Source organism: Python bivittatus, unplaced genomic scaffold, assembly GCF_059951505.1.
Source record: "Python bivittatus isolate LINGU-HERP-01145 unplaced genomic scaffold, Pbiv_v1 ctg000220_np1212, whole genome shotgun sequence".
In the NCBI taxonomy this organism is placed as follows: domain Eukaryota; kingdom Metazoa; phylum Chordata; class Lepidosauria; order Squamata; family Pythonidae; genus Python; species Python bivittatus.
Genome location: NW_028277048.1, coordinates 24,044,191 through 24,158,074, shown reverse-complemented (window position 1 = coordinate 24,158,074; position 113,884 = coordinate 24,044,191). Strand labels below are relative to the sequence as shown.

The following is a 113,884-nucleotide window of genomic DNA, read 5'->3' as shown; positions in this document are numbered from 1 at the left end:
AGTCCTAAGGCTGAACTTCTGAATAGCCTCTTACAAGATAAGACAAAGCCTGAACAGGAAAGCAATGGGGAAGTCCTGTTCATTCAACAGAGTTATGCTAACATCTCCAAGGAATTAGCTTTCTTTGCCTTACGAATAACGTATATCAGCATACAGTATAATATATCCAGGAGAGCTGATAGAATTGAGTGAAAGACACATAACCTCATTTCATCAACAAGCCTCAAAATGGCTTTCAGAGCATTACTAATTTGCACAGAAATTATTTTCATATTTATTAAACATGCACCAAGAAAAAAAAAAGCTTTTTTGGTTGTCATTTGCAAACGCTCCATCATTTTCAGCTAGTAATATAGTTGCATAAATATTTTGGGGGGGGGGGAACCTGCAGGGAAATCTTTCTCTGGGGTCACTGATTAAAAGATGCTGTTAAGAAAGTAACTGGGGCCAATCAAAGATTCTATAATAGGAAGAAGGATGAAAAGCATGAATTAGAGAAAGAGGACAAAGAGCTTCAGGGGAGAAAACAACTCAAAGAAAAAAGGCTGCAACCCTAACTCATAGACCATTTAAATCCTATTAGGAGTAATAGGAGCCAAGTGTTCCAAATGCAATGGATCATCAATGCAATGGATCATCAGTGGCAAGTAATAATTAAACTACAGTACATCTTTTCTTTGTGCTCATGCAAATGATTGGTGCATGCAAGAGGTGGATTAGTTAAAAAAGAAAAAGATTTATTTGCTGAGGGATAGTGACATGGCCAAAGCATTAACTGAATTGGAATTAGAATCCAGGATTTCCTCTATCAAGCATCTGCTTTTTGAAGTCTTTTGACATTTCCCATTAGATTCTGTAATAAGGCTGATTGAATATATATCTGGTACTGGGAAGTTAGTCTCATTGATTTCCAGGAAATTACATGCTTAATGCATTTGGTCTTTAAATGCACATATGATTTTATATTTAACCTAGAAATGTCAGGAATAAACATACAGTAACAAAAAGGACTTTGCAGATATACCTATCATACACTAATCAAAGAGGCAGGATTAACTGCAGGTTCCTTGTCAAACATCCAGAAATGCATGCTTTGTCTTGGGTTCAGTCCTGGTCTTGGGGTGAAGCTGAGAAAGTTAACTCTCTGGAACCCAGGAAGAGCCACTGCTAATAAGTTTGTAGAATACTGAACTAGGCAGCTTCCAATGTTCCTAAGAGCTCAACAGCTGCATGATTTCATAGCCAATTGCTTGCTGATTGCAAACTGCTGTTTATCAAGGATAGATGAGTGTCCAAAATATTGCGGCTGGCTCCATGTTTTATTTTTATTAGTCTAGGAAGTTCTGAATTCCATGTAGCACAGGCTGGAATTTTTATCAAGTTGTGGGTGAACAAATATTTGCCCATTAAGGACCCAATCTATTTTTCAACTTTGAAAGTGGATGTTGAACAAAGCCACAAAATAGCACACTGATAAGCCAAGAAAATGCTATGTTAGATGCATCTGCTATTCCAGACCTTCATCTCAGTTTATTTGCTACCAAACCAGTGCCCCCAAAGCCCCCCAACTGGCACGGAAGCTTAGCTGTATATTTATTTTAATCAGAAGCTTGCCCATGTGAATCAGTAACATATGCAGCAATAACTCTGTACATCCAAACAGCTCTGATTGAGAGAAATTAAGCATAAATCATTCCGTGTGCTGGAAAGAAGCCCTCATCTGCAGACTCTAAACTCAGGGACAAGTCTCAGACTAAGCTAAATATGGATTTGATAAAAACTCTCTGGTCTCCATAGCCACTGACGCTGATAGAAGAAATGTGCAAAGCTGCAGGAAGAGAAATTTAGGTTAACTACGCAGACAGGTCCAATTTAGCACAAGCATCACACACATGTTTCTCTCATGCCTACTGGATCATAATTAGGAACCATACGTTTCTCCTTAGAGAATATATGCCTTTTCTTCTGTGCATTTGTTTAGGAATTCCTGTATTTTGTTTGCATGCCCATCCTGGCATCTGACTGTGGAAGGACCAATGGATACACACTGCCAACGTGGTGACGATATTGTTCATATAGCTTCTCAGTGTTTAGTTTACATTATTTTCTCCACCCTGTAAACATTAGGCAGCACTGAAAATGATTAGGCATTCATAGATAGATTTACAACTCAACTGTGAATGAGCCCTGTGCACAAATCTTATACAGTGTCAGTAATTTTCCTCTCCGCGTGTGAAGTTCTGACATTCATATACACATTCATGTACAGACACCTATTAGCCCTGACAGACAGACAGACAGACAGACAGATCCTATAGCTGATAATACACCAGCTCTGACAGCTTTTCTAGTATTGCATAACTACCTCAACCCAAGATATAACTTTAATTCAAGGTCAGAAGATGTGTTACCCCCCAAACTCTCTGTTCCACCTGATTGTTATACTTTAAAAAAAAAATTAAAGAATAGGAAACCGGCATCCTGCAAGGAAAGCAAAATGCTAGCATCATATTAATTTGCAGCGATGCCTTTGGGCCCCATAAAAGTCCCACTGGGAGAGTAGAAAGTACACGGGGAGGGGGGGGAGGTAGTTTGCTGCCTGGCTAAATGGGCATTTTGGGACTACACTTGCTCATTAGAGCAGCCTTTATCAGAACAGGCAAGTCCCTCATGGTGGCCCTTTGAGGAGCAAAGCTCACCATGTGCTCTCAACGGTCTGAACATGCCCCCAGGCTAGAAAGATTATTCCTCCCTGGCTGAGTCCAGCTCCCTCCTTGGTTAAGGGAATCCCAGTCTGTCTGAAGACCCTGAGCAGAGAAAGCCCCTCCACAGGGATTTCATTGTCTCCCTGCAGGAAAGGCAGCCATTAGCCCCATCACACTTGTCATGCAGATTTTGATCTTCCAGCACTTGCGTATGCTGAATGATTTCAGTGACAGTTGGCAGATGGCTGCTCTTTTATGGGTCTTTTCAGCCTTCTGATAAACTTCTGATTTTCCTTAATCCAGTGAAGCTGTAATCGCCTTTACTTGGCAATAAGTCTCAGTAAACCCTGCAACCCTAACCAGGAGAAAGTGAACAGGCTGTAAACATGCTCTGAGATATGATCATGACTGCATATTTTGTTAAAAATCTTTTCTGTTCAGCTTCGAGGTTCAAGCGGCGTCTAGAAGCAAGTCCCATTGAAATAGTGGTGCTTACCTCTGAGTTGACATGGATAGGGCTGCCCTTTAACTTATGGATAGTTTGTTGCAAAAAGCTGCAGGAATTTATACCCCCTTTGCCCTTTTTTGTTATAGTGAAATCTGGAGGAAACAACTGTGAAATCCTAATGACTTTAGAGTGAAAAATAAAGGTGAGGCAGCTGGAAAAAAAGAAATCTGTTACTGTGGCAATACTGAACACTTTTGTAATTAGCACTAGCAGAAAAACTGAAGAAGCAACACGCAGGCCTGATTCCTAACTAGCTATGTTGCTGCTGGTTTTCTAAACTAGCTCCAGCTTTCCCTACTTTGCCCCAACTCTACTTCTAGAATTAGAAGCAGAATTTCAAAATTGAAGAAACTGTTTTTTTGCTCACAGGCCATTCTCAATTTGCATAGAGGGGGATTGGCCTTCAGGACACAGGCTGTATTGTCCTGTTCTAGATGCAGGAAACTGGTGGACCTCCAGTTGTTGCAAACTGTAAGTCCTAGTGGCTCCAACCAAATAATGGTGAGGATGCTAAGAGGTTTAGTCCAGCAACATCTGGATGGCCACAGCTTTGCTCTGTGTGGATTAACAAAAGATAAACATAGTCTTAATGTGCTATTTAATTTGCAGAACAGGCCCTTTCTGATGCAGCATGTGTATTGATAGATTTTATGGGAAAGGGAATAATGGGCATTGCATGTATGTTTTGACTGAGAAAAATCATGCTGGTTTGAAGCCCATGTTGAGGAGCAGATTCCATTTTGATTAAGCAGATCAACTCTGCAGCCACTGGAAATAACTGTAAATCTCATTGTTTAAACAAGACTACATGGACTCAAAATACCTTGCATGACCCAAGCTTGTATCAGCCAAACTGCTTCAGCTAGAATTCCAGGAGTTTCCTGTTGATAGCAGCAACAAATTGAACCTCTCCATTTAAAAAAAAAAAAAAAAATCAACTGAGACAGATATGAAAGAAGAACTTAGGCCAAAGATTTTGCTGAAATGACTCTGGTCTGAATCTCTGATAAAAATCTGAATGGTGCAATTACATTTCCTGGAATATATTATTTCCTCACTCTTTTGTCACTGATTCCAGTAATATTGCAAAACATTATAATGTACATGAACTGAAAGTGACCTATTAGATAATCATTAGACTCAAAAGCCCTAAACCAAGAAAAATGTTGCGTGCCATGGTTTGTTAACAGAGAGGCTGTTCTAGGACCATCCCAGCGATAAAACTCTCAAAATCCCTCTCTCATCTCTCACTTGTTAAAGAGAACAGACGTTATTATTAGACCGGTGTTTCTCGACCTTGGCAACTCAAAGACGTGTGGACTTCAACTCCCAGAATTCCCTAGCCAGCCATGCTGGCTAGGGAATTCTGGGAGTTGAAGTCCACACATCTTCAAGTTGCCAAGGTTGAGAAACACTGTATTAGACAATTAAGAACGGCCTTGGGAGTCCAGTTCAGCTGATCAATAAAATACATAAATACGTGGGTCTGACCAACCATTTTTCCGAAATTTTTCCCAGGCCAAACGCATTTGCCAAGCTGCTTTCCCAATGCTGAGCAGCCTCCAGCTCTCAGAATTCCCAGCCAGCCTGGCTATTGTTGGGAATACTAAGAGGTGAAGCCTACATACTAACATCCAGAGTGGAAATTGACACCTCCCAGTTGTCAAAGTCAGATTATGGAAAAGCACGTGTAGGCTGTTATTTCGGCCACAAGCAGTAAGTATGTTCTAAAAGTGTCATCTCCAAGCCAGGGCACTCCAGAAACATTAGACTATGCCCCCCAAAATCCCCAGCCTGCAGCATTTCATGTGTGCCATGACAACTGGCCATTATAAGATTTGAAGTCCATCACATCTGGAGGTGATCGTTGGGAAGAGCTCATCTACAAGGTAAGTTAGATATTTTCAGAAACAAGTTATCTCAAACAGAAACTGAGACAGAAGTTGATTCAGTTTGCTCACTAAAATGATATTAATGTTTGAGATACAGTAGTCCTTTACAAGTCTATTTACTAGTCAATCCCCATGAGGTCAGTGGATTTCTCCTGGGCTAAGAATGGATAAGAAGTGCAGCTTGAAAGCGTGTTGAGGAATTATTCATGAGTACCCTTCTAGTAGTATTTGATCGGGGGCCAGCTTGTGGGAGCTAGTTGGCACTTTTCGAATTTTGAGGATATGTCATCGGTCCATTTACAAAATGACTTTTTGCATGATGGTTGCTCGCAAAATGGCTACCTCTGCTTGCCTTTTGGCTGACTGCAGGCACTCACTCAGGTGAAAGAGGAGAGTGCAAAAGCTGGCTTGAAACTCAACATTAAAAAAACTAAGATCATGGCATCTGGACCCATCAATTCCTGGCAAATAGAAGGGGTAGAAATGGAAGCAGTAACAGACTTCATTTATTTGGGCTCCAAGATCACCGCAGATGGAGACTGCAGCCATGAAATTAAAAGACGCTTGCTCCTTGGGAGGAAAGCTATGGCAAGCCTAGATAGCATATTAAAAAGCAGAGACGTCACCTTGCCGACAAAGATCCGCATAGTCAAAGCTATGGTTTTTCCAGTAGTAATGTATGGCTGTGAGAGCTGGACCATAAAGAAGGCTGAGCGCCAAAGAATTGATGCCTTTGAACTGTGGTGCTGGAGAAGACTCTTGAGAGTCCCCTGGACTGCTAGGAGGTCAAACCAATCAATCTTAAAGGAAATCAACCCTGATTGCTCATTGGAAGGATTGATAATGAAGCTCAAGCTCAGATACTTTGGTCACCTAATGCGAAGAGAGATCTCTTTGGAGAAGACCCTGATGCTGGGAAAGATTGAAGGCAAAAGGAGAAGAGGACGGCAGAGGATGAGATGGTTAGATAGCATCACTGAAGCAATGAGCATGAAACTGAGCAAACTCAGGGAGGCAGTGAAGGACAGGAAGGCCTGGCGCAATATGGTTCATGGGGTCACGAAGAGTCGGACACGACTTAACGACTAAACAACAACAACAACAACAAGGCACTCATCATTTTTATGGTTTAAGAATGCTAATGTGGTGCCCACTTGAACCCCAGAGGCATTCTCAACAATAGAGATGATCTAGGAGGCTGACATATTACCTTACTATCTCAGTCAGTTGGAGCAGGGAGTCTAGCAAGCATTAGAGGGGGACCTGAAGGCACATCAGTTCCAGGCTCCACTTTCTGTTAAATGTTTTCCTAACTGTAGACACTTTTTTTCTCCAAGGCAATAGAACAAGCAATATATACAATTAGATACATTTGTACGAGAAAGGGTTTGCACTGATGTCACTTCTCCAAAGCCTAGTGATCCAGAATCCAGTTCAGAGCCATCAATGGCTCTCCTGTTCCTTCTTGTGTCTGCGGTAAGGAGCAATAGCTCCCTTCCAATTTTCCATCTTACTTCCCCTCTGCCCCAGGATTATATCAAAACCTCCAATACTAAGCCAGAGGTGAGAAATCATGACTGACAGGGCAGGACATGGGATATTTCTCAACCCTGTTAGTTCTACTGAAGGAGCGAGGTCCAGGGTGAAGGATGCATTGGCTCAAACAGGGAAGTTCTGATTGAATTAGCCAAAGAAGAAGCTTCTCGGCATATAATCTGGAAACCCGTGAGCTTGATTTCTTTCTCCCTTCCCACTATTTTTGGGTACTAAGGAGAAAGGTCCAGTGTCTCTTCTACTATGATTTGCTTGCTGCCTGTTGTTTTCAGCAAACATCAAGTATATAGTTTCCGGTGCTGAAAGAATTAACCTCCCTAGGACAAAAGCAACATTTAAGAGTCCTACAGTGCTCTTCTGCCATGTGGACTGGGAGTTTCACTGCACGTGGCCTCTGCATGTGTTGGCTTATGTGCCTCTTGGGAATGTCCCTTACATTGGTGGAGACATAGAAACACTACATTAAGGATATATTAACGATCACCATCAGGGGGGAAAAAAACCTCAAACCAGTCTAACTCTAAGATAATGGTCAATGTGAAAAGGTTGCGGGGGACTCAGCATCCTCTGATATCAGCACATACTTGTTTGGAAGGCTAGCCTCACACAGTGCTTGTGCTCACGCTTGGTGTTAAGGAGAACAGTAAAATGATTTGCTTTCTTTTGGATTGATGTATTACATGAATCCAGCCAAAGGCAGCTTACACAATGAGCAAACACTGAAATGGCAAAAGAGGTGAAGGGTCTAAATTGTCCCCTCACCATCTCAGAAATGTGTGGCGGTGTTCCTAAAGATTTTGGAGGGGAAGGGAAGAAATACAGTTGGACATGATTATTCTAAATATTTCCCCCCAAATTCTCTGTCCTTTCTTCACATAGCCTGTTTCTTTTTCAGGCATCTCTTGCCTGCAACCTCAGAACCATTCCTGGCAGGAGTTCTACAGCTAGACAAGCTCTCTGGCTTAAGCTTTGGAGCTCTGGTGTAACTCTGCCCAAATGCACGCAGACTACGAATTCCACAAGTGAATCATGAGCTGCGCTTTCAGAAAGAATTTAAGATAGGGATTTTCTAGAAGGCAACTGCTCCACCAGCACATCTGCTTCCTAAGGGACCAGCAGTAGCACAGCGTGTGAGTTCCAGGGGCAAAAGGCAATGTGCAACTCCAGTTCTCAAATGCAGCAGACGCATTTTCAGTGCGAACCCATATGGATCTGGATGCATTTCTGGGGAGCCACCAGCATGGCCTGAAAGGACTCAAAGGTCAAGAGGCTCTCACTAGTCTGCCATCCTGAATTTAGCACAACCCCTGATCAAATGCTGAGTATCTGAAAATAGCTCTTCAGACTTAGGGATATCCAATGTCATTGTGTCTGCATTTCACACACCATCAACTGTTCATGAAGCATTGAACCCCTGGCTCTTGAATCCCACTCAACACTGGCCATTCTATGCATATACTTTTATTTGAAAGGAAAGCATTTTCAAGCCCATAATTTCATGGTAAGAAAACTTATTTACATAAACAGTGTCTTCATCAGTTAACATATCAGTTAAGATGTGAACAACAATTACATGTCATCTTGGATAAATTTAAACATATGGTAAACTGCCCACTTTTGCAAAATTGACACACATATTGCATTCTATCTTTTTTGCATGTCACACAAGCCTGATATTCTGCAGTGGGGTCTATACACCATGCTAAGCTGTGGTTTGCTTTAACAATTGCTTATTAAATAAACTATAATGGCTGAGTTCACTCATTAGGCTTACCCATAAACATGATTTAGTGATTACAATAGCTGTGTTCTTCCAACACAGTACTGTATGTCAAAAACAAATGAACATTATGGCTCAGCTCCATGTCGATCCTAGCCTATTTCTATAAGCAAAGACCAGATTTTTCCTCTTTAGCTGAAATCAACATGCAGCCATAGAGCAGAACCAAATCATCTATCAAATATAATAATAAATATGCGAGCTGGATGTTACAATTTTGAGTTAACATTTTTCTATCTGAGGTGTGCAATACTTCATTCCTGACCCACAATACAAATTTCTTCACACATGCCTCACCACCTTTTTTTAGTCACATTTATTTTTTTATTTTATTTATTTTCAAATTTTTCAAATTTATATATTCCACCCATCTCACTGTACAAGTGACTCTAGGCAGCGCTACAAGTCAAAAACTATAAAATCTTAGAGAAAATATACAGGTCAAAAACTACAAAAGGTTAAAATTAAAACTAAAAAGTTAAACCTACAAACTAAAAAGGTGGAGACAGCATCCTCAAGCCACCAACCACCCCCAGTGCTGCGAACCCCTGTTGGGTCCCCATGCAAGTTGGCAGAGTCAGATCTTGACGCCCTTTTGGATGGCCAACAGAGTAAGGCCAACCTCACCTCAGGGGCCAAGATGTTCCAGAGGGCAGGAGCCATGGCAGAAAAGGCTGTCCTCCTGGACCCCACCAGCTGGAGCTCTCTAGCTGGCGGGGTCCACAACACACCTGCTGAACCGGATAGGGCAGGTCAATATGATGGGGATGAGACAGTCCCTCGGGTAACCTGGGCCCATGCCATGGAGGGCTTTAAAGGTCATAACTAACACCTTGAATTGGACCCAGTAGCAGACCGGCACCCAATGCAGTTCATGCAGCAGAGATGTGCACGTGCAGTCCTAGAGGTGCCCATAACTGCTCACACCACCACATTCTGCACCAGCTGCAGCTTCCGAATACTTTTTAAGGGTAGTCCCATGCACAGCGTGTTGCTATAGTCCATACGGGAGATGACCAGGGCATGAGTGACTGAGAGAAGGGCCTCCTGATCCAAGAAAGAGTGCAACTGGCGCACAACACTGTAAGGCAGCTGCTAAAAATGCAAATGCTATTTTGTGATGTATTAACAGGAACACATTCGTTTCTCATTCGTGAGAAATCATTGTCCCACTCTACTCTGCATTGGTCAGGTTCTGCTTTGAATACTGAGCACCACAGCCCAGAAACGACATTGGGAAACTGGCATGAGTTCAAAACAGGGCCACCAAGATGGTGAGGTGGCTGGAAACCAAGTCCTATGAAGAACAATTAAGAAACTGGGTATGTTTGGAACAGAAGACTGAAGGGAGAGATGCTAGCAGTCATCAGGCAACTAAATGGTTGTCATAAGAAAGAGAGTGGCATTGTTCTCTTTTGCTCCAGAGGGGAGATGGGAACCAGTGGGCTGAAATTACAGATTAGATCAGCAACGCTGGGTGGGGAATTCTGGGAGTTGAAGTCCACATATCTGAAAGTTGCCAAGGTTGAAGAACACTGGGTGAGATATTAGGAGGAATTTCCTGACAGTAAGAGCTGTCCACACTGGAGGCATTCAGGCAGAGGCTGGAGAGCTGTCTGTCTGATGTGCAGATAGTCACTGGTCATCTTGCACCACGCAAGAGTGGGGAACAGATGACCTCTGCACTCACCTCCAACTGTACAATTAATTCTATGGTACAACTCTAGGAAAAAAATGTTCCTATAATACTGGTTAGATAAATAATCCTGCATTTTTTTTCTGTCATCCCTCATTGAATTTGATGAATTTGTTTTAGAAATTATTTCAAGTGAGAATTTCAGAGGTTTTCTTGGAACGTGGTAGTCTTGCACTTAACCACCAGTTACCAGGTGGCTAAACTGTGCATGAATATCTTTCTGCACTCATTGGTGGTGGTGGGGAGGGGTTGCCGCCTGACTTCCCACACTTCCACTGCATCTCAAGGGAAGCCAACATGAGAAAAACCCTTTGGTGGAGCATTTTTGATAGTCCAGCTTTGGCCACTGCAAAGGAGTGACTATTCAGCCCTTGAGAAACTATCAGGAGAATTTATCCTTTCCCTAGAGACATCCAAAGAAATCCTCCACCCAGAGTCTCTGCTTACATATTTGGTGGAGAAATTTAAAGATCAATCACACCCAACTTTATTGTGTATTTCCTACAATCATTGGAGCAACATGCTTTTTACTGAAACTGCCTGATATACGTATATGCGTGTGTAAAGTGTGAACCAAATTTTATCATCGCCAACCAAACGTGCAAAATCGGTTTCATTAATAAGTGTCTGATGTGAGTCTCATATGATGAATGATATAGTGTTCTCTGAGTGTTGTCCCTCGGATGGCTTCAAAACACTCTTGATATTCCGTGCGTGAGTGGACACAGCCAAAGACAACGGCTCTTGCTTGATGTCTTCCAGCCCTACACGACGCACTTCAAGGAGGTTACTTTCCTAGATCCCATCGCCCGATTGTACACACGCACGCTTTCACCCCTGCGTCCTGAAAGGCAAAGCAAAGAGCTACAAGCACGCACCCAGCAACCCTGCACCCGCCTTCCTCATGCACTGGGCACGCCTCGCTCTCTCCTTTGTGTACCGACACGGATTTTGTGTCGGAGGACAATTTCCCCGTTCTCTTCACTTCCCTCCCTCCTCTCCTTTAAAAGCGAGCGGCACATCCCCTTTAAAGCCCGGCTGGCTCGTCCTCTGTAGGGCTCGCTCGCGCGCGCTCCTTATGTCTGATTCGTCTCGCGCTGCCGCCGTCGCTACTGCCGCTCGCGTCTCCTCAGAGCCCGCGTGAGCTGGGGCGAACTCGAGGCTGTCTCTGCCTCCGGCGTTGCAGTCGCCACGGAGCCGTTGCCATGGCGGGGGGTCCGGCTCGCGCTGCTTTCCGCGCCCTCCCCCCGCCCGTTAGGCTGGCGCTGCTGGCGCTGGTGCTCGGGGGCCAACGGGGGGCCCAAGGTGAGCGTCGGCGGGAGCGTCGGTGAGGAGGAAACGGAGCCTGGCCCAACATGGCGGCGAGCGCTTCGGCGCCGGGCTGGGCGTGGGAGGGTGGGGAACCTCCCGAGCGGGAAACCTGAGGCACCTTCCTCCAGGTGTGTTGGGTGGCGGTCTGCGAGAGCGTGAAGGTGCCGCCCTGGCCTCCCGGGCCTGGGTGCCGGGGGGGGGCGCGAGTCAGCCGAGATACGGAGGGAATGAGGAAGCCAGCGCTGTTTTTCCTTCCCTCCATCGGCATCTTGCCCCCTCCCTGAAGCCTTCCCCTCCCCCTCCATCCCTTGGGTGGGAGGCCCTGCGCAGAGGGCTTGGGGCTGAGGTGCAGGGCCCGTGCGCGCTGTAGGTAGCGAGGTGCATGCAGGGAACGGGGAAGGTATGGCGGATGGATGATGGAGGTGTGGGGGAGGAGAGGCTGGAAACGCTGGAGGAGGAGTAGTCCGGTAATTGTAGGTGACATAGAAATAGGATTTGTCAAGACAGAGCATCGGAGTGTGGGTTTTGTTTTTGTTTTTTTAAGGTGTGAGGGGTTTAGTTTCTCCCTTTCGTGGCCTTGAGTTCTCTATCTGTGATGCTTCTCGTGGGATTGATGGAGGTCACATGGCCACAAAGCCAATGAGGCTCATTGTTTTTATGAACTGTGGAAGATCACACTTCGTGATTAGCAGTTTAAAAACATTCTGAAATGGGTACTATGGCATTGAATAAAAAATATAGAACTCTCAGGGAACATAGCAGAAACATGGTACTAGATTTGAATTCTAACCTTTTAAATCAGCCATAAATCAGTGCAGCCTTAGTTCACCCAGCCTGGGTCTTTGTCAAACCTAGTGACTCCAGATTCCTCCTTGTTGTCTCAAAAGCATCCTCAGATAACGAGCCAGTCACAACCTAATTCTATATTTCCAGAGTTAATAATATATTTCAAAAGAAAAGTTCAGGACATTGCCCTTGAGGACATACTGTATATTGATGAGATAGGCTACTCTTCTTGTTATCTTATCTATAGATACTTCCTTTGGACAACCAATAGGCATGGCCAAGAAAAGTGAGTGGCTAGAATTCAATTATAAAAAAGCAGTCCTGTTTCCTGATATGTTAAAATCTGTGCTGAATTTAGTCTCAGTGACTTTTATCATATGGTAACCTGGTTGATTGAATGCTTCAATATGCTCAAATTGCTGGTCAGTTTGTAATGAGCTGGTCTATATTAGTCCTCAATTTTCCCTTCTCCTGATAGCCTGGATGACCAAAATTATGATCTGAGAGCACATATAGCCACCTCAAGTAATTTAAGTTTGGGTATGGTCAGTCCCTGCATGGAAAATTATCTGAAATCCGATGTATGCTGCAATATATTTTATTATGAAGGAGTATAATGAATCTTTCAAAGCATTTAATCAGTCTTCCAGTAACAAAAGTAAGTATGGTTTATATGTGGAGTATAGAAAATAAATGGGGAGAAAATACACTCCCTCTCATAGACATGCTGGGATTATCCAAGGAAGCTGAGGGTGGATGTTTCAATCAGATTAAAAAAAAAAAAAAAGCTACCTCACACTATGCAAAGTGATGACCAGCAATTTGGATAGGTTAATTCATGGGGGGGGGGGAATTTCTGCTAGTCATGATGGCTATAAATTAAAGGATTTAAAACTGATTCCTTCTTTACCATCTACTGAGGAATATGGGAAGTGTTGCACATATTTTGCTATGAGCATCTGGCTGGCTGTTGTGGAAATGCACTTTTAAGTTGAACCATTTTTTATATACTCAGGACTGAGGAAGACCTGCTCCCTGCTAAACAGGGAAGCTCACTGGAAGACCCTGTGTTGTGTGAAAAGCAATTCTAAGCAAAGGCTTAATCCCAAACTGCTGTTCTTAAGTACCATTTCCTTATAGATTCTGCTAGAATGTCTGCTATATGCAGGAGTGGTTACTAATAAGAGATCCTTGTATCCAAAAATCCCTCTTGCTAGAGAGTTGCTGAGGAATTCCATCTACATTTCTTAGAAGAATGAGAATATACTTCGGTAATACATTACCAGTAAACTGGAAATTCTTAATTTGGACAATAGTAGCAAGATTATTTGCCAGGAGTTTTGCTGAATTGCCTTCTGGAATAGCTATAGCTGTAAAATAGCTGCAGATGTAGAAAAGATCAGACACGTAAGTGGATTGCAGCTTTCTGTTTCTGAAATACGAGTTTGCAGAGATTGAAAGAAGACCTCACTATATTCATGGATGATGGTGTCCAAGGCTGTGTGCATAATTTGTTTTATTAAGGGGCTTATTGCTTTGGATTTTGAAGGCTGCTTGTTTATCATTGAAAAGAACATATTCTATTATCAGCAGTTTCCATCACATATCTAAACACCAGCTTTTTTCTGATCAATTTTTTTAAAAGAAAATGTGCTCTTTAGTACAGTATTAAAGTAAATGATACTGAAGTATTTCTCTTATGATATAGCTTTAAAAGATTGTGGCTGTGTTCATGCCTAGTACCAAGCCTTGATTTGTTTTAACCATGCTTTATTGAATAAATTGTGTGTTGTGTGAATCAGACTAAGAGAAAAATATTTTTTCTAAATCTCTGAAGCAGTCTGGTAACACTTTTTCAGACTAACAGATTTTAATAAAAGATGCAAGCTTTTGTCAGCTTCATCAAATGCATGGAGTAGCTAACCTGATGTAGGATTTGTGGACCAAAACCAAAATGCATTGTAGTAAAGTGTGATGAAAGTCAGCATGCTGTAGTCAATAAGGTGTAGGACTGGGAGGCTCAGGTTCAAATGTCCTCAGCCATGGAAAGGCAGTGGCTGTTCTTAAGCTAATCTGTTATCCTAATATACTTCACAAGGAGGTTATGGGAAAATTGAAAGTGGGAGTGTTTTGTATGCTGGCTTAAACTCCTGAAGGAAAAGCATATTGTAAAACAAATAGTGTAAATCCGCCACTACAAAGGTTCATATCGGCACCAGTATAGAGGAAAACAGCACTATAGGTAGTCCTCACTTAGTGACTGCCTTGTTTAATGACCCTTCAAAGTTACAGTGGTGCTAAAAATAATTTAGCAATCAGTCCTCGGATTTACAACATTGACAGCGTCTCTCTGCTGTTATGTTCACTTGCTTATTTACCCCATACCAAGATGTCCTCAAAGAGAAAGAACCCCGGTTCAGCAGAAGGGAGTAAGAAGAAGCAAAGGAAAACTGAAGTAAAATTGTAAGCATGGTCGCAGTCACATGATTTTCATTTAGGTACCACTTCATTTAATGACTGAGTTGCTGGTCCCAATTGCAGTCACTAAATGAGGACTACCTGTATTTTAATCAGTTATGAAAATTATAATGTCCTTTAAAAGAATAAATTTATATAATTATCTAAAGATGTTTAAAAACATTAATAACATTGCAGTCTTGAATATGTTGGTCATACCAAACTCAATATCTGGATTCATACATCACCTTAAGGCATAGTTTGCTTAAAATTTATTTCTTGTATAAGCTACATTTGACTGAGTTCATACAGCACAAAGTCAAAAACAAGCCAAATTGTGGTTTAACCTTACCTATGAATCCAGCTTACTTTTAATAAATGTTACATTTTAAATTGCAAATTTGCTTTTCTTACAAATACATCAAAGTAACCAGCAGTTTAAAAAAGCAATAAAACCAGGAAGATGGTGAGCTGAAAAGAAGTAGCCACAAATATATTAGCTGTATAAAAGATAAAAATTCAATTAGTTTTAGAATGTTTAGGATTTCATCCTGAAATGCTCGTTTAATATGGGTGGCAGCCCCTGTGAACTTGGTAAACAAATTAGGATTACACTGACATCTTAAAGTTGAATTAGCTAGCATATATTTTTGAAAAAAATTAAACGTTATGAGAATATATGAAATGTGAATAAATTCTGACTGCAAGATATTCATAATTAGATTCTGGGGATATTAACAGCAATAATCATGGCTATCTGGTATGGATGATAAAGTATTTTATTTTTTACTTTATAATACTTAATTCCTTCAGTAGTTGCCTGCAAGAATGGCCAGAGACAGTGGTGAATGTTATCTAAGAAGAACTAAACTAAGATACTCAATTGGTTTAGTTAGGATGTCAAATAATTAACTTTAATTAAAGACTTAGGTGGCCAACAACAGATGAAAGTGAATTTTAGAAAATTGTGAGCACTTTTCTAGTCATTAAACATGGAATCATTATAGTTAAATAGCTGCCTATGAAAATCCTCATGCACATGAACAAGCTTTGTCTTTGATATTTCAGACTGCTCTGAAAAGCTTATATTGATTTCCTTATAATTTATGCTTGTTCAAAAAAATAAACAGGAATGGGGGAATTGACTTGCTTATTCTTTGATGGCTTTGTTTGGGTAGATGGTTACTGTTTCCAGGAAATGCTGCTGTTTATTTTTATAATACTTCTTGATAAAGTGTATATATATCATGACTATGTAGGCATGTAAAAATGTGCAAACAGAGTTTGATGTTTTGTCAGTGAATGAGACCAAGGAAGAAACTGATTCTCCCAAGTTACAGGTGAAGAGTATCAGTGAAAGTCATTTAAAGGATGAATAGCAAACACCAAGAACTATGAAAAGCTTATTCTTTCAGTTGTCTGGTTACAGCCATAATATGCTTTTTGTGCCTTGCAGAGAAGGGCAGTTTTTAGACTCTTTCTGGTGATACTGGATACATATTTTTACATAAGTTTAAACAGCCTCTGATTATGTAGGAAAACACAGTTCAGGTTGATGTTTCCTCAGTTCAAAAACATGTGATTGATGAACCGTTATAATGAAAGGCCTGCTAATTTCTTAAAGAAAAAGTTAAAATGTTTTATGAATATTATATTCCTGGTAATTCTTAGAACAAGGATGTACAAAGCTCAGTTTGTTTTTGAATAGAACATAATTTATAGTTCACTGCTTTCCAAGAAAGATACCATTTAAATGGAGGCTGAGTGCACTGTCCAAAAGAGCATTTTTGATACTTTAAAAACAACAATAATTCAGCTTGACAGATAAGATTCTATTTCCCCATTTCTGGCAACTGGGCAGGCTGTCCTATTGTAAAGGCTTTGGTGGAAACTGCATTTGCAAGTGGCCTCAATTAAAACACCATACAATGTTCAGGGACTGACAGGAATCTGATTACCTTCTGCACAAATCAAGTGAGTTTATTATCAAAGTTGATTCTGAGCTCTGGCATTTCAAGAGGGCAGATAATAAAGGGGTATCTTCTGTGAGATGAGCCATCACTTAATAGAAAAAGCCTCTCAGAAGGCAATGAAAACTGAGTTAGCAGCTGTTTAGTGATTTTAGGTATAACTGCTGAGATTAAAAAGCAGTAAAATGGGAATCTATTCCTCAGAATCAAAAACAGGTTGCAATGCCTGTTAAGATTAGAATACTTAGTAAACTTTATTTTAAAGAAAATGATTTCATTGTCCAAAAGATTATGTATATAATTGTGGATAAGCCCATCTGCAAATAAGCCAACCCTTGAAATTTCAACCAAAATACTGTGAAAAATGTGTAACCTGCAGATAAGCTGACCCTCTAATTTTAACCAAGATGACAGGCAGGAAACTGCAAACTGTTAAATCATCATTTATAAAACTGTGTGATTTTAAGGCTGTGATGGGCTTTCAAAAATCTGAGCTCTGGTCCACAGATAAGCCCACTTTTGGGTTTGTATTTTGGAACCTAAAATTCTCGGCTTATCCACGAGTATATGCAATAAGTGTAATCAAAGCATTTTTGACAGTGAAAAATAGAACTTGGGAAACAGTGACGAGATGTTACAGAGTAGTGGGTGAGAAAAAGTATGCTGGTGAAACTAATTTGCATGCCATTTGGTATAACATTGTTATATTTATAACAAAATAAATTATTGAGGTTATTATATACAGAATATGCATAGAAAAGAAAGTGATACTTTATCTTTAAAATTGTTCTGTATAGCAGTTTGTTTCTCCTGACTTCGGGGTGAGGGTGGATGCAGGAGTCCTACTTCTCTTGATTTTAGACTCCAGTGGATGCTTTTCATTTAAAAAAATAAAATGAAAAGAGAATGCTCTGTCAAATTTTGTATGACATAAAGTTGCCCTTAATCTGTTCATAGATTGGCTTTAAGTTTAAAATGGGAAAAGCTAAAGATTATTTCAAGATAAGGGATTAATATAATTGCACTGCATTTGTTCTGAAAGCGAACAGATGCATACTTTACAACTCAGTGGTCTTCAGAACACCTTCAGAACACAGATTGAAAGGGTGTTCTTTTGCTTGTCATGTCCTACTCTTCTCAGTTCTGGCTTTATGGAAATTGAGTACTGCTAAGTTAATTTCATCCTTCATATTTGTATGCTTTAATCACAGAATGCTTTAAGTCTATGAATCAAATGCTGAGTGGACTGCATTTAACTTGACTTCCTCTCATGAGCTTTTTATTGGAGATTTGCTGCCAGATACAGTTAATAGCTTAGAATGTTGCTTAAATATTAACAGGCAAATATTTAAAGATCAGCTAAAATACAAAAGTAATATTTCAGTAGATAAATTATATAGAGCTAAAATGGAGATGCCTGGAGTTATTCAAATGGATAGATATGTTGTAGCAAGCTGTGGTTCCTTGTTCTGCTTAGTGTAGCTCACACAGCTGCACAAGTCTAATTAGAAGGAGGGGGTGTGAGGACAGAGGTCTGTGGAGAGGAGCTGAACAGATGTACCTGCTCTTAAATGAAACGCATATTTCTGTTTATTTGAGCCCTGCAGGGGTCATTTTAAAGAGCCCTAAAGCTGCAATCTTATACCAATTAATTGTGGATAAGCCCTTTTAAACACAGTGGAACTTTATTCTCAGTTGTATTTTTGTTTCATTTCTAACAATCCTACCAGTGTTTGCCTAGAATTAAAAAGCAAAAGATGTGTTCTTGTTGATACCAACTTGTATTATTTATTATTTATTTAAATTTGTTACAACCCCCAGTCATAGTAGCATTACTAAATCTTGGACCTGGAAGAGTATGAAGGTTTTTAAGGTCCTCTTGCCATCTGAAGCTTAATGCTTGGCAACCAGGAAAAGATTGTGTTCTCTCATAACTGAAATTCCTCTCCTGAGAAAAGCTTATTAGGCACCAATATGGATATATTTTTGGTATTGTGAAGGATACCTTACTTACTCAGGCCTTCCACAGTGCTTTGTAGCTGATTTTAGTCATGTTATGGTTTAATTTTAGACTACTGATTTGTTGTGAATGCTGTTGCTAGAGATTTTTTTTTTTTACTGAATTTTACTGAATTTTTGTAGTATTTTAAAATGAATGCAACTCAGGCAGGGTTTTGTTTTGTTTTTTTTAACTGAACAGGTGGTTTAAAATGTATCAATATCACTTGCTTTAGAAAACACTTGCTTTGTTTACTGAAAAAGAAAAGAGAAAAACAAAGCTGAGAATGGCCTTTATTTCTCCACCCAAATTTGTGTCATAGCAAGTTGGTGTTCTGTCTGTGATTAAAGTACAGTGTCAGTTCATTTTAGCAAAAATGCATACCTTGTAGATCTCTTGTACAAGAACAAAGCTTTCATTCTGAGGCTCTGAAGCTTAATGTTAAGCTTGTTTAAACAGCTTCTTCAGGGGTTGGGTCTGACAGAAAGTCAGACACAAGCATGCCAAACAGATATAAATACAATTCGCAACAAGCTTGTCTTGCACCTTTTTTTCAGTGCATCTTACCAGAGGTGTAGATAAAGATCTTAATCAGGGAGCTCCCCTTATGGTATCCAACCCAGGAATTTTATTTAAGTAGATTATACACTGATGTCTTCTACCTCTACCCTCTATTTAACTGCTAGAAAAAGTCTTTTTTGAATTTTGCATTTATGTGGGGTGGGGTTTGTTTTTTTGGTTTTTTTGTGTGTGTGTTGAACTTGCTCAAACAGCCTCAGCGGTAGTCTGAATCATTTTGTTAAAAAAATATATACTTGCCTCATACATGTCTGTTGATTTATGAACTTTCTCTAAGCTGAAATAATTGTAAATAATAGGGAGTCTGCTAGTTTGGTTTTATTGATGCAAAAAGATTTTTTCTCAGTCACTAGCTAGAACTTGAAATGCCAGAATTGTCCCAATGCTTTCTTAACTGGTTTTTGCTGGTTATCCCTTCTTCATTGCAAGGGTTGAAACTGATTTAGCTGATTGCTTCTTTATATTGCTAGTACACGGTGTTGTAGACCAAAAAAAGGGGGGAGGGGAGGAGGAATCTCATTACATTGCCAGTTTGGAACATAGTATTTATTATTTAGCACTTCCTAAATGCCTGAAATTGTTGTACAGAAATTAAAAGGTAAGATGGTATTTGCCCACAGGTTCAGATTCTAATAGACATAATGCAGAAGGGATAGGGAGGGAATGGGAAAAAGTTTTGGAGCAACCACTTCTTCACTGTGATCATCCTTACTAGGTGACAGATGATACTCAGTGTCCTAGTGCTTCTTACCAGTGGGAGAAGCTCAGTTTATACACTCATCTTCTGTGCAGACTTAACATCTTGCTTTCTGTTAATAATTCAGATACATTCTGGTAGGCAGATATAGATAACTTCTAAGATGGTTTTAGAATATAGAACAAACTTTCCACCTTGATGCATTCTGTGTATGTTAACTGTGGGAAGTAGAATTCATGGTGCTTGTGGATGATCAGGTTAAGGGAAACCTGCTCTAGAAAGTCTATTGTTTTTAATTTGGCATCTGGATAGCATAATTTTGACTCTGAGGAAAAGCAAGAAAAAATAATAGGAAAAGGTTATATAGAAGTATAATAGGAAGGCTATCCATATTTCTAGTGTAGATTAGCTTGTCATTCCTTTTATTACTGAAAGGCTGCTTCCATGTAGAAGACTTTTTCTCCTTGTTATGGATGCAATGGATATGGATACACGAGATGTCCGTGATATGTGCTGATGTTTTTTTTTCTCCAAATTGCAGACTGATTTTTTCAGAACTGATAAGTGTGTACCATTCCCAGTCATTGGCTGCAAGACAAAGCTCTGGGTTAATTATTAGTGGTACTTGAGTTGTATTCATGCCTCACCATGTTTACAGCATTGATATTTTTCTTGGTCACTAAATATGGAGCCAACAGAAAACAGTTAACACTACCATTTCTAGTTAGAAGGAACAGCTTAGGGTTTTTTTTCCTCTCCCCTGGAGGAAACCCCTCCCCTTTAGTCTGAATCTGCAGTACTGTTACTATCAGCAGTTTCTACTGCTTTTAATCCTTTATTATATTCGTGGACTTCCAAAAACCAAATTTTTGCATCTATTAAGCTTTCGTGTTAGCCGCCTAACTTATTTCTTGATTTTATATTTTTTTTACACATTCACTGTTTTATAGATAATTTAAAACAAAATATTAGGAAATGGTTAAACTTTTCCCTAAAATATTTCTACAATTTCTCAAGCAGGCCAAGCAGTATTCAAGCTTACAAATTTATTTTAATGAAACTCTGAGATCCATTAACCATAATCTTAAACATACTTTCAAGTCTGATTTGACTCTTAGTGATTGCATCCATGTAGTTTTTGGGAGGTGTTTGTAAGTGGTTTGCCATTACCATCTTCCAATATGTTTTTCAACTTCCCAGACTAATTTACAAGAAGCCTCATCTAAGTATGAACTAAGGCCAACCTTGCTTGGCTTCTGAGATTTGCCAAGGATAGCTAGATGGTGTCACTTGCTGATAGCGAAGTGCTATCAGATGGCTTGGTAGGGAGGATGTAGAATAAAGAATTGTACATCTAGAATTCTAGAGGGCTCTCATAGTCCATCCATACAAAAATCTACTCCTTTTTGTCTCAAGATTTCTTTATGGCAACTTTTTAATTTAGGCTTGGACAGGAATTATTTTGTTGCTGCTATTGATAAATTAAATCCTATTACTTCTTCTGCAATTAATAGAAATATACTTGTAAGTATGCAAATGTCTCTATGCCTACATTAGATGAGATCCTGTTTATAATGCAGTGTGAACCATCTGATTTAATAATGTATTCTAGAGGGCACCATTTTCATTTCTTTAACCTTTGGTAGTAAAAGGTGATGAATTCAAAATGCTGAGAAGGGAACAAGAAATCTTCATATCTGCGCTTTGCATCCTTGTATTAGCCTTTTGTATATTTAACATATGTCTCCTACCCTAAGAATTGTTCTAATGCAAAAGAGCATGAGTCTAAAGTTGTATCTCATTTTTGCAATGCAAGTTACTTCTAAATTTTCTTGCAATATTACTATTTACTTATTTACCAAATATTATGTGCTACCCTAATCAAAGATTCTTAGCTCACAAATACCTAAAATTCAAGGTAATAATAAAAGGAATACAACGTAACTAATAAAAGCACACTTAAATCCAAACATCAGAGTCATCAGTTCCAATAGTTCAAAGACTCAACCGAAGTGTAGTGTCTTAACTGCCTTCCAAAAGATAAAAATAGAGGGGGCTAACCTGAAGTTGTGGGGCAAGGTGTTCAGTAAGGCTGAGGTAGCTATTGAGAAGGCTTGTTTTTGACCCCACTTCACATGAGGGAGGAGGAATCCTCAACATATCTCCTTGGCATGCACAAACAGGGATGAGCAGATTCCATGTGTTGCAAAGGAAAGGAAAGGAAGAAAGGACTAGAAGCCGAAAAGAGCCTATAGGTCATAACTAGCACTTTGAATTGTACTCCAAACCCTACTGATAGCTAGTCCAGTGCCTGCTGTATAGGTGTCATTCAGATGAAATAATACTTGCTGACCAGCAAGCAAGCTGCTGCATTCTATGCTAACTAAAGTTTCCAAGTAATGTTAAAGGCAGTCACAAGTAGGGTGCATTATAGTAATTTAAGCACAAGGTGGGAAGGGCATGAGTGATAGTTGCTAAGGCATCCTGCTCCAAGAAAGGTTGTTGCTGACATACCAGCCAGTGAGGCAAAAGTTCTGGCCATAGCTTCCACCTAGTGTTCAAGCTGTGAGTCCAGAAGAATCTTCAGGCCTGCTCCTTCAAAGAGAATGTAGTCCCATTTAGAACTAAAGTTGGAACTAATATATTTTGGGGATAAACACCCTCTCTATCTTTCTGAAACTCAGTCTGAACTTCTTTTGTCCCATCCAGTCCCTTCCTCCTCCAAACGGTGAACCAGGACCTCCACTGCATTTTCTGCTTGGCTCAGTGTGAAGACATTTAACTGGATATCATCGGTATATTGATGATACATTACTCCAAATTAACAGATGACAACTCCCAACACTTTCTTATAGATGTCCAGTAGGATGAGAAAGAGGGCCAAAACCTGAGACACTCCATGCAGGAATGGCCAGGAACTTAACCTCTCATCCCTTTCTCCCCTCCCCCATTACTTATAACTTTCTGCTTAGGGGGGAGCAGAACCATAACACAGTGCCTCCAACACCCAGCCTCTATAAGCACTCCAGAATAAAATGATCAGCGGTATGTAAATGCCACAGAGAAGCTAGTAGGACCAGAGGACTACACTCACTCCAGTCAGATCCTGCCCCAGCTCCTCACAAGTGACCAATGCAGTTTCCCTCCCTTGTTTAGATCTGCAACCAGACTGAAAGATATCTAAATAATCCACTTCAGGATCCTCTGAATCTGACACTCTACCATCTTCTCCACAACCTTCCCCCCAAAAGAGGAGATTGGAGACCAGGCAGAAGTTGTCCAACATAGCTGAACCATGAGATAGCTTCTTTAGGAAGGCAACTGGCATTAATATATCCCTAAGTGCTTGTAGGAGCCAGAAAGACGTAGATCCAGCCTGCAAGTTGTGGAGAACCCTAGCTGCTTCCTCAGAATTCACAAGCTCAAAAGAATATCAGATGACTTTGCAAGACATTGCCCCTGTCATCTCATCTGATTCTGGCATGAGGTGTCTAACACTGAGTGAATGTGAGTGATTTTAGCTGCAAAATGTCTAGCAAACAAGTCACAGCAGCCCAACCCTAGCAGAATGGAGGTCACCTTAATGAAGTTGGATGGGATTCCACCAGTACAGTAATTTTTGCCTATTCACTGATATAGACCTAAACCTTAGCTTATATCCGTGTTTAATCATATTCTCATTTTTCACCATTGAGGAACCAGGTATCTCTTCTGCCATTTCATTCTCTGGAGTTCCTCAGTAAACCAAGGGGCTGCCTTGGGTTGACAGACTGGAGAGGCCACTCAGAGGTGCCCTCATGGCCTCTAATACCAGAGCTCAATCAGGCACATTGTGCACCAATTCCTTGGTAAAATTCCTAAAAATCTGCAGGAAACCATAAGTTTCCTTGGATAGACCATCCAACTTGGCCCTAATTATTGTTGTACGCCGCCCAGAGTCACTTTGTGTGAGATGGGTGGCTATATAAATGTGATAAATAATTATCAATGGATTTGATAAAAAATATAAGAGAAAAGCTATGGTTCTTTTAGTATGCCAAGCAGAAGTTGATTTGCAAATGTTTCAATTTTTAAGGTACAGAATTTTAATTTCACATTACCTGTTAATTTGAAAATCTGAAATATCAGAATGATAGATTGTATTTCATAAGGATCTTACAAGGTATCTAGTCGAGTGTATTACATCACCCTAACAAATGACCATCCAATCCTCCTTTGAAAACCTCCAGGAGATGGGGGTCTACTTCTGTTCTAAGCAGACTGTTGTTCTTGACTTTGTCAAGCATTTTACTAAATTCAGAGAGTGCTACATTCACAGAATTCCCTTGGTCTATCAAACTTGTCATTCTGTCATAAACAGTGGTATATTGTGACTGCTCAACAAAGCATGATAGCTCCAGTTAAAGTAAAAAAATCAGGAATCTGGTAGCAGTTCAAATTTTATTAAAAGGCATACGTTTTCATGAGCTGTAACTCACTTCATCGGATGCATGGAGTGGCTAATGCTACATCAGTCTAGCCACTGTATGCATCTGATGAAGTGAGCTGCAGCTCACAAAAGCTTATGCCTTTTAATAAAATTTGTTAGTTGGAAGAGGTGCTACCAGACACCTGATTTTTTGCCACTATAGACTAACACAGCTCTTCTCCTATAATGTTTGTTAACAGTACTGTAGTAATTTTTTTCTAAATGTTCACAGACATGCTGGATGACAATCTGTTCTAGTTCATTGCCCAGTATAGACTGAACTGTTTTGTAGTTTCCTCTTCCCTCTTTTGAATAGCGAACTGTGTTTGCTCTTCTCTAGCTTTCTGACATCTATCTATCTCAACAATTTCCCAAGAATTTTCAGAGATTATAGTCAGTAACTTTAAAATCACTTGTGCCAGCTTCTTTGACACCTTCAGACATAATTTATTTGGACCTAGAGACTAGAATTCATATACTGTATCCTGAGCTGCAGTCCTCCATGTTTCTCAAATCATGTTATTTGTCTCTTCACAGTAGTATAGTCATAGAGTATTATATCTGTACACATACTGTTATGAACATAAAATACACATTTAGTAACATCTCCAAGTCAAGTTTGACTCCTGATGACTACATAAAGTTTTATTGACAAACATATAGAAGTGTTTTGCCAGTGCAACCTTCCAGATTTTCTTTCTTTCTTCCCAGTCTAGTCTTCAGCCCTGGTATTCCATGAAAGTGCCCCAGCCAACCCTCTTTAGCTTTTTAACCTAGAGGAGGTTGGCCAGGTGTTGCCACAAATTAGATTTAATGTTTGTTTGCTTTCAGTGGTGTTTATTTTTGTTTATTCTGAAGCCTGTGTTCACTCTAAACTACTTTCTTGGAAGTAATTGAATGGACTGAAGTTGTACTTTCTTCATTTTCTTCTAGGAAGGCTCAATCAGATGACTACCCTAATGGTTGTCTTTGTGTTTTCACTGAGCTCCATCACTTGGCATTTTAAATTATATAGATTCTGCTTTTGCTTGCTGGAATCTAGGAGTTACTTTAATTTTGTCTTCTGCTTAAATTACTATTAAAGTTACTTTAAGATTAATTTCTTAGTTAATACAGAGTCAGCATAACTTTATGGCCAAACAATAGAGGAAAACTGCTCAAAAACATACTCCTTATCTTAACAAAAATTTGGGGGAAGTGCCTACTGTGTTTTATCTAGTTTCGTTGTATTTTCGATAAGCTTTTGGCAGACTTATTTTCAGAAATAGATTAGCCTAATAACCCATTACAGTCCAGGCCTTAAATGGACTGCCTGATTCCTTTTCACAATAAAATAAGATTTCTCTTTATTGTGGTTTGAATGCATAGTATCTTTCCATCTTGGAACACTAAATTCTATTTGTTCAGTTCCTTTTTTCCCAGTCCCAAAATAGAAAGGATATCTGTCTGTGCCAGACAGCAAGGCTGAAGTATTAATCTGTGTTTATTTCTTGTAAACTACTCTTGAGAAGAAAACATTTAAAACTTTTTCCCTTAGTTTATAGATTGTCTTACATAATGCAGTTACTTTCTTACAGCATACTAAAGCCATATCCATATGAGGAGGAAACAAAGCTGAAGGTGTAAAGTGATTTTAGGAAACATTCATGAGATTACTCAGATCATAGCCAATAACTACTCATATTGGTGGCTAGTTTTCTGCAAGGGTCCAGTTTACCAAGGCAGCTGCTGTTCTTCCTCCTCCTCCTCCTCTTCTTTTTCTTCTTTTCTTTTCTTTTATATGGTGCTACACTAAAGCTTTTGCTATAGTGGTAATATAGAGAAGTATTTGTCTCCATGTCACTGCTTCTTGTATCATCCTGGATATTTCCTTTGAATTGTCATTCCAAAAAACACTTAACTTGCCAAACATGTTTATTGCTTCAAATCGTGATGAATTGTTTTTATTATTATTGTTGATGCTATAAGAAGGCATCAGTTTCATTATACTGTAGATATACTCTTAGCCTTTTCTGAAATATAAAGGCAAATTGTAAAAGGCACACCACTGTTCTTAAAGAAGCAGTGGAGTAGTACTTCATAGCTGCAGATGTTCACAGAGTGTGTTTACAGTTCATGAAATACATAGTAGACCATGATAAACTCTGTTGAGGATGACTCATGAAGAGATATGATGTAATCCTGTGATCTTCTTGATTTATAGAACTCTCTTGTTAGGAATGGGAAACCATTTTTCCCATTGTTTAGATAAATCTACCTTTTTGCATTAAGCTGTCCCAACAGGTATGTACATGCTCTTTATTCCTTCTGAGAAACAGGCTCTGCTGACTATTGTAGAAAGCATGTTATGTTTCTTAGGTTCACACACCCTTTTCCTTGACATTACTAAATTCATCCTCACTCTTAGATTTAGCTTGATGTTTTTTTCCATGCACCTTGACAGAGGCATGACTTTTGCTCAAAAGCTGAAAAAGTGAAATTTGATAGCTGCTTTGTGTTTGGAGAACGACTGCATTCTGCTTTTTAATCAATGACATAGCAAGTGACTATTGACTTAGAGAAAACAAGTGACATTTCACAGGATTCAAACTGAAATTATGCGCAGTGTTGGCAAATATTTGTTCCCAGGCCTGATTTTTCTGACATGGAAGCATTGACAGAGGGGGAATTAATTGTTGCAGTGCATACTATTTTTTTTCTGCAAAATCCCCTGCCACTAAGTAGTTTTATACCAGTTAGGCTCACTTCCTGTTTTTGAGCTAAGCTGGAAGTTATCAAGATAACGAGTAGTAATGCCACTTAGGTGGGAGAACTGGATATAGAAAGATCAAGCAGCCCTGTTTTACAATTCTCTTGTAAATTCCTCTCCTTCCCCATAACACATTAGCAATTCTTTCTCCCTCGCACATGGATTTGCATTATGAGGGAGAGATGATGTTAACAATTTTGTTGCTTCCTTTGCAATGTAGTTCTCCATTTCCATGAGATTTTGTAACGAGGAATAGCATAGTTTAAATTATAATAGCTGGTAGTTTGTTTGCAGGGTTTTTGTTTGTTTGCTTTTTGTGCCTTCAAGTCACTGTTGACTCCTGGCAACTACCCGGACACGTCCCTGCAGTTTTCTTGGCTAGGCTTTTCAGAAGTGGTTTGCCATTGCCTGCTTCCTAGGGCTGAAAGAGAGTGACTGGCCCAAGGTCACCCAGCTGGCTTTGTGCCTAAGGTGGAACTAGAACTCGTGGTCTCCCATTTTCTAGCCTGGTGCCTTAATCACTACAACGAACTGGCTCTCTGTAATAGCTGTTATGACTCACTAATATATGTAGAAATTAAATTGAAGTACAGATGTAAATAATAAAAATGTCGAGTCAAGCTTGACTCCTTATGTTCATGTAATTTTCTACATATCAGTATGGAAATGGTTTGTCAATGCCATCTTCTGGAATTTTTTTTAAAGATTTTCCATTATAGCCTACAGCCTTGGTATTTCCTGATAGTTTCCTATCCAAGTACTAATCAAGCCTGACCCTACTTAACTCCCAAACCCAGAAAAGGTCAGCCAAGTGCTGCCACTTGCTGAGACATAAATAACAATAGCTACATTTAAACTACATTTGTATGCATATTTATCTAGAAAACAGTAATCCTACTAAACATAAATTGTATTCTTAGTATTTGAAGATTTTCACATACAGTTCAGATACCACAATCCACTTCTCTAAACTACATGCTATAGGATCAATTTTGTCTCTTTCTTCTTTAGTACATCAATTCCAAACCCTGTTTTTATCCAACCACCGTTTGCTATGGCATTGAATCAGGCAAATTATGATTGTTGCTAACCTTAAGCTGTGGGTTAAAGTGGTTTTGTGGTCTACAGTTTGAAATTGTTACTAGGTGTAATTTGGTCAGTTAAAGATATAAGTACAGTTAGAAGAAACCTAAAATAGAGGAGGGCACTGGTGTTTCAGAACGGAGAGGAAAGTGAGCATTTTCTAGTACTTGAAGCAGTACTTTGGTAAACCTTCCAAATTTAGCCACAATGCCAATAATCCTTAGTCATGCTCTGTAAGAAAAACCAACATCAATATCAGTATACTCATAGAATGTGGCTTATTCTAGACCACCTAGCAAATTAGTGACAGGCCAAACTTTCAGTTGTAGTGACAATTCTTTTTCCTAGGAAGGATTCTCAATCTATAGTAAGGAAAGTCAAGTCTCCCTTGAGCTGAACTTGACTCCTAGTGATTTCATGTGCATAAGTATGTAGCTTTTTTTTTCCACAATAGTATGGAAATGGCTTGCCATTGCCATCTTCCAGGATGTTTTTTTTACTTCTCAGTCTAGCCTACAGCACTAAGATTTCCTGGTGAACGTTCATCCAAGCACAGACTAAACCTGACTCTGTTTAGCTTTTGTCACCTTAGTGCAGCCAGTGTCGTATAAGTGAAGTCACTTGAATAATATTATAAGTTACAGATAGCGGTGGCCAAAGCTAGAGGCAAAACTGGCTGGAATTTGTACAATTACAAGATTGCATAGTTCTTTGTTTCTCTCCACCACTTCACGAAATGAGCTTGAATCTACAGCATTCAGAGTAATAGAGGATGCTGAGGGCAACATGAAACTACACCAAAGGATATGTGGATATAGGTTGCCTATCTCAGTTTTATGTCATACTATTTTAGCTATCAGCAATCTCGCTCCAATATTTTTCTTAAGGATAATTGCTAGGTTGTGGTATGTATTATGGTAATCAGTTGTGCTTATTTGGTTTTTGTGCTTTGGTCCCAATAAAACTGGAGGAGGGAAGAAAATACTCCTATGTTTATTTTAAGTCCTTTATGTATTTGCAAGCACACCATTAAAATATACTCTTAATTTATCTGCATATCCTCCTCGCCCCTTCTTTAAAAGAAGGGAAGGTACTCATTTTTTGTTCTAGAGAATTGATGGTTGCCTTAGATAACTTTGTTTTTCAAGATTGTGAGAGACTAATTGCTGAAGCTTTCATTTCAGATGTTCAGTTTGAATCCTGATTGGTCATTGATATTCATCTCAATGTTTGAACCTTCCCTTTTCAGGACATGTTTTGTTTAGTGGGAGTTATTTTGCATGTTCATTACAGTAGTTCTTCATTGTTCCCACTGAAATTCAGCTCACTTGCCACAAAGAACTGCATCTCTATAGATTTGCTGCTTTCAATCTTAAAGAGGTTGGTTGCAGCAGGAACAGTGGTAAAACAAGTGTATTTTTGGCCTTTGTCCAACATGGGATATTCAGTAGTGTTGGGCCTTCATTGCAATAGATGGAATATCTTTGAGTTATTCAAAAATATTTTGTTGTACAGCTGAAGTTTAAGGATATTAAAACCTGTTTCCAGTATCAGAGACAGGATTCCTTCAAAACTGAATTGACTGAATGGCCTTGAAATATGAATCTGCATTCTGTAAAAAGTAGCTGTGAATAAGAGAAATGGGCTTGTCTTATTTCTTGGGGCATTTAACCATTGTACAGAATTTTAGGGAATAAACATGAATTACTTTCTTCTATAGACTTTCCACAGAGGGGAAGCCTGTGGAATAAAAATAAATGTTGTTCTTATAATACTGGCCTAATTTTGTTCAAAATATTTTGCAAATGTCGTTTGTATTACTTTAACTGGTAATGTCTCAGTTAAACCTTGAAGGAATATAACCCTATTTCAAAAGTAATGGAATTCCAGTTAATGCTTCTTATAAGTAGTTTGTCACACAGAATTATTTTTCTCTTTTCTTCAGCTTTATTGTGCTTGTGCTCTGACTGCAATCAAGCCAATGCCACATGTGAAACAGATGGTGCCTGTATGGTCTCAATAACAAATGTGAATGGGATGAAGCATCACACCCGGACCTGTATTCCTGAAGTAAAGTTGATTCCTGCTGGAAAACCATTTTTTTGCCTTAGTTCAGAAGCTGTACGCAACACACATTGTTGCTACTCTGACTACTGTAACAAAATTGATCTTATGGTACCCAGTGGTAAGTAGAAATGAATATGAGAATATTCTGAGAGTCTTTTTAGGCAATTAAAGCAAGCCTGATTATTTTTATGCTGTAGTTATGTCAGCCTCAATCTACCATTAGTATTTTTACTGTTAGGTGCTTGTAACTTGTTTGTTACTTGCATATTTTTATCCACATCAGCAGCAGCTTAATAGATTCACATGAGGTGATTCTGGTAATCATTTATTATTTATTTATTATTTCCATTTAAATAGCTGCCCATCTCAAATTCATGACTCTGGACCACTAACTGTTAACTTTTTAACAGTTAAAGTGTTAAAAGAATATAAAAGCATAAGAAAAGAAGAACAAACAACGACAGACATAGAAACAGCAGCTGTGGTAAAAACAGACCATCAGTCACAAGTCAACATAACCAATATATGGACTCAGCCTCACCTCCTGACCCCCAGGCCCCATGACAAAACCAAGTCTTTAAGGTCTTACAAAAGGCTGACAGGGTTCAGGGCCAATCTAATCTCTGGGGGAAGTGTATTCCAAATGGTAGGTGCCATGACAGAAAAGTTCTGGGTCCTACCAGATGGCATTCATTAGCAGACAGAACCCTAAGCGTGCTTCTTTTACCAAACCTAATGGGATAGGTAGATTCAATCAGGGAGAGGTGGTCCTGGCCCCATGCCATGAAGGGCTTTATAGGTCAAAAATAACACCTTGAACTGAATCTGGAACCATACTAGCAACCAGTGCAGCTTGGAGAGCAGAGATGTAATGTGCTGATCAAAGAGCACACATAACTGCCCACACTGCTACATTCTGTACCAGCTGTAATAGCTCCTGGATATTCTTCAAGGGTAGCCCCATGTTCAGCAGATTGCAGTAGTCCATTCAGGAGGTGACTAAAGCATGAGTGACCCTGAGCAGGCTGTTTGTAACTTATTTTCTTTCACATTTTTTATTGAAATTGAACTGAGAATGTGAGAATTCAATTCTTAAATTGCGAACATGAGTTTCCATGAAGTTACTAGGAGTTGAGTTCAACTCGGAGACTTTACTTTATGGGAAAATTAATAGCCTTTTTAGTAACATAATGAAAGTTCACATGTTTATGACGCTGAATGTTCACAACAGTATAAGAAAATAACTCTTCTGTTGCTAATATTGCAGATAAAAATAGCCAGTAAGTGAATCTAATACTTAAGGCTTTCAAAAATTATTCCGAAGTGCCTTGCAACTTTTATGAGTACAGCATCTCTTTGCTAGTGATTAAAGCAGTCATATTGGGGGGAAAAAGAGATACTTCAGTCAACTAATGCAATTCTTAAAGTAACATCCAGGAAATGGACTTACTTTCAATTCTAACAGAGAACTGGAAGATGTAGGTTTCTCTTTTAAATTTATTTGTTTATTTATATGGCCGCCCATCTCATAGACATGACTCTGGGCAGCTATCAAAACAAGATAAAAACAAGTTAAGACAGCCCAAATTTAAAAACAACATCAATAGCATAAATGAATCTTAAATTAATATCTTTTTTCCATAAGGGTTTGTGTGCAGTCTTCAGAAAAATATTATTTTAATACTTGAATTCTCTGGAGATACCTAATGAGCCTGAGATATTATAATTGGATTCATATCAATGTAGATTGAATTTTAAAAGCTAGAGTTGTATTTAATGTTTAAGGGATTATTTTGAAAATATATCTGTTTTCTGTTACTGCATCTGTTTATGGGATTATTTTGTGCCAAAAAATAATAGAAATTGGTGAAAAACTGAAAAGAACAGCCAGATAAAATAGTTAGTTGAACTTCTGATTAAATGTCACTTTCCATCATATTATATAATCACAGTTGTACAGGTTTTTAAAAGCCCTATTCTTTACCTAGGCTGCAATACTTGTGAATTAAATTCTGTGCTAATGCTAGTACTTAGAGTCTCTCACTTATGTGCAAAAAGTAGGAAATATTGTTGGAGAAAGATTTGACTCCCCCTCGTGGCAGTACATTTCATTGCAGGATGCTTATTTTTAGCTAGAGGTTAGTCTGCATGAGTGATTTGAGAAAAATAACCTATATTTACAATATATGGAAATCTTTAAGAAAAACTAGCGATGTATGCTGAATTAAACATTTGGTAAGACTATTACTTAACCAGTTAGGAAAGATGAAATGGAAAACTGAAAGTGATGCTTAATACTGTTTAAATAACCTTTGGATTTACCACCTTTACTTTTTTGTTAAGTATAGTGGAGCCTTTGTCTTCCATACACTTAAGCTGATATAGACAGTCTTTGTTTCCATAAGCACAAAAGGTCTCCTCTGACAAATATGTTCCTACCACAGTTACTCGAGTTTGGGGAGATGTTGCGTTCATTACATGTGGGTATATCTTCACATATATTAAATAAAAGAAAGCAGTAAAAAGAGAGTTGAAATGATGAAGTAATGGAGTTAACTTTCAACAGGAATATAGGACCATGAAAGAAGAATGGTCTATTTTCTTATTTTGAAGCAATGTTCTGTTTATTGGCAATATTTTATATTTATTTATATTCCAAATTTAGTCACTGCCCATCTCACTCAAGGAGTGACTCTGGGTAGTTTATGATAAAACAAGAATACTAATTAAAATACAATAAAAACAATGTACATAAATAAATAATGTATTCCAAGGAATTGATGATAAATGAAAATTATTAACCTAAGGGAGCATCTTCAGGGTGCCAGCCATCCCCAGGGTTGGTTACCCCTCCTCAGCCCCACGTGAGTTGGCAGAGCCAGGTCTTCACCCCTTTCCGGAAGGCCAGGAGAATGAGGGCCCGCCTCACCTCTGGGGGGAGAATGTTCCATAGGACGGGGGCAATGGAGAAGGCTCTCCTGGGCCCCACCAACTGACATTCTTTCATAGACAGGGTCCGTAACATACCTTCTCTGCCTGACCAGGTGGGATGGGTCAATGTAATGGGGATGAGACGGTCCCATAGCATATCATGCCATATCGTATCATATATCATGGGGAAATGATAGGAAGACTACTAAAAGTACTAAAGTACTAAAAACATGATTTCAGCTTATTTGGTCTTTGCTGTTTGCAGTTACTTGTTTTTATGTAATGCTAAACAGAAGTGAATCCTGATTTCCTCTTTCTGGTGCAGCAGCAACAGAGGATAACAGAAGTATCTACTTTGCTTTTTTGTGCTTCAGGTGAAATTATAAACTTCCATTTTTATTCCAAAAATAAATGCTTCTGATTTCATTATAGCTGTATCAGAACAGGAGATGGGAAGGGAAAACACACACTTCTCCCAGACTCCAAGCCAGTGTCAACTCCTTTGAGTGTTTACCTTTATATCTCAAATTTATACCTTCAGATCCATTAATTTTTTAAAATCCTAATATTTATACTGGCTTTGAATTTGAAGCTGAAGCACCTATCTTTTCTTTCTTCTCTTCCCTCTCAAGGACATTGGAAGGATGATAAAACTCCTTCAATCTGGGGACCTGTGGAGTTGGTAGCTGTCATTGCAGGACCGGTCTTTCTTGTGTTCATCATTATGATTATAGTAGTTTTTGTCTTTCATCACCATCCGCGTGTGTACCACAATCGTCAGCGGTTGGACATGGAGGATCCATCTTGTGAGATGTGTCTATCCAAGGACAAGACCCTGCAAGATCTAGTCTATGATTTGTCTACTTCTGGCTCCGGCTCAGGTATAATGTCTGTTTTATATAAAGATGTTTAATGTTATTCAATTTTATTCTAAATTTAAGAATACAGCAAGATTTAAATGGTAATCTGTACTGTTCATCTAAGAATACCTATGCCTCCTAGAGCTTTTTGTGCAACTTCCACCTAAATTGCTGCCCAATATTTTATCTGTACTGGAGGTTGCTGCAGAGTGTTTGCCAAACTGTAGCTGCAAGGTATTAAAAGCTAAAATTATACACTTCAAAAATAAATTACATTACATTACATTTCGGATTTATCTCCACCCATCTCCCTCAATGGGGAACTCTGGATGGCTCACAAAGTACATCTTAACCATTATAATTACAATTACACCTATTCTAATACAACTACAGTGCAACCCTATTCTATTGGGGCCAACAGCGGTCGCAAGGGAGTCAGCTCATCCGGGCTTTTCTCCACCAATTATCTTTTCCTCCCGTCACATTAGTCGCATCCAGCGTTTGGCATTTGTTCTTTCCGCCGATCGGGTCCAGCACTGGTTCCATCGCCAGTTTCTCCCACCGAAATGGGAGTACTTATTTATCTACTCGCAGATGGTACACTTTCAAACTGCTAGGTGGGCAGAAGCTAGGGACGAGTGACAGGTGCACACCCCATCAAGCAGAGCAGGCTCGAACTGCTGGAGCGCTGACCATTTCTGGCCGGCGAGCTCCAGCGTCATTAAGTCCCTGTGCTACCACATCCCTGTTAACTCATTTGCGGTTCATGCTTCGTTTAAACAAGACATATAGACCTACAGGTTACTATATTTGAAGTTAAGGAGATATAGTGCTCTATAGTACTGATTCTTTTAAAGTGAGTGTTACGGTTGTCAATAATCAAGATGAAATACTAGTAATTATAACAGTATCACTTGTGATAGTAATATTAATACATTAGTAATAATACTGTGAGAAGAATAATGAAAATGAGAAATGATTAAACTATACAGATAATTTAACAAGATCTCAATGGATCTGTTCCATAAAGCAGCCACAGCTGCTTCTTTGAAGTACTTTGGAGAACTTAGGGCATTTGTGAACAAGATGCGTTTTGTCTAGTACATAACTAGTACATACCTGGTACTGAAAAATAATATCTGCCTATATTGACTCAGCACATTTCCCACCCTAGCTCCACCCATTTGGGGAATACAGTCATTAGCATAATTGTAATTATTGAATGCAGTTCCTGAAAAAGTGTGTTCAGCTCTGGAATACAGCATGCTACCATGCCCTTAGTTCTTTTAAGAATGTAAAATGTTTGTGGTTCAGTTACTATTAAGTACCATGTATTCAGCTAAGACACCCAGCTACCCTCTTTATTTCCTAAATTCTTTAGTTATTAAATTTTTAGGCCACCCAACTCCAAAACAGATTTGAATGGCTTCACAAGAGCAAACTTTACTACAAATTATATATAAAACAAACAAATTTAGGGAACAATATATTTCAACATCAACCCCCCCCCCAATTAAAAGTGATCCATCCAAAACATCCAAACCCAAGGCCTCTCTAGGGGGATTCTGTTTCAAAGGGCAGCGTAACAACAGAGAAGGCCCATTATGTCCCACATAAATGGCATTGTTTAATTGATGGACCTGTCAGAGTGAACAGGACAGGCAAATGCTGTTGGAGACGGTGGTCACTCAAATAGCTACGTCCTATGCCATGTAGGGCTTTATAGATGATAGGGATCTTGAATTGCACTGAGAAGCCAATAAGCAATGCCAATGCAACTCACGTAACAGGGATGTTATATGGGCATAGCAAGGCTTGCTTATCATTGCTCATAGTTCCACATTCTGGACTAGCTGTACCTTCCAGGTGGTTTTCAAGGGCAGCCCCATGTAAAGTATGTTGCAGTAATAGGCTGAACTGACACACAAGTTGAACCCATGCAAAGGGCTTCCTGACCACAGCTGCCACTTGCTCCTCAAGCAGATGCTGAGAGTCTTAAGGAAACCCGCAGACTCTGCACAAGTCCTGAACAGAGCAATATAACCACATTCAGGATCAAAAGTGGAAGTCCCCAGAACTGGGAAACCAAGTGCTATAACCACTTGGTCTTGCTAGAGCCTGTCTTTTCCATTCAGACCCAAAACAGTTTTGACAACACTGTTTTGTTGGTCAGGTTGAGATGCACAACTGAGTAGCATCAGCATATTGATGCCTGACTCCAAATCAGCAGATGATCTCCCCCAGTGGCTTCATGAAGATGTTATACAAGAGGTGCAAGTGTGTCAAGCCATGAGGCATTCTGCAAATCAGGGACTTTGGACTCAACTTCTCCTCTCCTACCAACACTGACTTGAATTGGCTGCAGAGAAAGAAGAACCACCATAACATTGTGCTTCACTCTCTGATACCAATCCAGAAAGTGGTGTGAAAACTGCTGAGAGACTGGGGAGGGAGGATAGTGGTAATCCCTCCAATCCTAGCTCTGCCTTAGGTCATCAACAAGCATAACCAATGCTGTCTCAATGCTAAATCCAGGCCTGAAACCAACTGAAAAGGATCTAGATAATTTGTTTCATCCAGGATTCTCTGTGGTTGCAACTTGATCACCTTTTCAACAAACTTACCCAGAAAGAGAAGGTTGGAGATTGAATAAAAATAGTCCAAACAATGACCTTTTGAGGAAGGGGTGCACCACTGCCTTCTTGAAGGCTGGGAGAACTACCCCTTCTCTCAAAGAGGTCAACACCACTGCATGAATCCAACTGCTTATCACATCCCAGCAGCCTTCACAGGCTAGGAAGGACAAAGATCTAATGAAAGGTGGCTATCAGCCCTTTCAGGTAGACCAGACTAGGAAACCAAAGTTATGAATGCTAATACTACTTTTATTATAAAGTTACAGTAACAGAATCTTGCAAGTCTGAATGCACCTCCCCCCTCCCTTAAGGAGGTAAATTAAGGAAGGTCAAGTCTGAGACACTTTCTCAAATTACATTTCTGCTTTGGACTCAAATTTATTTTACCTGACCATTGTCTTGGTTGCAGCTCTTCCTCCTGTTCCTCAAGGTTATTTTTACATCCCTTTACATCGGCTGGGTTAACAGTCCTGGAAATCCTGTCCATTTCCTTAGGATCAAACTCCTACCAGATAACCACATCAGACTCTCTCCATTGCCTCAGCTGGACCTGCTCTGTCAAAATCTAACTCTGAGTGAATCCAAGTTGTTATCCATTAAATGTATAGAATACTCTTCACAGTGCCCTGATAGATGATTCTGAGATTCATCCCTGCCCAATAAAAAGTGGATCACTGGAAAAGGACCACTGGCTGGCTGTCAACAGACCCGATAAGGGCAGAGAAATAATTACGTTTCTGTAGCCACAATGTAATCCCTAATGTGAGTTCTTACATGTGCTCAGTCATATTTGCTCTTCATTTTCCTCCAACTATACTCTAAGCATCTCTTCTGACATTTCATTCCCCTAAGTTCCTCAGAAAACCAACCTCCCCCCCCCAAAACATACAACAGAGAGGCCACATGAGTGGTCAACATTCCAAGCAGCCCCTAAGTCCTCAGCAGAACAACTCATCAGATCCTTGACAGAACTCTAGCTGTACTCTGAAATCCCTCCTGGTCCATTAGGGCACTTGAGGCGGACTGATCTTATATGTCATACCTCCCTAGTAAGCAAAAGGCAGTCAGAGTGGTCTGACTATGACAAATAGTAATGTTCTCCACCTCCAGATCAGATCACAGGTGCCTTGAGACAAAAAAACAGATCTAATGTGTTGACCTCTAGTATGTTGGGCAGTTCCATGGTTGCCATGGCAACCATGAACTGCCCCAGACTCAGTGCTATCCAAAGCCAGGTTATAATCCCCAAAACCTTGAGGATTCAATTGCTAACCCAGCAACAGCATCTAGCAGCTCAGGCAAGGATGCTGCTGTCCAGCAAGGAGGCTAATAATACCAGCAACATTGTAGGCCAACTCAGTTGCCTAGAGCCCAACTTCAGCCATAAGGCCTCACATTTGGTTATCTGCAGTGCAGAATCTCTGAAAGCCATCAAAGCTTCATGCAAGACAACTGCCCCCTCACAACCAAAGTCAACGGGGAAGTTGGCATTAAGTCGCAAGTCGTGGTCACATGATGTCACGCTTAATGACTGCAGTGGAACTGACATAAGTTGGGTATGGTCGTGTGATGTTTCACTCAATGGCCGCATTGCTTAGCAACAGCATTGCCGGTCCAAATTGCTACCTGTACAAAACCTGGGAGGAAACATCTCCAAGAAGGGAGCCCTCCCTCCTCCAGTCTCGGTTATAGAGGTCAGATCAGCTGATTTCTCTGTGATCAAGACATGGAAAAGGATGGATTTATTACACACTGACCTGGCATTTAATAGTAGCAGCCAGAGACCAGTGCCACCAAGGGGTGAACACTGAGGCTAGCAGGTAGGAACAGGTAGGAGGCTGACAGGTAGGAACAATCTCAGCCATTGAACCTGCCAACAATGAGAGTGGCCTTCCCCCAGGTTCCTGCCATATCTCCCTCTGCTCATCAATATATTGGCAGGTATAGTTGCTATTTATTCTGAAGCTGAAGTAGAGAATACCATCTTCCATAAAGGGAATTCTGAGCAATGATTTACCTTTTCTTTTATCCACTGAGGGAAGAAAGATCAAGGAATAGTGTGCTTTCATACAATTAGTCTGTATACAGTGTGTTAGCTGAACATGTAGATACCACCTTAAAATTTATCCTCCTTGGCTGTGCCTTTTATTGCAGTTATAGCTTTACTTTTTCATGGAACCTGGTGTTCAGAATACTTAATATTATCTTGGTAGTTATTACAGTAATTGCATAGAATGGATCATAATTGCCCTCTTTTGCAGGTGTGAATTTGAGGCTAGGGCAAGTCCTTAATATGGCTAAATTAGGCTTTGAGTTGTTTATTTCTCAAGCCTCCCCCACCCAAGCCAGCTCCTCCAGGGTACTGAAATAACACATGAGTTTGACTCCATGCCATCATGGCTTCCTTTTTGTATGAGATCCTCTTCAGTATTTATTTTATTATTGTATGCTCCTGTTTACTTTTTTCAGTTACAAAAAAAGGAAAACATACATAAAAGCGCTTGAACATAAAAGTGAAGAAGTACAACAAAAGTTAATATATCATTATAATAGTACACGGTTCCAATTCTATATATGCTTATCTAATACAAATACTGTTCAAATACATATATATATTTTTAATAGTTATGACTATCCTGTTTTTTTTTTAACCCAGTGTATTCTGTATAAATGAGTCCCATATTTCATTATACTTGTCCATACAAAGTCTACATCTATAGGCAATCCGCTGATAAGTAGCAAGTGTAATCAGGTCTTCAATCCATTGACTAAATGGGGCCATACATTTATCTTTCCAATGTAGCAATATCAGTCTTTTGGCCATAGTAAGAGCACAGAGAATCCATTTATGTTGTCCAGTTGTCAAGTTCTATGTACTAGGTATATAGTTCAAAAGAGTATTATCCTCTGAAAATTTTAGCTTTAGTCGCACAAGTATGCTCCTGTTTACTTAACATAAGTACAAAATTGAGTATTGGCAGCTAGCCACAGCAGTCAAAACTCTTTATGTCCAAAGGAGTTCTAGTTCTGACCACATATTTCTATGGCTTAACTATTCTGCTTCTGATATTTTTTAGGATAAAATGTCACACTGGTATCTGATATAAGTTCTTTTCTGCTTTGTCTCTGTTTGTATCCTTCATTCTTTGCTTTCAGGTTTGCCACTGTTTGTCCAGCGCACTGTGGCTCGAACAATAGTCCTCCAGGAAATAATTGGCAAAGGTCGCTTTGGGGAAGTGTGGCGTGGCCGATGGCGTGGTGGTGATGTAGCTGTGAAAATTTTCTCATCACGGGAAGAGCGATCTTGGTTTAGAGAAGCTGAAATCTATCAAACAGTCATGTTGCGCCATGAGAACATTCTGGGATTTATTGCTGCAGACAACAAAGGTATCTTGCTGCTTTGATGCTCCAGTAAACAAACAAATGTTTCAGTTGCCTTTGAAGCCTAACATTGATGTATGATAGGTTCACACACTGCACAAAACTATATCTTTTTTTCTTCTTTTAATGTGTGATTTAGCATGTACTACAAAAGGGGTCACCTTGAAATCAAGCCTGTTGTTTGTCCCTTAGCATGATGTGCGAATGTGCTTTGAGGTTTGTGGCTTCTAGGCTTATTGCAGGTTTGCCCTACCCATACTTCTGACCAATCTGCAGAGTATGCCAAAACAGCTTTAAAATAAAAAAACTAAAGCAGGCCAAAAACCCAGTGGTTACTTTGCTTGTTCACAGGCCTGACTCTGGTTTCTTTACAACAGTGTTTAAAACCATGTCTTAATGTGATTTGTGAATCCAGTTATGGTGTATGACTGATATAGCTACAGCTATTATATTGCATGTTGCTTTGAATTAAAAGCCAATCAATAGTCTGCATGATAATTTAGCAATGGTGATCAAGCTTGTGGTATCTGTTGGCTGTATTAATTAATACCCTAAAATGTTCTTGAACATTTTACATGCTAGGAAACTGGAAGTGGTAGCGTAGACGTTTGGCAGATAATTCTTGGGGAGAAGGAGCTTGGATAGAAATAAAACTTTGCACTGACTCAGGAAGTGGGGATATAAACATTGAAGAAAGGGGGAACAAAGACAACTTCAAATAGGATCTGAGAGCAAGAGGGAATACACATTGACAGCAGGAAGAGGTGACTAAGGAAACTTGAAAAGCTGGAAGATTGTCAAAAAGCCAAGGTGGTATTGAATTGGGAGTTCTACCTTATATTAAGGTTTTCATACAGGAAAACAGCCAGGGCCATTTTTTTTTTTCATCACAGTAGACTAAGACAACTTTGTGTAATTAACAAGTTGCCTCTTGTGGATTTCTTAAACAGTATAGGAATTATCTTATTACCCTAACCTAAAATATTCAAGGAAGTTAGCCCTTGGTATTTGAACAAACTGAATTTCAAACATTGATTTGAGCTAAACATCTATCACAGAGGAGGAAAGAGATCAACTTTGGACCTGCATCCCTCTTACTCAGAGACTCAATAGAGCACAAGAAATTGGAATAGTGAATAGCTGAAGTATCATTAATCTCTCAGTCTACTCTCACCATCACAGAGACAGCTTTATTCTGGAAAAATACAACTGCTATAATGGTTTGGACTGCAGGATGCAGTGAAAAGCAATTGGCACTTTGTTTCACTTCCTCTTTTCACATGAACTGCACTAGCAATCTTTAGCCTCCAGTAAGCAACTATTGTAAGAAAAAGGAACTGGTCATGTCAACATAATTGGACTGCGTAATTCAGGGTGTGACTCTGACAATTTCCTGTCTAGAACATTACAGGCAATCTCCAGGTTAAGAACATCCCACTTACAATGTATATTTATGAATGGGCTGCCTATTACTAAAAATGGCAGACAGCATTCTCCTTTTTCGAGCCAAGGAACCACTGAAACTGCGCAATGTTTCCATGAACCTCTGAAGCCATGCATTTTTAAGATACAGCCTGTTTCCAGCAGTTCATGAAAACATTGCGTGGCTTCAGCAGTTGCCAGCTTCTGGGAGGAGAATGCCATTTGCCATCTTTAGTAATAGGCAGCCAGTTCATAAGTATGAGTTCCGACTTACATACAAATTCAAGTTAAAGACAGGCTTAGGAACGGAACTCATTCTTAACCTGGTGACTGCCTATACATTCTTCCTTGGGATGGCAACCAATTCATTAAATTTAATTGATTACTTTCACAAAAGTAATTTTGTATCAGATCTACATTTGAAACTGTAGAAAGGAATAATCTCTCAAAAGCTTGGTTTCTGAACTTCACCATTTTTGAGATTGTTTCTTATTGTCCCTTTTGTTCCTTTCTCTTGAGTGTGAATGCGAGATATTCTAATAAAATATTTTTGATGATGGCTTGATGCTAGATTAGGTCTAAGGTTTGCTTTCTTCGCTCTGTTCATTACATTTCCATACCTGGAAGCATACCATGTCAAAAAAACAAACCAAAATTGAGAAACTGATCTGATCTTGTGCAGTTCATGCAAATTTGTTAAGTTTATCAGGAAACACTGTTACTGTCTGCTCTGGTTAGCAGCTATTAAAAATGATCACTGTGTGATGAGTCCAAGACTGGACAATATTAAAATAACTTGGCAGTCTAATTACGTGCAAGTGTATGCTGTGAGGCATAGTTAACATCTGTAAAAGTATCCAGAAAAGCACTTTATCTTGGAACTTTTCAAAGCTTCAAGAATAATCTAATGCTGTATGAAATGGCAACATTCCTGCACTTCATGAGTTCTTACTGCCTTCTAATGGAGCAAAAATTGACAAATCCAGGAATCAGTTTTTATAGTTCCATCCCTTAAGTATTGTTATTCTCTACTTTTAAGATAAAACAGGCTATCTTGCTGCCTTTTATAGACACAGAGGCAGTCTGCAATCTCTATTATCATACAGGTCATCCTTCCCTTTGTGAGGAGAGAAGTTTGTGGGCATGGATTAGTTAGCTGCATTGTACAGTGGCAAACCTGAAAGCAAAAAATGGGTACAGGCTATCCCAGTGAATTTCTGTTTTTCACAGCATTTCCCGTTGTCCTCATTATCATAGGGCATGTTGGCAATACCTCTGATCACATTTTCTGGGGCAGGGGGTGAGGAGAGGGAATCACTGCCAGGTTCAAGCTGTATCATAACATTTTATTTATGACTATTGAGGGGACTAAACTGGGAAAGGAAAATAAATCTACAGTACAGACATTTGTTAGTATAAAGCCTGCAGTAAGTAACTATACAAATACAGTTAAAATATAACATCTTTCTGAACTATGGTAAACAGCAGCAAGCAGTAATGAATCTGCTGTTCTTCAGCGACTTCTAGAAAGAAATATGACCATTGTTATCCTTCTTGTTTCAGTGCACTCTTTCCTTTTTTTTTCTGGTTTTTTTTTTTTTACCTTGCTAATAGATAACGGCACTTGGACACAATTATGGCTGGTCTCTGATTACCATGAGCATGGCTCTCTGTTTGATTACCTCAACCGATATACTGTAACTATTGAAGGAATGATTAAATTGGCTCTGTCTGCTGCCAGTGGTTTGGCACATCTGCACATGGAAATTGTGGGGACCCAAGGTAAGGAACAGTTTGGCTACAGATATAAATTTGATAATGAATGGTTAGAAAATTAGAGAAGTAAGCTTCCATTATTATTGATAGACATGAGTTAAAGTAGAGTTAATTCTTATGGTGTAAAAAGATTCATTGACTCTAACAACAACAATAACAACATTAAACTTGTATGCCCCCGACTCTCAGCAACTCTGGGTGACTCTCAGTAATCAAAGAAATTACAGTAAAATCAGTGAAAGATAAAAGATGTCAAGCATGACAGACTAGATGGAATGAAGAAAGGGGTCTCCCTCTCCCTTGCCAAAGGCCTGGGTGAAAAGTCAGGTCTTCATGGCTCTTCTAAACAACTGCAGAGTGGGAGCCATCTGGATCTCAGGGGAGTCCCATTCCAGAGACTATACGTTGCTACAGAGAAGATGCACTTCCAGGGTCCCAATAGGTGACATTGTTTAATCGAAGGAACCTGGAGCATGCCAACCCTGCAGGATCAAATTGGCTTATAGGCTGACATTGAGAAGATTTAGAAATCTGACGTCGTTTACTTAACAGGAAGAGATGTTTGGAATACATGGGGCTAAAGATCCCAGTTAATAAACTGATGTTAAGCATAGTTTCTCTTAATTTAAATAATGAGGAATTGTGCTTTAAGATAATCAGGATTGATATGCTGAGGGAGGATGTAAATGAGAATAGACGATCCCAGTTCTTCATCCTATCTTTTAAATAGTGATCTAACAAGATAGAAAAGGCATATATGAACTGTCCTACTGTCTTAATCTAGGAACAGCTGGCAGTAGAGGACCTATTCAACTTACGCTATTGTTAAAATAAGTCCAGTGAGTTGGATAAAATCTTATTTTTTTCCTTCAGGATAATTTACAATCTTTAGATCTTATTTATTTATTTATCAAATTTATATGGCTGTCCATCTCACAAAAAGTGACTCTGGGTAGAGTACAATAATCCAATAAAACAATAAATAAATACATTTATTATGTAAAACCATTATGTAGTAATTATTAAAAACATTAAAAGCTATAAAAACAAAACTAAAACAGAAAACAAAAATAATAGGCGAAGGGATGTTAATAATAGAGCCACCTCACTAATTCACCTGTCCCCTAGGGTCCCCAGGCATGCTGACATAACCAGGTCTTGAGGGACCTTTGAAAACTCGGCGGGGGGGCAGAAAGTTCCACAATGCAGGTGCTACAGCAGAAAAGGCCTGCTGCCTAGGGCCCGCCAAACGTAGCTCCCCAGACAACAGAACCTGTAATATACACGCTCTGCTAGTTCTAGTGTGATGGGCAGATGAAATTGGGGAGAGGCGATTCCTCAAATAACCCAGTCCCATGCCACGAAGGGTTTTAAGGTCAACACCAACACCTTGAATTGGACCTGGAAACAAACAGGTAACCAATGCAGCTCGCGAAGCAGAGGTCTAATGTGTGTTCTGTCAGAAACACACATAACTGCCCATGCTGCCACAGTCTGCACCAGCTGAAGTTTCCAGATACTCTTTAAGGGCAGCCCCATGTAGATCCCATTGCAGTAGTCCAATTGGGAGGTGACTAGGGCATGAGTGACCAGGAGTAAGGCCCGTCAGTCCAGGAATGGGCACAACTGGTGCACAATACAAAATTGTGCAGAGGCCCTCCTAGCCACGACTGCCACCTGCTCATCGAGCAGGAGTTGTGAGTCCAGGAGGACCCCCAGGTTGCACACAGGGTCTGTTCGGGGCAGTGCAACCCCATCCAGTAGTAGCGATGGTATAATCCCGGAACTGGAGGGCCTCAATACCCCAAGCCACTCAGTCTCGCCAGGGTTCAGTTGAAGCCTGTTGTTCCCCATCCAGACCTTCAGAGCCTCCAGACACTGGGATAAGACATCCACAGCATCTCTTAAATCGCTAGGAACGGAGATGTACAATTGGGTATCATCTTATGTTGATATTGTCACAGCTTAGCCAAGGTTTTTAGATTGCACTGTCTTTTTTGCTTTATTCTTGGCCAAAGTGTATAAACAGAATTCTCTCTCATACTTTGTTAGGAAAACCTGGGATTGCACACCGGGACTTGAAATCCAAAAATATATTAGTGAAGAAGAATGGAACTTGTGCCATTGCAGACCTGGGTCTAGCTGTCCGTCATGACTCTGTTACTGATACAATTGACATTGCCCCTAACCAGAGAGTTGGAACAAAACGGTAAATAATTATGTATTTAGCTGATTGGGTTGGGTGGATGTAGATACAACTGGTAGTTGTTTCAAATGCTTCATTTCTCTGTAGCCTTTTGGTTGCATCATTTTTAGAATTGTATTCTCTTACCCATTAGCTGTTAACACTAATTAGCTTTTTTCACATGCATCATTAGGACTGGGTATTTGTGAATCAATTACAGCATTAAATTACTTCTGAAATTTGAAGAATTTCAAAGTAAAGTAATTACAGGAAAATATATTTTTAGCAAAATCACTGACATTGTCCGTTAAAAGTGCAATTAACATTTTTATAAAAATGAGTAGTTCATTAAATAGTAAATTGTTGAAGGGCAGTAATCTGTCATTGATAGTAGCTGAGCACATAATATATTAATTAGATAACTGCCTTTTATCTATATGAACTATATACTTAGAATTTGCATTGTGCCTTAATATGTTCGTTCTTCTCCCAAAATGATTTCCAAATGAATTATTTGGGCTAACTCTTAATAACCTTAGTGTAAAATTTTGTGCATTTTATTTGTAAATCTAAATACTCACAATAGTATTACAGAGCCAGCTAAATTACCTGGCAAATAAAAGGGAGTTTTGTGCAATGATTGCTTGTGTTCCTGTTCCTGCTTCAATATTCCTGCCAATGAAAGGTTTACTATGCTGCTACCTACCAAGACAAAATTATCTTAGTTTTTGCTTGATTTTGTTGGTAAACATTTTTAAATGCTGTTAATAGAAAGGCAAATAATATACAACATTCAAAAATATTGTATAAAGGTTTTGTTGAATGAGCTTTTGCTCCTACTCACAAGAGTAGACAATAGATGCAGGATTTTATGTACATGTGGCATATGTCTCAAATAGATGCCATTAATCTGATTGTTCTTTTGCTACAGTTACATGGCCCCTGAGGTTCTTGATGAAACAATAAACATGAAGCATTTTGATTCATTTAAGTGTGCGGATATCTATGCCCTTGGCCTGGTTTACTGGGAAATTGCTCGTAGATGCAACTCAGGAGGTAATAGATTTCTTTTTCTTCTCTAATAAAAGTTAAAAGTTTCCTGTTGGCTTCAGATGTTGTATCCAACACTGTCATCCAAGTGCCTAGAAATGTTAAAACTTGGGACTAGTAGAAACTTAATGGTATAATGGGAAGAGTGGGAAAACTCAGTCTGTTTTGATGTCGAAGGAAGTAAAGCTGCTGATTCAGAATCTCTTTCCATTGATTCAGCCCTGTAGTCAGCCTTTCCTTTAATGGGTTTGAATTATTGCCATTGGTTCTGATGGCAAAGCTACAGTTCAGGATTAACATTAAATGTATTTTTCCTGCTCTCTTGGATATACTAATTAACAGAAGTGTTATGTCATGAAGTATTAATAAAAACGTGACTGCAGACTGTACTCCAGAGTGAGGTAAAAACTATACTATATTTTTATTGATCAGTTGTGGAGATTATCATTTATTTTCTTTTTTCTTTGTCATGAACTAAAAAAATGGATTATTTATTAGGTGGAAGTAAGTAGGGAACAGAAAATAGGACATAGGTCATAGCTGCAGCCTATGCTTACTAAAAGTGTTATTTAAAACCTGCCCACATAAATGGAAAAGAGGAGGACAAGAGATGAGTAAGAAACAGAAATTTTCCAGGTTCAAAATTTTCACTTCAGGAAAATCTGCTAAAAGTACATTGTATCTGTGAATTACTGTTTCAGCTTCTCAATAAAATTAGTTTTTCTTCATACAGCAAAGTTTTTTTTTTTTTTAGTTTCTTTGCATGTATTGTTTGGACCTCATTAAAATGGATTAAATTTAAATTTATCACATCAAGTAATATAGTCGAAATACCTACACAGACTGTAAAAACTGAGATGAATATGCTAATTGGAATTATATTCATTTGCATAAGAAAATCCAAAAAACCCACATCAAATTGCACATAGGAAAAAAAAGATGGGGAAAAAAACACATTAAAAGTTAAATATAAAGATGATCCATGTCAAAGAAGAAGACAAGCCGTATATAGTTTAAAAAATGAATTGGATGAAATGAAGGAAAATTCTGGAGTCGGGCAGCTCCTAAATCAAATAAATTAAATTAAACTGAATTAGGCAATGATGGATAACTTAAATATAATGAAGCAAAAAGTGGTCTATTCTGTTGTTCACGGTTTTTAAAGTGCCAGAAGAGAAAATAATTATTCTGCCACAGAATAATAACACTTAACTATTTAACCCAAATGTTAAAGTGAAATCTAAATGTTCTCAGGTATAAAACTAAGAACTTTGACTTAAAGAGAAAGGATTAAAGAAATAATTGAAATGTTAAAAATCCGACTCAGATACCAGTGTTGTTAGTATTCTGTAAAAAGAAAGTATTGTAATTAGAATTTTGGAATAACAAAGGAACTGCAGAAGAAGTTGTGAGATTTAATTTTGCTATAGCTCTTGTTTTTCAAAACTTTTTTGTATATTGTACAAATTAGGTACTTTTAAAAACTATCAGTGGATAAGAAATAGTAACTTCAAGAGCATTTTTTTAAAAATCTTGTGTTTGTTTATTAACTTGTGTGCTACCCCAGTTACCAAAGTAATTCTAAATTGTATATATGAGATGGGCAATTAACCTCTCACTAAAGATTTTTGTGCAAGACAGAGAAATTATGTAAAAGTTGTTAAGTGTGTGGCTTCTTCATTCAGGAAAATTACTGGACCCAATAAATGAATTACAATGGGTAAAGTTTTGAATTTGTGTTGAAAATGAGGGAAAGAGATTTTGTTCACTTAAGTTTGTAGTTATTATGATATGTAATATTGGAAAACAATTTTGAAAGCTATTAATGATGTCTCTGAGGGAAGCAGAAGAATAATAATAATCTTATTGGGGGAAATCTAAAGAAAAATACCTTCATATACTTATGATGGAATGGATAGTATATGTTATATATTGGAAAAACCCTCAACTACCTGAACTGAGAGACTACAGTAATATATTACTGCCAGTTTTACCTTGCCCATTATTTGTGTCACAGGATATATAATCTCCTTGAAAAAAATGGTTTTTAATGTGTTGTTAGAATGTAAGACCACAATAGTGGGTAATAATTTTCTTGTCTTTCCTAAGATTGTTACAGGTATTTTTCATGTACTATTTGCTCTGTGTGTATGTGTGTGTATATGTGTGTGTGTGTGTATATATATATATATATACATATATATATATATACACACACACACACATATTTTTTCTTATTTTCTATATTGTTTCTTATTTTGGTAATCTTAAATATTGTAAAGTTAAAAGAAGCAGGCCACAGGCTTTCAGATGCTTTTCCCTGTGCATGTCTAATATTTTTTATTATTATATAATGATCATAATTTATTATTATTGAAAACCAATTTGCACACATCATCGGCTATCAGCTTTACTGCTAAGATCCGTGTTTTATGATACTACCTGCTGTTTTTGTAGGCAGTTCATCCTGTTTGTCCTATATCATTAATGCTACCGTGTCTGTGAAAACGATACTTTCATAATAAATAATAGCCTGTTTCTCTTTTTGCTTCCCCTTTTAGGTATTCATGAAGAATATCAGCTCCCATACTATGACCTTGTGCCGTCTGACCCGTCCATTGAAGAAATGAGAAAAGTTGTATGTGAACAGAAACTACGACCTAACATTCCCAACTGGTGGCAGAGTTATGAGGTACAATTGATCCTGAAGACTAAAAAGCATGCCATAAAGCATCATTCTCAATATAGGATTTGTCATATTAGCTAGGGGATAAAGGAAGGCTTCAGCAGCTTGTTGGCATTAAATGTTGGTAGCAATTGAATAAAGAACCCCAGTTATCAACTCATCCTTTAAGTAAACAACTCTCTTTTTACTATATTTTGCACTGAAGTGATTTTTTCCCGTTTATTGAACAAAGCCTGTGCAGATTCCCTAGAGCAATCTGTAGGTTAATCCACACATACAAAAGTACTTTCTACCAAATATATTACAATTCTGGCTTTGATTTGAGTTCTAGCCAGTCAGTTTAAAAAATGGACTGGGTTTATACACTGCACTAAGCCAAGGTTTACATAAGTGTGGTACTATGAATAAGACACACTGGATTCACACATCACATATCAAGCCAAACCAAACAGATCCCATTATAGCTTGACATGGTGTTTAAACACAACCATTTTTTTCAAGTTTTCTTTACTTGTTTGTAGAAAGACATAAATAAACTGTCTGCATACAAAAGAAAGAACTCAAGTGCAAATTTCAGCTTTAACGTGTCAAAAAGAAGTTGGATTGGCTCTGGCTTGGTTTTCATATAATACTAAAGCAAAACAACAAAAGACCCATATTATAGCATAGTATGGAATGCTTAATAAACTGTAATTTTAAAAACAGTTTTGAGTTATATGGAAATACAACCAGTGACAAAAATTGTATTTTTCATGATTGTGAAAGGATGAATCTTTGCTTCTTTTAAGAAGCAATTGGCAAACACTGAATTTTATTTTAGCCAGTTTTTTAAAAATCCTAATAGGAAAATAAGATGCTACTGCAGTTTCAAATGCATACTAATAAAAGGAAACAAGGCGGAAGTAGCATTGTAAGCATAAGCAGCTCATTCTTCATAATTTTTTTTTTTATGGATTTGATGTACTGAAAAGAGATTTCTCCTGATATCACTCTCCCCATGTTCACAGGCTTTGCGAGTTATGGGGAAAATGATGCGTGAGTGCTGGTATGCCAATGGAGCAGCACGGCTAACAGCCTTACGCATCAAGAAAACTCTTTCTCAACTCAGTATCCAGGAAGATGTGAAAATTTAGACTGCAAGCACCATCTTGAGGAAAGTGCACAAAAAGCTGCCATGCTAGAATTGATGTGGTGAAGAAGGCCTACCTCGTCTTTCTATTCAGCCTGCTGCTATCAACTGGACAGCTTGGCCTGCAGGTGGCCAGGTGAGGAGGATGGACATTCGAGACTTCACTCATTTCCTCATTCAAGAGTGAAAGACATCTTTTTCTCATCCCCTCCTGAGAGCATTCTGAGGGGCTTGTATAGGGGAATGTCAGCCACAGTATAACCTTGTTTCTCTTATGGAAATCCCTGTAAATTTGAGTGATGTGCTGATTAGGGAAAGCCTTATGGCTTGGGAGAAGAAGATACTTTCTTATGGATTAAAAAGTGTGTCAGGGGGAAGGTTTTGAGGACTGACATGTACACACAGGCACCTTGTGTGCACCTCTGTCCGGCCATACAGTGGCCCTTTTCTAGCTCAACAGATCCTAAGCCAGAACTACAGCGTGTGCATGTGCAAAGGTACGTGTCCCTTTGCCCCGTAGGTATGTATTGTGTCTGCTTGTGCTCCTGTGCATGTGAAAATGTAGAGTGTCCTTTTGTGAAGTGCAGGTGCTAATTCCCTATTTGTCACTAGCTGATAATTAGCTATCTTCTCACTAGGAAGGAGTAGGGTTCTGCCCTGCCAAATAGTAGACCTACTTTGGGCACTGTACAAATTGTTTCACTGCCATTCTTCCCCTCTTTTTTTTCAAAGCAGGGAAATATTTTGATTATGTGTGTTTGTTTTTAGTTTAAGATTCTCCCATAATGGGTAGCAATGATTACCTAGCAAGCAGAAAGAATTGCGGAAGAATTAAGTGTCCGCTGAAATTGGTGCTTTCCTAGTTAAAGAAAGGCAAACAAAATTGACCATATAGGATCATTGCCCTTCCATTTCTCAAGGTGCCTTTGGCAGAACAACTCCGGTGTTTTACATTTCTCTACAGAATGAAATGGCTATGGAGAAATATGCACTCAGAGACTTCCTGGCAACATTTTTCCTTCAAGGAACAATGACTGCAAAACAAAGCTTGTGTGCGTGTGTGCGCGCGTGTGTGTGTGTGCGTGTGTGTACGTAAGTGTATGTGTATATAGATAGATATATAGATATAATATGATCTCCCTTATTCTGGAAGCTACTTTGTGTCACTTGGGCAGGGGGTGGGGTGGGATAGGGAAGGATTGGGAATGGATTAACTGCATGCATTTTGTTTGAATTAAATGATCAGGGCATAGTAGGACTGATTTGGCTGTCACATTTTTTTGTGGGGGGAACAGCCTGAGATTGTATTGTGATGCAAATAATGCATTAGAAACTCCATTATGTGTAGGTTGGGTGTTTGATAGATAACTCCTGAAGCCATAACTTTTAACTGGAGTGGTTTGATTAATTTTTTTAATTCTTATTTTAATGGAGGGGCTGGATTTTAACTTTTTTTACTATTCTTTATAAGAGTAAAATAGATAATTACCTCTCATTCTGTTTATAAAGAAATCACTGCAAAAAAAGAGAAAAAAAAACTGAGAAATGCACACAGCTCAATTTTACACTGGAACTGTTTCTATACAAACCATGAGCCCTTGACTTCTAAGAGGAGGAGTTACCCCTTCTTAGACAGGGGATTTTATAAGAATATAAAACATTCTGTATTTGTTGTTTGTCAGTATGGGCATGTGTTTGTCTTTCTTCCCTCTCCCCTAACCTTTCTCGTGTCTTTGAGTGTATCGGTATATACATTGCAGAGTTTTGCATTGTGTATTGGAGTCAATTTGACATGTTCCTTTGAGTCTGTAACAAGTTGTAGCTTCCTTTAAGGCTGTGTTTTGAAAATCTCAGGCGCTTTTGTTTGTAGACAGATGTGGGATTTGTGCTTCTGATTGTAAAACTTGCCTTTTTCTGTTATTTTGGTCTGATCATTTCTGAGCCAGAGACCACCACAAATCTCTAGCAGAGGGATACCATTTACTAAAATCCTCCTTGTATTCTGATCTAAAATAAAAGGCACCTTGAAATTTATTTTAATCATATATTTTCATAAATAAGAAATGGCATCTATGATTGCTGGAGTTGGAATTGAAAAAGATATATCACGAAGATTTACACTTGGCGCTCAGGTAATGGAAATGTTCGTGTGTATAATTTCACTGTCAAATCCACCTCCATTTAAAAAGAGCCATTTGATTATCATGGATAAGTTGAAGATTTTAAGTGATAGTCATGAAATTAGCTTGAGGCTAAAAAGTATGTACTTCCCTTAAGCATATTTGTTTCCAAGTATTCCCAAGTGGTAAATAATTTTGCCAGAGTGTGTGTCCTATTTCTGTTCACACTTCTTGACATTTTACTCCTAAATCTGCAGCTTAGAGGCAGATAATCATGTTTCATATAAAGTCAGTTTAAATCGGAGTATAATTCCCCAATTATGCCTTATAGTAATTTGCTACAAATATAACATTTGTTGCTTCTTTCTCAGAGTAAATCAGCTCTAGTTCTGTATGAAAGGCTATTTATTTATGATTTTAACAATACTTATAACCTGCCTCAATCCCAAAAAAACTGGGTGGTGTACAACATCAAACCAAAAAAAACCTCATAACAATAAATAGCTAAATTCAGAATACTTGTCAATAATAAAAAATAACCACAGAGAGCAGAAATAAAAAGACAGTCAGCTTGGACCAAAAGTGCATTGAAATAAAATAGCTTTAACCTGTTTACAGAATTGCAGCATAAGTTGGAGGATGTTATAAACCTCACAAGGGGAGAGAACTCTCAACAGACACTCTCTTGATGACTAAACCAGTGAGCAGATTCAATTCTGCTATGGTATTGCCTGAATGTGCCATTTAGGGCTTCAAGGCTAAAGGCCAGCACTTTGAATTGGGCCCAGAAGCCTGCTGGCTACCTATGCAGGACCTTTGATATAGGTATTTCTGGCTAGATGGGGCTGTCCTACCAATAATCTTACTGCCATATTTTGTATCAGCTACAGCTTCCAGATTGTCTTCAAAGGCAGCTGCATGCAGTGCATGTTGCAGTAGTCTAATCAAGTAGTGATCAAAGTATGAGTTACTGAAGTCAGGGCATCCTGTTCCATGTAGGATTATAAGTGGTGCATAAGCCAAATCTGGGCAAAGGCCCTCCTGGCCACAATTTCCACCAGCCATTTAAGCAGGAGTTGTGAGTCCAGGAGGACTCCAAGTCAACAACCACATCGTTCAGGGGGGACATAATCCAGTCTAGAGTAACAACTGGCACTGATGTCGGGATGTCCCAATCTTTACTGACCATTAGCAACCCCATCTTACAGAATTTGATGTGAGCTTATCTTGCCCCATCCAAACCTCTCAGATGCTAATTCAAGATTTCCATAGGGTTGTGAAGTATAACTGAGCATTGGTATACTGCTGATATCTCAGCTTGAGCCAGCAGATCATCTGTCCCACCAGTTAGATGTTAAACAACATGGAACCCTGAGGGATCCCACGCTGAAGCTCCATGGACTCAGGTGCATCTCCACCAGGGTCACTGACTATGATCACACACTCAGGTAGGAGCAGAACCATTGTAAAATGGTGTCTCCAACTCCCTGTAAGAAGGATACCATGGTATTGTTAGTGGTATTGAACCCGCCAAGTTCTAATAAATAGAGGGGTATATTCCCCCCACCCCATCTGCATCTGAAGAAAGGTTATCTATCAGGACAACCAGTGCCATTTCTATCCCATAACCAGGCCTGAATCCTGACTGAAAATGATCCAGATAATCTGCTTCCTCCAGGATCTTCTCTAACTGATTCCCCACTACCTTCTCAACGCTCTTCCCTAAGGATAGAATGCAGATAGGGCAAAATTTATCAAACACAGCTGGATGCAGGGTTTACGTCTTCAGCTACCTCCCTCAAAGCAGGCAGCATCAACTTATCCCTCAAAGAAGCATTGATAACCTCCCAGATCCAGCTGGTCACACTCTGTCTAGCCACCCAAAGGAGCCAGAAGGGTAATGAATCCAACATACAGGTGGCAGGTAGTCAGACTACAGAGGATTCTATCTGCTTCCTTGGGTTCCACAAGCTCAAAATAATCCAGATCATATCACAAGGTGGCACCCCATTCACCACAGTAGGCTCTGGCATCCAAACCAGAGAGGATATGACCCATTTTATTCATTAAAAAATTCATCCAACAGAACTGGACTCTTGGGCAAGATTTTTTTTCTTTGCATTATCATGACAAACTAAAAATGACTAAAGAATCATTTTCCCTAGTTTTGCCTGCAGACTGCAGGCATTTCAGACTGCAGGCATGTTCAAAAAGGGCCCTCAAATTGCATCATTTTAATAAAGTAAGGATGGATGCTCCTTTAGGACATTTCTTTATTGTCCATGTATCCAGTGAGATGTGGAAGTTAGCTACTGCAGTTGGCATCTTTAACTAAGAGGAGCAAATATCCTGTTTACTTTGATACAAGCGTGTTAATGTTCCTAACCATTCCTTCATAATTACTTAAAAAAAAAAAAAAAAGCAGTAGCAGGTTCCATTGCAAATTAGACCAGAAGATGTCATGGTACATTGAGTTTTTAAGGAAGGCCTAATATAGGCCCTATATACTTTTTTTTTTTTGTCTAAAAAATAAATTCAAAAAACCAAATAGACTAATGTTTAGCAATTTACTACAATTACTTTCAAACTGAAAATGTTAGAAAACAGTAGCCTCTGCCAGGCTTTTCATGAAGTTTTAGTCCAGTGGTCAAATAGCCCAACCTCATACAAGTAGCAGGATAGAATCCCAATTTTGAATTCTATTTGGGGAACAACCAACCAGCTTCATCAGAACAGACATGGAAGAATCTTGCTATATGAAATTTCCCAGTGGAAAAGTACATTTGCAATGCCCTTAATCATTTTCAAACCTAGTAAGTGGGTGGTATGACTTGTTGGGGTCACACTGGCTTCAGAATAGATCATTCTTGGTACTGTTGTCTCTTTCCTCTTTCTTGTCCCAAAAATTGATTCCTTCTTGATCTTTATATTTGTTTCAGGTTTTATGTTTTACTAGAGAAAGACTGTAAAATAGCCACTTAGACACTTTACCTCCTCAGTATGCAAATGTAAATAGATGTAATATAGGAAAGAAATCTTTTGTTTTAATATAAGAATGAGGCTGTCCAATTTTTGGTTGTACATTATTAAAAGTTTGTTTTTATTCACATAAACTCTTATGACTTTTTATGTTTCAATTCATTCTGCCTTTTTTATACTGTATATACTTTAATTTTAATATTAGCTAAGGGAATGAAAAAGGATAAATATATAAAATAAGATAACTCAAAGAAAGATATAACTGAACTACATGAAGCTGTGCTTGTAATAATTGTGTAAAAGATTACTATAGGAAGGATTATGTTGTCAATATTATTAGAACTGTGCTGTGAGAATAAAGCAAATATTAGGGCTTCAATTGGATCAATTTCAGAATATAATGCAATGGATTATATTCAGGATTATTGAATTATTCAGAATCCTTCAGGATTACTCTTCTGTTAAAGAGAACTTCTAGAGATGTTCTGATTGCCCAGTGAACCAGAAATGTGAAGGAGTGGAAAAGTCAAGGTACCTGGCCTTCCTGTTCTTTTTGTTTTGGTGTAACACATGCATTCCGTATATTTGCTTAATAGCAGGTACCACTGAGCTCAGTAGAATTTACTTACATGTAAGCATGGATAGGATTCCATTGTTAATCTTCACAACAGTAAGCTAACTGAAGTTCTCCTTAGTGGATATCTCACAAGTTTGGGGTTTTGTTTTCTGAGTCACGCTTTAATCTTGCCCTTAAAAAGAACATAATGGGCATCCCCCATACAGTTCTGGGATTGGCCAGTTAATAATGCCCTCTGCCTTTCCCATGGAGAGCTAGAAGAGTGCTGAACATTTGTCATGGGTTAAACTACTCTGCATTATTTCTCGAAACATTCCTTTGAGAATTTTTGATCCACTCTATCCCATTTGACACAATAAATGGAGAAAGAGATTGTGACATGTTGATGTACAAACTTTAAATCTATGCCAAATCCAGCAATCTGGAAAAGAGTTCCCACCAAGAACATATTAGAATGTATTTAAAACAGTTCATAAAGGGAATAACAGTCTTAGAATGAGAAAATCATCATGTTTAAATCAACCAAAACAAGGACGAATAGAAACAATACATAGCAGAACTGAACAGCTGTATGTTCTCAAAAATATTCTGCACCCATCTGGAAGAGGATGATAGGAGCAGTATATAAAAAACTCTTGACTGAAATGGACCTTTATTTTTCTTGCCAGTGTTGTGATACTGTCACTTTAAAAAAGGAGAGAGTAACAATTACATATAGGTTAGGGAATATTTGTGAACTGATTTTTATTGTTCCTTGTACTCTCCTCTGCTATGCTTTTATCAACTCTCCTCCAATAAATCCTTGAACTTTATGATATATATATGGGATTGGATCAAATTGTCAGCTTCCTTCTGTCAGACTAGTGGGGATAGGGAAACTAACTAAAGTTTACTCAAGTCTAGTGAGACAGAAGCATGTGGGCATCTGATTTTCTACCATGTAACTAAGGAGCACTGTGCTTTCCTATTCTGTTCAGAGATGTATGAAAGGAGATCAGAGATGGAATAATCAAGTCTGCTACGGTCCCCATAACTCTCTGAGGATTTATCACAAGTTTTCTCCATAAGCAGGTCTTCACATTCACTAAGGGTACCTTCAGATGGAGGTTTCCTAGAACTGCCAATAAAAAAGGTATTGAGGTATGGGTCCCCCTGCTTTCTGGTAGCTTTTTTTTTTTCTCGCAACAAGAAGAAAACAAAGATGGTAGAATTCTTGAATAACACTGGGCAATTACATGATAAAACCCTCATCAGAAGCCACACAACATGTAGAGAGCAGCAATAAAAATTTTACTTTTGGTCAGTACTTTAACTGAACAAATAGACTGAAGTGTGACCAGCTGACCACAATTTGTGTAGAACCTCATGTAAGAAGAGAAAGCTCTTGAGTTAGTGGCTGTGTTAGCATGTAACTGAGACCATGATTAGTTAGGAATAAACCAGAGTTGTTCTGGCAGATAAGCAAATAAGGTGTATTTGCCAATTTTTGGGTTGTTTTCCTCGGTTTATCTGCTGATTCCCAGAAACAAAAGTTGGAGTTCTGGACTCAAACAAGCTTATAAAGTCAGTGGTTCTAACCATGACCATGTTCTAATTTCCAGATATGACTTGCTACAAAAGTAATCCATGGTTTCTTTCTTGAGCTGGTTCAGGCATTATACTAAGATGAAAATAAGCCACATTATTTCTTAGAGTTATATCTGAATTAGTCTGGTATGGGTGTCAGATAATATGGGGCTGTAAAGACCACAAATTCTTAGCAAGGTTACAATATAGATACGTGGAAATCAAGAGGCCAATATAATTTGGACATAAAGAATTAGTCTGTAAAACATGGAATAAAGTAAGGCTGCAGGATTAGGCACGTAGGAGTAACTCTCAGGGAAATTGATAGCATTTAATTCTTGAGGTAATATAGATTGCTTTGAGAATGAAGACATTTCTGAAAATAAATGTCTTAAAGCTGTAGCACACGTTAACTTCTGAATGGGTCCCTTAAACTATAAACATTAGGGCTATCTGAGCTTCCAAACTGATTCTGAAGAATTATTATTTTATTAGGGCTGTGCCTAACAAAGACATTAATAGCATAAGACCACTCTGCCCTTTACTTCTCTTCTACATATGACATTTGTAAAACAACCATCAGTAGAAAACATGTGGAACATAAGGAGGTGAAGAGATCCCATAGATTCCATAGACTTTCTCACCCATCCACCCCCATTTCTATTTCCTCTAGTTTCATTACAGAAGCATTCTGGCACAGTATCAGAAGCCATATGGAAAACTCAGTCCTATTTCTAAAGACTCTCTGTATCTTATTAATGAAGTTTGAGATTGCTGGCCACCCAGCAGTAGCTGCTTGCGAGCCGCCTGGGACTTGCAATTTCCTGCCAGCTTCCCCATTGACTTTGCTTGTTGGAAACTGGCAGGAAGTTGCAATGAGGTCCTCGCTTAATGCTGGCAATGGGGAGTGCCAGAATTGCCATTGCTAAGTGATGCGGTCACATGACATCGCACTTTACCACATCGCTTAGCTATGGAAATTCTGGTCCCAATTACCATTGTGAAGCAATGACTACCTGTATATGTGTAAACTACAAACAGTGGCTTTTCTTTTTCTGTTTTAGATTATTTCTCTGAGAACGGATGTTTTCCTATTGTGCTGTCCAGTTCTTCCAGCTATCGTAAATCTTGGTACAGATAACGATTTAGATTCCTTGTACACAATCTGTGTACAATGATATTGGAGTGAGAACTGCTATTCAAGAAAGTTTTGAACTAAATTGTTTAATTTTAAGCGCATTCTGGGCTCATTGAAACAGTTTTCTGGCCATCAAGCTTTTGTATCATATAAACGCACAAGACCTTGCACTAGGGACCTTTGTTATTTCCTCACTTCTGGGTAAGAGGGCAAGCAAGGAGATCCCTCTGATTATTCTCGAAAGAACAGATGTTCTGAACAACAATCCCAAATGAGAAAGCCGTGTATTGCGCACGTCGGTCCTAAGGAGAGTTCCAAAATACAAAATACTAAGCTCGTGAGTGATCTTTCTCCAGCTGCTAGCCAGCTGTCCCCCGACACCAACTCTTGTGTTTGTATTCACTGGGAAGTATTTGGCTGCTATTGACTTCTTCATTCCTTGCTGAAAATTAAGATCAGCTGTTGAGCCCCAATAACCCAGACCTTGTTCCATCAAAAGAACTGCTGGCCCTGCCAACTCTTGCTTTTAATTTTAACCTTTCTGCTGTGTGTATGTAATATTACAGACACAGTGATACTTTGGTATTTTATTAATCCTTTTAGCATTTTCTTTGTATGTTGCACAGCTGACTTGAATGTTTGGAAAAGTAAGATAAATGTTTTAAATATAATATTGGGTTTTAGACTTAAATAAGCAGTGTAATACATGTTATACTTCTGGAAAAGCATATACAGGTAGTCCTCAGTTAACGATGGTAATTGGGAACAGAATTTTCATTGCTAAGCGATACGGTCATGAAGCATGATGTCACATGACCACATTGCTTAGCAACGGAAATCTCAGCAGTCCCCATCGCCATCATTAACCGAATCCCACTGGTTATTAGGCAAGGACCCGCCCCGATCCAAGCCACTCCCGGCTTGGTCCCTCCCAGCCCCAAGCCTTAGTCACCCTGCCTCCTCTTGAACTCCCCCCACCCACCTATCTCTCCCCCAGTACAATCTGCCCTTTTGGCCACCCTGGACAGCAGCACTCCTTGGCGGTGGTGGCAGCACTGAGTCTGAAGTAGAGGCTCAGGGCCTTCAGAGCGGTCTCAGCCGGCTGCCGCTGAGGGGTGCTGCCTCAAGCCTCATGCTGCGGCCAGTTGCCCCAGCCCAAAGCCCAGCCCCAGCCGCCCTGTGCTCCACCAGCTCTGCTGCCCCCAGCTGACCTTCTTCCTCTCACTGCTGACGCGGCATGCCTGGCCCTGCATGAGGCAGCTGCTGGCCGCACATAGCCTTCCTCCTGAGGCCTTCTCATGAGGCGAAGCTTCGTGAGATTCCAACCCGTTAACCAATAGATATTGGGAGGGGGGAGCCCAGTGGAGAGAAAGGCGCTTGGGAGGAGGCTCAGCAACCTCTCAATCATAGGCCTCTATTGCTTTCCTGAACTGGATTCTTCCATCTTTCCTTTTCTACTTGATTTGGGGAGATCTAGGTTTAAGCTGAATGATAAAGCTTTAGGACAGAGCCATGAGTGTAGAACTGCAGAGCTTCAGTAACTAAGAGCCTCTTTGTCCCCAAAATATTAAAAAGGCATAGAGAGTAAGCAAGATGACCTTGACAGAAATATGCAGGAACTGTCAGCTAGGCAAAAGGGGCTCAACATTTTTGGGGTCCAGAACAGTGACATAACATTCAGAAGTGGCTCAGGTAGACATCTCCCTAATTCACTGGATTAGGAGAAGGAGGATGTACAATACAATCACACTTGAAAGACTGATGTCAGTCCCACTAGGTAGACCAAACCGGGAAATCAACTTCACAGGAAGGCTAAACCGCTTTTACTGAGATTAGCTATAATAACAGAATCTTGCAAGTCCAATTGTGCTGTACCTCCTCCTCTTCCTTATACTCCAGTGAATTAGGGAGGTGTAATTTATAAACTGATCAAGGAGGCTCATGGCTTGTCACTATTCGTACCGCTAGAAAGGGCTACTTAAGATAGTGCTTCGCTAGCAACAGCATCAAGGTGAGATGATTTCTCAGGAGGCATCTGTTGGCCGTGCCAAAGCATATTTGAACATAATGAGAATTTGGAACCTGGGCTACGGAGGTGAAACTGCTGCTTTGCCTTCTGGCACACTTCAGACAGAACAGTCAAACTGAAGACTGCTATAAGCTGATGGTCTACGTGAACTAACTCACAGCCAACTCCAGATTAGAACTGTTGGAAGTCAGATGGCATACAAATATAATAATAAATAAATCAGGTCACAGGCGGTGAACAACTGCTGGAAGAGACCCCAAGTAAGGAGTAGGGCCATGCATTTGCCTAGGATCCAGTTCCCTTAATCCCAGCACGTCATCCCAAGCAGCAGCAGCCCCGTCTCCTCCTCTTCTTTCCAGAAGAACAACTTGACAAGGCTTTTGAAATAACAATGAACAAAGAACAGTGCTATTAACTGATGGAATGTGTGCACTGGGCTGATGTGATGGCAGCTGGCTGAAGCCTTCCCTGAAAGAACTGCAGTGCAATCCAGTACATGCTTACTCAAAAGTAAAATGTCAGGAATAACACCTGGATCAATGGAGCTGCCTCTAACTATCAGAAGCATTATTTCTGATTGATTATGTAAAAATCCTCACTCACCCCTATGGTCCTCAATCTCAGGTCCTCTACCAGAGGCCTGGGAGTTGGAGGATTCTGCGCAGTATCTTAGCTGTTCCTAGCACTGCACTCTTCTGGACAGAGAGCTCTGATGTTCGGAGTTACAGCCCCGAGTACTCCTACCACCATGGGGACCACTTTGGCCTTTACTTTCCACAACCTCTAGTTCCTCCTTCAAGCCCTGGTCCTTCGAACCCTGGTACTTCTCCAGCTTCTCATACTCCTTCCTGATGTTGCTGTCACTGCTGTCTTTTGTTCCTTCTCTACTACCACAATGTCTTGATCATGTAGCCAAGCATCTCCAGGGTTACAGCGGCTGTAGCATATAACAGTTCATTGGTTTGAGTTATGATGTTAGTAGGGATTGTCGTGAGGGCAATTTTGGCATCTTCTAGCATACTATCTGATGGTACTTCTCCAGTGAGCCTTGGTAATCAGTCTCAACAGTTGACTGCAGCTAGTTTATCCGTGATCTTATGCCTCATATCAGCTGCTGTGCTCTGTAATGAAGGGGGTGGCAGTGACGTTCCAGCTTCAGGTGTTGGCTGCACATCCAGTTGATCCTCCCAGTCTTCTTGAGTCTGGGATGTAATGTGTAGTTGGTCTGTCTCAAGTTGTGAGAGCAGCTTCCTCTTCACTATGTTGAAGCATTGGGTAACTAGCTGTTTCTCAGTTAGCGTGGATGTAGGTCTTCTGTCCATCCATAGTGTCAGGCCTAGCCCAAGGAACTCCAAGAGACAATGCAAATTCAGTTCAGCTATGTTTATTAGCTACAACCTCTAGCAAGAATCTTCCCAGACTGAAACCCCAGTTCCCAAAGTCCTCCAGCCACAACAGTGTGAATTCCTCAGGGAGGTGCAAGTCTCATCCTCTTGTATCTCCCACACTCCTCCGGCGAGCTAAGAAAATGTTTTTCTCCCTGAGCCTGGCCTTCATAATTCCATTCTATCACAATACATCTCATATATCCCGTCTGGTTAGGTCTACTGTTGTAGTAGCATCCCATCAATTCCAGGTTCTTTTGTCTCATCCATGTATGGTTTGTTCCAGTAGCCCACTTCCATCAGATTGTCCTGGTTCCCCAACATCTGGTGTGGACCTTGTTAATCCAGGTGAAGTCCAAGCTGGCATGACTCTCTTAGTGTCACTCTCATATGTGAGGGAGGCAGATGAAGCATTAGGGGGTCCCTAATGGTAAGGTAGGTACCAGCCAGGATTTGAACCCCAGTCTCCCGCATCAAAGGGCAGCACTCTAACCACTATGCTATCCAGCTGCATGCAATATATATACACACACACACACACACACACACACAGCCATTATATATAATGCTATACCAAAGCTAGCTGCATAAAGAACCTGAAAAAGCAGCATTTTAAATTCCGAGGGATGCTGAAATCAGTTGGTTTAAACAGTGTCTTTCCCCAAGTTTTTCCTTGGTCTGAAAGGCTGTGACACTCTGTAGGCTCCTTCGCATGTTGCACAATTGAGCCAGGTTTGCAAACAAGTATACTGACATGCAGTTGGGGTTGCAACAATCAGAACACTTGCAAGAATCTGCCTGTATAATGGGCTTATATTTTACACATACCCTTCCTTTACTCCTCCACTGTATGCTTTAAGAAAGTGAGATGCATGATGTCCCCCAGATGTCCCCCAGTTATCTGTCACTAAAGAGCCTGGGGCGAATGGCACATTTATTTGCTGGGATTGCAGCCTGAGGGATGAAATAAAAGGTTCCTGTGCTACTTGTATAGGGCAAATAACTGTAGAACTAATAATGAACTGAGTTTGCATTTCTAACAATGCGCGATTTGTAACTGAATTAGGTGCATGCTGGCCTATAAGGGTGTATGATTCCGTTACTGTCTTTTCTGGAGATTAAGAATGTTTCCTCTGAAATTTAGCCATGTTGACGCTAGAAGGAGCTACATTACCACACATCCTTCTCATGTTTTCTGTGAAATATGAATGTTTATTTATCTGCGGCTTACAGTCTTGGGCCATATTCTGAAAGCATCCTGTTTGTGGACAAGAACAGAATAAACTTACTAGGGAGAAGCTTCTTTGCTTCAGTTCAGCAAAGTAATGTGGGGCTGTCCCGCGCCCAGGCACAGACGCCTCGTTCGCGTCACTCTCACCACAAGCGAAAGACGGTAAGCGCCCCGGCTCTCCCCAGCCTGAAACCATCGAAATGCCGAGGACGATTCCCGGATTCTCCAATCATGGGAGTTGCATACCAGCATGAGGGGCGCCGGGTTGGGGAAGCAAGCTTAACGCAGGCGATAAAGGAAGAGACTGCCTTGTGCAGGGGACGTCTTGTCTTGCACAGGATCGCCCCGTGCCTTCCCACACACACAGTGGTGCAGGGGACGGTGAGAAAGAAGAACGCGTTTGAGACAGTTTCGGATTTGCGCCTAAAAGCGCAAGCGGCTTTCTTGTCTTTACAAAGATCACTTTATACGTACTTAGGACGCAAGCCAGCGAGATCCGGTTTCCCAGCCCCAGGCATAACGCAGCGGAGGCTCCGCTACCTGGGCCATAAAAAGCAGCATTGTTTCGTCAGTGCGGCCGATCTTAGACGGCTGAAACGACGGGGCCTCCGGGGAACCGCTTCTCTTGTTAATTGGCCTCAACGGTTGCGGATGAAGCTCTCTCTGCACCCCGCCAGCCTTGTCTCTAGAAGAGCGCTGAGGACTAGCGGCTTGGCGGAGCTCTCTACTCCAGGCGCCGCTCCCTCTCTGAGTTTCCTTCTTACCAAGAAGAAAGAGTTCGCGGGAGGAATGGGCCGAGGGGAGGTGAAAGGGGGCGGCTCGCCCGGGCCAGCGCGGCCAATAGAAGTAGCCCCAAGAGCATCCGAGGTGCTATACGCCTGTATTTGAGGGCGCCCGGGCGCCACGGCTGGAAGCCCGTCGCTACCCCGACTAGTCTCCCGAACTGGGGAAGGTGAGTTTCCCCGGCGGCGGGCGAGGCGCGGCGAGGCCGGGGGCGTGCCTCCCGGGAGGGGGCGTGGCCTCAGCCGCGCTGTCTTTGCAAACCGAGGCTTGACTCGCCGAGAGAAAACGGAGGGGCGTGTTTTCCCCATCGAATCCCGGAGCCCAGACAGCATCGTGTGGCGCGGCCGCCCGTCTTCCTTTCCGCCGCTGTCCAGCCATGACCCTGCGGAGACTTCGGCGGCTCCGGCCCGGACAGCCGGCGCAAGACACGGCGGCGAGCGTGGCCGGCCCGGAAGCTCACGGGGGCCGAGCGTCGGAGCTGGAAAAGGCGTTGGCGGCCTCGGGGGGTACCTTGCCCCGAGCCAGGAGGGTAAGTGAGAAGGGGGCCGCCGCCCCCGCCGCCGCCCTGCTGGAGTAGGACGCAGCGGCTGGAGCCGAGCTTTGCACACGCGCGATCCTTCTAACCCCGCGCCGGCCCTCCTTGGCCCGTCTCGCCCCCCTCCCAGTCTAGGGTGTGTCTCGTTGCGGACCCGATTAACGCCTTTGCCGGCGCTCGCCCGCCCGCTTGCTCGCTCGCCATTGCCGTCCTCTCCCGAGAGGCGAAGAGCCCAACGGCGGGGAACTCAGAGGAGACCCGCTCGGGCTTTCGCTGCCCCGTCCTGTGATGAAGCGCTGCTCTCCTCCCGCCACCTTTTCCCCTGGCTCGTCGTCTTCCGTTCCGTCTCCGCGAAAGCATCGCCTCTCCACCCTTCGGGACCTACCTGGGGTCAGCGCGGAGCGAAGCCGTCCTCCTTCCGGCACCTGCGTTACTTATCCTCGAAGCGGGACCCGGGAGCGGGAGGTGCGCTTCGCCGTGCCTTGAAGGGCCCGTGTGGGAGAAAGGTAGCTGAGGGAGGTGGGGGGGCTCTCTCTCACACGCACACCTTCCCGTGTGTTTGCAAGACTGGCCTTAGCTTCCTGCTGCGACCCCGGCTCGTCCCACCCCACCTTTCCCGCCAGAACTTAACACCCCTCTCGAGTGCGGATGATGGAAAGTGCGGAGCCGAAGGGGAAGTTCAGTTCAGCCACCTGAAATTCCTTGTAGCAGACTTGTTGGGATTGACCAACTGTCCTTCGGGATTTGCTTGGATTAGCTAGTAGGCAGGTCTCCTGGGCGGTTGCGCCTCTTCTTCATTTGTTACTACATTAGTATCTGCAGGCCATTTAAGTGTGTAATTGATTGATGGCTTCCAGTCCATGAAAATGGTAAATAAAAATTAATGGGTGGCAAACCGCTTTGGGGACTTGAGCCTGGCAAGGCTGATCTTGGGACTTCTAGGCATTTCTCTGTACCAGGAAAGAGAGAGAGAAGGGAAGCTTCTGTGCAATTTTAAGTAGGAGATGCTTTGTTGGGGGGCTGCTCTTTGGCCCAGCTGGTTACATTTGCAGCTGACTGCCTAGGTGGAAAAGCATCACATCTGATGTGCTTTATGTGTGTTCATTGAGCCTGTTTTTTTACACCGCAGAAATGTGTGGCTTATGTCCCACATGGAAAGTATGCTGGGCAAATTTACCTGAATGTACATTCTACTGGATTTTGTGAGATATATATTTGAATATACTCTTTTTTTTTTAGATATAAATGTAAAACATGAGCCTCTGGATTCAAGGAGGTTGTGGCGTTCAGATGTTTCGTTGTTTGTGTGGGTTTCTTGCTCTCTGGAGGAAATCATTGGGAAGGCAATATGGTGAAGGAAAAAATGTCCATCTGTTCAACATCTCCTCTTCAAATTCTGTGGTTACTGTTCCCATCGTAGTTACAGAATCGATTTGATTTTTCTCCTGAACTCTGATTAATTTGTTACAAAGCGAAGAGTCTAGGAATTCAAGAATTCTAAATGCAGGGATTCCCAGAAGGCTGAACTGAGCTCCCAAACCTTCCACCCCAAGATTGATTCCTGGTAACCCTAGATTTTGTTCTTTTCAGTGGAAGGCCAGTTTACTGGGAGTGAGAGGTATTGTAGCTCGCTTTGCGAGCGGAGGCAGTGCAGATCAGCCAGTGAGCTGTTAACTGATGCAGACTGACCTTTGTCTACTGCTGGCTTAGGTATGACTGAATACTTTGGAAACTTCTGAGTGCTTATGAGGGAAAAAAACTCTGTAGAATAGGGTGTTCCCACAGTAGATCACCCTTCTCCAGTTCATCCTAGTATTCTCTTGGTGAGTTAGACTGTAGTTCCCATGATCCACAGCTAGCAAGGTGGAAATTTAAACTGTCAGGATGCAGTGCTTATGGGAAATTAAAACGGACAAAAATACTGTGCCGTTTTCTTAGGTAAGGGCTTATGAAACAATTTCTGTGTCCTAAAGGCCAGGGAATTTGTTTCTGAGACGCTAGTTGGCAGTTCTAACCATGTTTTGGGGGGAAGGGTGTTGTAATACTTTTGGACATAGTTCTAAGTGAATAAATTTAGCATTCTTACTGTTTGTTTTAATAAATCTGTAGCTACCCCTGTGCCATGGTTACTGGTGCCTCCTGTTTGTCACTTTATGGGTGTGGTGCCTGTGTTTTTAACATTGAAATGGGGAACTAATTTGTGTGGCCCTTGCAGTGTGATGGACTTCCCTGTTTCTTTTTGGTTTTTGTGAAAAGAGGGGATAATGGCACAACAGAACAGCCCTTCCTTCTCTCATCAAAGGGCAAGATCAGAAAGCATAAAGGAAACTACCCTGAAAAGCCAAGAACCTGTGCTAGGCCTATTCAGAATGAATCAAATCCTATTAGGGATGGATGTGCTATTTAAATGTGTGTGTGTGTGATGAAAGTATCCTAGAAACACCTGGAAACCTCTTCTGCCACTCACAGATGCCTCCTGAGGTTGCTCTTTCATCTATTTGTTTGAGGTTAGGAAGCAGAGATAGAACTCCCTCCCTCCATACTTTGAACTACTCAGCATGTCCAGGGGTCAAGGGGCTGTAGGAGTTGTTGCCCAAAATATGTTTGGAGTCTTCACACTGTCCGCCTCGCCCCTGCAGGTCTAAACGGTCTATCCTGTCTAAAGCAAAGGTAAATACAATATGTTGGGAGAGGGAGGGGCGTGTTTCTTAAAAAGAAGACTAGGTTTTGTCACTTAAGAACTTCAGATTGCCTTCCAGGAACTATCTTTGGGTAGTCAGCCCCTGAGCTGCATTTGAATCAACAGTTAGAAGGAAGCAGGGACTCATTTCCTGTGCAGCCCTTCATATCCCATAATAGTGTCCTGTGGTTAGGGCTGCCTGCTACTGTGTGCAGATACAACAGCTGTTAAAAGAAACTTGCTCTGCTGTGACTTGGGGTCGGTGGTTTCCCCCGGATGGCCAGTTCATTCTAGACTTTGTTAATCACCCTGCACCCTGCGAGTTGGAGGGGATAAGGTGTTAGACTGCCACACGCGGGTGACGTCTGTGCCAAAACACCTTGGCTACCGTGACATCACCGTTGTTCAGAACAGAAGTGACGTAACTGGGAAGAAACAATTACGGGAAGGGGAGAGGAGGCTCGGAGAGTGTGAGCCTGTGTGGAATGGCTTATAGCCTGATTTTCAGTGTTTTGTTTTCCCCCCTACCCCAAATCTCCCTGCTGGTTTGAGGTTAGAAGCAATATTTTGATATCTGCTTCCTGTGCTCACTGCCAGGCATGGGAGTTCCCAGACAAGAAACGCTTACAGTAATACCATTTCATTTGGGGATGGCTTCTACCTCCAGCTATATTAACCCATTTTTGAAACTCCTGGCCTCCACTGACAGTCCTGCTGTGTGTCCAGTACTCATTCTACAGCATCCAGATATATCTCTACGTCAGACAGGCCTCGGATAGCTGAGCCACACTTCTATCAGATTAATGGCATGGGTGCTCTTGTTCCCCAAACTTTTAAAAGGAATAAAAACTGTCCTCACAGGAGCCAGGTCGCTGCTCCTGCTCAGTGCTCAGGATCTCTGGCTTCTGCAGAGATTCTACCTCTTGCTATCCCGTCGTCCTTCCTCCAAACTGCTGAGCACAGAGTAGTGAACTACCTGGAGTCAGTTGACTTGACAGCTGATTTTGGGTCTTCCTGCTCCTACTCTCAACAGTCTAACCCCCAAACCATGTTGTCCCTCAAGGATAGCTTCAGGTAGTATGTTTACACCAAGAAACAAGTGGATCTTTGAGAATGGCATGACACCCTCTGTTGCAATGGAACCGTCTTTCCCTGTTAAGGCAATGCCTCCCGGATCTCAGCTGCAGAAATCCAGATTGCTAGAAGATAGCAGCAAAGAACCGCGGAAACCTCCATTTGTTGTCCAGATTTTGCAGGTCAGATGTGGTAGCTCCAGAAAGGCTTCCCTTGAAAAAAAAACAAGTCGAAAAGAAAGCTATGCTCCAAATAATTGCATAGCTGTAATTTTTATTATTTTTCACACAATGCACCCCTCCTGAGCCGCCATACCCAATTAAGTGCATTGGTGATCAGGAGTCTAGTAGCACCTTCCTGACTAACAAATTTCATTAAAAGGCATCAGCTTTTGTGAGCTGCATCAGAGGCATACAGTGGTCAGACTGATGTAGGGTTTTAGCCCCTCTGCGCATTTGATGAAGCAAGCTGCAGTTCACAAAAGCTTATGTCTTTTAATAAAATTTGTCGGTTGGGAAAGATGCTGTCCTGATTTTTTGCCACCATAGACTAACCTGTCTCTCCTCCTCCAGTTGGCGACTAATGTATCTCAGTTACTTGAGCTATTCCTGATCTGTTTTTCTGGCCTCTGTAGCTCATCAAGGTTGCATGGTGAAATTTTTCAGTGGTGTGGGTTTGGGTAGGGTTCTTATGGTTGGATGAAATGAAGAGCTAAAATTCGTAGGTATGTAAAGCCTTTGCATTAGGCATCTATTTTGCATTAACCCTTTTCAGCAGCCACCCTGAAAAGGGTCAAAAAGTTGACCTTGTCTTCTCCAGTGACATCACTCTGCAGACCATGAAGACTGGAAAAAAATAGGGAAGGAAGGGGCAGCCCACAGCCCAAAGATGTTGCCCACCTCTGCTGTAAAAGCTTTTTCAACATAAGCCACTATAAAGTCTCCAGCTTAGAATCAAAAACTCATGAATGCTGGAAATTTGTTTTTATCCTGTAATTGGTGACAGGACTAAACCCCAAGCCATTTCCTGGTAGGGTGCCTGTTAGGTCGTATGACATACATGGGTTTTTTTTTTCTCATCACCCAAAACCTCCTGTTCATTCACACATAATAGGGACTGGGAGGAAAAGTTGCATTGTTTGTATAGCTTTGAACCGAGGTACCTTTCTCCTGGGAAACTGAATCGTTTATATTTATGGTAGGGTTCATTTCCCAGTACTTGGTTTTGTGCTGAAATGCAGTGGGGGTTTTTAGAAGGGCTTAGAAAGACAACGTTCATGCCTGCTTAGCTCCCTAAGCAATTTTGGCCTGATCTGCTTTCTGAGAACTTCTTTTTAATATTTTTATTAGAATTTTACAATACAGTAAAAATTTAAAAAATGAAAAGAAAAAAGAAAAGTGAAAAGAAAGAAAGAAAACATAGAATTTTGGCTTCCGCCTTTCTGAGAACTTCTGAAGTGGAGTGTTTATTGAAGCAGGGTAAATGTGGAATATAGCTTGTCACTTTAAGAAAGACAATTCAGACACTAACTGGTAGGATAGGGGAGAGAAGTGCTAAACCAGTGGTTCTCAAACTTGGCAACATGCTGGAGGAGGTTGGGAGTTGAGGTCCACACATCTTAAAGTTGCCAAGTTTGAGAAACACTGCTAAACTCTTGATTAGGAATACTGGGAGGAAGAATATTCTTGGGGTGCCTTTAAAACTATTTTTGTATCTTAATGACTCCATGCATTGTTGCTGGTTTCTCTCGTGGCTTGGGGGATAATTTTTGGCTTAGAGCAAAAGAGCAACAAGAGTTGCAGTAACAGGTTTCAGTGCAAAGATAAAAGCCCCACAGATATGGACACCAGAGGAAATGACACACACACACCCCGGTCAGTAATACAAAAGTCCATGGTTCAAAAATGACTTTCTTTTAAACAGATACAAGTATGGAGCAGATAATGACTGGGTGCCCTTTTCCCTTTTCAAAAAGGAAAACTGGCTTTGGAAGAGTTGTCTCCTTTCACAGTTCATGTACTATTCATGCATGGTGTGTGTGTGCATCTGGGCTGGAGACCACTGTTTTTTAATTAGAATTTTTCAATATAGTAAAATATACAAAACAAGAACAAACGATAGAAAATAAGAAATAGACATGCAAGAAAGGAATTGGGGAAAAAAAGCATACATTGTGCCTTTTGCCCTTCCTTCTATCGAGTAATTATCATCTTAAACTTTTCTCCAACCTCTTCATCTCATTTTTAATCCCCAAATCATCAATTAATTTTTCTCTTCTTTCATCAAACAGTCCATATAAGGTTTCCAGTCTTTAAGGAGAAGTCTTTATCATTTTGTTTCTGACCAATTAATTTAATAATCCAATCTTCCACTGTAGGCATTTCATTGCTTTTCCAACTTCTTGCATGCAATAATTTTGCCACCGTTACCGTACGCAATATTTCCCCTGTTTCTGTTCTAATTTTGTTCTGGAAACCACTTTAGAAGCAGTTCTGAGGTCTGGAGAATTGCATACAAGCCTTCTGGCTTCACCCTGAGACTGACTCTGTGCACATGGAGTGCAGAGAAGTCCCCCAATGCCTTATGATGGGTATGCTTTGGCGTTCACTAGCCCTTAGCTCCAAGACTCTTTCCTGGTAATATTTAATTGCACCACCCTTAGGATGGTTAGACCGCAAACAGCACCAGCCTGGACAGTTACATGGTACCAGGTGATCTCATCCAAGCTACACTGGGTGCATCTTGAGGTTCTGGGATGCTGTTTATCCTGCCAGATGACAAATTCTTCACTTTTCTCTCCAACAGTGGTACTGTAAATTGTCCTGGTGGAGGAAGTTAAAACCTTGATTTAGTAGGGATGGACTGGGGTATCTACAGGGGATATAACAGGGGTATTTACAGGGCATGTGTTAGGGATGGACTGGGGTATCTACATCCTGGCCATTCAAATGAATAACATATTTGCCTTGGATGGGACCTATGAAGGGATGTCTTAGCAAGAATAGAACTCCCACTGGGGCTCCAGTTCAGGTATCTTGATATGAGAAAGAAGCTAAGTGGGTTGGGTCAGGTTAGTGCTTGGATGGGAGACCACTAGGAAATAGCAGGGCTTTATGTAAAACTGGGAAGTAAAGCAAGCTCTCCAAAACAAAGCAATGGCAAACCAGTTCTGTATACTTGCCAAAGGAACAAAAGGAAACCTACAATCAAGCTCAGCTCAAAGGAGACTTTATGATTTTGCAGGCGGCGAAATGCCTTTGGCCAACTGTTCTGGCTTGCTTCATCTGCTGTGGTCTTGGACGGACTTTGGTCTATAACCTTGGAGGCCTGTAAAAACTGCAACCCTGGAGAAGCAGCCCCCACCCATGACAGGAAACAGCCACTTTCTCAGCCAGCAGATGAAAAGCCCTGTTTGTTTATGGAGCCATCAGCCATTTGTCCGGTTTGGGGAGGCGGGGAGGAGAGAAGATAGAGCAGGAGGCTCATTTCACTTTCAGATTATTTGCATGGATTCTGACTCTCCCTTTGGCCCTGCATCCTGGAAACTCTAGGGTGGGAGCAAGGGAGGGAGAGAGGTGGAACCAGGGGAAGCTCAAGGGTCCGGCTATCCTTTTGTTTCCTTTGGTGGGGTGGCTTTTCTCCCTTGTCCCAACTTCCTTCCCCACCCCCACTGCCCCCCCTCGCAATCTTGGCTGCCTGGCACACCGTCTTCAGCCCAAAAGGGCGTTTAGCGTTTCTCCCTGTTCCTGCCGCCCCCGCCTGATATTGGAAGCACATGTTTTTCTCAGCGTCTGGGTTTCATTACTGGTGGAGACAGGCTTCTTTGCAGGTCTGAGGCTGCGCCCTTGCATCTCGGGCCCAGGGAGCAAAGCAAGAGGACCAAGGATGAATAAGCGTCCTCTCTCTGCTGGTTGCCATTTGGAAGAGCTTCTGTCACCGTTGCTCTGGCAAGACCCTCTTTCTTTAGCTCCAGAGGTTCTTCCCTCCAGTGGTTTGCAATGAAAGCTGTTTCAGCCACCACCAGGGTCAGCTGGCTCCCTGCTCTCTCCAAACAGCAACCCGCTGGGCTCCTCAGCTTCTACACGTGGCAGCGACACACGCACGTAGCACGCACGCCCACCGCGGCAACCCAGCTGGCAGCCTCGAGGCTCTGAGGTTGAGCCTGTTAACTCAGCATTTGGTTTCCTTGGCTGGATGGAGCTGTTGAGAGCTGATTGGCCACACAAAGGGAGGAGGGAGGATTTGGGAACTGGAACATTATCCCCATTGTCCTTTGGATCGGAGCTAAGCTGGGGTGGGCGGAAAGAAGTTTTGAATGCTTGGGTTCTTGGGACAATTGGGTATTTTTCTTTTCCCACCCTACAATGCACATCTTTAAATGATTCCAGCAATGTGTTCAACCCACATCCTTGGCCCACAGAAAGTGGCAAATTCTAATCTCTGCTGAGCTCCGAGTGAGCATTGTAACCATCCACCTGCACTGGGATTGGAGGAAAGGCTCAGCAGTTGTTCCCAGGTGTGTGTCTCCTATATGCTTCCACCCACGGAATCAGCTAGTAGGGTATGTGCCTCTTGTGTAAATATTACAGTACTCTTGTTTCCTAGCGAGAGATCTTGACCAGGAAGGATTCTGAACTGGAGGGACGGGTGTGCAATCCAGGAGTCAAAGAACATCAGAAACTCAGTTGGGATATGTCACTATCAATTATGATATGATACAATATAATAAAGTCTCTCTGGAGTCACGCTCAGCTCCTGATAACTATGTAGATATGCCCGTATTGTTTTCTTGGCAACAGTATGGAAGTGGTTTGCCACAAGCACTTTGGGGGATTTTTTTTTTGATTTGCCAGTCTAATCGACAGTCCCAGTCTTTCCCGGTGGTCTCCCATTCATGTATTAACTAAGCAGGTCTGCCCCTGTTTCGTTCAGATCAGCCAAAGTTGACTGAGTGCTGGTGCCTGCTGTTTGGTGATGCCTCGATGCTTGCTAGACAGGGCTTAAGTCTTGAAAGAATGCATGAGGATATTTTGAAGCATATCACAGGGCGTAGGCAAATTGTATTCTTTCTCATTTGCAAGGGATCCAGGGCTCATAGCTGGGCCTTATGCCTCTACTTTGCATTTTTCGGCAGCTTTCAAGCTGATACTCTCACCGTATCAACAATAAAGGAGGGTACAGATGCATCCTAGTACAGATGCACGCTATACGTAGGCTACAAACATAACATAGAAAATATTCCTCCTGTGGTTAATCAGAATATTTGGGAGAGGTTCTCAGCAGACACAAGAGCTCCAATGATTCAAGCATTTGACTTAAGTGCAGAATCGATGCATGGGGGAGAGGAGGAGTGAGTTCCTCTCCCACCAGTAGGAAACCAATGTCTGTATCACTTTGTTGGTCTTTTCCTGTCATTATTATTTTTACATCACTTTTACTCCTGAGCCTGGTATAGCCTAGTCTTGGCTTTTTCTCAGCCCCAAAGTAGATTGTCTGAATAAGGCTTAGAAGGACTATAAATCAGCTTTCAGTACCTCCCGTTTCTACTAAGTAGAATTTGAGGTTTGACTAGCTTGCTACAACTTGCAGGGTTTGATGCAAACTTCCCTGGAGGAAAGAGGCAGGGCTGGTGAAGACTGTCTTCCCATATGCTTTTGGTTTTTTCCTACTGGGCCTTCATGAAGTTTCCTTCATGAGGGCCCAATCAACTCCCATTACAGTAGGATCCAAATCTATTTTCTCCACTCTCGCTAGGCCACCCAAATATTCCACTTCACGCATGGGAGTTTGTTGAGGTCACTGAAACGCCACTGTCAAGCTTGACAAATAGGGCCATGTCATTCCAACATGGAGCTTGAAACCCTTGTCTCCACATGGGCTTCTCCCACTCCTTTCCCCCACCTCACGCTCTTCTGAAAAGCCATCTGCGATCCTGCCTTCCGAACTCGGGTTTGAAAATGCTTGTGAATGGTTGCGCCCATGTGTGCAGAAACGGATTTGGAGCCCCAGGTCATGACAGAGGTCATTCTAGGCTGGGGAAAGGGGGTGGAGTGGTTGCCTGTCAGATGCAGGCAAGATGAGGTCTTACACGAACAGCTGTTTACTTTCAAGCATAATTCCAAATGCATGTGTAGCTCCCTAATAGAAAGCTGCTGCTTCGTCTCTTGGCTGCTCCTTGCAGGAGACGTTGAGTTCAGCCATAAACCAAAGACACGCACGTTTGCACACTTGTACAACTTGGAACGCTTAATGAAAGCCAGAGCATCATCAATTGCCATGTTGTTTGCAACTTTGCCGAGATGGCTGAAATTCTTCATGCTGTGCGACATGGCATGAATGTGGGGCACCACCCACCTCCAAGGGTGGTTGAATCCATTTATATTAATAAATTTGCCTAATCGGTCCTCCAGATTTCAGTTCCCATCATGTACTCTGGTTAAGCACCAACAATGAGAGTGTTTGTTCAGGATGAGCCTGGCAATTAATTTTATTTTAAAATTGGGGCTTTGGAATAAAATGGGCTTTCTCTCCCAAGGGTTTTTCCTTTCCTGTGGCACCAAGCCATGTGGCTTTGAAAGCCTACAGTGTTCAGGATGTGACTTTTTGCATGCTTTTCATCAACCCTGGTGGTGGGCGTAAGACCCTCGTAGTTGGCATTTGTGGTCTTGATGTGGGGAAGCTTGACCAAGCCTGGGAGGCAGTTCCTAGAAATCTTCAGGCTTATGTGAAAATTAGAAATAAAGCACCAAGATGCCCCTAGGAGATTCAGCACCCTAGCTGGTGGTGCACTATTTGTTTTGACCAAGTTCTTAGGCAGAGGATGCAAATCTCTGCTTCCTTGGCAGCGTCTCTGCTTCAACGAATGAAACAGAAACCTCATTCTGAATGTCCATGAATGAGGACGTAATGTGCTTCCAACCTAGAGGAGTTCCCATTCATGCATTGTGTGAGTGGCTTCGTAAAAGTGAATAGCCAGTTTACGGGTAGCAATCCGAATTGGGCTGATGGCATTAGAGGACAGACGTCCCCTGGAGCAAAGGAACCGTTGTTCCTAAAGTCAGCAGGAGATGCAGGAAGCGTAATCCAGATCAGAACTATAGGATGCAGAACAGGGAATGCCTCCTCAGCTTGCCTCCAACAGGCTCCCTGTCCGAATCCCCCTCCCCACATGCACTGTTAACCAACTGCATGAATGGCTCCTTGTCTAGCAAATGGCTCCCCAAAACAGTGTCTGCTTTGGAGTTGGCGGGCTAAGGGCAGAGACCTTGTTTCATTCTGGCAACCTGTTTACATTGCCAGGTTGGCGGTGATCGACATCCAGGTCAGGCTAACAAAGCAGAGCTTTTAGCATCCTTGAGAGCGCATAATGAAAATGACCCTGCTAATTGCACAATAGCCCCGTAAATAATGTAAGCAAAGATCCTCCTGCCACCAAGGGAGGGTTGCTTGTACCGCTTGTGTGCAGAGATCTTGATGCTGCTTAAGCGCCGAGAGAGGAGTCATTAGATGGCAGGAAAATATGCTTCATGTGCAGCCATCCTTCAAGACCTCTGACTCTGGGGCTGTTCTGTGGCTCCCTTGTGCCGGTCCTTGGCTTAGTGCCACTGGGGCTACGTCTGGGTGAGGTTCTGAGACTGGCCTCTGCCCTGCTCTTGGTTGATCCTCTTTTTTGCATCTCTCCCTCAGGGCTCTGGATTCAAGTGGCGCTCTCTCAGCCAGTCGCCTGAGCAGCACAGGTAAGTGCTGTTGTCCCTTTCTGCTGGGGGAGTTTCAGTGGCAAATGTTGTCCTGTTCTACTGAACAGAGGCTTGCTTTTCCCTGGGTCAGTTACAGATAAACCCTTGTCTTGCCTTCCGCGTAGCCTAACAGAAAGCTGTCTGCTTCTTGCTTGGGCTCACCTAGGACATAAGGCTGTCTACAGCCCCCTCCAAGCAGTTCTTGTCTTCCCCTGTGGCTGGGAGTCAGTAGGATGGTCCCCTAGTGGGTGGTGGGGAGCAGAGACCATGTACGTGGAGGTGATCTGCAAGCACCGTCAAGGTATTTTGCCTTCTGGGGTGGAGTCTTCAGACCAGGGCCCTTTGGCTGTGTTGACTCCAGCCCTTCACCAGCGAAAGCTCCAGAACAATGGTTAGCCTCCCATGGAACAGGCGGGATAGATCCACTCTTCAGTTTCTCTCTTTAATAGGCAGATTCTTCAATTGATGATGATTTGCACCTCCTCCTTTATTATCTCTCTGGTGCAACTTTCCCCAGCCTGGTATCTACCAGAAGTGGGTCGTACAGTGCTTTGGATTCAAAGGCAAACAGGTGCTTCAGAACATACCTGAAGGGTGTGAAGGGAACACCTTTCTGCAGCTCCTTAAATCAAAATCCTCTTCTCCTGGGATTGCACAGGAGTATGCAGGTTGGAGAACCAATTCCCACCATTACCTCTCTGTGATTGAGTAGCTTATGGGAGTTGTTGCCTTAGCACAGTGTTTCTCAACCTTGGCAACTTGAAGATGTGTGGACTTCAACTTTCAGAATTCCCCAGCCAGTCTTGCTGGCTGGGGAATTCTGGGAATTGAAGTCCACATATCTTCAAGCTGCCAAGGTTGAGAAACACTGCCTTACCGTATCTGAAGGGTATCAGGTTGCCTATCCCTGATAGGAGTTTGATCTTCCCTTTACCAGACCCTGTGCGAGAAGGCTGGGATATGACATAGAGTTTTGTTTCACAATAAGAGGCTTTAGGCAAAATATCCATAAATTACATTTGACACTGAGTCACCTTCAAGCTTTAGGAATGTGCCATTAAAGCTACTTTGGTGAACGCTACAAGAGCAAGTTGCCACTTCAGCTTTTTAGGAAGAAGCTTTGATATGCAGAAACAAAGATAGGGAGCCCAGAAAGCTTTCCTTGGAGGAAGGAACCCTGTTTTTGCCTCATCCACCCACCCCAAATTGCGGTTCCCCAAATGATTTGAGGTTAAGTTCTCATGAAGCTTTCTTAGGGAACAGAAATGCTGGGTTTTAACATGCACATGAAAGGTATAAAGGAAATACCTTTCCACAGGCTTGTGATTTCATTGCTAAATGAGGGAGAAAAGAATTTCCAGTTGTGAAACGTGGTCATTAAATATAGGATGACTGAGTCCCATTGTCTTCATATTTTATTAAATCCCCTTGTCAAGTTTTCGCCTACTTAGCACCCTCCAGATTCTTCTCACCTGCTACTGCAGCAGCATGCTGGGTGCTGGGGTTTGTGGTCAGGACATCTTGAGGGCGCAAGGCTGGAGGAAAACAGGCTCCCCTGTTAAAGCTCCTGTCTTGTGTGACAGAACAAGGAGAACGCAATCCAGGAGTAATCCAGGCTGTTAGGACAGCGTTCTCCCTAAGAGCCTCTCCTAAAAAATATGCTTCTGAATTATATTGGGGACATTTCTTAAATTCCAATTCACAGCTTGTAGAAATTAAATAGACTTTTGGGAGTCACTTATAAAAACACCCTAATTCATTTCAGCCATACTTCTTTTCCAGAAATAATAAGCAGAACCCAGGCACCATAGGATGGTCAGTTGGGTGTGTACCTGCACCCATACATTATTTGTGGCCAGATGTTCTACTCGGTTTTAGGAAGAGATGCAATCTTTTTTTCATGAAATGATAGGAGGAATCCAAAAGTTGCGTTAAACGGAGAAGCATTTTTTTTCATGAAATGAGAAGAAATGTTGTCCACTTACTGTCCTTACACTAAATGGATTCATATCATAAAATGGACAATATTTATGCAATGGCCAGTTCCACTTAAAGGACAGAGCATATACTAAACTTGCAACATCTGGTTGTAATATAAGGGCTTTGGTAAAAAGTGAACACTAATAACCTTAATAATATTTGGATAGGAAGGCAATGCAAATATTTCTCAAGAGGATCCTCAGATTATTCAGTAGTTGTTAGTTCATTTTACGTATGAAGTTACTCAATATTTTTTTTAAAAATTCGACAGGGATTTTTTTTAGAAGTATTTTGATTGAGAAATATTGAGGCCCAGTTGTTAGAGGAGTGTCCATCCATGCAGTCTATCTCAAAGGATGATCCCCATAGAAGGTTAGTAATGTCTACCATTCTTCAGTGTTTATCTTATGCGTCTCCTTCTTGCAGTAAATGAGTCTGCAAGGAGATTCATATAAAAAAAGAACACTCTTGAATGATGCAGCGGTTGATTGCTCTTGAATCCAAGTTTGCTTCACCGACCTCGTCTCTAATTGCATTTCTGTTTGATTTGGCTGTATTTTTGCATTTGGATCCCCTTTTTGTTATTTTGTTAGCTCTGGTCTGGATTTGTAAAGACTGGATGATACATGAAAGGCTGCTCCCCTCCTGTTTGTTTAATTGGCTTTAAAGTGGTGGTGGAAGAAGCCGTAAGGGAAAAACGGGCTGTGAGCTGCAGAGATGATTCTTGGGTAGGGCAAGCATTTGATCCAGCTGCCTGGCTAAGAGGCAGAATGTTGCTTTTCGCTTCCCACCAACCCTGCATTTGAACACACGCGAGACAGGAGTTGTTGACCTACGACCAAGGGAAGTTCCTGTAACTTAATCACATATGGTGGGCCAGTGCTTCAACTGTGGGAAGGTGGTGAGAAATCAGAAAGTGAAGTGAGATCCTTACACAACTTTGTGAATATGGCTTGAATCTGCCTCATGCAAGCTCCTGAGGAATTTCAGCTGAACGTCTTTCCTCTTGCATTGTTTCAGGAAGGTGATCACGCTGGAGAAAGAAGAGAGCCAGACATATGGTTTTGAGATTCAGGTAAGTATACAGAAAGAAAGCCTTCTACGCCCACTAAGCCTGCCTCACAAAAGGGTAACAGGACGTTTTGCAGGCTGTACTCAGCAGAAATTGAGGACAAGGTTTTAAATCACATACCTTAGGGTATTTGCAAATGGGAAAAAATGAAAAATAAGTTTCAGACATTAAAAAAATTAAAAATTGAGCATTTGGATTTTCAAAGTGTTGAATATCGAACTTGAAACCTGAGGAAAATATGACAACCTCTTGAATCTGGCCTGTCTCACTTTTCAGTCGAGTTTGATCTTCAGCATTTTAGCATAAGCCTTGAGAAATGGTCCAAATTGGGCAAAATTCATTTCATCTCACAGCTTGCTATGGCTGTCTGGCTCTTCATGCTGTTCTACCTCATTTAGTGATGGAGCTTGCATGCTAAAAGGTTATAGTGTCAACCCCTAATCCACCCTCCTTGTGCTATAATAAATAATATTTTTCCCCCTCTGGGCAATTTTCAGACTTATGGGCTACACCATCAGGATACAAAACGTGTGGAGATGTTCACTTTTGTTTGCCGGGTTCATGAAAACAGCCCAGCCCAAGCAGCAGGCCTTAAACCTGGTAAGACACTTCATGTACTGCTTTGTACTGCTTCACTGGAGCTCCACAGCTGACTGGTAAAATCAGCAGATACCATTCAGATTTCAGGTCTTCCTGGTCTTTAGTGGCCAGTGAGGGTATCTTGCTACCTTCTTGAGCTGTGAATCTTAATGCATACTTGGGTTGCTCCTCTGTTTTATCCTCTCCCAACATTTTACATTTGCAGAGAAGGCTGAGTAGGTCTCCCTTGTGGGAAGGCACTGGAGTGCTCCATGACATCACTGGCTCCTCTCATCACTTCACAGGACAGGGTCTGCAAAGCCACAGTCTGAACACAACAGTGTCATTTGGTGCAGGACACCCTCCAACTCAGCCTGCCTAGATTTACCAAGCCTCAGGATGTGAGCCTCTCTGTGAGGCTCAAAGGAGAGGTGCTGAGATCCCAGGGTGAAGGCTAGAAATTGGAAGGTATACAGGTAGACTTTGGTTAAAGAATGTCCTGTTTAGCAACCATTCAAAGTTACCATGGGGCTGAAAAAGTAACTTTATGACCAGTCCTCACATTTACAACCGCCGCAGTGTCCCCACGGTCACATGATTCACATTCAAGCTCTTCAGACCAGTGGGCATTTACGATGATCACAGCATCCCATGGTCATGCGATCGCCATTTGCGCGCTTCACAGCCGGCTTCCAACAACCAGAGTCAGTGGAAAAGCCGACAGTGAAATCACAAATCCCGGTTACATGATGTCTTGCTTAACAACTTGCCGTGATTCATTTAACAATTGCAGCAGAAGTGAGGTCATAAGACTGTCGCAGTCACATGATGTTTTGCTTAGCGATGAAGTTGCCAGTCCCAATTGTGGTCTCTATGCAAAGACTACCTGTATTTCCTCACCATTCATTCTTTATTTAGAACCAAAGGAGACCAGAGTTGATGGGGTCATGTAGAACCCTTGCAGAGTTTACAGTTCTCCCAGGACTATCCAGTCCAGATTTGGCCACAAATCAACAACACGGGGAGTAACAATTGCCTCCCGGTTTCCATGGGAAATAAAAGAAAAAAGGGATGTTCAAACCAGACCAGCTTACTATGTCTAAAACGGGGAAATCAAGAAACCCTCTCCAAACAAAGCCAGGAAAACCTGGCCCTCCTCTTTCCTAACATCACCAATTTGCCCAGCTGCGATTCCCAAATTTAGAATATTACCAGTTCAGAAGGCATTCCTGCTCACTGAATGTTTAGACATTTTTCTGAACAATCAAAATAAAATGAGTTGTGGGCCTGCTTTCTGCAGGCCAACAGGGCTCATGGAAGAAATACTGTACAATGGCCAAAGAGTGGTGTCTTTTTGGAAGAGGCCAGGAATGCAGGCTCCTTCTCCCTGTTCCTTCCTCACACGTGTTTCATTGGCTCCTTGGAGGAGGCCTCAGCCAGCTCTGGCTTCGCGTCACAGGTGGCCACAAAGAAGGCTGAGGCATAATTTTTGCCAGGGCGCATCCTTCTTCCCTCTTCTCAGCTGCTCTGCTCCAAGGAGAGCCAAGCATTGCAAAATTGTTTAAAGCAGTGTTTTTCCAACTTGTCAACTTTGAGATGTGTGGACTTCAACTCCCAGAATTCCCCAGCCAGCTTGGGAGCTGAAGTCCGCACATCTTAAAGTTGACAGGTTGGAAAAACACTGCTTTAAAGGGTCCCGCTGAGAGCAGGCCCAAATGGAGGGGGGAAGCAGGCAGGCATCCAGATGAATTAGCGGGTTTGGCTGTGTAGCATGGTGCCTTCCTTTCTTCCCATAAAGGTCTGCTTTTCCTGCTTTTTGCACAGGGGGTGTTTTTAAAAGTACACCTCTCCTAGTGTGCATCCTTCCCCAAATGCAGAAAATCTACTGGCTACCGAACAGTATGTCTCTTTTTGTCTCTTGTAAGCTACCCTCTAGCCCTCAAAATCACTAACTATGCTTGAAAGTAGGTGGACAATGCCAGACAAAATTTGAGAGAATGCCCTGTTAACATTGTTTGTAATGGATTACCTTCATTTGTACAAACATTCTTCTGAATGGGAATGTTGCATTGGAAGGTTTAAAATGTTTCTGTTTCTCCTTAAAATCACATGCCTATATGTATACATACTCCTTAAGATTTTGTGTACATACATACACATGTACATACACTTATATACATATACATCATATACATATGCAAGAGCCAGTTTGGTCTAGTGATTAAGGCACCAGGCTAGAAAGCAGGAGAGTCTGAATTCGAGTCCCACCTTAGGCATGAGAGCTGGCTGGGTGACTTTGGGCCAGCCCCTCTCTCTCAGCCCCCAACATCAGGCTCGGGCGACAAGCCGGTTGGTCAATTCCTGTCACAACAAACAAATCAACATTCAGTTGATCCAAACAAAGCGGACTCTGCTCATGTGGGAAAAATGCTAGGAAGAAATACACATACACACACACACACACACACACACACACACGCATATATATATACACACACATGCACAACACACATATATACAAATGCATGTATGCATACATGCATGCAGACACAGACGCACTTAGATTCCCAAGTTTCTGTTCTTCCCCCCCAACCCCGATGTCTTTTTCTTTTAAATTTTGTCTTTATTCAATAAAACAGCAAAAGAGAGAGGAAGAAATCTTTAAAATCATGGCTATTTCTTGAATAAGTATCTCCCCACTCCTATCATATGGTCCTGGCCTTGCCTAAACTCTTGATACATAATTAGAGTGCTTAGAATAAACCAAATCAAAGTGCAATTATGCTGTTTGCATAATTTATACAGCTCACAGAATGCCATTTTAATTGCTATGTTGGTCTATGGAAAAAAAAACCTGAATCCATAGTTGTGCAGTAATTTTATGAAGGCAAAACAAATGCTGTAAAAGGGTGTGCAAGCTTTTATGATCTCCAGAACTTTTCTTTAGCAAGATGTTACAAAAACATCTTGGGGTGTTGGGATGGGAAAGAAGCAAGGAAGACCCCAAATTCCTTCAATTCCTTCAGCCATGAAGTGGGGAGATTACAGTCAACCCCTGAAATGGGCATTGTGGATTGAAAGCCTTCTTTGGGTTAGAAGTTGTTGGGATCAGGTATTCAAGGACAAAAAAAATAAAATAAATGGTGGCTCCCTCCATCACCATCTCTACCACCATCCCTCCAGACCTGAGAGAGCCAAAATAAATAATGTTTATTGCAGAATTGAGAGATGATATCTTAGGTTCAGGCTTTAAGTGTGCAATCCAGGACAGATCCTTTGTCTCCTGATTCCTTATTGTCCCCGCTCGGCTTTGTAGGAGACACAATCACAGGAGTGAATGGGCTTAATGTGGAAGGCATCCGCCACCGTGAGATTGTGGAGATCATCAAGGCATCTGGAAACGTCCTCAGGTAAAAGCCAGATTGGTGCTTTTGGCCAGGACTAGCCCTGGCCCTTCTCCACGTGTCACGGCTGTGGTTTTCCAGCCACAGAGGTGCCACTCATCCCACTTTGTCCCCTGTCCAGGTTAGATACGTTGTACGGTGCATCAATCCGGAGGGCCGAGCTGGAGGCTCGCTTGCAGTACCTCAAGGTGAGTGGCATTCAAGGAGGGACATGCAATGAAACGTTTACAGGTTTGGTTCAGGTTGCTACCAAGAACAAGCAACAGTTTTGAATTAGGGCCTGTACATGGATATGAAATGATACCCCAAAGCTCAAACTGGGTAACCGCCCTATAACGATCTAGATAGATAGAATTGCAAATTTTTTGGCTTTGGTCAGGACGATGTATGGTCCTAAAATCGCAGGGAGCTGTCCTATGCCAAGTGCAATTGTTAGTCTATCTAGCTCAGTATTAGCTCTAGAAAATAGCAGTTTTGACTGCACAGGAATTATTAGGGGGAGGGGGGTAAGGTTAAAACTTCTTCCCCTATTCTCCCCACACTCCCCCCCCCCCCATGAAGGAGGCAAGGGCAGACCACTTCCAAAAAACCTTGCCCAAAAAACTGCAGGGACTTGTCCAGGCAGTTGCCCAGAGTCAACATTGACTTGAAGGTACATATACGTGTGTGTGTGTGTGTGTGTGTGTGAAGTCAAGGCCAAAGTGGTCCCAGTGGTGGTAGGAGCACTTGGGACTGTGACTCCTAAGCTGGGAGAGGGGCTCCAGCAGATCCCAGGAACAACCTCAGAGCTCTCTGTGCAGAAGAGTGCAGTGCTGGGAACAGCTAAGATACTGCGCAGAACCCTCAAACTCCCAGGCCTTTGGTAGAGGACCCGAGATTGAGGAAGACATGTACCATCCATAGGGGTGAGAGGGGAATTTTTTTTTTTTTTTAGTAACATTGCAATGGCTTGAATAGCTAGATTTTTTTTAAAGGAAGAAATTGGAATTAATAACGATGAGCATTGGCAGCTTTGACTCCTGAGCTACTCTCCCATTTCTCCCATTGTTCAGAAAGATGCTCCCTAACACCTCCTACCTGATCTTTTCTTATTAGATATTCCAGAGACTGAACCAGGAAGTTTCTACCTGCAGAGTCTGCTGATACACGGAGCCGTAGCCTTTTTTATTTACTGTCTGAGAATTTGTAGTCCTGAGAATCTTTTTAGGTGTTTAGCAGGAAGCCTCCTTGTCCTTGAGAAGTAGGTAGGCCATTGGTATTTTTTAGAAGCCAGCAGATAGTTGGACAACATATTGCAACTCTTCTGCTCTGTCAGGCTTTTGTTCTGTCTCTTTGCAGCCCATAAATTTCCAGCTCTTGGCTGTTGAATTCCTTGATCACCTGAACCCAAGAAGGAGAAGTTGTCTGCTCTACCTATAGAGCAAATAAAAAGGGAAGGATGAGATTTAAGGAGGATGGCTCACCAGGAGTCAAGCACAACTTGAAGGAGTTTTTAATTAGATATATAGACTTGACTGATCCTTGTTGTTGTGTTTAATGTCAGCTTCTTTCCATTGCAGCAAACCCTCTATGAGAAATGGGGGGAATATCGGTCATTGATGGTGCAGGAGCAGCGCCTGGTCCATGGTGAGTATCAGAAGAGTATCAGCATTTTTTGTGAATGTCTTGTAGGTCAGGGATGTGGAACCAAATCTGGCTGAAGAGCCTGGCTGCAGAAAGACATATTCCATGGTTTACAGATCAGTCTTGGCTGTGTTTGGGTAACACACTAAGCCAGTGTTTCTGGGAGTTGAAATCCATGCATCTCAAAGTTGCTGAGAAACACTGCACTAAGCTAAACCAAGATTACCACAATGTGTGGATCCAAGCATGGATCAGTTCTGCCTTTTGGGAGAACAAGCAGGTTCCTGCATTCACTTAAGTAATGGTCTGCTCTTTTCTGATAGGGATTGTGGTTAAAGACCCCAGCATCTATGATACATTGGAGTCCGTGCGCTCCTGCCTGTATGGCTCTACACCCTACGGGATGCTGTTGACAGGAGCTGGGAGTACTTACAGCAGTGTGGGCTGTGTCAGCACGGCCACTGATGAGACTGAGGAATCTCTTTACCAGACTTGCTTTTTTGACTCCGCCGACTCTCTGGACATTGTCCCCGCGGCTGCCCAGTCTTCTCGCCCCAAGACAACGTTAACCCGCAGCACCAGCGTCAAATGCACCAGCAGCAGCAGCAGCAATGGGGATGCCTGCTTCTGGGACAAATCAGGAGAACCAAAGAACTCTGTAGCCACGCCAAGGCCCCCCAAAAGCAAACAGGGAAGCTTCCGCAAGAGACTCCTCAAGTTTATCCCTGGGTTGAACCGTTCTCTGGAGGAAGAGGAGAGCCAGTTATAAAAGGACGTTCTTACTGGGAAGGCAGAGCAGAGCTCCGCTGTGAGCCCAACTGCCTCTGCTTGCAGTGTTGGGTATTTATTTATTTATTTGACTAACAGAGGACTAGGCTTCCAAACGCCAACAAAGTACCTGTTCTCCGTGGAACACAGGTTGCGTTGGCCATGGACGTTGGAAGAAGAACTCATCAGCCTGGTTGGGAGTGGGGTGACATTGGGTCTTCAAAGTCCTAGGAAGAAACGGGTGGAGGGGGGAAAGGAGACCTCAAAAGAAAAATGTAGCAAATTGTGAGGCCAAAGAAGCACAAGTGATTTTGCATCCTTCATTCATGCAAGGGTAGTTTCGGTCTGGGAAGTTTTTCAGGAATCGGGATAAAGTAGTCTCTTCAAGTAATTGGGTGGTTCTTTGCTGTTGAGGGCCATAGGGCGACTTTTAGAAATGGGTGGGAAACAGAACATTATTACTGGTTCTAACTAGCAGGGATTAAAAAAAAAAATCTGGAACATTTGGCCTGGGTTTGTAAATTGGGAGGCTTGTGTTAAGACTTAACGGGGGATTAGAAGAACCAGCATGTTAACCTAGCCTAGAGCATGAAGCAGCATTTGAGGTTTAGTGAGGTAGGTTGAGAAAGCCCAGACCCGAGGCAAAAACTGTCCTCGAGGGAAAGCAGTAGCTCCCGACATCTTCTGTCTGGCACCCTCCAGATGCATTGGGACTTCAAGTCCCAGAATTCCCATTTAGCTTTGTCTTTGGCCATGTTGGCTGGAAATTTGCAGCACATTTAGAAGGTTGAGTTACAGGGTGGAGTGAGCTGCACAAGAGGTCAGCCCTGGTGGCTGGCCATGAGGCAGCGAGAACTCCAAGATATTTCTGCATTTGCGTTTTGTATTATTAAATGTTGAAGGGTAAAACCTGCCAGCAGTTTTATGCATATCAGATTCAGCATTTCCCTTCCATCTGGTGGTCCATTTTGGGTTAAGTCAGTTCTAAGCTATGCTTAGAAGATGGAACACTTAACCCAGTTTGTAACTCCATGTCTTGCAATCGGCCCCCACGTCTACGGCAGCAGATACTTTCGCTCCCGTTGGGAAGGCCAGTGAATCGATCCGAGCTGTAAATGTGTAGGAACTCCATTCCAGCTCCCCTTCCCCCCCCCCCCCGGTTTATGTATATGTGGTTTCTGAGCTGCCGATCTTTCTCTGTAATCTGCTCTGGGAAGCCACATCCTGCCTGTCTCAGTACCTCCAGAGGCTACAGTAACTCCCCACAACCTCCCTCCAGCCCTTAAAAAAATCCAGATGTTATTATACATTTTTCTTCTCCTTATTCTAAAGCAGCTTTGAAAAGAAAGTGATAAGAAGGAAAGGCTGTTGGTGTTACATTTTTTTTCCCCCTTTCAGCGTACCTGATTCTACTTGAAAGGCCATCAGGAGATACCACATTTAAATTGAGTTTATTTTAGTTTGAGAACTTTTCTCCAAGTCTGTAAAAGATTTGCTCTGTCAGGAACCCACCCCCCTTTTCCTCTTGCTCAGTTGTACAGTAGTTCTCAGGATTGCTTAGGAAGAGAAACGGTGGAAGTCAAGTACGGCCACATTATTTCCAGGAGAGCTTAATTCTGCAGGGCAGCCTGATATTATGAAGGCCGCCCCTGGGCAGAATGAAACATGCTGCCACCGCCCCAGAACTCCAGTCCAGCATCTTTCTAAGGACCCCTTAAAACTAGTGCAGGAGGGAAAAGAGAGAGTGGAGGGTAAGGATCAAGTGGTCTTATGCTGGCTGGGATGGTGGGAGTTGTAATCCAGCGTATCTGGAAGGTGCCAGGTTGAGGAAGGCTGGGCCAACCTGAGTCAGGACCAGGCAACTTGTGACCTTCCATATGCCACTGGACTTCAACTCCCAGCATCCTTTATTGTCAGCCATGCCTGCAGTGGCTCTTGGGAACTGTAGTTCAGTGGCATCTGGAAAGCCGTATTCCCCTTTCCGGCCCTGAGCGGAGTTCCTCGGAGCAGAACTGTGCCTCTGAAACAGCTTCTAGTCAGACTGTTCCAACCTCTCACTGGCAAATGCCTTGTGTGAGAGAAACCAAAGGGCAGCTTTCTGGTTTTTTTCTTTGTCTTTTTTTTTAACTTTATCTCAGGAAGTAGCTGCAGGAAGAGGGGAGGAGGGGTGACACAGCACAGACAGGAAAAGAGTGACCAGCGTGCACCCTGACAAAGGCTTCTCAAAAGAGATGCTCCTAAAAAACAAAGCAAGGCCAGTGACTTAGGAGCACCATGTACCAATAGCTGTGTACAGCTTACATATGCATAAAACCTGATTCAGAGCTGGATTTTTGTACAGACACGTGCAGCAATGTTTCCACTGTAAACTTTTGGATAAATCTTGTGAGATGTTTTGCATTCAGATGGTGGTGCTCTCATTTTCTCTTGGTCTTACAAACAGCACTAAAAGCCCTGGAACTCTTCAGGCATCTCGTGCTGGACTTCCTCAAGAAACCAAGGAAGATTATCTATAGGCCTGAAAGTTCTTCAAGCTACAGAGATGACTTGTTAATGCTACCTAATTTGAGCGGGAAAACAGATGCCCAATTCGGGCCAAGGCCTGTTGTCTTATTGGGTGGAAGAATAGTATTTAGAGGGTAGGCACTTCTCTGGATGTTCTGCTGCCAAAGCTTTGAGGTTATCCAGCTGTTGCTGGGCCCCAAATGACCCAGTGGTTCTTCATTCCTTCATGATGCTGAGTCCACACATTTGCTTCCCCACAGCCTCTGGCTGCTTCTGCAGCTGAGAGGTCCCCAATTGGCTGGCTCAACTTCTACTGTGGTTGTTGTTAATTGCATAGGAAACTGACAATGGCCCCAAATAACCTAGATTTGAAGTGGAGCTCATTAAATTTAGCTTTGGAAGGAGCAGGTGCCATCTTGCCTCTATACTGAAATGACTGTGGTATGGCCTTGCTCCTGTGACTGTAGAAGTAGCTTTCCACCCAGGCTTGGACCATAATGCATGGAAAAAAATGAATTTTGCCAGTCCCAGGGTTTCTTGAAAATGAAGCGTAGTAAGCAGGGAAGGACCAAGAGACTTTCCTGTATGAGACGAGAGGAGGATGTGCTGCTCTGCCCCAGGGTGTCAGTAGCACCATTCACCTTCCAGCAGCCAGATGCCTTATAGAGATCACTCTTGACTGATTCCAGGCCACTCATCATGATAAAATCCAAAGTCAGAGGGGAAGAGGACACCCTCTACACAGAAAAGTGTACTAGTTCCACTATATACTTGCAAACATTCTATATTTGGAAACGTGGCCTTGAATTCAGCAAATACATCAGATGAGAGGAAGAGGTTTCTGTTTCTTATCACTCATACACACATATCTCTGTACGTGAGAAATGAATGCACACACAGAGATACGCAAGCATATATGCCCCGACAAGAAACTGAGCAACTGTGTAGCTTTATACATGTTACTTAGAAATCAGTCCCGCTGCATTTGAACTCCCCTGTAGAAGAAGCCAAGATTACAACTCTATTGACATCAAGCTGTTTTCAATCAATGACTGGATTCTTGCATTATATTTAAGGTACAGCTTGTTCAACCACGGTTTACTGAAGAAGCCACAATTGTTCTCACACTTATGCCATAGTCAGAGAAACCACACCTTGGCTTATCATGATGTGTGAAGCTAGTCAGTATTTCCTGCAGAACAAAACAGACTTTGGAATAATGGAATGTAAGTTAAAGGAAAGGTTTAAAGAAAATATTTCCCCTGAGAGATGGAGGACATACCTTCAATGGGGGGGGGGGGGGGGGGGCTCAACTAAAAGCTAGAGAGCCATCAGTTCTCTTTATACTTCATGTCTGATTTCTGCCCAGAGTGGTGAGGTGGCCTCAATGGCCTGTGGCCCTTCCAATTCTGACTCTTTCATGTGAGAGGCGTTTCTAGAACTTGATATAAATCAATAGCACTTACAGAACTTAGACTTCTTAGTCACCAGTCTGTGCTTCTAATTTTGCCTTTTCCAGTCTAACCTAGTCAGCACTTAAAGGGATACTCAACCACTCGCATTCTTGTAAAAGTCTCCTAGATTAATATGGCTTGCCTGGATCTTCCCCTCCAATTAAACCTTTAGCTTGGGGAAGTGGGCAGCACTGGTGGTGGTGGTGGTGGTGGCGGTGGTGGCAGTAGCAGCTTAAATCTGGCCAGGTAGGAATCTTTTGGGGAGAAATCATTCCATATTGTTTTCTGGCATACTACTACTATCTAGAAAGACCGTCATCCCATTACAATAAGTTGGTGGGCATGTCATTATCCCCCAAACCACCCACTTTACTGTTTTTCAAAGCTGCCTTCAAAAACTGGGCATGCTCATGCTGTTCTCCTAGTTCACCATGATTCTTGTCCTTATTTCCTGCCAAGGGCACCTAATAAGCAGCAGATTAACTGGCTGTTTGGTAGAAGGGGGGGGGCGTTGAGGAGGCTTATGCTGCATCCTCGTGCTAGTTGACTTAAAGGACCTCCTCCCCATCTGTTACCTGCCAAGTTGAGACCAACTGTTCTGCTTGTTCAGAGAAATACATGCTTAGCTTCAGGATAAAGTTGCAGACCGCATGCTTTTAGTAAGACAGATCTGTAATGGCAGAGCTGAGTTGTTTGAGGAGGAGCCTCATTCCCATCAGTTTTGTCAGTCTAGTTTGGTGCGCAAACATGTTTGCCCTAAGTGCAGGGGCAGATATTCTCAAATAAAGGAGCAAAGATTTGAAATTTTGAAGAGAGCAGAACAGCAATCTGGTCTAGCCAACTTTGATGGCACCCAGGTTGACTTGTACCCTAAGCCCAGATAGAACTGTCCCTGCTCCAAGAAGGCTGTTTGCATTCACATTCAGTCATTGGCCAGCAATGGGAACCAGCAGCCTTCGGATAGTGGACTACAACTCCCAGCAGATCTAGGGTGCACAGCCTTCCATGCTTGGCCTGAAGTACTGAAACTTCTCCATGTAGGAATCAAGCTTCAGATACTGGATTTTCAGATACAGATTGGAGCTTGAACAGTCCTGGCTTCAACATGAAGCCAGGGGCCATGGAGATGCTTGATCCAGTCTTTCTGCACCCCCTGCAGATTTTTATGCTGGGCATTTCAGGGAGTCTCTTATTCTAATATTAGCAATCTTTCCTGCCTACATAAATAAAAAAATAAGGAGAAAATGAATGAATGAATGAATGAATGAATGAATGAATGAATGAATGAATGAATGAATGAGGAAGGAAGGAAGGAAGGAAGGAAGGAAGGAAGGAAGGAAGGAAGGAAGGAAGGAAGGAAGGAAGGAAGGAAGGAAGGAAGGAAGGAAGGAAGGAAAGGAAAAAAGAAAACTGGCTGGAGAAAAGAGCACCTTCAGGCAACCTGCAGATGGCAAGATTAGGCTACTGGGAGGTGGGTCTTGGTGGTTCCTAGGCAATCATGAGCAGGAGCTGAAGCAGGGGGAGAAGGTTAAATCTATAAATAGCAGACAAACCACTTGCACTAAGCAGGTGTTGCTGATATCAAAATACTCACCTGGCTCCATTGCCATAGCACCTGGACACCTGGCAGTTCTATTTACAGTAGTGTTTTTCTGTGAGGGCTACCGGATCTGGCCTGCAGAACTCCAGACCGCTGGGTCATCCAGATTTCCACAGGCTGGGAGCCCTGCAAAAGGCAACCGCAAATGCTCGAGAAATGGAAAGCTGCTGGCTCTTTTCTGACAGGGCTACTTTTATTAACAGATACTTGGCAGTGAACTATTTTCCATCAGCATACCAATAAAACTTTTGGCTTTTAAGATGGAGCCTCCCTAAGGGGGAAAAAAAATAAGCAATCTGATATGTTGGCAAATTAGCTATTTGTTTAAAAAATGTTCTGTGAGCCATTCTGGAAATCTACCTAGTTTTTCAAATTACAAATTTTTCTCACATAGAAAACAATTTTTGGTGACAAACATCATTAGTGACAAACATTCTTGAAGTGCAATATACCGGTAATATGCATTATGATTACAGTTCTAGTGCATCAGATTGATAAAACCAGCATAATACAGTTCGCATTATTTAAATTAGTTCTTGATGTGATATGTATTAAATAATGCAAGCTGTATTATGCTAGTTTTAACAATCTGATGTGATACGTATTAGAGAACCAGTTTGGTGAAGTGGTTAAAGATACTGGGGTAGAAACCAGGAGACCAAGAGTTCTAGTCCTGCCTAGGCACAAAGCCAGCTGGGTGACCTTGGGCCAGTCACTCTCTCTTAGCCCTGGGAAGGAGACAAGGGCAAACCGCTTCCAAAACCTTGCCAGGAACACTGCAGGGACTTGTCCAGGCAATCTCTGAGAATCGGACACGACTGTATGGATTAAAAAAAAAAAAGTATTAATTGCAAAACAAATTTTATTTGGTGGATTTTTAAAACCTGTATTAAGCCTATTTTATAGCTTCCTCTCCTGTTTTGTTTCCTGGCTCATCATCATTCAAATTTGCAACAACTTTATTTGGAAGTTGAGGTCCCTGCATCTTCAAGTTGTCAAGGTGAGAAACACTGCACTACATTGTTAATGTTGTTAGTGACAACCTGAAATAATTTCTTTTTTTTTTGTAATAATTTTATGAATTACAGTTATACGGTTTAAAAATAATATCAACTACAAAAAATAAAAGAATAGGAAAAAAAGAAAAATATAAAATCAAAAGTAGAAAAGAAAAAATAGAAATATAGCAAAGAAAAAAAAAAGAAATATATAAAGAAGGGACTTCCTCCTTTGTCACAAGTATAAACAATTTCAACAACTTATCACCTTCTCTTAAAATACAACAAATGATCTCTTCATCCCATATCTCATCTCTTATCTATAAACAGATCCTTAAAACCTTGTCATTCAGTCCTAATCAGCAAAAGTCCATTACGGGTTACCAAAAATAACAACATATTTATTTTAACCTTGATCAAATAAACCCACTTTATATTCCTTCCTTTTACTTTTACATCTCATCTCTTATCTATAAACAAATCCATAAAGCCTCGTCACTCAGTCTTGGTCAATAAAAGTCCATTAAGGGTTACCAGAGATAACAACATATCTATTTTAACCTTGATCAAATAAATCCACTTTAAATTCCTTCCTTTTACTTTTAACAATCTTGATCTTTAATCCCTTCAAATGATGTCCTAGAGCTTGATTCCTTTTCCTTTTTTCTTTGTCTCTTCTCACAAAATCCTTCAGAACTTTAATAGGACTCTTGTAAATCCAATATAAGAAAGTTATCCAAGTCGTTCTTTTGGTTTGCCATTTGTATGTCCCTTTTAATTATTAAGACATCAGCTGGTTTTATTTGTATATCTGGTGTAGCATCTTTTTCCATACTGTTCTTGTAACTTGTCATTTTTAAATCCACTTTCAGATCAATCTCAGTCTTGTCTGGTAAAGCTTGTTGTTCCTCTTCCAAAACATCTTTTAAAAACAGTCTATCTATAGAGGCAGACACTCTTGAGATTAACTTCTGGGTCCATTGTTCACAAATATCCTCCAATACATCCAATGTTAACACATTTTGCTCTTTTCCTCTGTTAGTAAATCAAAATTAAGTGTTCTTCTCCTTTAATTGTAATCTTTAGTTTCTTCTGGTTCCCTCTAGTGTCCAACATTCAAATTCCCATCCTATCATATTTTCTTTTAAAAATTCAAAACCACATCATTTTCCCATAGGAAGGATTCTTATGATTAATTTCAAAATCTTATTTCAAATCCATCTGGACCCTTAGTCCATTTATAACTTTCCAGAATCAACTTCTTTGCTGTTTACTCCAAAAAAAAAAAAAATCCTTTTTGTCCTTAAACTTATTCTTTAAAACTTCTTTCGCTAAGAGTTAAAGGAAACTCACTTGGCATGTATTACAAGATTTGTTGATCAGAAGGTTCTTAATAGCTGAAAAGCAATTAAGCGGCAACTTCCAAAAGTGATTAAGAAATGAGGCTCAGCGGAACTTTATGTCCATATAGGCTACATTGCAGCTGTGAGCTTGGTGGAATTCCCTCAACTCCCAGCTGCTCAACTCAACAAGCTGACTACAGAAACCTGAGTTCCTGCAGTTTACTCCCGAAGAGCAGCTGTCCAGAGTGCAAGCGGGGCGATCTCACAATCTCTCCTTTATCCGGAGAGATTTAAGCTGTCCAGAAATCACCTCCTGCCACCAGTTTCACCACAATGCCATCTCCGCTCCTTCAGAGATATCTAGTTAACCATTAATCCTCACCTGAAGTCCACAACCTGAGAGAATTTCTAAAGGAAGTTTTATAATATCGCCCAACATTGCTGTACCAATATTAAGCCTATTTGCATTAATCAATTGCTATCAGCTAATTGCACAGACAAAATGTGCAGAAAGAAAGAGAAACGTATAACTATGGTTTATTCCTTTCCAACTGTGCTTCCATTCTAACCAAAATTCCCTCACAAAACGATTAGCTCCAGGAGGGAAGCCTCCTGTCTGGTGCCATTGGGATCCATTTATCTTCTTGGGCTAATAGCAGCTCATCACTCATGTGTAAGAGTTACAGCCACAGGGTTGGGAACTTCATCAGACTGGGGCTGAAAGCATGGGGAAGATTAGAGGTTCCTAATCTCTGACATAAAGATATTGCTGCAACTTTTGTTGCTCAAAGCAACAAACTCTTTAGTAAACTGGGCTTGTTCTGTGGTTTAAGGCTTGCATTAGGCTTTTCAAACCTTTTGGAGAAGTTGAAGATAATTCAGAATATTACTGGTTGACATCTAAATGCTATGTTCTTGGTGAAATATCCTAAATGATTTATTATTATAGTTCCCCTACCTTTATAATTCCTTCTTTCTGAAATTCTGGAAAGTATACATAAAGATCCTTCAAACCATTCTTACCAAATTTACAAAAATTCTCAGCCAGGAATGTATTGCTTACACAAAAGCACAGTGAATTCACTTTATATGATATAATGAATTCTTTCAAAGGTTTATCTCATCTTGGCCTCAAGAACCCTGTTGTCCCCCTAGGAGGAGCCGTGCCAGAGAAATTGGAAAATGCATACATCTATTTAAAAACAAAGCTACTGCTTTGCCAAATTCTGAGATGAGATTATCATTGAGCTTCAACTGATGATGTATTAGAAAAGAAAAAAGGTGGGATATTAGATTGGTATTAATGTTTGCAATACAGCTTCCATCTCAGTCGCTACTACTTGTATTATCTCTAGTCCATCCTTGTGCCCAGGGTGGATTATCACCTCTGGCTGAAGAAGAAGAGATTGGTGACCTTTGATCGGACATGTGCATTCCAGCATACCAAGGAGGGAAGGAATCATGGGACATATTCCATGGACCGCTGTACCCTGCTCTACAAAAGTTGGTACCTTTCCAAATGTTGCTTCCCCAGGACATGATGCAATATGTGTTCTCCTTTGCTTCTCTTTTCTGGTTTTGCTATGAAAGTTATACAGAACTGCTGACGGAACTTAAGGAAACTCTGTGACCTTTTCACATCGGAAACAGACAAGCAGAATGGACATCTTGTTCTTAGACTTCATTTTAATCGCTCAGTTTCTGTAACATATCGAGTAGATGCACAAGAGAATTTGTCCTCAATACTGAGAAGGAAGTACAACTGTGGGGTGCTTCTCAGTCTCAGAAAATTCGGACTTGGGGCAGGGGAGGTTCTGTTGCCTCTTTATTTAAAAGGATTTTAACAGCTGTGTTGGGGGAAAGTAACAGCTGAGAGAAAAGAGCCAAAGTAACTAAATATGTTTCAGTACACAGGTTGCCATACAATTATATACTTATCCCCCAATATGAGGATACATATCTGAAAAACGTAGATGGGAGATCTTGCTGAATCTGGACTTTAAATTAGGGTGTAATTAATGCTTATTATGTCAGACATAAGCTTCTACTGTTGGTTTGGCACGGAAACAAGGAATAGAAGGGAGGAAATTAATTTAATCGACTTGCTCCTTATTCTCTTCAACCTGCTGACCTCCAAATGTCTCACTTTACAATTCCCATTATCCCCTCACACCAGATGAAAGACTGCCCAGGCACTCCTATCATCATCAAAGTCTAGGCAGAAAAAAGTGAAATACATAGAATTACGTCCATGAACAAATGTATTCTGCGATGGTTTGTTTGTCATAGATCCAGCATAATGATATAATTATCAATTGTCTTTTGGCTCCTTGGAAGCTGCGTCACCAAATGTGAGTGGCCAGCGATGACTAATAGGAATGCGATCTACTGTATTTAGAAAGGTGTGCGCTTTTGGAATTATGTATGCAAACACGCATAACTCCATGTGTAGAAAGCACAGCCCGGATGAAAGAAAAGAAAAAAGATATCGTCGTGTGCCATGCAGACATTCAAGTCTGCCCTTTAACTATTGTTAACTAAGTATGGTGCTCTGTATCTTGGGTACCCCATCCAGGCCCTGCAATTAGCAAACTTCTCTCCAATGTTAAAAGTTTGTTAACCGCAGTTTTTTCCCCCTCAGGGGCTGGCAATCTCTTGATGGCCAAGGGGTTTTTTTTTAGGTGGTTCTGCACCATGGGTAGGGCAGGATATGCTTTCCTGGACTGGGTGTGTTTCTCTCTTTACTTATTTATAATGTCAGCCTATGTTAAGCTCACATTCAAATTTTAAGTCATCTGCCTCAAAATAACAGGAAACTGTAATTTGGGGGTACAGTAAGAGCAAACTCTGGGGGCTATCAAATGGTTCGGGGGCCATGGTCCTCCTCCTCACACACACCCCCTCTACCTGGTGGCATTACTTTGTCCCACAAATTGGCAACAGCAGCCTCTTGTATGAGAGCTTGACTTGAGCGTTTAAGGTCAGATTTCAGTGTCCGGCGTGCTTTTGTTTTTACTGTGGCTGGATGCTCCCTGGCGGGTCTGCTAAACTGGACTGGTGCAATAAGACAGCTTTTCAAAAGAAGAACTGTAGGGGTCAGATCTAGATGAGAAACACATCTTGAATGGATGGAAGAGGAAGTGGTAACCGAAGCAGGAACTGCAATGACGCCATGGGCAGCTTGGCATTGGGGGTGTGAGTGAGCTGACATCAGCTAGTCTAAATAAAGTGGGGGGGGGGGATGGAAAAATAGCTTGGAGAACTTCCCATTTCTTCCCACTGCCCAAGTTCAAATATACAAGTATTACCTGTGCATGGCACATGGCAGTTTCTTTGCCCAGCTAATGGGGATGTAAAGAGAGGAGAGGCTCTTAAGAGAAGCACAACTTCCCAATAACCCATTCACATATTGTGCTAAACAGATTGTGAAACAAGCTGTAACGTACATACGTATGTAACATATCCCCACATACAACCTAAAGTATGGATCCGGTATGTAGATGACACATTTGTTATTATAAAAAAGAAACAACTAGAGAAGACACATGAAACCATTAACAGCATCTTCAAAGGAATAAAATTCACCAGAGAGGGAGAAAACAGCAACACGCTACCCTTCCTGGATATCCTCATCAGCAGAGGAAAGAACAGGAAATTAGAAACCCAAGTTCATCGGAAGACAACCCACACCAATCAAGTACTCCATTACCAAAGCAACAACCCAACTTCCCACAAGAGGAGCTATGTAAGAATATTATTCAGACGAGCACGAACGCATTGCAGCAACCCAGAACAGCAGAAAAAGGAAACAGACCACCTATACAACATCTTCCAACAAAATGGATATCCACGCAACTTTATCAAAAAGTGCCTGACCACTCAACCCACTACAGCACAACCAACACAAACTATGAAAAGGATCACACTGCCATACATCAGAAATGTCTCAGAAACCACCAACAGACTATTACAACCACATGGCATCTCCGTGGCACACAAACCAACGAAAGCCCTCCAAAATACCCTAAGTAAACCAAAAGACCCAGTAGCCCAACAAGAAAAAGCAGGAGTCATCTACAACATACAGTGTAAGGACTGCAACAACCACTACGTAGGACAAACAGGCAGAAGACTAGCAGAGCGCATCCACGAGCACCAACTAGCAGTCAGAAGACATGATGAAAACTCCTTAATCTCACAACACATGGACAGACTCAACCACAATTTTAACTGGGAAACTCTCAGTATTTTAGACCAAGCTAAATCCAAATATGCAAGAGAATCCTTGGAAGCCTTGTATTCAGACAAGGCAGCAATTAACAGACACATAAAGAGTATCTACATACCATTCAAAAGAGACAAAAGACCAGAAGATCGCCTCACCAGCAGTCATCACCCAGGTAAGCAAAGGTTACCACCAGGCCCACAATCAAGCAGCAAACATATGCCAATCAAAGAACTACCAGAGGAGCAAAACAAAACCCCCACCCCCACCAGCACTGGCAAGGCAGGCCACAGCACATAAATAGAGAGCAAATCCCAGCCCATTCTAGCACTGAAGATGTTACCTAGCCGGGTAATGAAACGTTTGCAAGAAAAGAACCAATCTCAGAGAACCCCAAGGACTCCGCAGTTCAACCCTGAGCTACAGATATTCACCTCTATTGGTACCTGTGAACAGCCTGGTTCACACATAATACTATTGATTCTGATTATACACTGCATCCAGAAGCAGCATTGGCCTGTCTTGATTGATCTCAGAAAAACGAAGCAGGGTCAGACCTGATTAGTAATTGGGTGGGAAACCACAAGGAAATCCGAGGACTAGACTGGGAAAATTGAAAAAAAAAAATCTCAGAATGAGCAGAAGCACATCCATCATTTTGCCAAGGAATGGATATATGTAGTCATCAGGAACCAAGCTTGGCTTGAGGGAGCCTTACAGCCCAGAATAGCTGAATTCACATACAGGTGGTCCTCATTGTTAAACATTCAGTGACTGTTCGAACTTATGATGGTGCTGAATGAACAGTACTTACAACTGGTCCTCGTACTTACATCAGTTGCAGCATTCCTGTGGTCATGTGATTGTGATCTGGGCATTCGGTGCCCAGCTCGCAATTATGACGTCACAGCGACCCATGGTCATGTGATCATCATTTGCAATCTTCTTTGCTGGCTTCCTACAAGCAAAGTCAACGGGGAAGCCAGCAGGAGGTCACAAATAGTGACCACATGATATAGTCACCTAACAACCTGCGTTGATTCACTTAACAATGGCAACTGGAAGTGCAAGAATTTCCATTGCTAAGCAGGGCAGTCACGTTATATCACATTTAGTGTGTAGAAATGATCTTTCATGTATCAGCTTTAGTTGAGTGGGCATATGGGTAGGTAATGTGAGCAATGCCAAAGCAGACCTCTTCCATAGTCAAGTCAGAGAACGTTGTTTGCCATAAAGCAAGTTGAGACCGGAAATTCTGGTCCCAACTACCGTCATTAACCGAGGACTACCTGTAGAACGCTAAGTTAAAGCCAAACAAATTTCATTATGTATAGGGCTGCTATTTATCTATTGGCTGCAACACTCTGAACAACCACTAGATGTGCACAGCAAAGTGACACAGAAAACTGTAACCATTTACCACCACCTAGGGGTCACCCAGATTTTGCAACGGAGATATAATAGTCATACTAGAGAACAACAAAGCAAACTTCCTCAACCTGAGTGCTCTCTGCCATGAGAAGCAACCATCCTGAGTTCTGGGAATTTATTTATTTATTTATGTAAAAAATGTGTAAGGCTGGCCATCTTAAGTAGATAATGGCAGCAAACAATCCATACAAAGCCAATTATAAAAATCCCATAACCAATTAAAATAATCCAATGCAAAAAAGGAAAACTGAGGCATTATATAGCAATGCCGGAAAACATTCACAAGTATATTAGTTAGGTTCCCCTAACATCCTGGCCCTAATGCATGGGGAAAAGGTTTTAGCAGCCTTCCGGAAGACCAAGAGGGTGGTTCCCTCCAGATCTCAGGGGTGAGGCTGTCCCATAGGGTATGGTCTGCAACAGAGAAGTGACCCCTCCTTGGTCCCTCATAATGGCACTGTTTATTAGAAGGGACCTGGTGCATGCCCACCTTGTTGGATCTGGTGGAATGGGCAGAAACCCCTGGAGACAGACAGTGCCCTGGGTAATCTGGCTCCATGCAATGCAGGGCTTTAAGAGTGATGACCAGCATCTTGACCGCACCCGGAAGCATATCAGGAGCCAAGTCTACGCAACTAGAGAGATCCCTGACTGGGAGGAGCTTAATGTGCAAGATGCAATATAAACCCAGCTGTTGACCAATTTCTTGCACCATTTCTCACTATGTCCTTCCCTGCCCTGTCCCAATCCACAAAGAAGATTATGGACAACTACAAATCCTATTAGAACAGTGAGGAGGTCCACTCTGAAGCCACCAATTCACTGATGCAGTCTTGAGGAAAATTGTTAAAGTGGAACGTCTTTCCTTGAGGGAACCTTACGCAGATTGCATTCCCAGTCTCGGAAACAAAGTGATAATTCCATGGGCACTATGAGGCTTTCTCCATGTTTCCAAACGGCAGCGCCCATCAGTCCCAGGCAGCACAGCCAGCAGCAAGGCACATTCGGAACTGCAGTTCAGCACAATCTGGCAAGCAATAAATCCCCCACTCTACATATTTTCCAAAGAGGTAGCCGTATTAAGCAGCTGCAGCAAAAACAGGCATGAAAAACTAACAAGTCATTTATTATAATCTAGTCAGCTTTCAGGGATTGTAGCTGATTTCCTCTGGTGCCCAAAGCCACCTGAGTAAGGAGGTGGGGTAGGGACTGTGTAAAACATCAGGGGCAGAGGGATGCGCGATATCGACTTGCTTTATGGCAAACAACGTTCTCTGACTTGACTACGGAAGGGGTCCTCTTTGGCCTTGCTCACATTACCTACCCATGTGCACACTCAGCTGAGGCTGATACCTGGAATATACCTCCTCTGTGTTTCATTCTGGGAAATTAAAAGGATAGTTAAATTTTGATCTACTGCAACGGGGCTGCAAATTCCCAGCAACTGCTAGATGACAGGAACGAGATATAGAAAACTCTAACTTCTGGTGAGTAGAGTGGCTGTCCAGGAAGTCACATCAACTTTCAGCACGCGTACTGCTGAGAAAACCTGTTTTTTGTTTTTTTTTATCCGCACTCAATCGTGACCGATTCTGCAGCGACTGCCTGGACGAGTCCATGTAGTTTTCATGGCAGTCCCTACTTTTCCCTTGAGATGGAGGCCTAGGGCCTCCTCTACTGCTGAACCAACTATGTTCGACTCTCATTAAAAGATTGGTACAGATAACAAATTAAGAGCTTTGCGATTTTAATAAACTTACAACTGCAGAGTTGGGAGCTTCAGCAACGTGCCCTGTTTTCTGTATTTGCCTCCTGGCTCTAGCCTGAAAAGTTCTGGAAAACTCAAAAACCTCTCTAAATAATCACACTTTAGCAGGTTCTTATAGCCAGTGGGGAAATCGTGACCTTTCAGATGTTTTACTTAATTAATCCAAGGTTCTGGTTGCACATGACAAACTGATTCCATGGGCTGGGTTTGTATAACATGCTATGATCCAATGCGATTGGCTGAGTTTTGGTTCAGGGCATTTATGAACACTGCTAAAACAAATTCTTGGGAGGAAATTAACCTCGCTGTCAGCTGGAAGTAATCACGCCCAGCATTTTGACCCCTTCTCAAGAATCTTCTGCTCCTTACTGGGAGGATCATATGTATGCTAACCCAAAATGTAGCGTGCTTGATGTTGGCTCGGGTGTTGTGTGAATCCAGTCACCAGAGTTTGTAAACTGTGATTTGTGGCTAAGCCCTATAGGTGAACTTAGCAATCACAGTTCACTATGAGATGTGAACCTCACTGCAAGAGAGGTCCTCTGTATTAGCCTAAAACTGGCAAGGAGCTCTGAATCACAGGATTATAGAAAAGAATCTCAGCAGGGCTGACACAAGAGAAAATATCATCTAGCCGTTCTGCTGGTAAAATGACCCCCCTCCCATTGTTATCCCGAAGGCTTCTCCTGGTGCCTTTGATTGGCAGGGCTTTTGTTTGCATCTGTATCTGTGCCTCTGGATGGTGCCCGCAGAAATCCATGTGCTGCTTCCGGGCCTTTCCCACCTGGCATTCAAGCAGCTGGCTAGAGCTAAAGCAACAACTACATTCCGGGAGCTTGAGTTTTTGCTGACACTAAGAAAGCAATCCGGAGATGCAAACTTATCGTGACAGGCCAGAAGGCTCAGGGGGCTGAGGCCCTTTTGCTCAATTTGCAATAGCGTGCCAGGCATGGGGGCAGGTGGAAAGAATGGCCAAGAGCATTCCGCTGCCAGCAGCCCGGGGGCACCTCAGCCGTGGGGCTCTATTGGAAAAAGAGGGGCAAAGGCCCAGCCTTCCAGGTCTCCTGTTCTAACCAGAGGCCAAAGCGTTCGGCTGGAACCACTGATGAAACGTGGAAGTTCTAATTCTTTTCTTTGATGGCTGCCAGGGGCAGCCTCAGGCTAACCGCAGCATGACATTCAGGAATGCAGTATGGAAGCTTCACCCAGCATATTAACACACCAATGGGAAAAGCTTCACCAGATGAATTTTACCTGCCCTGCAGGTGTCAAGGATAAAGAATTCCAGTGGGAGCAGACCCGGTGGCTTGACGTGGAAACTCTTCTTATCTGGGTTGTCTTTTCTAATGCCTTCCCCTCAAGCAATTTCAACAGCATCTTCTGCTGACCAGGACCTGCCCCCCCCACCCCCAAACCTTGAGTTCTTCTCTTGCCAGACTATGTGGAGCTTTGAGTTCAAAGGCTGAAAGGTACTCTGAAGCCCAGGGGGTCTTCACACCGCGCCTTTCAGCAGCTGCCACTTTTCCTGGGCTCTTCGGCTGGCTGCCTTCCAGAGCCGCAGCACAAGCCCTAGTAGGAGAAGCCGGGTTTGGCTTCAGGAGTGGCTGCGGAGTGCTGCAGGCCTGCCCCGTGCGCGGGAGGGCACAGGGTCAGATGACAAGATGGGTATGATGACCTAATCCTGCCAGTGCTGTGACTCCTGTGTTTGCCTCAGCATGTCACGGCGGTGTTTGCACGATCAGGTGCGTATTATTATTCTGGCAGCCTCGGGGCCACACACCTGCTCCCAGGTGCCGCAAAGCCTCTTTGGGCTTCTAATTCAAAAACCTGTCCCGTCCTCTATCTGTGTGCTTTTCCCAGCAAGCTGACTTGCAGAAATCAGCAGGCAGCACTTCTTTAGGCACTGAGATAACCACCACTATCTATTCACATCTGTTCCTGTGGGTTTGTGAATGTGCGTATGTGAAAGATTTATAGCAGAAAGTGAGATGGGATTTTAACTTTCCATGATGTCACAGCCTCTCAGCCAATAGCACAGAAAGAGTTTATAAATAGCCCTGCTGGATGGGTGACCTCGGCTAGAGTTTAAAAGCTAAGCAGAGTTGGACCTTGGGTAGGAGGCAACTAGAGAAGCTCATGTCTATGGGGTGGACTGGAAAATTGGGGGGGGGGGGAAGCCTCCTGGAAGAAAACGAAGACAATCCATGTTGTATTTTGCCAAGAAAACAATATCAGTGTATTCATATAATCACAATCAATGAAGATTTTTCCTTACTTTATAACTGCTTATCAGAGTGGATGATGTCATCTGACCTAAGCCTAATTTCTCCCTCCCCATAGATCTTGTCCTGCAGTGTGGAATTCAGCAAGGAATCTGCAACTGGCCAATTTTCAGAAGAGAAGAGAGGAGAGGCCTCTTTGGATGTCCGTGATCCTGAAAGATGTAAAGGGCCACGTGTCTGAGACTCACTTGGGGCACTCCAGGCTCCTTTAAGCTTCTTTTCCTGCCTGGTTTCCTGTGGGATCTTGTGGAATTCCTGCTTGGAAACTCCCACCCAGCTTTTCCTGTGACAGTGAGGAGATGTCCTTGGGTCTGATTAAAGTTGAATGGAAATCTGTTATTCTTTCTTCCATCGTCTCCCACCTCCTAGACTGGTGTTTCTCAACCTCAGCAAGTTTAAGGTGAGTGGACTTCAACTCCCAGAATTCCCTGGCCAGTATTGAAGTCCACACATCTTAAACTTGCTGAGCTAAGAAACCCTGTCCTAGACTATCACCACCTTTGGGTTTAGAGAAGACAGGGCTCTTTTTTAGTTTTTCTTTTTGGCAGCAGATGCAGCTCAACACCTCATTTTAAAGATGTCTTGGTCACTATTACTTTGATGGGAAAAACTATTATAGTAACTTCACAAACCAAGTCATACCTAACCATTGTTTGGTTTATGGTCACTGTCTAAGGTAATTTAGCCTTGTGCCTTTCCTTTCACCATTCCTGTTTCCTATCCCTGCTCTTTCCCATCCCCACAGCAGTGAGGATTTCTATGTAATGCTCCTTCTTTGCATCTGAGAAGGGAATCATGTGACAATAGATGTATTAGCATGGCAGTGTTTACCCGCTTGCAAACTATGGTGCAAATACACCCTGGCGAATGGGTTTTTTTGGAAGGAAGGAAGGAAGGAAGGAAGGAAGGAAGGAAGGAAGGAAGGAAGGAAGGAAGGAAGGAAGGAAGGAAGGAAGGAAGGAAGGAAGGACCTATTCTCAACATGTGTAGTGCTAAGGCATGTTTACCCAGTAAATCTGAGGACACGTGGGAGAAAAACATAATGTTTTCACTAATTCAAATGAAAAAAAATGGAATTGAGAATGGATTTTCAATTTATTTTTAAACAGCTTCCATAACTCAAACATTTCCTGGGTCTACAAACACAGGATATTCCTCACTTGCTCACCACATCTGGTAAAAGAAGAGCCCCACTGCATCAGGCCAACTGCTCATTCAGCCCAGCAGCATGTGTGCCCCAGATGTACTCAGCCAGCTCACAGGCGTGGCCAGGAGAGCAGTGGTCTCCTTCCACACTCGCTCCTCAGCAGCTGGTACATGTGGTTCACTGTTTTTAATCCAGGACCCATTGTGGTAGCTATTGATAGCCCAGCCGTCCATGAATTGGTCACAGACAGAATGAGAAAGGAACACTCCATCTATCTTCCATCTTCACTGATGGTGTAATAGACCCCTCTTATGCCTGAATGTTGGACTTCTTTCATCTCTTCCTCTAGCTCTTTTCTCTTCAAACAAACAGTTCCTAATTGCTGTAGCTTTTCAACGCAGAGAACCTTCTCCAGCCCGTCATAATGTGGGTTGGCCTGTCTGGCTTCTTTTCCAGCTCCACAATAACCCTTTCCTGGTGAGGTGCCTGTGAGCAGGGCTTCCAACACAGACTTGCCATAGATTGCCCTAAAGGCATTTCTACATTGACTTGTTCATTGTTAGTCCCCTTCCTAAAGATGTCAAGCATGAAAATTACCTCTTTTTTTTTTTCTCTTATAACAGCTGTGTATTCGGGTGACCTATTAATCAAGCTCTCTGCCCTGAACTGGTATAAACATATACAAGTACCATCATTACTCGAAAATTACCAGATTCAGATTACCAGATTCAGTTCATTTTAAAACATTGTAGTACAATAGATGCATAGAAGGTAGAATTGGATCACCTGGTCATGTTTCTGTATGATTAGCAATCTATTGTCTGAAATTTCTGACGTCAAAATCTTTAACAATAATAGTAACAAATGGTTCTCCCCGCCCCCCCCCATATATTGCTGCTGCCTGAAATAGCAGGATATTGATTATTGATTATGTGCCATCAAATCAGTGTTGACTCTTAGTGACCACATAAATAGATTTTCTCCAGGACAATCTGTCCCTAACTTGGTCCTTCAAGTCTTCCAACGGTGCACCCGTAGCTACTGTAACTGAGTCCATCCACCTTGGTTGTTCTCTTCTTCTGTTTCCTTTCACCTTTCCCAGCATTAGAGGCTTCTCCAGAGAGCTAAGATTTTGCATAATGTGTCCGAAGTAGGATAACTTGAGCCTCATCATTTGTGCCTTGAGTGAGAACTCTGGGTTGATTTGTTTGATGATCCATCAGTTTGTTTTCTCCGCTGCTCACGGTATTCTCAGGAGTCTTCTCCAACACCAAAGTTCAAAAGCATCAATACTCTTCCTATCCTGCTTCTTCAAAGTCCAACTTTCGCTTCCACAGAGTGTCACAGGGAATGCCGTGGCTTGCATGATTCTGATCTTTGTAGGTATAGACACATCCTGGCATCTGAATATCTTTTCCAAGGCCTCCATGGTTGCTCTACCAAGTGCTACAGGATAACTAGGAGCATATTTTTGCTCTGTGAACTGCTTGAGTTCTGGGACTCAGAACGAATTCCTAGGCTCAAGAATTATTTCCTTCTAAGTGGTTGTTTTTTGCTCCTCTCCCCCCTTTCCATAAAATGCAACAAAAACCTCAGAAGTCTGAAGTCTGCCTTCATCAGCACTACTAGAAAGGAGGAAGACATGCGCCATCTACTGTGTAAAATGTTAAACACAGCCACGCTTCTTGGAAGAATATTAGCAATTTTTGGATATTGAAAAATTGTGAAGTAATACCACCGTTTTTTCATTCAGAAAAAAAACCCCTCACATTGACTGTGGTATGATATATTCTGACTATATGCTGATATCCCTCTAGAATTTTCCCATACCTACACATTGGGTTCATCCATTGCACTAAGCCATATTATAACCATGATGAATAAAACCAGATCTGTCCAGGTTCACTCATCATGTTAAGCCATAAATCATGGTTTTACATACCATCAACACTCTGACAAAATCATACTAGCCCAAGATGTGAATCCTGCTTTGCACAAAATATTCCACCATCTCTCCAAATATGGACAAATAGTATACAGGAAAACCAGGCTCTTCAATTGTCCTTCTGATCCCAAGGAAGCCAAAAGTTACCTTTTTTAAGCATAGTCAGTCCTTCAATGCAGGTATCTATATTGATGACGATCCAGGTATCATTTCACATCTTACAAACTTTCTATCAGAACATACTAATCTGTAACATAACCAGGTATCTCTAAGATGCTCTCGCTGTTAGGATACATAACTGGTTAAAGCTGTTTTCTTTACTGGTTATTTCTGATCATCCTGTATGCAAGGTTTTTCACTGATGTGAGTCGCTTCTATCTAATTAATTGATTGGCTGATTAAATTATGCAAACTGCCTTTCCAAGAAATGAGTGCCCAACAAGAATTTCATTACATTAAAATGCAAATGAATCTGTAAATAACCAGTAATGACAGATCTGAAAAAATTCTGAGCAAGTGAAATGTATCTGGTTAATGTTTTATATTCCAAGAGAGGTAAAGCCTTGGTCACATCTCATTGTCAAGATTCAGAGGAAGGCCTCTGGGAAAGGCCTTAATACACTACCTGCAATGAATGGCAGGGAATCCCATTCTAAGAGGTTCCAGAACTGGAAGAGTTAAAATAAAACCTGGACCGATCGATCCAAATAAATGGGTAGAGACCCCCAGAACTCATGAAAATCTATTTCTGAGGAGCCAATCAGGAGCTGGAAGTTTCCTCTCCCAGGTGGGCTTTTAAAAATAAAAGAGGACAACTCCATTTTTGCTTTTGCCTTTATTCCCATCAGAGCTCCTCTGGTTGAAAGCTAGGTTAGAAAAGAAGCCTCAACCCATTGGTAGCTGACTTGGAGATCACAAAACTATACAGAAAGATAAGGACTAGTGAAAGTTAGATGCAAATTCGAATTTTATTTTAGGATTATGATTTGAACTGTGGGATTTTGCTTTGTGTGTGTGTGTGAGAGAGAGAGAGAGAGAGAACCTGGCTATGGGAGTAGCAGGCTCAAATCAACCTCTTCAGCAGTCATTGTTCATTTCTTCTCTTCTTCCCCCTCCCTTTTTTTCCCTTTTGTGCCTTTCAACTTTCTTCTAGTTCTTTAACCTTGATGTACATAGTAATGAATCAGTGAGGCTTATTCTGGGGAGAAGGACCAGCCTGCTGCACGTGTCCTTCCCATTCCATCAGGCTCCTGAAGAAAGGAGGACCGCCACTTGTCTGCTCTTGACCAAGCCAGGGCACAGAGGGGTGTCCCTGGGGAAAAGTGGTGTGGCTTCCCAGGAGACACAGGGAGGGTGCCGTAGGACTGTGGACGGAGTGTTAAAGACCCCTTGTGGGAACCAGTGGGGCCAATCCACCACAAGCTGGTGGTTTATGCATATCTGTGCTCCGTTACACCATCAGATTAAGGAGTACAAATCGGGATGGATATATTTGTGTGTGAGTGTGGGCGTGCGATCTGCATTTGGGCTGCCCCTTTTTGCATTTGGGTAGAGTTATGTTTGTTGTGTGTGACACAACTCTTTATTTCTTAGGATGGGTGTGACCAAAGCTAAAGTCATATTATACAGAAGGAAGGGGACCCTGAACTTAAGCATCCACACACCCCACCCAGAAGAAAGACTAGGCAGAAGAAAATTCATCTGCTTCCATTACCATATTCTTCGAAAATGTAAGATGACCCTCCCATTTTGAAGCTGCATTGTTTTAGAAAAGGACCCCCATCCAAATATTCACCAGGTCTAGCCTTCCTTACCTGTTTGACGTTAACCAAACTCAGGGGCAGTAAGTTTGCCACCTGACCTGGATTACGTCTTCTTGCAGTTCCTTAAAAAAGAAAGATACTCTCCTGTCTCACTTGGATATCATTTCTAATGGCATCTATCCAAGCCTGATTGTTATTAAATTAGGCTGTAACCACACGAGGGCAGCATAGCCCAGACATGCAGAAACAAAAGCCGGTTGAACATCATCTTGGTTTAAGAGGGCATACATGCATTACAAAGGAGAGCTGTCAATGCTCCATGCTCACTTACCCTCCTTTTGTTCTGCCTCATCTTTCTGGCTTCTCCCGCAAGGCAGGTCTTTCCTGCTCCTACCTCCTGGCTCGCTGTATCTTAACCAAATCAAGGATCTCAAGGCTCTTGGGGCAGAGGATCGAAAAAGTGCTTGTCTTTCCACAAATCAATATAGGGAAATTTCATGCCTGCTGCCCTGGAACCCACGGGAGCCACACCACTGCAACATAGATCTGTGTGGAAATGTTTTCTTGTGGGATGCTTAATGGATGAGGTTTGTTTCACTCCCAAGGTTGGAAATGACATGTGGGAATCGACAACATTTCTGCCAGTTTAAACGGAGAAGAAGTTTTTCTCCACTTAGCGGTCCCACTTATAGAGGGAAGAGATTGAAAGCAGAGAAAAAGCAGCAGCATTTTAAGAAGGCACCCCTTTCATTCTCTCTGCTAGATAAAACAGGAAAAATATTCTGGGCACAGGAAAACTATCCCACCTTCTCCCCTCCAAATGTGCCAGAGTCTGGATGCCACAAAGTTAAAATACATTCTATATTTCAAACCATATATTCACAAATGAAAGTAAGCCCACAGACCCCACTAGCCACTCATGTGTACTCTCTCTGTCTGCGCACAGAGGCATGCAAAATTTCCCTTTTCAAGATGTACCGTTTCATTTTTTCTACATCGTAACACACCCTGGACTCCATCTGTGACTTCTTCAGTGGACAGATTCTTGCTCAGTGGCAGAAGGCAGCCTTTTGGCATGGTCAAATGTACACTACAGTAAATACCTGCATAGTGCAGGATATGGGTGGAACAATCTGGTCCCCTTTGATAAACTACGGTGGACCTTGGGTTTGTCTGTCCCCAGCTTCCCTCTATTTACCAAGGTAGCTACAAGAAGAAGCACAGAAGCTCTTGATTCTATTTTTCATACAGTGGACCTGGAAGTACAGTTAAGCATAGGGATGGTTAGTTTAAACAAGCCATTTTCAGTAGCAATTATTGAGGTTCACCATAATTATGTCTGATGATTTGGGTGACACGGGAAGTCATGGCTGTCCCAGAGGAGGGAAGGTGAGTGCAAGAGCCGAAAGTTCACCATGATTTGTTCTTGCCATGTGATGTTTGACTGGGGTGGCAGAATGTTGGTCTTTTCAGCCTGTTTCTCATATCTCCAGTTCAGAGGGTGAGCTCCAGGGTAAAAGGATGAGATTGTTTGAAACATCAGAGAGCTGACATCAGTGTAGCCCTGGGTTCCCCAAAGTGGTCAATATTGACCCCCAAGGGTTGATGGGACTATCAAAGGTTGATGTTGTTGTTATTATTATTATTATTAATCTCACAGCCAGACGTTTAGACTGTATTTGGCATTTTCATCCACCTATCAAATCCTTCCCAAGGACGTGGGATAGGCAGATGTTGATTGATGGCATTAAAAGTATTGTCGCAGGATGTAAGCTGTTCCAAGTAAAGCTGCCTTTTGCAATTGACTGGTGGTGATTTTTTCAAGGCCGATGGTCTTCAAGTGGTGCTCCAGATGTTTTGGGATTGCACCCAAGGCACCTATTGCTATTGGTACTATCTTTGCTTTCTTTTGCCACAGTCGTTCTACTTCTATTTTCAGGTCTTTATATTTTGTGATTTTTCTCTAGTTCTTTCTCTTCTATTCTGCTGTCTCCAGGTACTGCAATGTCCACTATCCAGACTTTCTTGTCTTTCTTATCAACAATTGTTAAGTCTGGGGTGTTGTGTGGTAGGTGCTTGTCTGTTTGACTTCTAAAGTCCCAGAGCACTTTAGCTTCATTTTCTATTACTTCATCTGTTTTGTGGCCCCACCAGTTCTTGTGTGCAGGCAAATGGTATTTCTTGCAGATATTCCAACGCACCATTGTTGCTACTTTGTCATGCCATTGTTTGTAGTTAGTCTATATGATCTTCTTGCAGCAGCTAAGTAGGTGGTCCACTGCTTCTTCAGCTTCTTTGCAGAGGTGGCATTTGCTGTCTGCTGCTGTCTTCTCAATTCTGGCTTTGTATGGATTTGTTCTTAAGGGTTGATCTTGTGCAGCCAGAATTAGCCCCTCTGTCTCTTTCTTCAACTTTCCTGCTCTTAGCTATTGCCAGGTCTTGTTGTTATTTGCTTTGCCTGCTAGTTTTTTTGTGTACTGGCCATGTAGTACTTTGCCTTGCTGTGTCTGTTTTCTGTTCTTCATTTGATCTTTCTTGTAGGCCAGTTTGGTCTCTTGAGTATTCAGTAAGCCTTCATGGTGTACTAGCTTCAGTGCATCTTCTTCACTGTCCTTCAGATATTCTTCCAATGCCCTTTTTTCTTCTTCAGCTTCTGGTGTACTTGCAACATTCCATGCCCACCTATGCTCCTTGGTAAGTAGAGTCTGTCAACTTTGCTGTGTGGATGAAGGGCATGATTCATTGTCATTATTTTTCTTGTCTTCCTATCCAGGGCTTCTAGTTCTGCTTGAGTCCTGTCCACTATTCCAGCTGTGTATCTAATGACTGGAATTGCCCAGGTGTTAATTGCCTTGATGGTATTTCCTCCACTGAGTTTGGACTTTAAGATTGTCTTAACTCTCATCATGTATTCACTAACCTTCTTCTTGACTTCAGTGTGCTTGATGTTGTCAGCTTGAAGGATGCCCAGGCATTTGTAGTGATCTTCTTCATTCGGACTCTTGATGTTATTTCTACAGGGCATCTTGATTCCTTCAGTTTTCACTACTTTTCCCCTGTTGGTTGTAAGGGTGGCACATTTGTCCAATCCAAACTACATTGCAATATCTTGGCTGAATATTTGGATAGTGTTGAGCAGCGATTCCATTTCAGATAGTGTTTTTCCATACAGCTTCAGATTGTCCATGTAAAGGATGTGGGATAACCTGGCAGATGCTTTTGATGTTTGATAGCCATGGGCTGACTTGCTCAATATTGTTGACAAAGGAATCAATGAAATGACAAATAGTAGTGGTGATAGTGAGTCTCCTTGAAAGATTCCTCTCTTGATATTAACCTCTCCCAGTCTATCACCATTGACCAGCAACTGTGTCTTCCATTGTGCCATTGAACTTTACACAAAGCTTCTGATGTTTCTATTGACTCCTGTTATTTCTAGGCACTTGATTATCCAATCATGTGGCAGGGAGTCAAATGCCTTCTTGTAATCAATCCAAGCTACATTCAAGTTGGTCTTCCTTCTCTTACAGTTTTCCAAAAGCATCTTGTCAATTAAAGCTGATCTTTTGTCCCTCTGGGTAGTTTCCTTTCTGTTCAGATGGAAGGAGCTTGCTTTCAACTAGATGCTGTTGGACTGCATCAGCTACATCAGTTAGCAATTTGAAAGTTGTTGGCAAGCAGGTAATTGGTCTGTAGTTGCCTGGTGCTGCCCCTTTTGTTGGATCTTTCATTATCAGGTAGATTTTGCCAGATGTTAACCAATCTTCAATTTCATCTCCTTGTAGTATGTTGTTAAACTGCTTGGCAATGAGTGGGTGCAGACTAATCAGATCTTTCAACCAAAAACCATGCAGTTCATCTTCATCTGGTGCTGACCAATTCTTGATCTTCCTTGTCCTTTTCTCCACCATTTTTGCTGTTATTACAAGTTCTTTCATTTCAGCTTCTTTTTTATTCTTATTCACCTCCTTTATCCAAGCTACATTCTTGTTGTATTTCTTTGGGTTGTCCCATAGCTGTGCCTGGAACTGTATTGTTTCTTCTTTGTCAGGTGTTAACTGGTTCATTGCAGCCTCTCCATTGATGGATTGGTAGAAACATTTCTGATTTGACTGAAATTATAAATTCTGTCTATAGTGCACAATTTGAGCTTTGTATCTGCTGATCTTCTTGGCTATGGCTGTTATTTGCTGCTTCATTATTTCTAGTGATTCCTTGATCTTCCTTGTTTCTAGCTGACATTTCTTGTTCAGGTATTCTTTGGTCTTCTTGTTCTTCAGCTTCTTCTTGTTCTTCAGCTTCTTCTTTTTCATCTGTTGTAGCTTGCTTGCATCTGATCCTAGCATGCTGATCTTATTTTCCAACCTGATCTTCCATTTTGGTGGTGCACTGTTTGGCTTTTTTTCTTGTTTGATTTTGCATCCAAGGTATTCTGTTATAACTGCAGCCATGCTGTACATCAGTTGGTTTGTTTCTTGCAGTAGCTGGTGCTTATATTTGATATTACAGTATTGGTATCTTTTAATACTTGTGTTAGCTGTTCCTTTGTAACAAGTTGCAATGCAGGCAACCTTATTCTGTTGTCTTTGTGCTGTTCTAGATGCACAATTATTCTTTGTTTCAATTCCTCGTTTTTTTAGTTAGAGGGCTTTGTTCTTTCTCAGGAGAAGGCAGAAGAGAGGGTGCCTGGTTTGGGAATGAAAACAATTCAATAGCTATGCTGGCTTCCTCTACTGCTGACTCCCCCTGGTTTGCCTCTACAGACTGAGCTACTTGTGGCAAGACTTCAATTTCTTTGCCTGAGTAGACCTTTGCAGTTCTTCCAATTCTACTTCTGTGAATACTTTATTTCATCTTATAAACTGATGTTGATCTGCTAATCTCTGTTCTGTTATTTCTGATTCTGGACGTTGTTCTTTCCAGAACTGGTGCATTCTTTTCAGATATCCTCTTCTTGTTGGACTTGATTTGCAATAGCAGATCATTATTTCTTTGTTTTCAGTCTTTGTATATTTGCAATGGGTAAACAACTTTTCTTCCAGTAGTCCTGCAGCTGCTGGCCCTGGTTGCTCAGCCAACAGTTCTGAGTCCTATAGCCCACTTGTCACCAGATGTCCAGGAACTAGAGCACCTAGCATGGTCTTTATTGACCCAGGTGACAACCGATCCAGTATGGGTTTCTGTAAATTAAGTCTCACCATATTGTTTATGGGAGAGGCACTCTTTATCTGGCTCCTCTGATGAGACCTGCCCAGTATGGTTGAATCTCTGGCATAGCTCTCATCCTCCTCGGAGCACACAAGCCCCGCAACCATGTTAAGTTAGTGCCTCACTGGGGGATTATTATTATTATTATTCGTAGTACTATTATTAAAGTAGTATTGGGTTGAACAATCTGAAACTTCATGAAGGAGTCAATGAGCTGAAGAGTTTGGGGATCCCTGGCCTAAACAGTCCTAGGTTAGATGAGTAAACAGACTGATTGGTATAAATACATCAAGTTTATATTTCATACATGCATGCATAGGATCCTTCTTATGCACCCATGGATAATCCCAATAGTTTATTTAAATTTGTATCTCTAAACCCCAGGGGTCACCCCTTCAACCCATGCTGGTCTGGGAATTTTGGGAGCTGCAGAGCCAGTGCATCTGGAGAGGGCCAGGGCTGAGGAGCTTCTTCTAGATTATTTCCACACCCAGCAAACCATTTTGATAATCTGCCACCTGGAATGAGGCCGCATGACAGGATCACCTTTCAGCCAGCACCTAAGCCCGCATTCAAGTCAAGCCACACAGTCCATTTCA

At 41.7% G+C, this 113,884-nt stretch overlaps 2 protein-coding genes across 2 annotated transcripts; both read left to right on the top strand.

The window, feature by feature from the left end:
- Positions 1 to 11,167: 11,167 nt before the first annotated feature.
- On the top strand, positions 11,168 to 55,598 carry ACVR1B (activin A receptor type 1B). The gene is made up of 9 exons (XM_007434090.4): positions 11,168 to 11,440; positions 30,180 to 30,419; positions 33,865 to 34,113; positions 39,885 to 40,115; positions 43,146 to 43,313; positions 45,360 to 45,516; positions 46,424 to 46,548; positions 49,104 to 49,234; positions 50,236 to 55,598. The coding sequence occupies exons 1-9, from the start codon at positions 11,341 to 11,343 to the stop codon at positions 50,359 to 50,361; spliced, it is 1,527 nt and encodes a 508-aa protein (XP_007434152.1). The 5' UTR covers positions 11,168 to 11,340; the 3' UTR covers positions 50,362 to 55,598.
- An 8,845-nt stretch (positions 55,599 to 64,443) lies between these two features.
- TAMALIN (trafficking regulator and scaffold protein tamalin) lies at positions 64,444 to 86,113 on the top strand. The gene is made up of 8 exons (XM_007434091.3): positions 64,444 to 64,694; positions 76,141 to 76,190; positions 79,191 to 79,245; positions 79,740 to 79,842; positions 83,138 to 83,231; positions 83,347 to 83,413; positions 84,785 to 84,851; positions 85,172 to 86,113. The coding sequence occupies exons 1-8, from the start codon at positions 64,542 to 64,544 to the stop codon at positions 85,615 to 85,617; spliced, it is 1,035 nt and encodes a 344-aa protein (XP_007434153.2). The 5' UTR covers positions 64,444 to 64,541; the 3' UTR covers positions 85,618 to 86,113.
- The last annotated feature ends 27,771 nt before the right edge of the window (positions 86,114 to 113,884 follow it).

Bases quoted from the DNA above. Each gene is read 5' to 3' on its own strand.
- ACVR1B (XM_007434090.4), top strand. From the start codon at position 11,341: ATGGCGGGGGGTCCGGCTCGCGCTGCTTTCCGCGCCCTCCCCCCGCCC. The intron at 34,114-39,884 runs GTATAATGTCTG...CTTTGCTTTCAG, and splicing joins TACTTCTGGCTCCGGCTCAG to GTTTGCCACTGTTTGTCCAG. The intron at 49,235-50,235 runs GTACAATTGATC...CCATGTTCACAG, and splicing joins ACTGGTGGCAGAGTTATGAG to GCTTTGCGAGTTATGGGGAA.
- TAMALIN (XM_007434091.3), top strand. From the start codon at position 64,542: ATGACCCTGCGGAGACTTCGGCGGCTCCGGCCCGGACAGCCGGCGCAA. The intron at 79,246-79,739 runs GTAAGTATACAG...GGCAATTTTCAG, and splicing joins CATATGGTTTTGAGATTCAG to ACTTATGGGCTACACCATCA. The intron at 83,232-83,346 runs GTAAAAGCCAGA...TCCCCTGTCCAG, and splicing joins GCATCTGGAAACGTCCTCAG to GTTAGATACGTTGTACGGTG.